General features: G+C 35.2%; 6 protein-coding genes across 11 annotated transcripts in view; 4 read left to right on the forward strand and 2 right to left on the reverse strand.

Annotated features, from left to right (window-relative positions):
- LOC144966334 (M-phase inducer phosphatase-like) overlaps positions 1–7,597 on the reverse strand; it is a 13,626-nt gene extending 6,029 nt beyond the window's left edge. The window contains exons 1-5 of one of the 2 annotated variants that reach the window (XM_078902648.1): positions 7,467–7,597; positions 6,067–6,581; positions 3,741–3,872; positions 2,552–2,734; positions 1,441–1,503 (exon numbers count right to left, since the gene is read on the reverse strand). In XM_078902648.1, the coding sequence (XP_078758774.1) occupies positions 1,441–1,503; positions 2,552–2,734; positions 3,741–3,872; positions 6,067–6,581; positions 7,467–7,470 (897 nt within the window). In that variant the 5' untranslated portion in view covers positions 7,471–7,597. Of the gene's footprint in view, positions 1–1,440; positions 1,504–2,551; positions 2,735–3,740; positions 3,873–6,066; positions 6,582–7,216; positions 7,315–7,466 lie in introns of those variants that run through there. The other variant, XM_078902647.1, reaches the window with a different exon arrangement.
- Positions 7,598–9,795: 2,198 nt separating this feature from the next.
- On the forward strand, positions 9,796–49,213 carry LOC144966335 (ubiquitin carboxyl-terminal hydrolase 40-like). Of its 3 annotated transcripts, none has more exons than XM_078902651.1 (34): positions 9,796–9,911; positions 14,105–14,358; positions 15,157–15,224; positions 15,703–15,816; positions 16,505–16,630; positions 16,942–16,980; positions 17,434–17,580; positions 17,853–17,939; positions 19,595–19,651; positions 20,061–20,189; positions 20,681–20,821; positions 25,650–25,718; positions 27,084–27,250; positions 27,799–27,941; positions 28,546–28,627; positions 29,017–29,191; positions 29,920–30,007; positions 31,734–31,804; positions 32,336–32,521; positions 33,767–33,894; positions 34,088–34,181; positions 34,464–34,517; positions 35,253–35,364; positions 36,080–36,168; positions 37,455–37,578; positions 37,829–37,968; positions 38,142–38,268; positions 38,758–38,864; positions 39,293–39,456; positions 39,821–39,886; positions 40,257–40,473; positions 42,514–42,615; positions 45,881–45,987; positions 46,351–49,213. In XM_078902651.1, exons 2-34 carry the CDS (start codon positions 14,175–14,177, stop codon positions 46,454–46,456), a joined length of 3,810 nt encoding a protein of 1,269 aa, XP_078758777.1. In that variant the 5' UTR covers positions 9,796–9,911; positions 14,105–14,174; the 3' UTR covers positions 46,457–49,213. The 3 variants fall into 3 exon arrangements, with proteins under 3 accessions (XP_078758777.1, XP_078758775.1, XP_078758776.1); XM_078902649.1 differs by having other exon boundaries at positions 9,799–10,007; XM_078902650.1 differs by having other exon boundaries at positions 9,835–10,021.
- Positions 49,214–58,929: 9,716 nt separating this feature from the next.
- On the forward strand, positions 58,930–70,555 carry LOC144966336 (coiled-coil domain-containing protein 112-like). Its single transcript, XM_078902652.1, has 12 exons — positions 58,930–59,019; positions 60,599–60,684; positions 61,446–61,567; positions 61,983–62,072; positions 62,506–62,581; positions 63,565–63,742; positions 64,162–64,248; positions 64,545–64,694; positions 65,515–65,652; positions 66,169–66,264; positions 67,348–67,593; positions 68,112–70,555. The coding sequence occupies exons 1-12, from the start codon at positions 58,948–58,950 to the stop codon at positions 68,256–68,258; spliced, it is 1,488 nt and encodes a 495-aa protein (XP_078758778.1). The 5' UTR covers positions 58,930–58,947; the 3' UTR covers positions 68,259–70,555.
- A 1,286-nt stretch (positions 70,556–71,841) lies between these two features.
- LOC144966337 (m7GpppN-mRNA hydrolase-like) lies at positions 71,842–85,814 on the reverse strand. Of its 3 annotated transcripts, none has more exons than XM_078902654.1 (11): positions 85,554–85,814; positions 82,024–82,128; positions 81,524–81,675; positions 80,501–80,628; positions 80,148–80,246; positions 79,390–79,542; positions 78,908–79,017; positions 77,803–77,904; positions 77,525–77,564; positions 76,588–76,618; positions 71,842–75,755 (listed from the first exon to the last, which is right to left on the reverse strand). In XM_078902654.1, the coding sequence occupies exons 2-11, from the start codon at positions 82,080–82,082 to the stop codon at positions 75,574–75,576; spliced, it is 1,056 nt and encodes a 351-aa protein (XP_078758780.1). In that variant the 5' UTR covers positions 82,083–82,128; positions 85,554–85,814; the 3' UTR covers positions 71,842–75,573. The 3 variants fall into 3 exon arrangements, with proteins under 3 accessions (XP_078758780.1, XP_078758781.1, XP_078758782.1); XM_078902655.1 differs by having other exon boundaries at positions 82,024–82,155; positions 85,554–85,747; XM_078902656.1 differs by having other exon boundaries at positions 85,488–85,736.
- Positions 85,815–88,926: 3,112 nt separating this feature from the next.
- On the forward strand, positions 88,927–120,359 carry LOC144966338 (uncharacterized). Its single transcript, XM_078902657.1, has 27 exons — positions 88,927–89,085; positions 89,633–89,709; positions 91,556–91,781; positions 92,575–92,645; positions 93,419–93,531; positions 94,514–94,572; positions 95,418–95,492; positions 96,130–96,304; positions 97,393–97,460; positions 98,877–99,025; positions 100,382–101,262; positions 101,475–101,678; positions 102,416–102,534; positions 103,169–103,282; positions 104,234–104,332; positions 108,872–109,020; positions 109,900–110,037; positions 111,198–111,327; positions 113,139–113,334; positions 114,403–114,590; positions 115,090–115,210; positions 115,723–115,940; positions 116,508–116,637; positions 117,088–117,279; positions 117,621–117,787; positions 118,724–118,782; positions 119,989–120,359. Exons 2-27 carry the CDS (start codon positions 89,681–89,683, stop codon positions 120,194–120,196), a joined length of 4,278 nt encoding a protein of 1,425 aa, XP_078758783.1. The 5' UTR covers positions 88,927–89,085; positions 89,633–89,680; the 3' UTR covers positions 120,197–120,359.
- Positions 120,360–131,081: 10,722 nt separating this feature from the next.
- On the forward strand, positions 131,082–140,154 carry LOC144966339 (uncharacterized). Its single transcript, XM_078902658.1, has 6 exons — positions 131,082–131,719; positions 133,337–133,566; positions 135,391–135,562; positions 136,333–136,434; positions 137,639–137,766; positions 138,748–140,154. Exons 1-6 carry the CDS (start codon positions 131,402–131,404, stop codon positions 140,030–140,032), a joined length of 2,235 nt encoding a protein of 744 aa, XP_078758784.1. The 5' UTR covers positions 131,082–131,401; the 3' UTR covers positions 140,033–140,154.
- Positions 140,155–144,179: the final 4,025 nt, after the last annotated feature.

The raw sequence follows: 144,179 nt of genomic DNA on the forward strand, positions 1-144,179 counted from the left end.
AGGCATTTCTCCTTGTCCTATCGCAGACAGGCGTAAAAATTAGGAGGACCCCCTGTTTGTTTTTTTACATCATGTTTTTGTCTAAGAATATATAAGCACCTCACAGGCTGCTTGTGTCATCCAATATATTACATGTCCATTGTCCACCAGGGAAGAGATAAATTATAAATTATGAGATTTTTTCAACACTTAAGTACTATTTAAATGATATCTATTGTTACACTATTTCAAACAACCCAAAATTATTTGCTTGGAACGGACTATAATATCATTATTCACAGTTATTTATATATAATATTTATCTTTTAAAGAAAAATCCTCTATACATTTTTTTCAAATGTTTAACTTAAAGAAATTTAAGAAATTTAATCCCTTTCAATGTGGTTTGGTTTTGTGTTTTGTGATTTGATTTCGTAAAAAAATCTTGGTGTATAGACAGTACATTGTCAATGGACAAACAAGTCAAAAACATGGTACAAAAATTAATTGTAAAACAATTCCTCTCTTTAAAAACTATAAGTGTTGTCCTCAGTTTTATATTGTTTCGACTATTGTAATTCTTTTCTTGCTGGTCTACATGGTGTCCAATTACACAGCTTGCAACAAGTGCAGAAAAATGCAGCAAGATTAATCCTAGGGATCCTCTTATTTCGACAGCTCACCAGTAATGTGAATACACTTGTTTTGGTTGCCAATGAAGGCTAGGATGGAGTATAAGATATCTATTTTGTATTACAAAGCAGTTGACCATTCTGCTCCCATGGACATCCAAGATTTAATTACTCCCTACAAATACCAGAGAGCACTCAGATTAACTGATTCAAACCATATTTTTATCCCCCATCCAAAATTAAAGTCCAATGGGAACAGAATCTTTAAGACTATCTGAGCGCTTTGAAACATTTAAGAAATGCCTCAAAACTTTCATTTTTTGTAAATACCTGTTGTGAATAACTAGCAATTAATGTAATTATCTCTTGTTCATCATAAATTGTCTTTTGTTTGTGTACTTTGTGTTTATGTGTGTGTGTGTGTGTTTTAATGTGCGAGAGCATGCGTGTGTAAGCATGCAGTATTTTTATCTACACTTTGTAAACTTTATGCAATTGATCTATGTAAAGCATTTTGAGCCCTTTGCATAAAGCGCTATGTGCGGTTATGTGGTCTTCGGTATAACACTCGCTTTTGGACTAAGGTCCTGGGTTTGAGCCTCGCTCAGCACATAGTTGAGTCCTTGGAAAAGGCTCTTACTCACATTACCAGGCCGTTAACAGCATTGCTCTGTTCAACAACAACAAAAAAAGTAGTATCACATAACTGGTGTCATGTCTCGTCCTACATGTTAATGTTGCTGTTGGCCTGGGATATTGCGCTATATTAAAAAATCATTCATAGAAGCACTCTTATAATTTATTATTGTTATTAGTTTTAAAAACTTACGGTTTCATGGTCAATATTGTGGAGGTCGGTATGCTTTCCTTGGATAAGAGGAAGGCAATAGTGCTGATTTTTTTTACAGGAAGAAAAAAAAAGTAAATTATAAAAATGCCACAAAAATTACAAATTGTTTATAAAATGGGAACATTCAAATCATTTTACCCAAATGCCAGATGCTTGCGACACGTTTAGCTCATTCATGGCCAGATATGGGATATTCAAAATATTGTATTACATGCACTTACCAAAAAAAAATAGAAAAGGAGAATGTCAACCAGGGAACAGAAGTAAATTCCAAAAGCAAGAGTAATAAATCTGTTGGGCCTAATTTGAGACCACCAAAAAGTCCCATCCAAACACAAGTACAGGATCACATCAGGAGGAATACATATAAATGACTATGATAATAGTAATACATATTTATTGATGCTGTGTGCTTAGATAGTTTACTCACAACATTCCTCCAACCAGATATAACGTACCAACACACAAAATGTGTGTAACCTTTACCGGTTATTGTCTGATTAAAAAATTGTAGTGAGTACTACTCATAACTGTGGTTGGCTACAAAAAAAAAGATCCGGATGACGTTAATTTAGTTCTATCCATAAGGAAAGCCTCTGTCATGAATACATATGACCATGATAACAGTAATACATATTTATTGATGCTTTGTGCTTAGATAGTTTACTCACAACATTCCTCCAACCAGATATAATGTACCAACACACAAAACTGTGTGTAACCTTAACCGGTTATTGTCTGATTAAAACAATGTAGTGAGAACTCATAAATATGGCTGGCTAAAAAAAAGAGCTGAATGACGTTAAGTTCAATCTATCCATAAGGAAAGCATTTGCCATGAAAAAAACTCTCTATCTGACTGCCTCCCTCCAAGCAAAAGACAAGGTTTCCAATTGCCTCATGTCTACATTCTAACAAGGGCACAATGCTACAATATTTATGAGTACAAAAGACAGAAAGGGAAAAGAAGGCATAACAAATGCTTTCCAAGCCCACAAAGGAAATTATGCTCTGTCACCATATTACTAGCCTGACATTGAAATGTCTGATTTAAGGCATAAAAAGCAAATAAATTTCTTCTCAGACTTACTCTGCTGCCATCTGCAACCAAATCTTGATCGTGCAGCACATCTACAGCCTTTTTTATACGTTGATGATCTGCACTTTCAACCACAGTTGCTGTTGGGCATGTTTTTGTTTCTGGAGAGCTAATCTCTGAGCTTGAGCTTTCAGGTTTAGGTTCTCTTGCCAAACTACATTTTGCATCTGGAACCTGAAATTTAAATAAACCAATTTTAGAATATAAGACTTTTATTGAATAATGTAAGTTTAGAAGTGATATGCTAGACTAGGGAAGATCTCCCAACCATTTGTATTAGAAAGACAAAGCCACATGAGCAAGGCTCATGAAGACTCCATTTGCTCAGGTGCAGTCATTGTTCTCCCATCCTTAGGGGAATTGCACACAGCAGTAAGGCCATGTGAATATTGTTTTTAATTAAACAACCTGTCTGCAAGCATTTAGTTGTTGAAGGTTACTGATATTTTTTTAATGATTACAGGTTGTCACACTCATAAAATTATAATTTAGTTTTACCTAACTTTTTCATTGTGCATTTATTTAAATGCAACACTCAGCATTGTTAAGCTGTCGATTTACATGAAGAAGAAAAATACAATCTAATGACTCTTTAATCATCTGTTCTTTAAGAATAAATTGGGTTGGGAATTAAAATTGTTCCGTACAGCCCATGTTAAATTTTTGCTGAGCACAGAATTACAGGCAAATCTAAAAGCTATAAAACTATTTTTTACAGATTGATATATGAGTAACTTACAAACCTTTTTTTAAATCAAGGGTAATTCTATCACCCGTTGACTTGAATATTTAGAAAATCTGCTAGGGTATGATGATCGGTCCTTAATGTGACACTGGGAATCACCATCTGGCTGCTCTATTGCCAGAGTCATTTGGTGCACCTACAAACTTTATTACCAGACCGATTTTGATTGTTGATGGCTCAGAAGATTTGTCTCGATCTATTTTAATTTTCACAATACAGAAGTATAATAGTAAAATTTACAAGAGTAATGCTGGCTTGTCTGATATTGTTTTTTGCTTGCAAGATGTAATAATATACAATTTTGAAATAACTCATTGTTGTCTCTTAGAATATGAAGTCCTTCAGACGGTAAATGTAAGAACACTCAACTAACAAGATGAATGAATAGTTGAAATAATTTTATATGGGAACATGAAACATGAAAATTGAACTTACAGGGGCTGGTCTTTTAAAAAGGCTTTTCTTGAAACCAGATGGTGGAGTGTTGGTCATGTCATTTAGTCTTTTGCGGAGCTCCAAAGATCGACATCTCCTCATGTTGATGCTTTTCTGACGCTTCAAGAAATCCTGTCAACAAAAAAAGAATAAAATATCCACTGATCAAAGGTTTGTGGCAAAATACGATGATCAGGGGGCAGCATGGCTCAGTGGTACGGTATTTGCTTCGTACCCAAAAGGTACCAAATTCGACTACCTGCCTCATTGTGTGACCTTGAGCAAGTCACCTTGCCCTACTAGAAATACAATTAAAGCACCAAAGAAAAAGTAAGACAAAGGGAGACTGGTTCTAATAGGGAACAGATGTAGATTCCAAGAGCATACCATCAATGTACTTAGTTTGAGATCACCTAAATATCTTAGCCTGACAAAAACAAAACTGGTTTCACGCCAGGCAGTTGTGTACCAATGCCAAATTCACACTTGGGAGTTATCATTGAAAAAAAAACAACATCGTATCATCTCCCAGTCCATATTCATTTAATAGATTTCTAAAAAGCTGAAAACACTATTCACTGGGAAATTATGTGGAAAATCTTACTTTCTATGGAATCCCTCAGAAAATGGTTAAAGTAATCATGACTCTTTATCAAGGAACCAAGTCATGCTGGATCAGACAACTAACGAGAGATTTACCATAATTACAGGTGTATAAGCTATCAACATTTCTTTTGACATCGGTTTTTACCTTTGTTTTTACCCAACAAAAATTAAAATAGGTGACTTAAACTTATCCAGTATGGATTTTGTTATGACACTGCGCTATTAGAAACATCAAACAACACCAGACCTGCCCAAATGAGCTCAAGGAAATTGCAGAAAACGTTGAGTTATGATTCAATTTTTTTAAAATGTATATCGACGAGTACAATTGAAAATGACGTAAAGCAGAAAATAGATAATGAAAAGGTAAAAACCACAAATAATCTCACATATTTAGGAAGTAAAATCAGTAGTAATGGGAGGTCAAATGAAAAAATACAATATAGATCAGGAAAATCAGGAGCAGCATTCAACACACTCAGCAAGATCTTGATCTCACACGAAACACAAGTATCCATACTAAGACAAATTTGTATCACGCCACAGTGACATCAATCCTTTTGTATAAAGCGAGAGATGGCAGTTGTACTCTACTGATATCAGAAAACTAAATGCTTCCACATAAAGTGCCTAAAAAATTCTGGGGATTAGGTAATCATGACGAATCAAAATGCCAAGCAGAAATACTGAAGAGAACCAAAGGGGAAATTTATGACGGAGAGAAAGCTTGGACACATGATCAGGATGAAAGAAAATTGACGACCTAGATGTGTAATGAAATGAACACCAGCTGGAAAGGAAAAAAAAAGGGGATGCCCGTGGCTATCTCTGAGAGATATGGCATGCCGCAACCTTGAGGAGGAGGGTCTTTGGTGGAAAGATGCCAAAGAAGCTGCTCACGAGTGACAAGTATGGAGATTAGTGTTGGTCCGATGAGTCCTTACAACTCAAGAAGGTCTAAGGTATGCTTGTAGGGGGAATAAATAAGGCATCAAATTATGCATGGTGTTACTGAGAAAATGCGCTATATAAACACATTGTGGCTGAGCGATATAGTCTTGTCCTGTCATAAAAGTAATGCATTGTTAAGCATGATCAGTGGCTGGATGGGTGACAGTGATCGTGGAAAATTCTGGTGCAGACATTGTGACCTATGGTAGGACACTTTGCACACATTATACAACTCAACTATAGAGTGAATGGGTACCTGGCTATAGGCATATGACGGATATATTGTTAAAAGTGCTAGTACAAAAAGGACACCAAACAGGCAACTGGTTCTGTTTGAAATGAAATAATGGTTCCATTTGTCCTGCTGGCGGAATAGATAAAACATTCCGAAGTGCACTGAACATGGTAAATCCCTAGAAATGCGCTATATAAATGTTTACATTTATTTTTTTTCATAATTATGTAATCTAGAGTAATATTTCTGATGGAAATGGCAAAAAGTTAAAACAAAACAATTGCTTTTGTGGTAAAATTTAACATAACGAAACATCTTCAGTCAACACAACAAATGATCTCTATGGTTATTAAACATATGCTGGTTCAGACCGGGGTCACACTGGTTCAATCAAATCTAATCACTGACATATTTCTTTCTCTGTCATTTTAATGGTACTGTTCCATACATAGGAATCAGAATTAGATTTCTTATTTTTAAAAAACATTGTGTAATTGCATAGATTAATTTCATAGATTTCAAAATTATAATTACCGTCCCATCTTGATTTGTTGCTGGGCTGACGTCAATCTCATCCATCATGCACTGAGCTCCTGGTGATCCAGGACTATTGGCAAAGACGTGACTTGGCTTCATTTCTTCATCACTATCACCATTTTGAATCAAACGTTGTATTGGTGATAGTGCTGTTAAACTTCCACCACTTTCCTTTTCCGAATTATCAAGAGATGTTCTTGTTTTTTTAACCTTGCTAGGCAACAATTCTGATATTCCTGGAGTTAAACCTGTGTGGCTGTCTGATGCTCTCCTCTTTTGCCTTGGAGTTGCAACTCTGGGCTTCTCTTCATCCTTGTAAGGAGACATCAAGTCCATTTGAAAAAATAGTTTTTTGGGGGTGATAACGTCGCTGATCAGGTCTGGTTGCAACCGGTGTTGTAATCTTGAATCTTCTGGGGCTGTGACTGTGTCATTTTTGCATACTCCTTTAGGATCTGATAAAAGGGTAAAAGAGCTGGAAGCTTCCTCGTCTGTTTGAAAAAGCTTTTTCTCTGTGGAATGTGTTATCATTTCATGTTAATATTATTTTTATTTTTTTTATTTATTTATTTTGGGGGGGGGGGGGGGGCGAAGGGAGCTGATAAAATTCAAATATAAACTTCAACTATTCTACTTGTGCCTCAATGACAATGAAGATCATTTAGATCTATTAAAATAAATATTATAGAATATATCTTAAATTGCTTTTCTTTTTAGAAAATAGATTGCACAGAACTTGTACTGTGACTCATGCTATTTAGCTTCCAACATTGGACATATGACAATCTAAAATCTAATTGTAATTGCACTCCTACTTCAAATAAACCGACTGACTTCTTTAAGCTCCGTATTAATATTAATGTCGGCGTGCACATACAAGAAAATAATAATTACAGTATGTAGCACTTTTACCTATAACGAATACAAAATAATTTATTAATCATCGTTATGGGATGGTTTTACTTTAGTTGCGCATAAGTACACGACGGGATAAGTTTGCTCATAAATGTTGCAAGAGACCTTTATTCGAAATATTTTTTCTTTAAATCAACTTAGGTAGAAGTGTAATAATTGTTCTAAGCCTGGTATCTTATAATAATGGTTAATCACACGCTTGACAACAAAATAACAAGAAACGGCCTTCTACCTGTTGAGAACATAGCTTATAATTATGCGTTGCAGTAGGAGAAAGCGAGAAATCATGGCGGGGAAAGTTTGTAAAATATTTTCCTTGAATCATTTGGGTCTTGATCGGCACATTTCCGTTCAATTAATGAATCTGAATGTCTCAAATTGAATCAGGTAAATTTTAGTCGAGTCGGCAGAATTAATCAGCTGGATTGACCGAAGCGCTGTTACACTCACCTTGCAAAACGGACAGTAAAAGAGGTACTCACCCATTATATTAATTAAAGGACACTTATAATGTTAAAAGTCAGTAAAAAGCGATAAGAATTAAATGAGTATCTAAAATTTTGGCCCGAAAGTTCACATGGTCGCTTGAAAGACTTAATATTTCCTCTGAAATAATTCAACTTTGACCCCAAGTGTAGCAGATGATATCTTCTCACCTTCGACATCCGACAGGAATGAAGAGGGGTGGGGGCCCGAACATAAGACAATATTTTCGTGACCGTATGAAAACTGTGTTTAAATCACACATATTCAATTTAAGAGATCTTGATAATAGTAATGATAAATATCTATTACAATAACATAGTGTCTGAGCCGGGAAAATACAAAGACGGAGTCGTCGTAGTAACCATGGCAACGGCCTTGTTGGGTTTGAAAATGTATCTTAATAATATCTTTTTAAATATTAAATATCACTACCTCCTAACCGAAAAGAAAATACAGACATATATATATATATATAATATATATATATATATATATATATATATATATATATATATATATATATATATGTGTGTGTGTATATATATATTTATATATATATATATAGATAGATAGATAGATGATAGATAGATAGATAGATAGGATAGATAGATAGATAGATAGATAGATAGATAGATAGATAGATAGATAGATAGTTAGTAGATAGATAGATAGATAGATGATAGATAGATAGATAGATAGATAGATAGATGATAGATAGATAGATAGATAGATAGATAGATAGATAGATAGATAGATAGATAGATAGATAGATAGATAGATAGATAGATAGATAGATAGATAGATAGATTAGATAGATAGATAGATAGATAATGATAGATAGATAGATAGATAGATAGATAGATAGATAGATTAGATAGATAGATAGATAGATAGATAGATAGATAGATAGATAGATAGATAGATAGATAGATAAGAATAGATAGATAGATATAGAAGTAGATAGATAGATAGATAGATAGATAGATAGATAGATAGATAGATAGATAGATAGATAGATAGATAGATAGATAGATAGATAGATGATAGATAGATAGATAGATAGATAGATAGATAGATAGATAGATAGATAGATAGATAGATAGATGATAGATAGATAGATAGATAGATAGATAGATAGAATGGAGATAGATAGATAGTAATAGATAGATAGATAGATAGATAGATGGATGGAGGATACGGCATATACAGGACTAGAAGACAGATGATAGTAATAGATAGATAGAATAGATTAGATGATAATAGATAGATAGATAGTGATGAGATAGATAGATACTAGATTAGATAGATAGATAGATAGATAGAAAGATAGATAGATAGATCTCATATGAAGCGTAATACAGCCCTTCTTTGGCAGCAATCACTCAACTATTTATTAATCATCTCGCAGGTATTAATAGTAAGAACAATCTTGAATGTAAACGAACATGGAAGATAATTAACGCCATTTTCTAATTAAATCAATAGCTAAAAATAATGAGGGGGGCGGACGTCATGTTCATCATGTTCTGATTGATTTTGTCTTGTTTTGTGGGTTTGTTTGTTTTTGAAAAATGTGTTGGGTTTATTTGATTGTTTTCGGGGTTTTTTTTACGGGGGGGGGGGGGGGGATAATTTCTCTATTTTTCTTTTCTCTATTTTATAGCTTTATTATGGCGTCATAAATCATCACACTAGTATCAAAATATATACAATACCAGGAAGTTACAACAACGACAACAACAACAACAACAACAACAACAACAACAACAACAACAACAACAACCACAACAACAACAAACGCGTCCCTTTTTTGTCCGCTTGTATCTCTGAGAATTTTCATTGGATTTCTTTCAAACTCAAAATATAAATAAAACAAATTCTTATAAGTAGACTGTCAAAATTTTATGAATCCGAATTGAGAAAGAAAACAAAAAAAATTTTTTTAATGATACAGTAATTTTTCAAAACCGTGTTCAGAAATACAATATCAGAAAAAAATGACGCATCATTGCTGTGAGTAAAATGGCGACGATCTTAACGTTTGTTGCCATTTTTAACAAGGAACAAACATTAATTAATGTCACCATAAACATTATTTTCAGGGCGTAAAAATAAATGGATTCATAAATATATTTATACCTATTTATACACACACGACACACACACACACACACTTACACATCCTAATATCTATATATTTGATGGATGGTAATCAAATAAATAGATAAATAAATAAAAGATAAATAAATAAATAAATAAATAAATAAATAAATAAATAAATAAATAAATAAATAAATAAATAAATAAAAACCGAAATATTCTTTTAATGAAAGCAACATTGCAGCCTTGGGTGCAATGGCAAAAGAAATCGAAAGTACAATTTCTTTGTTGATGGGAAATGCTGTTTTCTCGGGTTAGCCAGTGACGGTACCGATTTCTAGGTATTTTAATTTTGGACATGACTTACTGGGAACATTTTCATTGATCTCTCATAAATTTTTTTTTGTATCATGACTGGAACGAAGCTACAGATATAGGTAATTAGAAATTGGTATGTCATTTGTTATGGATACATATCATAATCATAATGAATGTAGACGTCTAGCTAACTCTTATTCTTATCCTCACTCTGTTCTATCAACTTTAAAACAACCTTTTTTCAATAACAAAAATAAAAGTGTGGTATTGGTAGCAGGCATGCCTTGATCCCCCAAAAGAGACCTTGATTCCGCGATGATGTAAAATACACACAATACTTATAATATGTTCGTCTAGCACTGGCCTCGCTTTGTTTTTTGTTTTTTTTTTAATTTTATGTATGGATTTTTGCCTTTCACTTTCACTGCAAGGAACTTGTGGAACGGCTCCATTATTATTATTATTATTATTATGATTATTATTATTATTATTATTATTATTATTATTATTATTATTATTATTATTATTATTATTACTATCAGAAGCATCATTTTGTGTTCAAACTTTCGTAGTTTCATCTCGCCTTGTTTCATCATTGTGTTGATATAATTTACCTTTAGTCAAACGAAATGGCAATTCAGACTCAAGTCTGAATAGTCTCCCATGGTTATTCGGACTCAACTCCAATGAGTGTGCCATAAGTAGCCTATCTTGAATTTGAATGTACATGCACAAACACAGAAGGGAGACAGTACGGACAGTAGGCAAAGGGTGGAACTGAAAGAAAGCAGAAGATGAGTTCGAAAGAAGAAATTCTGTTTTACCCATATCAGACTGACACAGCTGATACCCTTACTTCGCACTGTCCAAGTATTGTTACTTCTAACACTATCAGAATATTATTTTATCCTGATTTTATTTGGACATCATGTAAAGTTGTTAGAAAAGCTTTTCATATAGATCTCAGTTATTAATTTCTAACTGGACTTCCAATTGATCAATGATTTTGTCTTTCTCGTCAACTAAATCAGGTTTAGACTGCTTGTTGATAGTTATTGTTATTTTCATTTGCATCAATTGTATGTAATTGTCAATAACTGAAATAAATTAGAACCTTACTGTTAGGGGAGGTTATTCAGATTTGAGTCCAAAGAGCTTATTGATTGCACATGTGCATTGGAGTCCAAATAGCCATGGAAGACTATTCAGACTCGAGTTCGAATAGCCGCAGCCGTAGTCAAATGGCCACTTTTGATGTATTTTTCCCCCGATTGTTCATGGTATTTTGCATGTGAGAATATTTCATGTCATGAAAGAGTTTAGTTTAGGTTATATTTTTCCCCTTGAATTTCAGTCTATAGATTATTTTCAGTATGTGAATTTTTTTTTTCTTTTGATCCAAAGCTTTGAAAGATTGACATTGATCCTGAATGTGAAAGTTAATCTATAATATAAAAGAAGGTAATCTATGAGAGTGACTCAAATAGTAATAAAATCATCTATATAGCCTAACAACTTTTTTTTAAAGTAATAAGATAGACAAAAAATAATAATATGAAAAGAAAATGCCAAGTACTGAAAATTACCAACAATAGGAACATAATACCATTAAAATATACAATACATAACATCACTTTAGAAGTCACCAAAGCAAAATATCTCAGAGTAACGATAAATAATTGCCTGACCTAGAAAGACTTTGTTGCAAACATATTCAGGAAGGCAAATTCCACACTGGGATTCCTGAGAAGATACCTCTTCGGCTGCAAAGAAAACATAAAGAAATAATGCTATAAAGCTTATGTAAGACCAACATTCGAGTACAGCACTACGGTATGGGATCCCTATTACTCCTCTGAAATTAAGGTACAACAAAGAGCTATAAAATCTGTTCAACAAAATCCTAGACATAAATCAAAGCCATATATGACACCCCATTTCGAACCATTGAATGAAAGGAGCGAGAAAACTAAATGTATTTTACAAAGGCCAGAAAAAACAGGTCAGGTTGCCATTACAGGGCTTCAAACTGAACACGAGGAAACCTGGCAAATTTATGTTGCCACAATCTAGAGTGGACTGCCATCTTCATTCATTTCTGCCCTCAACTATAAGACTGGAACATCGTGGATATCTCCTGGTAAACAATTATGAATGCTGAGCTGATGAGTCTTCCACAAGGAAGTTTCAGCTTGAAGAATAAGAATAAGATTTGACCTGCTTTAGTGAATTTTTTCTATTTGTTTTTAAAAAATGGTCATAATAATATGTTAAGATGTTCAAATCTCCAATAATCAGGTGTGTTGGGTAGTATAAATGTGTGGTGGTTGTAGGAATATTTTTTGTTGAAATTGATAGTTGTCATTGTCATACAGTAACACTTCGGAATGTCACAGTCATATTAGATAAATGGAAATGAGAGGGAATATCTCTACTATTGAAGTTTAGTTTGTGTGGCATTTTCACTTGGAAGAATATATTGCCTTTGGATGATTGTCATTGTATCTGTATAGTAGATTAAGTTGATCATGGTCTTAATTGCTTTAATTTTGGAATTACTGAAAAATCTCCCTCCAAATTGTTGGATCTCCCTATTATTTTTTTTCTACACAAACCTCTCGTTTTGATTTTTGGGTGGTGGCAAGTCAACTATGTCTATATCAAACTTAATTAACTTTAATTGAATACTTGTTTTACTTATTTCTAAATGTTGGTCAACACACTTCAGAATGTCACCACATTAAGTGTTCCTTTTTTTTAGTCTTAGGAATGGGGATGCTATTGAGACCAAAATTTAAAAAAAAATATCTTCCTAATTTCTGATAAAAATTCCTAATTTTCGTGTTTCTGATTCCTCATAGCAGTGTGAGAATCTTGAATTTGACGCTTGAGTAGTTTATTCTACTTGACTGAGATTAAGGATTTATAACGACACTAAATTCCTATCAGACAGTGTCAGATCAACCTATTTAAGACATATATATAATTCACTATAATTATAGGCTTCACTTCAATTCTAAATGGATTTGTGTATGGAAAAAATGCCCCCTTTCAATTCAAATTCAAAGTATCACAGTCACAGATGGTCGTCATTTAATTTGGTTTATTTGTTGACCTGACTGACACCACTATGTTGACGAGAATTAAGAATTTTCTGGTGACATTTTGTCTTTCTGATTTTCTCTTCAGATTCGGTTCTTTACATACTTCCGTGCCATCAGGCCAATCTATTTTCTCAGATTATGCCTGCCTCTGATTATTTACATTTATACTTCAATGTTTTGAAAGTACATTTTTTAAACAACAGATTCACTGAGTTAACAGCTTAGAATTGAAGGCTTGTCTTGTGATTGGTCTTAACTGTTTAATTGCTAAGGGGGAAAAAATTGAAGTGACTAAATGTCACTCTAATAGAGTGACACCTAATACAACACTATATATCGCTCTGATAGAGTAACTCCTAGCATAACACTCCAGCATTTTATTAATAGCAAAAATAGAGTCACTAAAACTATAAAAAGGAAAACATCTGTATACCTAGTTTCTCTGCAAATCTTCAATTTACATTTAAAATGACAAGACAGAAAAGGCATAATTCATTTATTTTTTTTAATTCTTCCAAATAGATATGGTTAAACACCTTTACATGTTGGGTGGATCTGTAGCATAGTGGTTTTTCATCTTCTATTTTTCTGTTTTCTTACTGATATTATTTTGACCTTGGTACAGTCATATTTTTGTCATATTAACCAATTTATCAACTCACATCTACTTTAGATCATTTTCAATGTGATGTCTTTTTAAAAAAGAGGAATTTATCACTGGAGAGAATTTTCACCTTTATACAGACCCCTACTGATCTGGCTAATAGTGCGATCTTTCACCATTTAATCAGAAATAGAATAATAATGTTGTGATCTTGTTCATTTTTGGAAACTAAACCAGCACAAAGTATATTGAAATGTTACGTTGATGTTGTAAGTAGGATGCAAAATAATCATAAATGGAACAAAATCAAAAGAAACACTGGATAGATCAAGGACACCCCAAACCTTACTTCATTGCTTCCCCAATTTACATACTCAATATTAATTATAGTTATAGTCTTTTAAAACTTTTTATCATATTTGCCTCCCCTTCTGTAACAATTTAAATGGTTTGTTATTTCACACTGAAAAACAAACAATCACATCTGATATTGCATTCTTTATTTCAGTTTGCATAGATCATTTGGAAACATATGAGCTGAGGACGGCCTGGATTCAAAAGAATAAACCCTCTGAACAATGTTTGGTGATCTGTTTGAAGAGCCAGCATCTGGAGGGTTACAAGGACCGGATGTCTGCACGTATGGTCCATCCCCTCCTCAACCAAGACTACAATGTAAATTTGCTGGCATCGACAATCAAGGAGCTACTTGCTATTTGAATTCTTTGCTTCAAACACTTTTGCTTACACCTGAATTTAAAGGTTAGCACATTTTAAGCTTAATAGTTTTAAAGGGAAAATATTTTTATCCATAATTTGTATTATTTTGATAAATACATGCATCCGTGTTTATATTTTGTTAGCTATTTCCAGATTTGGACTTGTTGATGGAAACATTTGGTTCATATCAGCCTTTAAGACTTAAAACTGAGTTTTTTAAAGAGATCAGTTCGACAGTTGTTTTGTGGTATGGATCTCAGCTTCAGCCCTGCAGGGCCGTAGTTTTAGTTTCTCCACAGCGGGCAATGCAAAGTTGAGTCAAGGAGATTCTTTATTCACATTCTTTCATTACACTCAGGTGTAAAATGAGTAACTGGCTGGAAAGAGCATTATCTGTGAAAATTTTTTAAAAAATGAAAGTGCACCTTGAGGCTTAGATGTTGAGATTTAATGTTGGCAGGGAACCTCTTTTAAAGTGTGTTAATCTTTTTTAGTGCTCATTTTATAAAATAAAAAATAATAAAAAAATGAAATAAAATTCCCTTTATTCATCCCATAGGGGAAATTTGTCTCCAGGGTCTATTCCAAGGGAAGACTGGAATAACCCAGGCGTCAGCCGCAGTGCAGCGCGCAAACTGAGCTAGGGCAAGGTGACTTGCTCAAGGCCACACTGGGTATTTGAACTCGATACATTTCGGGTACAAAGCAAAGATCGTACTGCTGAGCTCTAAGTTCTAATTAAATCTCTGAGTTCTAATTACAGAACTGCTATATGATTGAGCTTCAATAAAACATCAAAACTATTTGTTATTTATTTCATTATTGGTTTGGTTGTTTCAGAGAAACTTTTTCAACTTACAGAAGAGGATTTGGGTTCTTTACATGATAAGGACAAACCAGGGGCCAAGGTAATTGACACCAAAATATGAATTTATGTGTTTTTTTAAATGCCAAAAGATCTGCTTTTTAGAAATTGACTAGACACGTTTAGCGAGTACATATTTTCATCATTTCATCTTGACCAATTAATTGTGAACAGAATAAATTTTATCCTTCTCTTCATCTAGTGCCAGCAATATAGGGCTAAATAAAGTGGAAATTAGAATATTGTTCCTTTTACTTCAGGTTCTGATGGACTGTTCTAACTTGTGTATATATTAATATATAAAAAGGGCTTTTAATCGTTTTAAGTTAGTTTTAGATTTTATGGTTTTATGTTGAATATACTTAAGTTTACAGAAATGACTTAATTTCCAGAAAAATTTAGTACAATGTTGTCTCTTACTAAAGCACACCTATTATTACCAGCATTTCAATTCAAAAATTTTCAAGCCTTGGCAAGTGTGATTAAGTGTGTTATCATGTGTGTATTTTTTACAAATTCAGGTCAGAGTCATCCCCATCCAGCTCCAAAGATTGTTTGCTCAATTGCTTTTAAGTAACCAGCAAAGTGTCTCAACTTTAGATCTAACCAACAGTTTTGGATGGACAAACCAGGAGGTGAGGATTGCACAGATTATGTCCTTGTACCCTTTTGTTTTATTATTTTAAGTTCCATCAGTGGTAGTTTATTGCCTGGGGTTTTTGTTTGTTTACCTAGTTTCCTCAGGCCATGTCAGGTTATTTCAAAAGCCTTGCTTGGAAAGGAGACGAACTCAAAGGTGGCTCTGTTACTAATGTGAACAGCATAGCATCAAATATAAAGTATTTCGAAGTATCAGTATGTGTGAAAATACCTTAAAATCCTTGTAACTTAGTTTGATACAGATTTGCTAAAATCATAATTCAATTATTTTTTTTAAGTGGGAGATTTTATGTTTGTTATATTTTTTGGCTTACTTACATGAGTATTGCAAAAGAAAACTGGTCAAATGGGATTAATATGATTTAATAGTTAATAGTTTATGATTTTTATTCTGAGATTTTTCTGCTCGATGTAGATAGATAGATAAATAGATCATTAGATTGATAGACAGTAAGTCCAAAAAAAACGATTTAAATTGGAATTTAAATTTTGCTTGCCTAAATCGACTGTGACAGCTGGATTTGTAAAACTGGAATTCCTCTATAGATACGTGACATTAAGCCTAGATCAAATAGATTCTCCTCTCTTTTCCCTATGACGTCTTGTGTAAATAAAGAAAATTAATTTTAATGCAGATGTTTTATGACAATGTTTTTCGTTCAGGGCTTTCAGCAACATGATGTTCAGGAATTAAATCGTATTCTGTTTTGTGCCATAGAGGAATCATTAGTGGGGACAGCTGGGCAGAATATCATCAATGGATTGTACAGAGGAACTTTTGTAAATCAGGTGAGTCGTTTTTTGAAATGAGGTTCAACAATTGCTTGGTAATTCTATCATTAAAGATACCCTGCTGTAAAATGTGATATCTCATGTGAGACATATCACCTGAAGATGGCTCATCATAATCATGAAAATATAATCAATATTAAAATTTTCACTATTATTATTATCATCACCAAAAATAGCAATTAGAAGGATAAATGTACCTTCTTTTCGTTTTTTCTAATTTTGTTCGCTGAAGTGTTTGTATTGATATTAATATTAATATACACAGCTGGGCTTCCTCAATTAAATTCCATATATGTTATTTATTTCAGATTAAGTGCAGTCGTTGCAAGAAAATCAGTGAGAGGGAAGTAAGTACCTTGGTCTTTTTTATTCTGTAGCAGGATTAGCTGCATATAAAATCCAGGATGGTGACAGTAAAAAGAAATATTTCCACCAAAACACTAGATCAGAAGTCACACGAATCAATAATTTAAGACAAGCATTCTGTAGATATTTCAAGTTTTTGAAAAAAGAAACATTTTTCGCATTAGTATGAGCTCAGGTATGAAAGGCAAACTATGAAGATTTATTGTTTTAAAAATGGTAAAGTTAGTTCACTATTCCAGGATTGTTTTGGAATGAAATACATTGTCATTGATTACATGTAAAGTAATTGTGTAATTTTTATTGATTCATTTTTACCTTCACTTCACATTCCATCATGTCCAAACCATGATTTATTGTTGACAGTTTGTTAATTGTCATGGCATAAATCTGACCATGCTCATTATCATCTATCTAATTTATCTTGTTTTTGTCAGGAGGACTTTTTAGACTTGACATTGGCTGTGGCTGGAGTACCAAGCGTGGAGGCAGCGTTAAAGACATCCTACCTCGATGTAGAACACATGAATGGGGCCAATCAGTACAGATGCGAGCCATGTGCCATGCTCACTGATGCCACTAAGGTTTGTTTGGAGGGGGGAAAAAAAATTAAAAATTAAAGAACCAAAACAAATTATGATTATGGAGAAGTAAGAACAATTATTCCTCTTAAAGAAATACTGTACTATCATTGTCTCTAGACATGGCTTCAAGTTTTGAATGATTTGGTAGGGAATGAGATTAAACATCTGTTCAATCCTCATCAAGAGATAATATTTTTTTTGTTTGCTTTCATATAAATGATGTCACAAACTCAATGTTACATTCTTTTCAAATAGTTCAATTATCATTTCAGGGTGCCAAACTTCGACATTTACCATCCATCCTTACTTTGTCTCTACTGAGATTCAGTTATGATTTTGTCAAGATGTCCAGGTACAAGGTATGTCTGAAAACATGCTTTTGTTTTGGGGGAGGGTGTATGTTTTTCTCTCTTTCTCTTTCATTTCTCTCTCTCTCTCTCTCTCTCTCTCTCTCTCTCTCTCTCTCTTTCTCTCTCTCTCTCTCTCTCACACACACACACACACACACACACACTGTGTGACACACAAGTGATTACTTTTTCTGCATAAGTTATTAGTTTTTAGTTGGGCTAATTTTGGTGTGTTTATGATGCGCGAAATACAGACTTTCAGTCAAGTCATGAAAATATGGTCGTAATTGAGCAAAGGTTTGTGTTAATTGAAACACCCTGAACAGACATTACATGGCTTTCTAAAAGTGTCCATATTTTTAAGTTTAATTTCTTCCTACACTAATTATTTCTGTTGTAGTGAAAATTAAAAACTGGATACATCGTGTCCTTTTGGGAATTTTGCCAAACATAAGTACCGTCATATGATATGTATTGCCTTAATTTTTATCGGACATATTACAGTGGTGACAACCTTATGTAAAAAATGCATATTTTTGTGCATTTTCATTCATTGTACACATTTTGCTGAGGATTGTATGCATAATTTAATTTCTATTATTTTAGCATTCATACACTTTTTTGGTGAACTTAAACACTATCTGTTTCTTGACCCACAAGTTCATGAAGTGAGTTCAATATAATATTATCTGGCTGGGTCATATCAAATTTATACATGGATCTGGAAATTGATACTATTTATATAGTCTATAAAGTGTAAGCTTATTCATTAATTTAAATATTTATATATTATAGCTAGTATGGTCTAATTGCCCATTATCAGATTTAGTGTTAATTATCGTTTTTGCAAATTTGTACGCATTTTTTCAAAATCTTACTCATTTTGGCATTCCATTGTACACATTTACATGGGCTAGGATTGGCAGCACTGGTATTATTATTATTATTATTATTATTATTATTATTATTATTATTATTATTATTATTATTATTGATATATATTTATTTTATACTTACGAGTGATTTTTTAGGATTTTTGTTTGTTTTTGTTTTAAAGTGCACATAGCTCTCTCTTTGTTTATGAGAAGAGCATGAATCAATAGAAATGTTAATCATTGTTATTATTATTATTATTATTATTATTATTATTATTATTATTATTATTATTATTATTATTATTATTGTTATTATTATTATCATCCCCTTTTTATCCCATTTCATACCTGATGTTAAACTTATAGAAGGAACGAAATTGATATTGTCACTCATCTCTTTATTATCGTCTTTAGCCAACCATTTTTATGAGTGGTTCTCACTAAATTCTATGAATCAGACTATAACGTTCAAGGTTACGCATAGTTTTGTGTGTTGGTACGTTATATCTGACTGGCAGATGTTGTATTTTTGGCTTACTGCAATGCATAAATTAACAAGTGACTCTCTTAGATGAACAAAAGTTTTCATGCTTAAAGAAATGTATGATGAATAATTATATTGTCTCATGGTGTTTTTTTTTTTTTTTAATTTGCCAAGCATCTATGTACATCAAGTTTATTTTCATTTTCTTCTGGCTTGTATCAATCTTTATTTTCACTAATAAAACGATTTTAATAATACTGATATTTATTCTTTTACATTTTCATTTTTAATTTTATTTTACACAGGAAAATGGAAGGTTTACTTTCCCCTTGGAGCTTGATATGTCACCATATTTAGAAAAGGTTTGTTGTTAATAATTTTTTTGAAAATAGCATGAGAATATGATCTTTTACCAAGATAATTGTGGGGGATTGTCAATTAAACATTTGAAAATAAGGATGATGGTAATTATTATTATTATTATTATTATTATTATTATTATTAGTAGTAGTAGTAGTAGTAGTAGTAGTAGTAGTAATAGTATCATCATCATCATCATTATTATTATTATTATTATTATTATTATTATTATTATTATTGTTATTATTATTATCATTATTAGAATTATTATTATCATCAACTAAATTGGTGGTCCATGTTTTTTTTCTTCTTTTTGGTCAGTTTGTATGAATAGTTATGAATGAGCAATGAGAAAGATTGTCAACAAAGCATCACGGTTACCTTCTTTTTTTCTTTCCTTTTTTTTTTCAGAAGTGCTCAAACCCTGAAGACTTTTTGTATGATTTGTTTTCTGTAGTCGTTCATCGAGGCAGTGCATTTGGTGGCCATTACTTTGCTTACATCAGGGACATTGACAACTTAGGTCATTGGTCCATTCAGGTCAGAAGTCATAATGTTATGGAATGTGATTTATTTTACTGATAAATAATTATATAGTGTTTCAACAATATAACTTCATAATCGGTTTAAAAAATAAAAAATAAATTTGGGCACAATGTTATTTGTTTGTTTTTTAAAGGCATTTTGGGGCACATTCTGATGGCAGTTATTGATATATGATGATTTCATATAATATGTTACGAAAGCAATAGTCCTAATATCACCTTGTGGTAGACCTCAATTTAAGTTTTTTTAAATGAGTTGGAACAGGTCTTCAACTGAATTTTTTTTTTTCCGGGTTTCATGACCTTTTTGCCTGGTATTTATCAGTTCTGCTTTAAATGACTGGTAAAAAGTTTTTTAAAATCTCATTTATACTTTGGTATTCAAACTATAAATGAATATATAATTTTAAAAGATTATTGAAAAGTGCCTTTCCTTTTCTTTGCTTTTATATCCATTTTTTATATTTATTGGGTATTATCCTTTAGGAAGGAAAGAAGCAACAGAGATTTAAGGACCCAAACACTCAAGGTTTGGATGTTATTGAATGTGTATCTCCCTTGGACTTGATTGAAAACATCTTGAGTAAGGAGCCAGGTCAGGCCATGTCCATGGAGAGACTGTGTGGTGTGAGTATTAGATTTATTTCTTGTTCTGTTTGATTTTGTGTATATCAGTGGTTGAGTGGGATATTGCACTGTGACCTGGGAAGCCCGGGTTTGAGTCTCACCTGACACTTTCGTTTTACCCTTGGGCACAAATATTAACTTCCAATTTGCTCACTTTGGACTGCATGGATGATTCCTGTTGACACCAGATGTTCATCTACATTATTTCATGGAAGTCCTTGGCGACAACATCTTATGGTTTTGCAGAAGGGCGTAATTTATTCAGGCCTCGAAGTGGGCCGGGAACACCGGGAAAAGCCGGGAACTTTATTTTGAAATTTCCCGACCGGGAAAAGCCGGGAAAATCGGTGAAAATTGTCTGGGGCCTGGGAAAAAGCCGTGAGAAAAATTTAGGTGAACAACAACCCAACATGTATTCTTCCGCGTAATCATTACCCAACCTGCGAACGATCGGCTTAGAGCATGGCAGCAGCCTCTTATGGTTTCCTCACACTACTAGGCCCTATGTTATGACGATCGACCCAATCAGCAAAGTCCGGTCCGCATTCGTAGAGTACACAGACTATTACCATGTTTCCTGTGCATGACGTAATTATAGTGGTTTAGAGTCATCGCTGAAACACTGGAAGACGGCAATGGGATAGTTGCGTCAGTTGTTGAATAAATTATCCAGGCACGGTTGATAAGTAAAAAAACTGTAGTTACATTTGAAACAAACAAAGTATATCACTGATCTCGTCTCATTGAGATATAAAGAATGATATAAAAATCAAGAAAATCGGCTGATAAATAAAAAAGTTGCTAAAAAAATCGAAAATAAACAAAAGCAATTTTTAAAATCGAATTTATTCGTAAAACAGTTGGTTTTCAACCGATTTTTCTGAAACAAGGACCAATGTTCTTCTTTTTTCAAGCCGATTTCAACAATGTGACTTTCAAACTCCTCAGAATTATATTTTTTACTTTTAGATTTTAGCTTTTAGGCCTACTCAAAAAGGTGTTATATTCCTTGCCACTTGCACAACAATAGCGTAATACATCGACGGCGAGAAGCGTCTTTGTTTCGAACAGCCGGTTCGGTTAGATAGCCTGTGATTGGTCGAAGACTTAAAGACGCTTGATTCACTCAGTCGACTCATCATTGTCGACAAGACAAGAGTGCTAGAAACACACATCCCTCCCCTCATCTAAGTGTGTGTGTGTGAGTGTGTGTGTTTTTTTTTTGTTTTTTGTGTGTTTTTGACTTGGTCATGAATGCGATTGTTAGCTAAGCTAAGAAAGGCGGTCGACGTCCTTGGGCTACTTTAATTAATTTTCGTGACTTGTTATTCAATTATTTGGAGATGGCAGATTAAAGTCGTTTACTCATTGTAATTTGTACTAAGTTTGTTTTGTCTCTCTCTAGATTAACTAGCTTTATTTCATTCATGTGCAATTCAATAAGTAGGCCACAAGTCTTTGGACGCTACTTTCTCTCTCATAGTAATATTCAAATGTCTTTTTCTCTCTATTGATTTCTCTTCTCTCTCTCTCTCTCTCTCTCTCTCTCTCTCTCTCTCTCTCTCTTCTCTCTCTCTCTCTCTCTCTCTCTCTTCTATCTGTCTCTCTCTTTTTTAAAATATTTTTTTGCATGTTGTAGGAGGCCTAGACTTTACAGGAATACGTCCAAGTATTAATAGCCAAGTCAATATATTCTTTCTCTCAGTCTCACCACTCTCTTTTTCACTCACACCTCTTCTCTCTCTCTCTCTCTCTCTCTCACTCTCTCTCTTCTCTCTCTCTCTCTCTCTCTCTCTCTCTCTCTCTTCTCTCTCTCTCTCTTTTTCTTCTTCCTTCTTTTCCACTCGTCTCTTAGTAACTACTGATCTTTTTTTTTTTTTTTTTTTTTTTTCTGCTTATAGTAATATGTACTCTCATGTAGTTCCATATCTGAAGCAGACGTCGGAGGTCATCTTCCGCCAAGCTGATCTATCTCTTGCCAATTCTATTAAAGCAGCGCCACCTTTCTCAGCTTCATCTGTCCAAGTTCTTATCCCTTTCAAATACGTTATTCTTTGTCTTCCTCTTATTCTTTTTCCATTCATCTTTCCAGTCAAGGCGAGTATTTCCAAACCAGGGTGGCGGATAATGTGTCCTAAAAATTCCATTTGGCGTTTGATGATTTTTGTTATCAGTGATCTTTTTCTGTTTGCCATTTCTAAAATTTCTTCATTTCTTTTCCTTTCCATCCATGACACCCTCATCATTCTTCTGTAAAACCACATTTCCACTGCCTCCAGTCTTTTAACCATGGTCTTGTTTATGGTCCAGCTCTCACAACCACATAGCAGCACAGACAGTACATAGCAATCCAGGACTTTGATTTTTGTTTTCATGCTAATATTCCTGTTTTTCATAATTGTATGCAGCTGGTTGAATGCATTCTTCGCCATACCTATTCTTTTCTTTATTTCACAATCTGATTTTCCAGTGGATGTTACATTGAAGCCTAAATATTTGAAACATTCAACTTGTTGTATTGTTTGTCCTCTGCTTGTTATTACACAGGCTGGTGGGTTATTATTTTTAGATACCGTCATACATTCTGTTTTAGATATATTCAGTTCCAGTCCCATATTTTCACTACTCCTGACTACAACATCCAGTAATTCTTGTAGTTCATGTTCAGATTCTGCCAGTAGAACCGTATCATCTGCATACCTCAGATTTGTTACATTCTTTCCTCCAATACACACCCCCTTCTTATGTTCGATATCTCTTAATATCATTTCACTATAGAGGTTGAATAAATCTGGAGACAAAACACACCCCTGCCTAACTCCTCTTCTAATAGGTGTAAAACTGCTTAGTTCGTTGTCAACACGCATTGCTGCTTCTTGTTCCCAGTACAAATTCCGTAATATTCTTAAATCTTTACCATCAATGTCCAAGGATGATAGAATTTTGAATAGTTTTTCGTGTTGTACTTTATCAAAGGCTTTTGAATAGTCGATGAAACACATATACAGATCTTTATTTACTTCAATACATCTTTCCATCAGCATTGATAATGTGAATATTCCATTTCTGGTACCCTTGTCCTCAACAAAACCAAATTGCATCTCCCCAATTTCAGGTCGTATTTTATTTCTTATTCTTAGTAAAATTATCTTCAAAAGAATTTTTGTGAGGTGGCTCATTAGGCTAATAGTTCTGTGTTGTTCACAATCAACTGCCCCTGGCTTTTTTGGTAGTGCTATAAAAATGGATCGTTTCATATCAGTTGGCATTTTTCCTGTGTCATACACTTGATTTAGAAGGTTTGTGATGAATTCAATCCCCCAATATGTACTACGAGTCAATAATTTCCCCCTCTTTTCTGATTCTCTCTCTCTCTCTCTCTCTCTCTCTCTCTTACTATATATATATATATATATATATATATATATATATATATATATATATATATATATATATATATATATATATATAATATATAGGTAGTGGTAACTGGTCTAGAATTGATGAATATGCTTGAAAATTACTACCTTAAAATTTTCCCTAGAGCCTGGAAAAAACCGGGAAAAAGCAGGGAAAAATATTTTCCTGAATCACTTCTAGGCCTGTTTATTTATTTTTTTTTATGAATTATTCTTGTATGCGCAGATAGTTTCCTTAATCTCCATATTATACACTTTGTACACCCTGACCTTTGATGATGTCATCAGCTCACATACATGCTGATGGCTCACAGATTTATAAAGATTCCCCTCCGTGTGGTCTCATGCTTTGTCCAAAGACATGGAACGTTGCTGTCAGATTGATCAAATCATGGATGGTCAATAATAAGTTAAAACTGAATGGTGACAAAACTGTAATTCTTTTTATTTCATCAGACTCCAACTCATATCCATCATAATGTCATATGTCAAAGTCAATGACACTGAAGTCTCCCATTTCAGCTGAAGTAAAGAATCTGGATGTTATTTGAGTAATCGACTTTTGGTGGAGAAGAAGATTAATCAAATTGAAAAAAACTATCAATTTTGAAATTTGACACATGTCAAATATAAGATATTTTTTTCTCGGTTGACGACAGTGACATCCTTGATCTTATCATGTCTTGGCTATCGTAACTCTTTGCTGGTGGGCCTTCCCAATATAAAGATAAACAAACTCCAGAGAGTTCAAAACAGTGCAGCCAGGCTAGTGTTAGTAGGTAAAACAAAATGTGACAGCACTACAGAAATGGTGCAAGCCCTTCACTGACTCCCAGTTAGTGCCAGGATAGAGTACAACATTGCTCTTTTTTTGTTTTAATGTTTTTGAAAGAACGGTATTGTCTTATATTAAATACATGATAACCCCTTTCTCACCCTGTAGATCGCTAAGATCTCAGGATCATAAGTTGTTAATCACACCATGAACCAAGCTTAAAAGTTGTGACGAGAGGTCATTTTATAAAACTGGCCCTAGTGTTTGGAACTCACTACCGACATCAGTGTGGTTCTCTTCAAGTTTGGGATTTTCAAGAAGACCCTCAAGACCCATCTTTTATCATAGTATTTACTCTGATATGTTTTAAGTCAGACAGTGAGTGTGTCTGTGTTTGTTGCAGTATGCGCAGTTAAACAGTGTCTTATTTTTTTGTTATTTTTATGTGAAGTTCTTGGATGTTCCGTTAGTAAGCGTTATAATATATGAAGTAGTTATTATTATTATTATCTTTTTTTTTATCTTTCCTATACTGCCACTGACTTGAACTTCCAGATTTCTGTGTTAATATCAATTGACTTCTATGTCAGGATCTATTATATTGTGATGGTTTATTTGATTTATTATTTCTCAGGAAATTTCTAAAGTGACTGGTGTATCATGGGGCAAGCGCTTCAAGAAGTCTCATGGTCCCATCAGCAAGGTAAGGACATTTTCAATATTAAATATCATATTTTTTTTTGGTCATAAGTCTTCAATCGTACAGAGAATACAATACCATTGCAGTCTATGTTTACTTGTTCCTTTTGTAATATGGAAAGAAATCAAGGTACAAATAATTTCAGAAATACATTCATGAAAATATGTTGATTTTTAATAATTATTTTGATTGATTGCTGGTTGGCTACATGATTTCTTTTCTATCAAGTCAAAGATAAATGGATATGATCGCCTCATTGACATATTCAGCCATGAGTTTCTGCATACAACTGAAAGCTTAAACTGTATAATGCAGAGGCCAGACATACAAACATGATTGTGAAACTGTCCTTTTTACATTTGATAAGGAATTCCACTTGTAGATAATTTTCAAAGTTTTGGAATTATGTTTATTTTTGTTCTCCGTCTATTTTTTGTGGGTTTTTGTAAAGCTATTTTCTTCCTTTGGATTAACACTGGAAACCTCTCTCAATGTTGCTTTTAAAAAAAAAAAATGATAATAATGCTAATTAATGAATGGGCGGGTTAGGTGAATGAAAAATATCAACAGTAGGGTGAATGATGAATTTGGCATAAAGTTTGTTAAACATTTACTTTGTCATAATTCATCATATATCCACAATGTTAACCAAGGGGAAACTAGTAAACATTCATATAATTTGATTCAGCTAAGGCTTATATTTAGTTGTATTATTTATTTATTTATTTATTTATTTTTTATTTTCATCCCTCAAACAGTAACTGTTATACCTGGTGATTTTATGTTATGCTGTACAATTTTTATTTATTTTTTTCTACATACTGATATTAGATGGTTGAGTGGAGAAAGCATTGCACTCTCATTTGGGAGAATAGGTTATGTGACTCACTTTTAGTATCTCGTTTATTCCTTGAGCAAGCTTATCAATTCTATGCTACAGCTGATGTCTGGACTATTTTGACTTTACATTAAACGGGGCTGATAGTTTTTCTCGGATCCAGGATTTTGATGTCAGAGGAGGAATTTCCTCCTTTTAAAAAATTACATTTGCCCAAATTAAATGTACTGGCAGTGAAAGACTTTATGAGTGGTGGAACAAATAGGTGCAATTTTCCACTCTCCACAAATTAGCTAGAGTATCAATGATAGTTTATCATCTCAATTGCTCTAGAAGTTGGGGTTAATGAAGTAAAAATTGGGTTTCAAAGCAATCATTCAAAAAAATTTTTCCTGTTTCATTTTTTATCACCATCAGTACTGATTAAAGTATAGAAAGTTCCTCGTGGAATTTACAAAACGAATTTTATTTGTGTATACCCAGAGGGCTACATTACACTCATGCATCAAATTGCCGTCCCTCTTTTACAGTTCTTGAAGTCGAATGATATGTTCAGCTATAATCAGGACTCTAACTGGGTTAGTTTAGCCACCTTAGACAGCAGTTCTGAGAATCTTCATTCAAATTCACACCAAAAGGAAACAGGCCAAACGAGTCTTGACAGCACAGGAGAAAAAGACTCTGGATATCAAGACGGGTAATGTTGCCTCTTTTATCTCGATCATGTGAAGAAATTTGTCATAAACTTTTGGTTTATCTATCTCCAACCCAATGCTATACTAGCTGTTGGGCCTACAGATTACTGTTTGATCATGATTCTTAATTTTTTTTTTAATGGACTGCTTGCTATCTGATGGGTACCTACACCCGTTGGTATTAAAGATGGATTTATTTTTTTAGAATTTTGTTATTATATTTTTATTAGTATTATTTGTTTTTGTTTTTTTTTTTGTTTTAATTTGCTGTAAGACTTGGGAAAAGTTGCAGCACTTCCTGGATACTTGAATCAGTGATTTTTAAAGATTTCTCATTTATCTTTGATATGATTGGATTTAAATGACACTGTTCCCTTTTTTTTATTGTAAACGGACTCTCTCAACTTACTTTAAGATTTTTTCCGATCAACTCTTCACTGAGTCTAACTTCCTTAAATGTCTTGAAAATTGTGTCAACCCAATAGATTTTCCTTTCCAAAGTAATTGAAATCCATTACATTGATTTACTAGCGATGATTTTTATTTTCAGTTCTCCAGATGACCATTGGTTTTGTTTCAATGATTCCAATGTGTCTCCCATCCTTGCCAAACAAATAGAGCAACAATTTTCTGGAAAAGAAAGTGCTTACATGCTTTTTTACAGACGCCGCACATTGCAGAGACCAATTGAAGGTTTTTTTCTTGAATTTATTTTGCATTTAATATGTGTACATTTTAAAGAATTGCAAATAAGAAATAAAAATTTTAATGTTACATATGTTTCAAGTTAACATACTTCTCCAGTCTTATCTTAGTTCAGATTTTAAAAATTTAATAGATCGATTTATCATAGAATATTTTTTTATGGAATTTCAATTTTCTTCTCAGTTTAAAATGAATGCCAAATCCCCTCTGGATATTAACACAAATGTTCAGTGTTTATATGTGTTATGCTCCCTTAATTTTTTTCATTCTCCACCTCATTAGCTGCAATTTATTTGTTCAAGATAATTGTTCAATTTTAATACAAGGTCTTATATGAAACGTCATTTTTTAAGATATTTGTTCACCAATCCAGCTTTGAGTAGCCATTGTTTAGATTTGTGATTTAAATAACTTTACTTTAATTAAACTGCATTTAAGCGTTCCGTACGTTTTACACACAATTTGATTCTAGATAATAGTCTTATTTAAGGGTTCATTAGCTGTATCCTACCTTGTATCTTTTATTTGTGGATAGATTTATCCTCAATTCATACTGAAATGATAATATTAAATCTCTCACTTTCCATCACAGCACAAGGTCAGCCAGTTCACTGTATCCCTGAACGTTTTATGCGAGAAGTTGATGCCATCAATGATGATCTTTTGAATCAGAGGTAGCAACAGCAATTCAAAACATTTTTTTAACAAAACTGTAAACAAAGAAAATCCAAATGCATAGTCACTTATCTCTAGTAATTCTCTTTTGTCATGACTGAAAGTATTTTTAATCTATCGTTGAGAATAATCATTGTTTACTCTTACTTATTTTCACAGATTTAGTTTTTATCATTTTGACTAACATGATAATTTTGATAAGATCATATCGTCTCTCTTTCAAAATTTTTTTTAAGATTAGAAACTTTTTGTGAGGGTTCATATCCATTATCCAGATTATAAGCTACCTTATAGAAGTTTGACACTGTTTTCTTATGTTACGAGTTTTCAAAAAGTTGGGGGAAAATACAGACAAGGTTTGTTGTCATTGAGACTTTTATTTTTACAGATCCGAGTATGATCGATCTGTGAATAATGTCAACTTGAGGATTTATGAGGGAGACCAATTTGTATACAGAGAACTTTTGCATCTCAAGTCTGAAGAAGAGAAAGAAAAAAATCACATAGATTTGGCAATTGACAGGAGAAGACCAGTGGCAGAACTACGCACAAAAATTAAAGAGGTGAATTTCATTTTTACAAAAATAATTATATATGAATATTATATATGCCACATTCTGATATGCTTTTAAAGTGGAACAGACAGAAGCTATTGTTTGTTAGCATTTCAGTGACTGGAAGGATAACTGATAGCAAACTGTGGCCCCTATGTTGAATCTATGGGTAAATAAAATTAGTCAAATTGAATGTAAGCTTAACAAAGATAGATAATATGGATGTTTTGGGTTTTCCCTTTGTCAACAATCTAAGATGAATGACATACTAAAGACAAGTGAGAGATGAGAAGATGGCATTGTTAAGACGAATAATTATTATTCGCCTTTGCGACATCATCCTCTCATCTTTTTTAGTTATTGTTATTTATTTCTTCGAGCTTCAAGCAACAACTTTTTTTTTGTATCCATGGGTAAGATATTATTAAAGTACCTTCCTTTGGATTTCAGATATCTTGATTTTATTTATATTTTTATTTTTTGGTCTCAAATTTAAAATTATTTTGGCAACATCATGGCTCAAGCTTATTCATTTAAATTTGATTAAAGGTTGCAATTGAGTCATTGGCTTTTGTAAAATACCCACCCAAAGTTTATCATGCTGTACCTTGCTATAGTTATTTGGCAGCTAGACATGAATGGACGTGAAAAGGGTGGTGCTGTCCTTTTTAACAACTTTGATGTATTGAAATGGTGTCCTCTTCACTGTCACTGATTTCAACCTATTCTGTTTTCAGACTTTTGAAGACAAAGAAATTCATAATTTCAACATTCATAGATTGAGAGAAATGTGTGGTGGTTTCTATTTATGTGACGAGTTAAAAGGTAGGTTTTACAATGATCATGCAATTGATAACATATATACCTTAATGTACTGTTTTTGTTTTTTCTGATTTTGATAAAAGCTTTAATGAAGTGGGTCCTTTGTCATACGTCATACTTCTGAAGTGTTAGTTGGACAAATCACACTAAAACAATGGTGTCTCCATACAATAGCATGGGTCCCATTAGAAGATAAGTGAAAGCCTATAGAGGATTCTCATTTCCCAGGTTGCAAACTGTGTGTCATCTTGAATTTTTTTTATTTTTTAAAATCATTTTTACATCATTCAGAAGCAGGAATAAGATTTAGATATATTTTGTTGTTGTTTTTTTTTTCAACCAATCATTTATTTAATTTTTGTATCTTTGACTTTGATTTATCATTCTATTTAGTGTTCATTGAGAGTGGCTAAATTTCTTTTTCTTTTTCAACTATATTAATTTCCTAATGGGATCTACAGATGAAATGCTTGTTATGCATGGTAGGGAATAAGGCTAAAATGAAGTGTCACACAACCTTAATGCAATGCAATTTAAATGTCTATAATTCCGTGTTCAGAGCCATTTAGAGTTAAAACGTTGGGAACTCTGGTGAATGACGCTCTTCCTTTTCTTGTAGTTTCGATTTGTTTGAAATCACAAATGATACCAAATAGCTGTGTTATTGTTTTAACTTTTTAAATGCCAAATTCCAATATCTGTATGTTTTAAAACATTTGGATGAAAAAATTGGGTTTGACATTTTGTTTTTTTATTTTTGGTTGACATTCTGTATGGTGAGATTTTTAAAAATTCCTGCAGAGATCAAAATTTTTATTCTTTTTCAAATTTTGTTGGTGTCAAAATATAAACAAACATTTATTGTATATATTTTAGATAAAGATATAATTTTTTTATTTGAAAAAAAATTTACTTTATTGCCTTTTGTTCTATAAAATTTAAAAAAGCGTCAAAAGAGAGCATCTGCAGGGGCCGTAAACCCCTGAAAATCCCTGTCTCAAGTGAGTTAAAGCAAAACTCAAGCATTATTCCATTATGATTGTAAGCTGGTTTTGATTATATTTTGTCTTCTTGTATCATGATTTAAGTTAATGCATGTCCTTAGTATGTACATAATGTCACACTTCTAAAGTGATCAAGATCTATAGTGGGTGAAAATTATTTTTTTTTAATCTCCTTGTCCACTCAGCAGTGAATGTTGTGAAAACTGTTCACTATTATGGTCACTGTTGTGTGTATCGGAGTCGAATGAGTGAGTGTCCGGTGCATGACTAGAGTGTGTAGTTGGTGAGAGAGAATTAGAATGGTCATTTAGAAAGAGAGATTGAAGATAACAGAATGTTTTGTAATCGAAAGCTTGAGGAAGCAAAATGTTTTATTTAAATCAAAGTTGTTCTTTATTGTTGAAAGATCGAGTTTATTGTAATTATTCCAAATCTACAACATTGGTGCTGAAACCCGGGAGATATGGATGGCTGGGTCTTGGTAGAAAGTACTTTGCAATAGACTAGCATCCTATTCTAAGGATATCGAGCAATTGTTATTGTCCATTTCACGCTGTATAACCCGGGATAAACTCTGACTCCATGGGCCTGTTGACTCTGAAGGAATACTTTAAGATAGTTGTCATATCCTGTACATTGTAAAGTGTATTGATTATTGACACTCTTTGTCTTTCAGCTAAATCTTTGATTTTGATTTTTAAAAAGCTCTTTTATATGTCATACAGATGAAGAGGCTGTGTTGCAAGATTTGAACATTGTGAATGACACTTGTTTAATTGTGTGGAATGGCAGTGTGGTAAGATGATCACTTTTTTTTTAAAAATCTTTCTCCTGGTTTTAAAATGAACTGTGGTTATTTTTAGATTTACTTTATTCCCGTTGGATTCATATACTTTTTTTTCTGGATTTTTATTGGTCAAAAAGGAGTTTTTCATGACAATTTACACTCTTTTACTTCTTGTTTTGACGTTTGGTACCAGCTTTTGTGGTTTTATTCACCCCTTTCATAATTTAATTATATTTAATATCTCAATAACAATCATGAATTTGAATGCCTTGAAAGCCTTTAAAAAACTTTTAAAATATGGATGTATTTTGTTTGTTTGTTTTTTTTTTTGTTTTTTTTTTGGAAAGGGTTGATGGGGATAAATATTTACTCTCTATAGGTTTTAATACTAGATTAGTTTTGAATGATTGGTTCTATTAATAAGATAATACATTACTTGACTTGTTGAAAGTGTCTTTGGTTCAAGAGGTATAATAGGTAAATCGATGATAGAGTAAATATTGTATTGCTTGAAACTTTAAGCTTTTGTTTTTATCACAGGTGGATGACCAGTGGGTGGAGGAGGGTCCAAAACATGAGCCAATCAAATTACTGGTTTTACATGAGGAGGACCAACGGCCAGTTGGAGAGGTCATCTTGCGCAAGAGTCGGGCCATCCAATATTTGTATAATGCTGTGGCTGACATGATAGGAATGCAATCAGATGCCTTCACTTTGAAGCATGGGGTAAGTAAATAGCATGTATCTTGCGTATTTTTTTTTAAGGTGACTTTGATATTGAAGTTATAAAAATGGTGCATGAGGAGAGGAAATTATTTCACTACATTTTGGGAGCTCTCTTTTTTGTGTTTGTGTGAGTTTGTGGGTTTTTTGGGTTTTTTGGTTTTTTTTAGCTTTTGGGGGGGGGGGGGGGGGGGGGTGAAAAGCAGACAAAATCTATAGAGGTTAATGGAAGGGGAAGGAGGAGTGTGTGCTTTTTATTGTATTTTTAGTTTTGCTGTTAATTTTAAAATAAGATATCCATTGATTTAAAAGATAATTTTTCAAGCCTTAAATTTAATTATTATATTGAAAAGATCAATCCAATCTTTACTTTTGAATGTATGTAGAGAAAGATAGAGACCCTAGCACTGAACCCCATGACCTCCCAACTTAAAGTAATTGGTTATCAGATTTTGAATCATTTATGGGTGACACTTTTCAAGTTTTATCAAGAAATCCAGATTTTTTACCATCAACTTTCTTTAATACGAAGTCCGGCTTCATTGGCAGTTATGTTCCAGTGCGAGTCGAAACTGTTTTGGGTTGAAAATTTAGCTGATGCCTTGGCCAAATATCTTGGCACTCAAGCATGAGTCTATTGCTGTTTTCGTCTTCTTTGTGATGATGTTGAATTCTAACCTTTATTTTTGGGAAGCAAAAAGAAGCTATGGGGAATGGTTTTGTCAATAGAGCTGACAAAAGTAGTATAAAGACTTGTAAGAATAAATTCAAATGGGAATATTTGCAGGAAATGGTTGAGGATGGTGTTGCTTTAAGATTTAGATTCATTATCGAAGTTGAAGGAAGCTGGTTTCATGTATTGCATCATTTGTCAGAGAGAATTAATTATAGGAGCAGTGATAATGGTAAAATGGCTCCATCGAAACAAATCCATAGAGCTTGTCACATCAGGCAACACAAACTTAAAGTATTAAGTTAATACTTACTTCCCATCACTTTTTTCAAAATGAAATGATTCTTATTACTTAGACAAAGATACAGGAGAGTTTGACCAGAAAATAAATTGCAATTGTGTCGTATAACACTGATTTTCTGGCTATTTTATAATCATTAGGTGGTATCCCTGATGATTTACCAATTCGTCATACTTTATCGTTTTTGAAATGGTGAAATGTTTATAATTTGCTTTCAAAATGTTTTGAAAACTCGATAATTACTTAATCATTTTTTTTTTCTTTTTAATTTTAGAAGGACAGCAATTCACCAGATACACCTAAGCCCCTACCCTCTGATTCAGATCTAAGCTTGACAGACATTGATTTGAGTAATGATGACATTCTCATTTTATCTGTGACAGAAGGAAATGTAAATACTCAGTGAGTAACAAACCCTTTATCTTATAACTACAGATTTTTTAAAAAACATTGCTTGTTTCTTTCTCTTTTTTTTGGAGGGGGGGGGGAGGGAGGTATGCAATGCCCCAAATAACCTGCTTTTGATGACTTTTACGGAGAAATAAGTGTGTACATCACCTGCACATGTTTCAATGGTGTCATTTTTATTTTCCAGGGATCAGTTGAATTACCACAAATCTTCCTTAGTGGAGACTGAACAGGAATGGTCTGTCACAGTGCAAGACAAGTTGTCCACAGTTTCAGTATCAGTAAGAAGATTTTTTTGATATTTTAACTTAAGAATTAATTTATGTTTTAAGATTACAGAAATTTGAAAATTATATTAATTATGGGTATCTGAAACAAGTTGTACCAGATCAAACCTTCTATTTTTTAAATATTTTTTTGTTCATAGGTAATTTTTCAATGTTGTATTGAGTTGATAAATATACTTGAAACAGAATACAAGGTAAAATATTTTTGAAAGCAAACACTAACCAGACACGATTGTGGTATTATAATGGTTATTTTCATATCATCATGTTCTACAGGATATGGATAGTTTATTGTGCAATACTCTCAGCCTTAAAGTGGATCCTTCTATGGTAAGAATTGACATTTCATTGTATACTCAATTTTCACATTTTTAATTATTACTATTTGCTAGTATTTTTTCCTCTGAAGTCTTTAATATTCACATGTTTTCTCCAAATTCACAATGTTGTACTTAGTCTGTGAAAATGAAAATGGATGTTATACTTTATTCATTTTAATTTTTTTTTTTTTTTTTTTAAATATAATGCTGTTGAAATTATTTTGTTTGAATTTATGCAAATGAGGATGAAAGTTAACTTAATTATTTATAAACCAAATTTCTGTCACATTTTGAGACCGACGTTTACAAATGAACATTACAACAATGAGCCCATAACGAATTGGGTGATCAGGCCTGCAAATAAGTGTGCGTCGGTTGAGACAAATTTCTTTGTGTGTGTCCGTGGTAGGGTGAATATAAATCCATCAGCTTATTTATCAGTTGTAGTGCTCTAATAACACCAGGCAGACTTCCTTTTTCTTTTTTGAAAGCAATCTAATTGTTGTTTTCTTTTCCTCTGACATTCAATGGATGTTGTCCTATCTATTGTCAGCCTTCACAACTGACTGCAAATTTATATAGACTCATTCTACATATTTTTTAAAACTTTTGAATATCCATGATTAACAGTTTGTGGTTATATAAGGTTGGATTTGCCTCAATCTGTTGTTTGATAATGTTATTGATTTTTTTGCTCTTGGTTTGATCTGTTGTTCTTCAATACCTTCTTTTTTTTATTTTTCAGGGTTTGAAAGAGCTGAAGTTGAAATCAATGGAGGCTTTCAATGTAGATGAAATGTCATTTGAGACTGTCAGACTTCGTGAAGTTCACAAAACACTTGGATTGCAGCCTCCCTGTAAGTAAAGATGATGTGAATATTTAAGTTATGATCGTAGGGGTGAGGGTGGGTGACAGATGTTTAATTACAATACAGTCTTGTGCCACTCTGTGGTCTTGTAGTATGACACTTGCCTTCAGATCAGCAGGTCCCTGGTTCCAGTACCTCTCTTGGCAGCACAAAGTTAACTACTAGGAACAGGCTCTTTTCTCACTTCTCTCACCACACTCTGGTATAAAACGAGTACCTTGCCGGTAACAATGTTGTCTCTGTCAAAACAAAAATAATTGTAATAGCACCTTGCGGGAGTCACATCTTGTCCTAAATGTTGTGTTATTGTTGGTTTAGGACCTCAAATAAAGCACTTTGAGCACATTAACTTGATATTGCACTATATAAAAGCTTATTTTGTTTGTTTTGGGATTATTTTTTTTAAATGATTTTTTTGTATGCTGTTTGAAAAACTAGGGTCATTTTAATGGAAAATCATTTGTCATTGGTCAAAAGGTAATAAGCATTCACTCTGATTTTATCCATGATTAACAGCAATATTTTAATTACATTTAATAATTTTTTGTTTAATGTTTAAACATTATTATTGGATAATGTGGATGCATGTATATCAAAAGGTGTTTTTTTTTTTATCATGCATGACATGATTACTGAAATTAGTGGAAAGGCATCATTAGAAATGAGCTTATAACTTATATAATTTTTATTTTAATTCCATCAGTGCGAGAAGGACTGAGTTTATCTGACTCTGGTCTTGCTAATGGGATGACCCTGGTGTTGGAAAGTGGGAGGCCGCCCCAAGATTCTGAGGTTTGTCGTAATCGTTGAGTAGTGTTGATCTGTAGTTATGTTTTACCAGGGTTGGGTCTGTATTTCTTTCCCCTGATTACTCAGGTCTGTCACAATGTCAAATTTACAAATTAATCATCAAAGAACCCCCCCCCCCCCCCCGAAAAGTCATAGGTTTAACTTAAAATAGTCAATAGGTCAATAGGCCTCCTCCTGGATACTCTCTCAAACTGACATTATTGTGTATCTGACTCATCACCATCGTGCCACCCCATTGTGAGAAGTGTCGTAGCGATGTTTGGTCCCTTGCATTTTCTCACTTCTTTTTCAAAATTATTTTGATGTGCAACACTAATCCATCCATATAAAACACCTTTCACATCATTTATTAAAATTTCCTAATTGCTTTTTCCCCCCTTTGCTGTGATATGAAATTATTATCTAACTGCTTAATAATATTATAAAATATTTGATTAAAATTCACAAAAATAAATCTGAATATTGGATGTGGGTGTGGAGAGATTCACTTTAGGTGGAGGAATAGCGTCGTCTTCGGTCTATGAAGTTCATAATGTCAACCTTTCTAATGATACTGAAAAATAAAAAAAAATAAAAAATAATGCTTTTTTTGCCACGACATCATAAGATATCGTTGCCTAGGCATTCCACGAAGGAATATAGATAACTCATCAAACAAGATGTCTGGTGTCAACCGGAATCACCCATGTTGTCCAAGTGAGCAAATTGGGGGTTAATAATCTTGCTCAAGGAAAAAAAATGAAAGTGCCCGAACCTGGGTCCTTCCGGGTCACAATGCAATGCCTTAATCACTCGGATAATATTTATTTAGCATTCTATCTCATGTAATACAGATTCTAGGTTCTTTACATTTTCAACGGAAAACAATACCTTTGCCACCTCAATCCCCATATATCTGTTGTCCCTTTTATCTGGACTTGTATCCTTTTACTAAAATGAAATTGTTTGCTTTTGCTCAAGCACTGGCTCTCGCCTTTTCTTGTAGGAGATGATATTTTTGATCCTTATAGACGTTAATGGGATTATTCTCTCACAGGCTTTGCTACTTGAAGATAAATTGTATAGAATTTGAGGCAAAGAATAATTTGAAAATATACAACATGCTGAAATATCTTGATTCACAAGACTTTTTTTTTTCTTTTTAAGCCTTTTGTAAATTAGACATTCATGTAATATTTTTCTTTATAAATATTTCTGTTTAATAAAATATGAACGCTTAGGTTATTGATAGGATTCTAACTTTTGAATTATGACTGATGATTCCACAGATGACAATCAGTGTGAATAAGCTAATTAGTGGAAAACTAGCCCTGAGGAGAGAGTTTCTTGTTGACCGACAGTTGACTGTTCTTGGAATGCTCGAAGCTGCATGCAAACTTATGAATTGTGATGGTATGGACTGGAATTGGATATTGTTGTTACATTCTCTATTAATTGATGGAAAAGCTTTTAAATGAGTATAAAGAATAAATAATTTAGGTGTGATTCCTTCATCAGTTATACGGATAAATATAGATTCTGTTGTGTTTACGTCACAGAAAATTAGATAAATTTTGGCTCCATGGGTCTTACAGCTTTAAATGACTTTTACTTTTACTTTTTAATGCTTCATCTGGTTTCATCTATTTTCTTTATTTTACAGACAGCCAATGGTATTTGAGTAAGACTGATTTATATGGAGATCCAGCAGATCCCCTAGACAATGACTCTGCTACCTTGTTGGATCTTTTCCTCAATGACGGAGACACATTAGTTCTGCAGGAAGGATCTATTGTTAAAAAGGTAGTGGAAGCAATCTAATATAAACCATGGAATTTAGTTACAGATGTGAGAAAAAAAAATATGATTGTTTGGATCCTGAGTGAAATATAATTAATCATGTTACTACTGCAATTACAACTTTTGCATCATTTTAAATTATGAGGCTAACCACTGAACATTTTTCTGTCTTCCAGGACCAAGTATGTCTAGTCGTGTGGCTACACACAGACAGAGCAGATTCCTTACATAGCAATAGCATTCCTGACAACAGGGGGGATAACCATCTGATCAATGGAGAAAAGGAAGAAGACAAAGTTATATGTGAGCAAAATAGTACTGATTATAAAAGACAAATTATAATTTAAATTATCTTAACTCATCTTCCCAACCCAAAATTCTATTGCAGATAAAGTTTATCATACACTTGCTTGGGACCCACAACGTAAAAAAAATAAATGAAAAGGTTGAAAAAGACTGCATAAATGTTTATACTAAGTTTGGCCAAATTATTTGGTATATTTTACAATGACGGGAGAACCAAATTCTTGATATTCTTTGAATGGAGAGTATTACGGGGGGCTGTCTGAACTTGAAAGGCTTCAAATATAAAGTGCACACATATGTAAACATAAATGTCCTACTTTGAAGAGTAAACGCCATAGAAATATTGCAATGTTAAAAGTTGACGGATTGTTTGATTTTAGTTTTTCTGGGGTTTTTTGAAAATGTTTTTGTTTTGTTTTGTTTGCTAAATATTTTTTAATTCTTTTTTTCAATGATATATTTATTTAAATTTATTTTTTTCTTCAGTGGAACTTGCAGCTAAGCTCTCAGTCAATGATCAAGTCAGTCCTGATGACCTCAACCCTTTACACAAATGCCTTCATCCAAATATAGAGCAGCTATTTGACAAATCTGTAAGTTGATTTTTTTAATAGTTGGTATGAGTTGGATATTTCTTTTAATTGTAAAAAGTAATAATAAAGTACTTAAAATACTCAAAAGTAGATTTTTCTGTTGGAAATGGTACAAAGAATGATTAAAAAAGAAAAACTTGAGCTTTTATATAGCTCAAAAAAGAATGATACTACTGGATGATATAATTTCTGAAGGATGCTTGAAGCTCAATTGTTAGAGAAAATGACTCTGAAATCTAGTTTGACCATGCATTACCCGTGCATCATTATTAGCTTTTGTTGTTTTTGTTTTGAATTTTTTGAAATATGATTTTGTTTTAGTTATAATTAAAATTTTACATAAATTGTTAACAGTCAAACGGTTGTTTATGGGTTAATTATTTGTGGATAAAGATATATGATGTATATATATTTCATTTCTTTTCTAGCTCATTGTTAACAAAAGCATTTCAACAGAAGATCTAAAGCAAGCTTTGATGGGGACAGAACGCTTTCAAACCCTGCGCATTCCAACGTCCAACTTTATGAGGCTAAGAGCGATGGAAGGTGGACGCCTTAAAGGTGTTCTCAGGACTAACTCTCAAGTGTTAAGGTTGGTTGAGGAATAGATAATACCAATTATGATGATTAAACAAAAAAAAAGATGCTGCTAGATCCAATACTGATGATAATAAGGACGAGAATGGTGATGATTAAAATAGCATGTAAATTTGAAGATGATGTCAATGATAATAATGACTCTTAAGAGGACACTTTAATTAAGATGCTTCTGTGGTAAAATTGATTTTCATTAACTTTGAACAAGTCAAATTTGAATTTATTGTTTATGATATTCTTTCTTCTTATGTTGTTAACAATATTCTGGATTTCAATGAATGATTTTAAGTAACGTGATAATGGCAGAAACGCAAATGCGGTTTTAATCTCTTGAACCATTTTTACTCCATCATTATCAGACATGCAAGTCCCAAAGAGTCTTTCAATCTTGGTGTCCAAGTATTGCCCTTTGAAGAGGTTTTGGGGTAAGTTTGTTTTTGTTTGCCAGGCCTCATTGCCATTGTTACATGTATCAATAAATAGCCATTGACATACAAAATACAAGACCATCCAAACATTTAGTTTTTATGGAGACTACTGATTTGATAATGTTTAGTATTATATCTCTCAATTACTGGAACTCAAGAATTATCATTTTAAAAATGATGAAAATGATATTTATAAAAAATCCTTCTTTGGTTATATAAATGAGAAATTGCAAGTTTTTCAAATAATGAAAATTATTTAAACATTGTCTTTATTTTTTTTTTTTTAATTATTGCATAAATTTAGTCAGGAGTTAATCTTATGGTAATATAATTCACTGTATTATGAAATTGTTCTTATCTAACATAGTGTCCATGAGCTACTACTCAATGTAGCCATGAAGATTGGTGGATCTCGGATTTATATGCCTGCTAAAGAATTTGTATGGAACACCTCTGGAGGACAAGGTGCTGTCAATCTACGTAGAGCCATTGCATATCGACTATCTCTACCTTCTCATGACGTGTCCATTGCCAAATATAACCCTGGCTCATTCACATGGACGGTATTGAAAGATTTGCCACAGGTGAGACAAAGACAGAAAGTTATGCTGAGGCAACAAAGATAAAGAGATCTGCTTGAACAAAAATTTGAATCCAACAGGAATTGAAGAGGAATATTATTAGATGGTTTGAAAACTAATAGAAAGCAAGATCAAAGGAAAAATAAATATTTAAATGCAAAAGATTATGTTAACTATCTTTCTGGATACCTTAGTTTGCAATATCACACCAAGCAATAGAACTTTTTTCAATGATGGAATAATTTATGTTGTTACCAAATGATTGTCCTTGCAAAATTAGTTTCATGCATTCTGTTATCTAGTTTTCTGTTCCTAAAAGGGTAAAACGGCTGGCTAATGACCTTTTTTATATAAAATTGCAATGAGGAAAAAGTGTCCAAAGTCATCAAAAACGGAGAATTTTTCACGGTTTTATATTCACTTATTCAACCACTCGATACTTTTTGTTAGCTAAATATTGAGTTCGCCATCATGCAATCAATGTCACTTTTAACTTGGCTCCTTAATGCATCAGATTATTGATCTATTAGTTCCTAAGGTGATATCAGCAGTGATTGAGAACAGAGTTTGGACAGCCCAAAGAAAATTGATAGAATGAGATGGGAGAAAAAGGCATAAAGCTGAAATGAGATTGAAATTGGTCACTCAAATGTACAGCATTAATAGCATGTATTCTGTCTCATTAATAAATAAACGTGATTTATTAAATGGGAAGCTCATTCAACCAATGGACATTTATGTTGAACCATAATACTGTATTTTTCTTTTTGTTTTTTTTTTTTGCTTTTGTTTGTTTTTTTTTACTTAGCAAGAATGAAAATTAACCAAATTCGTTTGATTGATCATTCATATGAACACGATTGAGATAAACTAAATTTAGTTAAATAAAACCTTTACTACAAATAATTCAGTGTAACAAACATTTATGATAGCAGTTTGAATGCAGTGACATCAGAATTTATTTTCTTCTTTTACTCCCTGTTTATTAATAGGATCTCTCAAAAAATACTGTTTGGCAAAGTAGCATCCTACTGAATTGGTAGCAAGTAATTACCAACCTTTTCATGATTGAAAAACCTAGAAGGGTTCTATCGGTGGAGAGGCCAATTTAAAAAAAAAAAAGAAAATAAACAATATAAATATGCCTAGCAGAATATGGTTGCCATGGTGATGGCCGTCATCTTGGATTTTTGTTTACAAATTAGCATTTTTTTAAAGTTCTAAAATCTCGGTTATTAATAATTTTATGACATTCATCCCTTTTCTAATACAAAGATATATCCTTCCTACAAAAAGCTCACAACTTAAATTTAGCAGTTTATGCAAATTTAAGAAGCTATGATGTTTTCAAAAATATGTCAAAATATTTGCGTTAAAATTGCCCACTTTTTACGCAAAAACGTAATTACAAAAACTAACGAGCATCTGTGCAAAAACTGAATTAAGTGCGTATTTTAAGTGCTCAGATTTTAGACCTGAAAAATAAAAAAGTGCTTAAAATACAACTTTCGAGAAAATGCCATTTAAAGTGTTCTAATCAATTTCAAGAGGCCTCATGTCTTGTTCTGTATGTTACTTGTTGCTGTTGGTCAGGGACCCTTTGTAAAACGCTTTGGAAACATTTAGTGGATTTTGCACTATATAAAAGCTCAAGTTATATGGCAAAGCTACACTTAATAGAATTAATAATATCATTGCTAAGATCCAAACATTACAAATGATGCCATTACTAGCCAATTTTTCTTGAAGATAAGGTGCACTAAAATGAATTTTTTAAATATTTATGGGTTAGATTATGTCTTCTGGTAACCATAAACATAAAATAAAATGGCTTATGTATGCTTTAAACCTGGTTTTGAAAAATGTGGAATTTTGCTGAAACTCACCAAAATTTCACTGATAGAACCCCTTAATCAAGTTACACAGGACCAGAGCTTTGTAAGACTACCTTCAAGCCTTTCTTGGTTTTAAGTATAAATAAAGAAGAACTGTGACGAATGTTGCGATATTCTAATTGATATTGATTTTATATTTTATTTGAAGAAACCATCAAAAGGGAAAGGCAAGAAAAAATCTAGTAGTGTCAAGACCAATATTCGACAAGCCCCGTACCATGTACAAGATGGAGATCTTATTGGAATCAAGGTGAGATCATCTACATATGTCACTAATCGTTCACAAAATAACAGTTCCATTTTTCATTTTTAAAACATTATTTATATTTTTGTTAATTGCAAATCATCTTTCTTCTTTTCTTCTGTTTAGATGGCTGCCAATGTTTGGTCTATTGTCCATTGTCCACTAGGTTTCCCTCTTTTTCTTCCACTATTTCTTTCTGCTGCTTCTGTGATTTTTCCTTTGAATACCTTTCATTTTCCTTCACGTTTGTGTGATTTTTACTTTTGCTCATCGCTCATATTTATAATCTCAATACCATACATTTGTCTGTTGATTGGGTCTTTTGATTTGTCATCATCAAATCTGTTTTTTCTTTTGCTTTTTCAGGGGATATTTTTAAATTTCATTTTAAATTTGGCTTACACTAATTCGTGTTAAAACCCAATACCAGCTCCTCTTTTAATCATGTATCCTTTACAAATTTCATTACATATTAAAATCTAGTTCATTAGTTTTTGCTTTATGAGGCGATGTTCATGTTGTTTTTTTACATTTTTTTTCCTGTGGAAGAATGAGTTTTTAATTCGAAATTGTTGCTATAGCAATGATCTAGCCTTTTCTCTCCATTTTTGTTTATTTGTTTTGAGAATGCAAAGGTTAGGAGGCTTTGTTCTGCCATGTCTATGTGGAGAAACTTTGGCATTAAAATTTTCCTTCAAAACAATTGGGTTCTGTCCAGGTGTCTTGTCAATGGCGTCTCAAAGTTCTTGGTAAAATTTATCTTTGTCTTTGTCTTCTGATGTATTTGGTTATGCATAAATTTGGATGATGGGCATATTAGTATGTTCTGCATCGAAATGTGCTGTTATAATCTAGTCAGATAAAGGGTCTCACTACACTAGGGCTTTTTGTGCCTCCTTTCCCAATAGTAGTCCAAAGCCATCCATACCTTGTTCTCCTCCTGATTATATAAATGTTGTTTCATTTGCCGTTTTATTTCCTGGATTTGTCCTTCTGGTTCTACAAATCCTACGAATTGGGACATTCCAGGTAGCCATCAACATTTTCTGTTTAAATGATTTGAAGTTGGCTAATTGGGCCTTAAACTGTCACGAAAGCATTGTGCTCACTTCTTTCATCTTGATGGGCGAATTTTGTGGCTTTTCTGGTTGGTTTCTGTAGCTCAAGTTCTTTAGATTGCTGACCCAACTAGCAACCATCCACGTCCTCAAAACTTGGGACTGCTGTCAATGACACAAGAACTGTATATATGAATTATTTAAAGATCTGTTTGGTAAAACGGAAATAAACCGCAAATGCCCATCAAAGAAAACAAAGGAAATACATGTAAAACAAATGGAGAAGTTGTAATGTATGCAAATCTAGTATCATTATTACTAGTTTGGTATCATTAGTTATTTGAAATGTTATTCGTCAAATGAACTTATCTACTTATTATTAAGAAGTCAAAGGCAGATGGTGGAACATTTAAAAGAAGTCCTCAATCAACCTACCCCAGATAAACAACTAAAATTTTCAAACTAATACAGTCTACAAGATATCAGTACTGAACAAATAACACCTAATGAAATATCTCAAGCTATATCAATATCGACATTGAAAACCAATAAAGCGCCAGGAATCGATGAAATACAACCAGAAATACTCAAGTATGGAAGGGGCGTCTTGATAAATACATTAATTAAACTATTCAATAATATATGAGAATCAGAGGACATTCCTGATGATTGGCAGGAACAACCATTCCATTACCAAAGAAAGGAGATCCCAGCAACTTTTCAAACTGGAGGAGAATAATGTTGCTATCATAACCAAGCAAAGTCCAGCCCTTGTCATATTAGGAAGAATCAAAACAATACTAGATGACAAATTACGAGACAATCAGTATGGATTCAGAGGTTAAGGAAGATTATGCACAGATACTATTTTCATACTTTGTCAAATAATTGAAAAATCAAATGAATTGACCCCCATCATATCATTTTTATTAGTAGCGTATAGCGTATTTTTATTGACTCCCAAAAAGCATTTGATACTTTTGATAGAGACAGCATCTGTAGCATATTACAGTTATGATCTGTCCAATCCAATCCAACCCAAACTAGTTGCAGCTAGGTGTGGTGGGGTGGCATTGATGTACTATCTATTTACTGGTTTTAAACTGATCATGTTTTAAATAACTATAGATTATTGTCGGGTTATTGGAAAGTCGTCAACATGAGTAAAGTCCTATACAATAAGTTAAGCTGTTGTGTAAGAAATGGTGAGACAGAAGGAAGACAAGGTTTTATCCTTTGATCTTTCCTTTTCAATGTATCGACAATTTGATGAGACAACAGGGACAAAATGATGAAATAAGTCTTAATGACATCTACATATTAAGTGGTTTAGATTTTGACAATGATATTATTCTGTTGAAGACACAAGAGACAAACTACAACTGACGTTCATTACAAAGAAATGCATCAAAAGTAGGACTGAGATTTAATTCAAAGAAATAAGAAGTGGAACAATGCCAGAAATAATTTTATCAAGCACACTGAAGATTTCACATATCCAGAAAGTAGCATCAAAGGAGATGGTGGCTTAAGGAAATAACAACCAGAATCGGAGAGGCAAAAGCAGTTTTAGGGAAATTATACAAAATAATAAAATTAAAGCCCATCCGACTAAAAACCAAAATCAACATTTTTGAATAAACAATTCTCTCAGTTCCACTCTATGAAAGCAAAACATGGCAAATGCGTGCAAGAGACCAAAAAAAAATGTTTCTATGCTTTCCAGCAACTCAGCCTAAGAAAAATACTCAATATCAGCTAGTTAGAACATGTTAAGAAAACAAATTGGTCCTTTCCATGAAGAGAGACCTTTTCCCCTCAAAAAACGATGAGAGTGGAAGTATGGAAACAGCATGGGAAAACAAGGGTTACCAAAGACATGGGAATCAATTGTAGACAAGACCTGAAAACTAAAGAGCTGACCTGGGACGAGGTATACATGGCAGTACAAGACAGGGATGGATGTCAAACCTGGATGGCCCAATGTGTCAAAGACATAAGAGGAACTGTGACTAAGTAAGTAAACCAGCTTGACATAGGGGAAGATACTGCCATCTGGACATATGGCAGGAAGTGTACACTGGGCCAACAAGCAATTTTATTTTGGCTAAAGGAAAGTTATCTTATCATCTTTACTTGAGACCTCTTAACCTCTTTTTACTGCTTAGTGAAAGGAACATTTACCTCAGGATGTTGCTTTTTTTTTTTTGTAGGTGATCTCGTCAGACAAAGGCATCCTTGAGCCAGACGACTTTTGTACACAAGAAGACATTGACAACCAACAGCTGTTGCGACAATTAGCAGAAGAGAAGAAACGATTGTGAGTATAAAGTGCTTTATATTTAGTTATAAAACTTTGATTCTAATGTGATAATTCCTAGTAGGCTGTTGCAAACAACTTTCGATGATAAGCCTGTGTTTAAAAGTTTTTAAAAAGATGTCCATATAAAAAGAAATATAGTCATAGTGAAGTTTATACAGATATCTGTATCACAAATAGTACACAAAGTCTAATGTAAAATGCTAGTGACAATAAAGACTTATCACCCAGTACATATATTAACAATTTTCTCCATGAGAGATAATTTGATTATTACATGCATCAAACTTCATTCCTGGTTAATTTTGTAAAGTAAAACGACAACTTTGTCAGTGATGTTTCATTATTCATTTATTTATACAGACGAGAAGAAAAGAAAAACGACGGTTGGTTTGATGGAATAGCTGCAAATATTGCCAAAAGACGTCCTGAAGTTCCTTTGACTATCAAAGTTGACAAGTTTTCATAGCATTGACAAATGAGAAATTGTAATGTTTTCAAATATTCTTCATGTGCCTGTAATTTTGTTGTTGAATTTGACATAGAATTACAATAGTCATCATAGCTGTGAATACCCATTAAAACATAATTCGAAAACATTTAATACTTTATACTGGCATGTGGATCTGGTGTGGGATGGGAGCAATTAACTCATATTGTGATTCAAAACTCCAAGGTTAGCACATATCGCATTACGTGACATCAATACTTTTCTAGAAAGGCAATCTTCAGATTCCCAGGATATGTCTTTTCTCGGTTTTTTTCCTTTTGAATGACGGTTTCTAATTGCCAATTATAGTCATGTAGAGTTATGCAATCTCTGTCAAGTAATGTAATGTAAATTATACCAGGTTTTTTGCCAATTTTTTCGAATGCTACGATTTTTAATTTTTTTTTTTCCTGATATTTATATGTTTATTTATTATTTTGTTAATATCACTTTCAAGATCTTTTCTCCCAGGTTTTGATATTGACTGGGCATGGTAATAATAAAACAATGAATTTTCCATAGGTATCATGTATTGTTCTTCTGAATACTAATAAAAATAAATTTTAAAACTGCAGGGAGCAAGGGATTATAAAAGAATTGGGCAAAATTTAATAAAACAGTATTATTATTTCTTTTTAATAATTAAAAAAAACTTTTCGGGCTCAATCTCTTTATAGCCAATAAATTAAAAAAAACACTGAATTGTATAGAATACGGTAATATTATCATGAGACAACAACCATCTTGATTGAAAGTTTGGCACAATGCGCCCTATGGCGATATTTAAATTAAATTGTTTTATAAAGAAAAGATCCTATTTCTTATAAAGAAAAGATCCTATTTCATTCAACTTTAGTGTTCAGTTCCCTGTCACCTCTTCTATATTACAGTGTTAGTACCTTATCTCTCTTGATCTCCATAGCTCATCATTATCAGAGCATATACAAACTTAGAGATTGATTATTTTTTCTCATCATAATATGCTGGTATTACAACGATATGGTCAGCAGATCAATTGTACAGATCTATGTATTCAGGCAATTATGTGATTACCTTGTCATAAAATGGAATACATTACAGCTCCCTTCAGAAATGGTTCATGGTGATCATTCATTTACTTTTAGCTAGGTGGCTCAGCGGTAGGGTATCTCATCTTTTCATTAAAGTCAAGCAGTGTTAAGCATGGTCATTGGCCGGATGGGTGACAGTGATCATAGAAAGTTTTGGTCCTGATGTCGTGTCCTTAGGTGTGGCATTTTACACACATTACCCCACTCAACTCGTATGTGAATGGGTTCCTGGCTAAAGGCAGCGACGGATATTGAGTGTTAGTTCAAAAAGACACCTAACAGGAGACTGGATCTGTATGAAATCGAAATATGATTCCATATGGCTTGCTGATGAAGCATTGTGAAGCGCATTCAGTATGGTGAGTCCATGGCAATGTGCAATATAGATTTAAAAAATTTTTTTTTTAATTTCTTCTCAGATGGAAATTCCAATGTTGAGTTCTAACTTGGAAAATCAAATTTAGTTTGTCACTATCAAAGAAATGTTATTCAATGGCTGAATCAGGGCAGTTACAGTGATCTTCAGTAAACAGTTCACACACTCTCCTTATTTATTACTAAAATGTAATATGGTCTTTCATAATAATTGAGCAATGCTCTGTCTCAAAGTTGTTGTGACTTTACGGGGGAAATACATATCCTAAGTTTTATAGTAAATAGTTAAAGAATAAAAGAGAGGAGTGTTTGAGAGATTGCATAACGATTATTAATATAATGGGAATTAAATTATGAATGCTGAAGAGATTGCATAACGATTATTAATATAATGGGAATTAAATTATGAATGCTGAAGAGATTGCATAACGATTATTAATATAATGGGAATTAAATTATGAATGCTGAGGTAACTTTTTAAAATTGTGCATAATATACCATGCTTTAGGAAACCATTACTTGTAAATAGAGACCAAACCAAACTAAACAAAACTGAATAAATAAATAAAACAGTTACCACATTACATTGTCTTTCTGTTTGTCAGCATATTTCAATCTTTGGACATAATTTGATGCTATTGTGTAAAGCATTAATTATAATTATAAGATACATTTTTAATGTTATAAAACACATTTGGATGAGGTTTAAGACAGAAGTCTCAGGATTACAGCATGTCACAAACAACTGGGCCAATTGTTGAAACTGGTAGAATGAAACAGTTACATATAATAGCCTTAAATTAAAGGTGAACATTACGGGTACAATTTATTTTAGAGAGCACAATGAATTCAGTTTTATATGACAGGCTTCTTGCTCTTGTCTTAATTGAAAAAAAAAAGATCTGAAGTACTCATTCCATGATTAATGGAAGCTGTTCAATTTTACCACAATTTAGCAAGTAATATAATAATTAAACGAATAATAATAATTCATAGGTTCCACGCAGCGACTCCATTGCTCTGTGCATAATCATCATAAGAGCATATATACAAACATAGAGATTGATTATGTTTCTTGTTCATGATATGGTGGTATTTTATATGGTCGCATTAATTATACAGATTTGTTGTTTCACCAAATAATGTGCTGTAATCCTGCCACTACTTTGTTTTTATTGTGTCAAATTTGGTTTCTCATAATTTGTTGGCAAATAATATGTAAAAGTGTTGTTTTATCTTTAATAATGTTCAAAAATACTTTAATGAATAAATAAGTTATGATTGCTGAGAATGATGTTGGTATTGCAGTTTTCTTTGAATGGTTGTGTGTGTGTGTGTGTGTGTGTGTGTGTGTGTGTGTGTGGCAAGGGGGAATATTGAGTCTGTGTGCAATATGTTCGTAGTGTCAGGAAAGACGAATGGATAGGCTGATCTTTATATCTACTTTAATTCTCTGTTTGAATTAGTTCTGCTATCTTTCTTTCTCTTTGGCTATTGCATGGCACATTTAAATTTAAACTCCAGGCCATCATCTTTTGACTGTTCTATCAGCTTTCTTTTCAGCAAACAAACACAACAATACAAAACAAAAAAGAGACCCCCCAAAAAATTTTTAAACAAAATAATAAAAAAAAAATACCAAAATTAAAAAACAGTTATTTTACAATAAGTTAAGACCACTTCCGTCTTTTTTTTTCAACTGTAAACACAAACTTTTACAAAATTACTCCATGACACAGAAATTAAAAGAGACTTTTATTTTTGGATAAAAGAAGTTCCACTACGTATTTAATTCATTTCACTTTCAAGTGGGGATCGGTATTTTGTAGGCACTTCATTGCTTTGATAACTCAAAAGGATGCAATGTGGCAAGGTGAGAATATATATATATATATATATATATATATATATATATATATATATATATATATATATATATAATATATATATATATATATATATATATATATATATATAAGTTACCCTTCTTAGTATATACAGTTGATGATCTATGAGTTAATAATAATAAATGTATACACTTATATAGAGCTTGTGTCGAAGCTTCGAAGCGCTTTACATTGATTATCAGTTACAATATTACATTCTGCAGATTCGGACATATGAATATAAGCTCACATGCATCCAATCACACACATGCCCGGGAAATACACAAGTCAAAATTAGACGTTCTGGGCATACATTTGGGCTCACTTAGACTATTTAATAGTAAATATATGATCCGCTATATATAGTATGCATCAATCACACAAAAAAGTCTACTATCGTCACTGATCCTGAACTCATCATCACAATGGGCGGAAAATGGCAAATGGAATTCCATCCATCTTATTGCCAAGTCATGACTGTTTGCCGCAAAAAGAAACCCCACCACCACGACTACGAGATGCAGACACGTGCTAAGTCGTGTAGATAACATCCAAAACCTGGGCGTCAACATCCAAAACAACCTGAAATGGAATAAGCATGTGAGTCATGTGCCAGCTAAGGCCAAACAGAGCACTCGGGTTTGGTGCATGAAATTTCCACCAATGCTCACAAAATATAAAATCGCACGCATGTACTTCCCTTGTAAGACCAATTTTAGAATATGCCCACACCATATGGGATCCACATACACGAACACGCACATTACCAGAGCAGCTCATAATTTTGCTTCAGGTTGCAGGTCGAGGGGAAAAGGCTGTCTCAAATGCACTGGATCAGCTACAACTACAACGGAAGTCCCTTCATACGAGAAGAAGAGAAGCAAGACTTTCATAAATTAATGTTTAAAGTCGTAAAAGGGCGCAGCACATCAATGACAGTCCAAATCTTGCCTCAGACCACCACTCTCATGGATCACCTACCCTGTCGTTTGTGCTTGGGGCAAATGAGTAATTCCGGTTGACCGTCACTAGACCATCCCGGAATTCGGGCCTGAAAGCGGGCCCCTTGAACGGTCCGCCCTGATATGTAATGAAAGGAGATCCAACCCGATGCTCGTATGGCCTCGGTCATCCCGGGCTCCTCACTACTACAGCATAATTATCAAGTCCAGAACCCAGTCCTAGCCAAATACTACCGCGATCGTATCGCCAGGGAGGGTTGTCGGCGTGGTCGATAATTCAGCGAATGTCTCAACACATCTTAAACTTAAACTGGAAACTGCAATATCGGGGTAAGCGACCAGACTCAGGAACGGGGAACCACTGTAGGTTAAGCGGACACTCGTTGGCGACTTCCCGCATAGCCAGCACAGGCCGGCACTTGTCACAGCGGGACTGACAATCCCGAGGGTGCAGTCTTTCCCACTCTGCAGATGGAACTTCAGGAAGGCTACTTACTTACGTCATCCTCTTCGGGCCTTGAGGCACATAGGGCATCCACCAGACATCTCCATTTTTTTTTGCGATCGGCTGCTTTTGCGGTGGCTGTATTCCAGGACAGGCCTGCTTCCTTTAATTCTTTCTCCATGGTCCTTCGCCAGGTTTCTTTGGGTCTTCCCCGCTTTCTCTTCCCATCTGCTGTCCAGTACAAGGCTGTCTTGGGAAGTGACCCTTTTCCCATTCTCTGGGTGGGGTTCCTAACCTCCCATAGCGGGCAGGGGGGTACATACTGTGTCTTCTATCCCCTTATATCTGTTTTCCAACATGCTTTCTGTCTTTGTCTTGGAATGAAATTACTTGGTTTTGTCCTGGTCCTGGCCAGATGCCCTGGCTGAGAGGGAAACAGTCGAATGTATAGTTAGTTTTGGGAGATGATATTTTTTTCATTGTAAATCATCTCTCTTGTTATGCACTGTATTATGCTTTCTTTATATTATATATGATTTGTAAAACATTTGAGTGTGTTCCTCTTATCGGGGACCTGTGCTTGTGTCTGGATGAGAATTTTAGTGATCTCAAACTAAGTACTTTGATAGAGTGTGTTTGGAATCTACACCTGTTTCTTATTTGAACCAATTCCCCTTTGTCTTCCCTTTTCTTGGATGCTTTAATTGTAATTCTAGAACTTTTTACTATCCCATTTTCTTCCTTTTTACTGGCGCTGATATGACCTTAATGTGTTGCAAGCGCCGTAAAACCCTTAAAAACAAAAACAAAATTTTCCCATTCTGGCCACATGACCCAGCCAACGCCATCTTCTTCTTTTTATTTGGCTATCAATGCTAGTGCAGTCAGCTTTCTTTAATAGATCCACTGTTCTTATTTTTGTAGGCCAAAATAAATAAAAAATTCTTTTAAAACAGTTGTTCTGAAAGGCTTCTAGTTTCTGTATTAAGGAGGATGTAATTTTCCAGCTTTCACTTCCATAAAGCAGTACACTTAAAACATTGCTCTTGTATATTTTCAGCTTTGTCTTTCTCATTATTTGCTTTGATTTCCAAAAGTTTTTCAGCATGCCGAAAGCCTGGTTTGCCTTTTGAATTCTGTGCTTGATATCGTGTTCTGCATTTCCGTCGTCTGTTATTTTGGATCCGAGGTAGGGGAACTCTGTTACCTCTTCAATTATATGTTCATCTATCCTAATTTCACTGTCATGTGTTGGATTCACCCTAATGTACACAGTCTTATCGAAATTTATTTTCAGTCCAATTTTCGAGGCGTTCTTGTGTAGTATGTTTAGTTTCTCTGAGGCGTCTCTGTGTGTACTGGAAACTAACGTGATATCATCTGCGTAGTCTATATCTTCCAGAAAGGATGTCAGTGTCCAGCGAATGCCTCTCTTCTTACCATCAATTGTATTTTTCATGAGCCAGTATAGAGCCAGGATAAACAGAAGCGGGGAGAGTATGCAGCCTTGTTTTACACCAGTTGTTACATTAAAGCTGTCTGTTAAATTGTTACCACAGATCACTTGGCATTGGTAGTTGCTGTACATTCAGGAAGGCTAACTGGGAGGAATTTAGTTCCTATATCGAGCAGGTCTGCCCTGCTATCCCTCCCAGGTCCGAGAACATCACCAGATTTAACAGGCTTCTGGTTTATAGCGCTCATCGCTCCATTCCATGGGGCAAACGGAAATTCTACACCCCTTGCTGGACGGAGGAGTCAGGAACAACCGTACAAGGAGTACCAGCAGACCCAGTCTCAGGACGTAGCCGATAGACTACTTCAGTCTCTGGCAGGAGAAAGGAAACAACGGTAGCAGGAGACCATGGAAAGTATCAACTTTACAAACTCTAGCCGCCACACCTGGCGACTGATAAAGAAATTGGATCCTGACCGGAATTTCAGAATGTGAGACAGACACAGTTGCCAGAACTATAAAGAATCGCAGCAAACGGACCCTGAATCAGTCTTTCGTGCGCGGTGTTCGCAAGGTAGCAGCTTCTTATGGTTCACACTATTATGTTATGACGATCGACCCAATCAGCAAAGTCCGGTCCGCATTCGTGCACCGTCGCGAACCCGCCTGGTAGCATCGTCACAACACACCTTTTGACTAGATGCTCTGCCGTTTCGGGTTCTTGCCCACAGCGTGGACATAAAGGACAGGAAGTTAGACCCCACTGATGTAACGCACCGGCCGTTAGGCAGCTCCTCGACCGAAGCCGATTCGCAGCTACCCAGTGTCTCCTCTTACTGGTATCAAAGCCTGGCAACTTCTCACCAAGCTTAGAGGAGTGTAGGTCCCCGCCCCCACGAGGGATTGAATTCGTCCAAACCGACTTCCATCTCGTATGTGCAGCTCTGTCCGTAGTCAGGGATTCTGCGTACAAGGGTTGCCGGGACTTATTTCGGCTCGAAACGGGGGCACCGTTCATTATGCGCATGAGAGGGGTATCCCCATTCCCTCTCTCTTTGATCTTACTCAGCCAGTTTCCCGTAATGGTCTCCCTCCGGACATCGGGGGGCTGGATCGCTGCCATCACCGGGCCCCATTCTCTAGGGGTTGTTGCTAGCGTTCCCGACACTATGTGCATCGACTTGCGAAGTTTTACATCCACCTTCTCAACGTTTCTGCTTCTACCCCACACTGGAGCGCAATACTCCGCGGTGGAATAGCATAGTGCCAGGGCGGATGTTCTCAGGAGCGCTTGGCTAGCGCCCCAAGTCGATCCCGCCAGCTTCCTCAGAAGACTATTCCGCTTCTTTATCTTCCGGGCAACCCCTTCGAGATGAACCCGATAGGTAAGGCTGCGATCCAGCGTCACCCCTAGGTATTTTGGACGCGGCTCATATGGGAGTGGCTGGTCCCCGACTAGGACATTCAGTTTACGGGTGTGCCAACCACTGCATAAGTGAAATGCAGTGGCCACGGTTTTTGAAGTGTTCATCTTCAGGTACCACTTGTCAAAGTAGGATTTGAGTCTGGTGACGTCCTCGCTGAGTACGCTCTCGAGACGGGTCCACACTTTACTCTGAGTAACGAGTGCCCAGTCGTCTGCGTATCCCAGCCTCAGGGAGGAAGTGTTCGGCATATCGCTAATGTAAACGTTAAACAACATTGGCGCAAGTACCGACCCCTGAGGGACCCCATTCTTCAATTTCCTAACTTTGCTCGTGACGTCTCCCAGCGCGACGTGGAATTGCCTTTCCCCTAAGATCGAAGAGAACAACTTCAAGGTCTTTTTGCACCTTATGATTTTTGCAAGTTTGAGCATTAACCCATCGCACCAGACCGTATCGTACGCCGCTGATAGGTCTATAAACACAGCACCTGTTTGCTGTTTTCTCTCGAACCCGTGCTCAATATGCTCTGTAAGGGCAATGACCTGCTCCGTGGTGCACCTCCCTTCCCTGAAGCCTGCCTGCTCAGGTGGCAGGGCAGCGTCTAGGACCGGCCCCCATCGGTTTAATAGAACACGCTCCAACAGTTTGTAAAGACAGCTCAGCAGCGATATGGGTCTGTAACTGTCTGCCTCCTTCGCCGGCTTCCCTGGCTTCAGGATGGCAACTATCTTCGCATGCTTCCACACTTGTGGAAGCTTTCCGTTTGCAAGGATGTCAGACATTGCCTCTGCTAGCCAGGCCCGTGCCCTGGGGCCCAGATGCGTCACCATATCGGGATATACACCATCTATCCCAGCTGCTTTGCCGTTCTTCACTTCGCTAATGGCTGCACCCACTTCTCGGGGACTGAACGGGGCCGTCCAGTCCGACTCCTCCGCAGGTAGCGAGTCCAAAATCGTACGGTACGCCTTTCGGACACCGCGCTCAAAAGCCTGATTAGGGACCCGCTTGCTACGGTTCTTAATATTCTTGGCAATTGTGTCTGCCTCGCATTCCGGTGCAGCCTTCGCGAAATTCCGATCTGGGTCCAATTTCTTTATCAAACGCCAAGCGTGGCGGCTGGAGTGTGTAAAGTCGAGACTTTCCACGGTCTCCTGCCACCGTTGCTTCCTTTCCTCTGCCAGAGACTGGAGTAGTCTATCGGCTGTGTCCTGGGACTGGGTCTGCTGGTACTCTCGGTACAGCTCTTCCGACTCTGCTGTCCAGCAAGGGGTGTAGAATTTCCGTTTGCCCCGTGGAATAGAGCGTTGAGCGCTCTTAACCAGTAGCCTGCTAAATCTGGTTATATTCTTGGACTTGGGAGGAATGGCAGGGCAGACCTGCTCGATATAGGAACTGAATTCCTCCCAGTCAGCCTTCCTGAAATTCCATCTGCAAAGTGGGAGAGACTGCACCCTCGGTATTGTCACCCCAGCTGTGACAAGAACCGGCCTGTGCTGGCTATGCGGAAAGTCCCCGAGGACTGTCCGCTTCACCTGCAACGGTTCACCGTTCGCGCCTTTCGTTACGAGGGTGAGGTCTGGAGTATACTCCTTCTTATGGCGGGTACCCCGGAAGGTACCCTTGGCTGTAGGATCGTACACTAGGTGTAGATCATTACAGTCCATCCATGAGCGGAGTTGTCTTCCTGCCTCATTGCAGTCTCGGTAGCCCCATTCGTGATGGTGGCTATTAAAGTCTCCCAGACAGATGGAAGGATGGCTGACCACCGGTACCGGTGGTGTAGTCCAAGTCGCTCTAGGTGGTTTGTATATATTATGCAAACACAGTCCACCTACTTCCACGGAAATTCGGTTCACCCCATTGCTGTCCGTTACGCTCTCAATGACCCTTACCTTCGATGGCTCTTTAGCGTAAACGCTAACCCCTCCTTTGAGCCTCGAGGTGTCCTCGCGTTGGACCACCGTATAGCCTGGGATCTGGAATCGGGAAGATTGCGCGCCTGAATAAAGGTGGGTCTCCTGTAAAAGGAGGATATCAACGCAATGAACGGCCAATAGCTTTGATAAAAGCTCATTTTTTGCCATACTCTGGCTCTCGACGTTCAGGGACAATATACGCGTCAGCTCGCCATCCCCGCCGTCGCATTTTCCGATCGGCAGGCCGCGAATCGATTGATGCATGGGACGTTTGCTTTTTTCTCGGACGTGCCGACGACCCTGGCGACACGAACGCGGTATTATTTGGCTAGGCGGCAGACCGCTTCGCCATTGACGGGACTGATTGGGACTCGACATAAGGACAATAGTGTGGCGCCCGGGATAGGGCTGCTATTCGGGCACCGGGTTTGGATCAAATTTAGTCACACACCGGGGCGAGCAGCTCATGTGGCTCGTTGGCTCGATACCCGGGATGGTCTCGTGACGGTCGACCGGGATTTACACCTTTGCCCTCCCGTGTGCCTCAAGCCCCCTCACCAACTGCAAGGTAAAGATCCACGAGGGGGTTCGCAAGGTGTTCGTTCAGTCCCCGACCAAAGCATAGAGAAATGCAACACTCTTATGAGGAAGCTGGTGGGATCAACTTGGGGTGATAGTCAAGTGCTCATGAGGACGTCCGCCCCTGGCATTATGCTATTTCACCGCGGAGTATTGCGCTCCAGTGTTGGGTAGAAGTAGAAGCAAGAACGTTGAGAAGGTAGATGTAAAACTTCACAATTCCATACATATTATAGTGTCGGGAATGCTGGCAACAACGTCTATAGAATGGGGCCCAATGATAGCAGCAATCCAGCCCCCCGATGTCCGACGGGAGACAATTACAAACAATTGGCTTAATAGGATAAAAAAGAGAGGGAATAGGGATACTCCTCTCAAGCGCATAACGGACGGTGTCCCTGTTTCCAACGGAAACTAGTCCCGGCAACCATTGTACGTAGCTTCCCTGACTTCGAACAGAGCTGCATATACGAGATGGAAGTCGGTTTGGACGAATTCAATCCTTCGAGGGGGGCGGGGACATTGAATCCCCGAAATTGGGGGAGAAGTTGCCAGGCTTTCCCACCAGCAAGAGGAGACATTGGGTAGCAGCCAAGGCTGTGTTTGCCCTGGTAGCAGCCAATCGGCCTCGGTCGAGAACCTGCTTAACGGCACACTCACTTCGTCAATGGGGGCTTGCAACCTGTCCAACATGTACCCGTTGTGGTCAAGAGCCAGAAACCGCAGAGCATCTTGTTGAACGGTGCGTTGTGACAAAGCTTCCGGGCGGGTTTGCGAGGGTACACGAGTGCGGTAATGAGTTTGCGTCCTGGATAGATCGTCATAACACAGTAATGTGTAAGCACCATTAGAATTAGAAGCTGCTGCCTCAGACCGCAACAAAACACATTTCCAGTAAGAAACAGCCACAGCAGGAAATTTTATAAAACCACAGACTAAAACTGATGCATACAAGTTTAGCTTCTTCCCTCGGACCATTGATGACTGGAACAAATTGCCGAACACATCAACAGCTTATCCACATAATCTTGTAGAGAGACACTCTCACTGCTCTATTCATAGTTTACGTGGGTTTATTATTGCACAATTTGAAACTGCAAAAAACATATGCATAATGGACAGGAATGTCTTGTGCACCTTAAACTATTGGATTGGATTGGATAGGAATATCCCTCAAACACGATGGCCCTTGTATGTAGGCTCTCTGATTTTAGGAGAGGGTCAGATTACGAAACGGAGAACGACTATGGAGAACATGTTTCCTTTTGGCGAGACGTCGTTTTCTCTGAACTTAGGGAAAAGCTTCTCGTGATGATCTCTACCATAAGAGGAAGCTCGGTAGTTGGCAACAGAGGCCCATAACGACGACCATTCTCCATTAGTGGTCTAAGTTCAAGTCCATAAGATGCAAAAGGCACCATGTGCCCATCACAGCAATCATAATATACATCAATTTTATATATCACACCACACTAATCCTGTTACTCCAGTCATTCAATCCTCCCTGTGTTCTTGTGTATGTTGTATACATACATATTGACCTCTTGAATTGGTCGCGGGAAAGGTTCGAACGACGATTGACCAGTGCACCGTGTCAATTGATCTTTTTAGGGGTAGCGTGGCTCATACCTGAAAGATCCGACTTCGATTAGGTACCCTCTGTACTTCTCGTCTTATTTTCTGTGACTAGATCCTTGAGCAAGTCATCTCGCCCTATAGCTTACTTTGCGCCTGACGCGGGTTATTCCAGATTTCCCCTGAAATAGACCCTAAGACAAACTTCCCTTTTGAGATTAATACGTTTATTTAGATTGATACGTGACTTGTCTGTGGTTTCAGGAAGATTACTGAACGCGGAAAAGAATCTTCGGATTGAGTAGACTGTCTCAAGGATTGTAGGTAGTGTAACCGAATACTGCGGAATCCGCATAAAGTCAACACTATTAACGTCAACTTCTGTTTAAAGTCAACAGCTTTTGTTGGTCCCAACTTCTGTTCTTTATATAAGAGTGTTCAACTCAGTTAACCTTGCTTAAAGTCAATCGATCTTTCTGGACGACAGTGTTGGCCTTATCAGGATTCCACTGTATGTGCATCTGTAACCAGTAACCATCGTGCTGCCGCTTTTACCGTAAATTACTTGTATTTTTTTACGGATATTAAACACATTTCCCGATTCATCAACATTTTTTCAAACCGACCATCTAAAAGACAAAGAAACTAACAAATAGTTTATGAATATAAAAGTTGTAAAATTTATTGGATTTTCAAATTGCCTGGTCTCTTAGTTTCAATCAGCTTTACTATTTATTTTTCGACTGGAACAAGTTCTTGTTTTGATTGGTTTCAAAATGGCGACGGCGCTTGAGGCGAAAGCTACAACGGCGAACAATAATCTCAACAATAACACAACTAATGATCGAGTAAGAACGAAATCTAATTTTTAACATAAAATCTTCATATCTTCCATTCATATTGATAAGTTTTAATGCATCATAAGTCTTATTGAAAAAGATTATTTATTAGTTTAGTACCAGTAACTATCTAAGACTAGGATTGTCAGTTATCAAGTTAATCATCACACCGATTCACTGTCACTCTGTGTACTCTGTGTCATCGGAAAAGACATATTCACTGGATTCCTGGAACTTTATAAAATATATTTAACCAACTTTACAATACAATAAACGGGGACAGAACTATTCTAATTAAAGTAATCTGATAGATTTCAAGATGTGAACGAATGATCAAGTCGGAGATCGGGGAAATTTTAATGGATTAGATTGATTATTGTAACCCAAAAAAAAAAAAAAAAACAACAACAAAAAATAATAAAAAACACGATCTTCTCATGTTTCAAGTTTGAAGGAAAAGTTGAAACGTTCAAAATCTCAATTCTAAATCATACAAAATGTTTCAATCATCCCTCCATCTCTTTCCTTCTCAAACTAACACACTCCCATTCAAGCCATTTTGAACAGAAAATACAGTTCAGTGTTGTGTTCAGTGAGGGGACAGACTAATTTTCAGATACGGGAGAGCATTCTACTACTGCGAATAGTGATTCCACCATGAAATCACTATCCAATAACTATAACAATAAAAATGATTTCTTTCTTAATAATATTTTTTTTAAAGATTGTCAATAATGGGAATCGAACCTAGTACCTCAAGGTTAGAACCTGACAGCTTAACCACTGTGCAACGGAGCCACCGGACTATTCATAACATTGAATTAGGTCTTTCTGGAATATTATTGTATCTTCAATGTAACTTCTATTTTTTGGTTTAAAATTTCGATACAGAAACACAGCATTGCTGATGACTCGCGTGGAATGCGCATGTGCAACGGAGGTGCATAAAAACGATCCGTTAAGATACACTGTCAATGGAGGGGCATAAAAACACTACGTTTGAAAAACTTACAGTGCAACCCGCTTATATCAACAGTCAGGATTGGCGATTTTATGACATTATAACCGAATGTACGCGATGTCCAATAAATACATAATGAAAAAGTGAAGGTAAAATTCAATGCAATGTGTGGCAGCGAAAAGCACAGTTTTTGATGACCCTTAAAAGGGCTGCTTTAGTTGGTGAGAATTTTAAAAAAAAAATTAAACAAAGAGATGAATGACAACCTTATCAATGTTTATCGTGGAAGGACTGTCAGATGCTCTCATTGATGGATAAATAGCATTCTTTGATTTATCAAAAAGCCAGCATCGCCATTGTTTGTGTTCCATGGGTACCATTGCAAAAAATCTTTTCCCATGAAAATTAAATTTCTTTTGTAGCACAATTATACTTCTAGAACTAATCTCAAAGCAAAGACTTCCTCTTTGCAATTTACTTGCAATCGACTTTATAAGGTCTAAAATAATATTTATAAACATTTAAGTTTAGTTTGCCCCTATTATAATCCATTTATAAACTTTAAAAAAAATGTGATTTTCAATAATTAAACATTGCATTTATTCAATCATACATGTTCATTTTCAGGATGCCGAGATTTCAGCAATCAAAAAGAAAAAAGAACAAGCAAAAAAATCTGAGCTACTAAGAGAAATTCATAAATTGAGCATTCAGTGAGTTTTGGTTATAACACATGTTACCATTGTAAATAGAAATGCAAACAAACTAGTCAAATTATCAAATTTTTAAACATTGCTATATTTAATGTTGACATGCATTATCAGCTCTGTTCTTTATTTTTTTTTTTTTTTTTTTCTCAAACACGTTCCGTTTGTGGCATGAGCTACCTGCTGGTTTTAGGCTTTTAAGAAATATTCAAACTTACAAAGATGCACTACAGACTGTCAGGAGAGAACCATAATTATTCTTTTCCTTTTTGAAAATTCACACCGACAGTACTACTCAGTCAATTTATATGAAGGAGGAGAAAATGAAGAATGTAAGTAATAACAAAAGACATTAATTTCCTGATTTGATAATTTTAAGCTGTCGGGGAAAATCTCCTGTTATTTAATTAATTGTCATGAGTAATTGGTGGTCATCAAGGCCCAGAATGTATTTCAATATAGTCGAAATAAGAAAAAAATGATAATGTTACGAAACAGAACAACATCAACGTAAAAAAACAAAAAAAACAAAGAGAGAGAGAGAGAGAGAGAGAGAGAGAGAGAGAGAGAGAGAGAGAGAGAGGAGGAGGGGGAGGGGGGGGGGGGGGGGGGGGGGGGGGGGGGGGGGGAGGGTGAGTGTGTCCTGCTAAAGAGATCTGTATAAATGCCTGAATAATTTTTCAATTCGTGTAATTAATGATCAAAAGCATGATGGTATGTTTAGATGTTATAGATTACCTTTATTCCTCTTGATGTTTGTTCCATAGGATTCAAACAATGGAAAGAGAGAAGCTAACTCAAATCTACAGCAAACGCTCAGAGTTCTACCAAGATTATATGCAGCTGAAAGAGGGAGAAGACAAAATGACAGAAGAGAGAAAGACTGAAAGTAAATATCCCCATTCCAATTGATAGTCATAAAGAGCAAGACATCTATACCTTGCAATTAAATGAAATAATAATAGTGTTTAGATCTGTTGCATCCATCAATATGTTACGTATTTTTTTTTTTCTTAACACACATCACCATGGATCTGTGAAATAATTTTTCATTATTGCTTCATAACCTAAGGTCGTTCAATGAACTATTCAAATCTAGACATTTTTCTGGGTCCAGATTTTGGTTCAAAAGATAACTCTTATTTGATCCATCTTCTTTGAAATGTCAATTTATATAACATTGATCTCAAAGGATTAAGACGATGAGATGACCTTTATTAAAATGGCTAAGAGTACATCGTCCAATACATTGTCTAAATAGTAACGATGATGAATCGAATAATGATTTTTTTATCCCTTTGTAGAGGTAAGGATTCAACAACAATTAGAGAAAATGAACCATATGATCAAAAGGTTTCAGAAGGAGCTCAAAGATTTGAAAGCAACCCCAGAATGTAAGTTGTATTAAAATATTTGTTTAGTTGTATTTGAAGTGAAAATTGTGATTTATTAGGATGTTACATCATATTTTTAAAACCGCTGTTTCATCGACGATTAACTAGAGTACAGTACAGTATTAAGATTTTCTTACATTCAGTTCTTGATATCAATTATATCAGTCTTAAATCTGGTTTAATGTTGGAGTAAAAACCATTAAAAATATAGATTTCAACAAAACACATAAATTGGACAACTATGTTTCTTCACAGATATATTTATAGCAATGGTCTTAACTGTAACTTATGATTTACTTGGCTAATGTGTTAAAAAGAAGTTGATATTTGTTTATAGCATAATATGGAGATGGATAAATTGAATATCTACTCAAAGAGTAGTCTTTATATTTTTTTATAATGTTTGTGTTCTACTCACTTTATTTTCCTCCAGTTGTGGAAAGATTGAAAACCATAATGGATGACATTGAGGGAACAATCACATCTTTCAAGGCATCTCAAAGGAAAAAGTATGTTAGTTCAAATATACATAGAATTATTACAAGATATTGAAATTTGTCTTCACAATAATCCGAATTTGGACATAAATTGATATGTGATACGCTGGCCTCTTTATATCAGTTGACTTATTTGTACCCAACACAATTTCATGGTATTGATTGTTTTACTTTTCATTATTTCATTATTGCATTATTTTAAATGAACTTAAATTTACTTTTGTACAATGTCAAGAAAAACATTTTTCATCCGGGACAGTTGTAAGAATAGCGATAATAATGTTAATCATGGTGATAAGGGTGAATCCTTATTGTTAGATGCAGGTTGTTATATTCTGTATGACTGTATCAATCTGACTCTCTGCAAAATGTGTATTTGCTGTCCATAAATAAGTCCTTGGAGAAGTTACTCAAATATCTATTAGTGGCTTTAAGATTTTGAACAAAAAGAAAAAAATTAATTTAAAAATAACCAAACGAAAAAACAAAAAGAAAACTAGAAAGAAAATGGATCATTACAAAAAAAACTTGAGCTTTTATATAGCGCAATATCTACTAAACATGCTCAAAGCGCTTTACAAGGGATTCCAGACCAACAGCAACACGTAACATGTAGAACGAGACATGACGCCTGTTAAGCGATATTACAATTTTTTTCAGACAGAGACAACGCTGTTAACGGCCAGATTCTCCTTTTACTTCTGAGTACGGTGAGAGAATATGAGTAAAGAGCCTTTTCCAAGGACTCAACTATGCATCGAGCGAGGCTTGAACCCAGGACCTTCCGATAGAGAGCGAGTGTCATACCACAAAACCACGTGTTAAGTTTTGCCATTAAAGAAAATAGTTTACTTGTTGAAACCAAATTCAAATCTTTTCATTTCTAAAAATAGATAATGGTGGCCCATGCTGCTGCTTGGTCTTGTTCTCTGATTCTCTATTAATGCAAATGTTATATTTATAAGTATGGGCAACAAATGAATTATTTGCTCCAGGTATGAAGAGTTGATGAGGTCTGAGCAAACAGTTACCTTGGAAATTCAACAACTGGAGAAAAAGTTTGAGGGTTGGAGTCAAATTCAAGCGGATACTCCAGCTCCAAACCAACCAAAGATTTCCAACAGTTCTAGAGATGTTACACAAGATCTTCCTCACGAAGTAGCTGCCTTTGATGTAAGATATATTTATCTTGTTAACCCAGCATTTTTTTTTATGGGTGGCATATTGCCTATCAAAAGGGTAGCAGACTGTTGCTACTGCCCATTTTGCTCTATAAAAACTAGGATAAATTCCAACTTCATGGGCTTAATCGCTCTGTGAAAGTGTATTGTATAATTTAGTATAATACTATATAAATAATAGTGCAGGTAGAAATTATTGAAAATTGTTTCAAACCCGTTTATACTTTTTGTCTTATTGTTAAGTATAATGTATTCCTTGAGGCAGTTGTTGGACATTTAGGAGTATTATAAACAGAATGTATTGACATTCCATGACATTCAACCTCTGTAGGGAGCAGAACTCTGATAAGATAGTATTGATGACATTTCCATTGCAATTACTTTTTACAATTTTAATTTTTGTTTTGATAGAAATTTGTTCATCAGAGTGGTGGCCATCGAGGTGGTTGGGATGAGTATGATCACCAAACATTTCTTCGATATAGGAGAATGTATAAGGTAAGGTTATAATTTATTATTAATTTCGTGTGTGCTAGAAATTATCTTCAACACATTTGTTAGAGTTACTTTGCATCAGGTGTCCTCCAGTAATATGGAGAAAGTAAAAACAAAAATGAAATACAAAATATGCTGCAAAGTGCTCTTTTTGGATTCTACAGATTGGCATTTATCAAAAACTGCAAAAAAAAAAAAAAAAAGGGCAGCTATTAAAAAAAAATGTTTTTAAACTGATACGACTGATCTCTTATTTTAGATAATTTATTTGTCTTTTTTTTCCCTTTTCAACCTTTCAGGGGAGGATAGTTTTCTTGGACCATGTCAAGCCAATGTTACCAACAAGGTTGGAGTCTGAGATTCGAGACCACGAAACATGGTATCAAGAATATTTGTTCTTAAATGAAAATAAGAAACATGCAATCAAAAAATGGAGGGAGAAGAAAGAGGTGAGAGCTACGCATCATCAATAAAATTGATCAAGCAGATCAACAGACGTACACTAATACACACACTGTTGTAATTTATTTTGACTAACAAATAAAATCATTTTAATTACGGACATAATTAGAATTTTTTTTACAAATTTGCATAACTATTCGTTTCTTACCCTAATCGAAAATGCCATCAATTTTGAAACTATTGTCATTTCCATATAATGCTCTTTAAATAGGCTTTTCTAATTATATGATTCAAAGATTACAAAAAGTGTTTAAAAAGGCATCAAGATACCACTTTAACAAAGACAACTGACCCCATTTAACCTGTCTTAAAATACATTTATTGCTTTCCGTTCAAACATCGCATTGACTTAAAGATCATTTGTCATGTTAATTATAATGAGACCCAAAAGACCTAAAAATTTGTAAACCAGTTTGATTACTTATATCTACGATACCCGTTTACTGAAAATGTCTAAAAACTTATCTTTATTTATTGCTAGACTGTTTAGAATGACCGCCTTTATTTTATTGAATAGCTTTAGTTTTGAAAGAGATTAAACCCATCTTAAAGTATATGAAAAAATTACCTAAAGACTTATGTTCATAACATCCAATTTTAATCTTATGATGATCTTAAATTAATTAATAACAATAATAATAATAATAGTAATAATAACAACAACAACAACAACAGCAACAATATTAATAATAATAATAATAATAGTAATAATAATAATAATAATTATTATTATTATTTAATAATATTGTTGTTGTTGTTTTTGTTATTATTATTAATATTATTTGTGAACCGCGTCTTTGCCCACAGGAAGAAAAAGAGGATGTGGTTTCAAAAGCAAAGGAAGATTCAGAGTCTGAGGAAGAAGAAGAGGAGAAGAAAAAGAACCTTCAACAGATCATTGCTAGAGAAAGATCTGACAGGTTCAAACAAATAAATGCATGGAAGGTGGATACTCTTTGTTTGTTTCATTAAAATTAACAGAAGAATTCTTTTTTTTTTTTAAATATAATTTTTGCAATCTTCTATAACTTTTTGTGTTAGGTTTTTAATATATATGTATTTATTCTTAGTAGTATGTGCAGTATTTCAACATGTTTAAAATGTAATACCCTACAAACTGTGGAGTGATCCTCGACAATATTGGAAGTTTCCAAAGGAAGAAGAAGAAGAAGAAGATTCAATTGACGGATAAAGGATTAAATTGAGTAATGACATATTAATAACTCCCAATTCGCTCATTTAGACAACATGGATAATTTGTGCTGACATTAGATGTTTATTTGATAGATAATTCTATTATTTTAAGAATGCATGGACACCTTATAAGGCTGCCTAGACGGGATAAATTTATTTTGTTTTGCTATTTAGAAAGACTTAGTAAATCATAATTAAATGTTTTCATTTTTCTTCTTCTTCTTAATGTGATTTCTTTAAAAATAAATAACTTCTTTTACTTACCAGGTACAGAAAGAACTGGAGAAAGCAATGAAAGAGGAGAAAAAAATGAGGGAAGAATTGGAAAAAGTCAAGAAAAAAGAAGAAGGAAAAAAGCGACAGGTTTGATCTTTTTTCTTCACTAGTTGTTCACGGTTATAAAGGTTTTCTTAATCTTTATGTGTAGAATTCTTTACAAAATATAGGTTTTACTCTGTCATTTATTTATGTATTTCAATAAACTGGTTACATTCTCTGCTCAGAAGGAGAATCAGACTGTCATAGATTTACTACAAGAAAAAGAAACACGCATATGATTGTTTCCATGTCAGTAATAGATCAAACAAGGCTTGGGTAAAACCACATAGTTCTCGTCATTAAGACCAAGGACAAAAACAACAACAGCAACAACAACAAAAAAAAAAGAAAAAAGGAGGAACAACAACCTGGAAGCTATCTCACTGGTCAATTGGCTAAAGTTAAAATTTTCACAGTCAAGTTTTTACTGGATGAGAATTGAATGGCCATTCAGAAATGGAGATGTTTATATCAGCGACTTGGTTGCCTGTAATCCAATCCCTATAAGGGTAGCTATCGAAGTGACCCACTTTTACCAATCCTCAATGTCTGAAAAGTTTACTACATTTTGCAACATTTTTTATCATTATTTTACAGTTGTGGTAATAAGAAAGCCTAATCACATCTAAAAACCTGAAATTAAAACTAATAGACTATAAATGTACCTATATCTAAATGTAAATGTACTTTTTCCCCCTTTCTAATTCTAATGTTTGAATTATATATTTTACATACATAAAGGGTAAAATCCGAATGATTTTGTTGAAGCTTGTTAAAAAAAAGCAAAACAGAAATTGAAAAACAAAACAGTGGAGAACAAAAGCAAACAAACAAACAAAAAAAACAAAAAAAAAACAACCTAACGATAATGATGACAACAATCATACAGAAATTAATTGCCAATTAGGGGGTGAAGTAAATATTGTCAAACAAAATGTCATATATTACTCATGCATGGAATTAGTTTTGCTCTTTTTATGAATGCAATCACAGAAAATTTGAATACAACTTAAAAGTTTTTTTTGTTTGTTTGTTTTTGTTCATTTATCTTAATAAAAACAAATGGCAAATTTGTCACATGATTTGTCACTTTTTTAATGAGTGTTTCTATTTGTTCATTGTTTCCAGTTGGAGTTAAAACATCAAGTGGACCAATATAAAGAACAGAAAAAAATCGAAGAAGAAATTCTCCAGCATCTTCATGAAGAGCAAAAGAAAAATGAGGAGGAGAGAAAACGACTTACAGCGGCTAGAGAAATAGAGAAATTTAGGAGTAGGGATGTACAAAAACTTCATGAAAAAATGGAACACAATAGAGAGAAGGAAGAAGCCAAAAAGGAGCGGGAAAAAAGACTGGCAGCCTTGAAAAGTCAGGTATGCCTTAGGTCAAATGTGTTTTTTCTTTTGTAATATATCTGTGTGTAAAATCTGTGTTTTTAAAAAATAATCATGATATTGTTTGTAAAAACCAGTCATCAAAATCTATAATATTTAGGTTTTCTTACTAACTTTGTTAACTGAACCTTCGGTCTTGTGCCACTGAACCTTCGGTCTTGTGCCATGAACTAAAAGTTGGATGTCTGCTGTGTATCCAAGTTTGAAGACCAAGAAGTCATTATATTTGATCTTTTGTTATGTTTACATGTGTATATGGTAACTTAACAACACATTGCTTGTAATGTGGATAATAAGGTGAAACAATATAAGCAATAAGTACCATATTTGAAAGTTGTCATTGATTTTTTATTGTAGAAATATTAAATTAAATGTTTTTTAATCAAAATATTTCAGTTTCATCTTTTTAGCAAGGTAATATCTCTATTAAGGCCCTTAAAGATCTAAAATTCACTTCCACTTCCCCCCTTTCCTAAATTTGTTGCTAATTTTTTCAGGTTCATGTGGAGGTGTCTAGGGATCCTAATCGTCTGCTCAAGCCAACGTCTGTATGGAAAGAAAGGTTGAAAGACCCAAAACCCTCTGGTGGTGGTCAGGTGCTTGTGATGCCACACCGTGCTGTGCCGTCCTGGAGGAAATCATAGTAGAACCCCCCCCCCCCCCCCCCCCTCTCCATTCCATTCTTTCAGAGCTAATTTTCTGGTCTTTAGCAGATTAACGTGTGATGATATGGATGCTAGACTAAAAGCTCAACCAAAAGTTACTAGAAAGTAATGCAGAAAAGATAGGGACAGCCCACTCCAAAAGCATAAAAACCATCTCAGATTGGCTTTTTTCTCTTTAGATGGAGCCCATGAAGCCAGAATTAAGCTCAAATTATAGAGCTTGAAACAGACAGGAACAATTGTTTCATATTCTCTTGATAGATCCTGACTTACTGCAATTGATTCCAAGCAGACTAAAAGAGATATACCCAATCACAAAGGGATTGGAAATTTTGTTGGGACTAATCTTGGGACTTTAGTGCAAGTCAAATTAGAATCTATAATGATTGAGCTTTCATGATCGCTTCTTGAATGACTTAACTTTTTGTCATGAACTCATTGGTGTAGGAATATTTGTCTGAATTGTTTGGTTACTTTTGGGGTTGACAAACCAGATACAAAAGTAATTAGATTCTGTGACGGGAATTAACTGTTTTTGGAATTTTAATTTTGTCAACATTCTGTCCCTCCTAGAAAATGCCATTTTTCCTCCAAAATTATGCCAAAAAAATGTGACATTATGCCAAAAACAACAAATTATGCGTTCAAAAAATTCGGAGACAGGTGATGCTGATGCAATTTGTACATATATATACAAGCAAACAATATGCACATTTAAAAGCAAGAAGAAGGAGAAAAAGAAATACTACAACTGAATCTCAACTCAAAACACTGAAAGCCTCTAAAAATTGTCACATTCGACATCTGAATACAAAAAAAAAGGCAAATGAAGTTATGCAACAATTATTATTATTAGCATTAATGATAAATACTGTTAGGTATCATTAAAATAATCATTCATATGAAATTTATAAATAAACCGAATTAAAAAATTAAAAAATCCATTTTTTTAAACCTCACAATGCTATAAGGCCTACTTTTGTATTTAAGACAAAAGAAAAAAGAACAGTTTTTCTTCAAACTTCCATGATGGGAACAAACCAAATACGTTTACCTCAATGATCCTAAATGATGATTTTTCACAATACTAAAGCCAGTACCAAGCCAAGCGTATTATCACATAAAGTAGATTATGTTCTACTCTTCTGAAATGTTTTCAGCATAAAGCAACTTACTAATTAAGTTGATTTCGGCACAAAATCTACCCCTATTTTGTACTTCATTTGCTAGTTGAATATGTCATTCTATAAAAACCCTTGATTGTTTAATTATGCTACAACTAGGGAAAACAGCAGAATTGTACATCCTTAACTTCTATTTCAGTCCCTGGGGTGACTTTACACATCTAATAAATATTCTGATGACCCCAGGCCTATGTCTTTCTTACACAAAACGGCCAATTTTTAATGCAAAAACTTCAAATTTGGTGACTTTCCTAGCTTAACCCTCCCCCCACTTATGACCTGGTACTTGACCGCTACAAAAAGGTAATGTAAGCCACGGAATATTTTCCATTTTGTGGGTAAAATTTTTTTACTATTATTATCATATACCAAGTCGACGGATATATATTATGTTGATGATGGAATCGCTCTTCAACTCAAAATTAAAAAGAAAAAATACATTAATGATTAAAAAAAAAATAATTTCCAACAATTTGTGGAGCAGACACATAGCACTTGTTATAAATCTTTTGCAAATTTGTCGCTGATCAAGAATCTGAAGTCAAAACAGTAAAAATTTGAGAAGAAATTGCCCACTTATAACTTATTTATACGTCTCTGATTGCTGATCGTTCAGAAAAATATTAGGACCAGCCGAATTTTCAAGCAATTGTCTGCCATTATGCTAGTCCCTCAGTTATCTAACCATACACGATAGGATTTCGCCTTAGTACATCAATCGTTTCTGCTCATCATTGTGATCAGCCACAAATTGTAAAAAATCGTCAAAACTTCTATTTTAAAATAAAAGGCAAAATATAGGGCAAAGACATTTTACGTTAATCTAATTTTTAAAAATAAATGAAAAAGATGTGGCAAAGACATGCGGAAGGCAAAATTATGCAGCTGCATATTTGCGGATGTTGTGGCATTTTCCTCGGGGCACAGAATATTTGATAATAATAATACCTTGATCATTCCAATTTTTTAAAAAGCTCCTGTATTTAATGAACTGTGTTAAGGGTATTGACTAGTGAGAGTGAATGTGTGTGTGTGGTGTGTTTGAGCTCGCAAATGTAAAAGAATAAATTTCAATACAATTGAAGCTAAAAATGAATGTTTTATTTTTATTATTTTAGATCATGATATTTGAGGTGGATTATTTTACTATTTTGCGAGTTACCAAAAAAACAAAAACAAAGGGTTGCAAGGATAGATGAAAGTGTATAAAGTATAAATACAATACCCCCCCCCCCCCCCCCCCCCCCAATAAAAACCCTTGAACTTTTATAAAGCACAATATCCACTTCATGCACTCAAAGCCCTTTTACAGACCAGGTACTCATTTGACACACGAGTGCAGTGAGAAAATGTGGTCAAAAAGCTTTTTCCAAAGCCACAACTTTGTGCTGCCAGAGCAGGACTCCAATGAGCGGCTTTCCTGAAAGATTCAGTGTTTAGTAATTTGTTCTTTTTTAGAAAATGTTAAGCTGTTATATTCATTTTTTATTTATTACTTTTTACAGTCCAAAGCTTAGTATCATATCAAAACTAAAAACTGTGACAATACAGATAACAGATAATTTACACTGTTTAAAAAAATCCCCCCAAATATCCGTCATACATTTGACTGTTTCCTCTTCTGCTTATAATCTAAGCCAAGGCTAAGGAATAACCAAGCTCATTCCAGGACAATAACAGAAAACAACACAGTGGGGTAAACTGGCCACCATGGGCAGTTAAAATACCCAAACATGTTTTGTTACTGCATAGGACCAGGACAAGCCAATGGCAAAAAGGTAATTTACATGCCTCAGGATTTTGGAAGTTTAGGTCTGATTTCCATTGGAGCCATGGAGAATTTTGTATTTGTGAAATTAAAAATGGCTCTGTCCATATCTTGAAGTTTTAATTAGGTAAAAAGCAGGTATGGCCCAGAAAATCAAATTTAAAAAAAAACGAAAGTTTAAACTGTTGATCTCCATGGGAGATGGGGGGGTCTCGATAGCTTAGTTGGTAGAGCACTCGCTTCACATGAGATTGAGATTGATCCCAGGTGCAGTCGATATTTATTTTCTGACCCTTCTGTCCACCCAGCAGTGAGTGGGTAGCTGGGTCTGCTAGCTCCAGTGGAAAGTACTTTGTGATAGACTAGTGTCATATCCAAAGGGTAGCAAGTAATTTCTTTTATCCGTTTCATGCTATAGAAACCAGGGTAAACTCTGGCTCCATGGGCCAAATGGGTCTGAAGGACTACTTCTACATGGAAGATGAAAAACAAAAAGACATGAGTGACTAAATTTTAAGATTAGATGAATGATAGGCCTTTCAATCTTTTTTTTTTTCTTTTCACAAACTGGTTGGCTTTTTATAAATCTCCATTGAAGCAACACATTTCATTTTGCTACAACAAACTTTATTAACGTATAAAAATATACATTATTATAAGTGACATTATTAAAGAGCTGCTGACCAAGCGACAATCTGCTTATATAATTACTCACATTTGTACAAAATTATGATCAGTGCTCACATTTTATGATATCACAGGGATGGAAATCTTCTCAATGTCATTTTAAGCTTAAAATTGTTAAAATCTTTCACATTTACATACTTTTCTTGTTCATAAATGGATCTTGTGAAAATTGGAGCTGGTTCCATCCCTGAGATGTCTGCTTGGTTTGTTTTAACAGGCTTTATGGCACTTTAAGGTCATGTCAACGCCAGTGTGTTTTGCTTCGTTTTAAAGGGTTTTACAGCACTTGCGCCAGTAAATGGGGTGGTAAAAAATGTTTAGATTACAATTAAAGCACACAAGAAAAGTAAGACAAAGGGGAATGGTACAAATAGGGAACAGAAGTATATTCTAAGAGCATACCATCATGCTTATTTGATCACTAAATGCTCATTAGAATAATTATTACATTTAAAACAATAAATATAACAATACAAAACAGAGAGATGATTTACAAGGGAAAAAAATATCATCCACCAGAACCAACACTATGCATTCGGCTGTTTCCCTTTCAGCCAAGGACAGGACAATACCAAGTAATCCCTTTCGAAGACAAAGACAGAAAGCAACTTAGGGAAACAGATATAGGGGAAAGAAGATGCAAGTGAAAGACTTCACCTAGTCAATGCCAGTAAAAAAGAAGATGGGATAGTAAAAAAGAATTAAGTATAACTAAGAAAAATTAAGACAAAGGGGACTGGTTAAAAAAAAAAGAAGCAGTTTGAGATCACCTAAAAGTCCCAACCAGCCATTAAATTAACTAACATATTCATACAAACTGCTATACAATAAACCCTTTCACACTGTCATAATAAGCGGTCATAATAAGCGACGCAAGTCGTGCATACACTTGATTCCAGTGTATTACACAAGATAAAATCATAAATGATTCCGACAAGTAATATATCTCAATATTACAGTGTTACAGGTAATTAGGTATCAAATGATGGGGAACGGAAGTACCTATAATTTGGTTGGGTTTTTTTATGGTGTATGACTTAAACCAACCAGTTTATCATTCTGCCTAAAGAAAATAAAAAAATAAAAAATGAAACAATCCAAAAAAAATTTGATTTTTACATTTGAAACTCTGCCTGGAAATGTCATTCAGAAATTAAACTTTTTTTTTTCTGCCACTTAAATTTTTCATTTTTACCATCCCTCATGGATGGTTACTTCACCTAATGGCCCACTTTTCTGGCAATGTTGTCATCAAAGTCATCTGCTATTAGACAGTGACCACTGTAATACAACAAGAGCGATGATTCGAACCCCCTGATTGGATGGTCAAGGAGTTTAGATAAACTAGAAACCAGGAGTGTTCAGCCAACTCTGGGCTCGTTTGTGTGACGTCCTAGCAACGAGGGCCAGGATGTAACAACATAAATTTAAAATCATTACATACATTCATTTAATAAATCCCAGCAGATCTTTCTGAGTTCAATGTACTTAAGAATCTTATATCTAATATTTTATTATTATTACAAGTTACACAAAACCTGTTTTGTATTTCACACAGTTTAGGCTGCCAACATGAAGCATTCATTTTCACATAAGCACTCTAACCATATCTATAATAATTCGTTATAAGACATTAATTGACACATATGAGGGAATATGGAATATGATTTACCCAAAGACATGGAGAAAGCTCAAACAGTTTTGAAATTAAAAGAGTGAGCACTAATTCATCCATTAAACTGTCATATTGATCACCACTTGACTTTACCTAAAGTTGTACCCGAGTTCCACTGTACTTTTAAAAATATTTTTATCCAATCTAATCCTGGCTTTTATTACACATTGCTTGTGATGTAATATGCGACTATTAGTCAAAGCATGCATAAAATAACTGTGTCAACATCATGTTTTTTAAATTAAAAAGTGAAATAATAATATGATTAAACAATGAACTTTAAAAACTTACTGAAATGGGTGGGAAATGGCTGAGTTCCCTCGCCATGAATACCTACCTTGTGTAATTTTCTCTTAAAGGTGAAATAAAGAATTATAGCTTAAAACAACAAATCACTTAACTAAATATAACGTTACCAATGTTTTTCAAACAGGCAGCTTAATCATATGACAAGCATTACATTAACAATAAACAACTTCTTAATCTCTCTGAAATGATCTTTGTAATGTAGAATAGTCTTGGATTGCTTAGGGTAAAGCCAGGTAACTTTGCAGCAACCCTCAACCCCCAAGAAAAAATGCCTGGTAGATATTTATCCTTTCACCCCTCAGCATTGGAATAGTCCATATTAAAAAGACAAGACATGAATGTTAGTATTGCTTCAGTTTGCAGGCAACCAATGAAAAATCTTTAAAAGTTTATTTAGCACATCAAACAACTATCCGGGTTGCCCAATTGGCATATTGGCTGCTTGTGGCAGGCCTGCAGCGAGACATACGAAAAAGTGGCGAAGTTACCTGCTACCCAAGCTGTTTTGATTGTTAAATTCAATTGGTTGCTACACCAAAGATGTATAACAATGTCAGAATGTAAATCAAAAACATCCCCTTTATTCGTTCCATGGTGAAATTATTCTCTAGGATCTATTCCAAAGGTAAGATTAGAATAACATAGGCAAGGTGTGCAATACAGATTAAATTTCAAGCACGAAGAAAATGAAATTGAGATACCTAAAGCAGGGCTTAGATCCAGATCCTCTGCTTATCTACAAGGCCATCTCGCCCATTATTGGAAATATGCTGATGTAATAACAGAAACCGATTTTGAAATGAAATCAAACGAGAACAAAATAAATAAATAAATAAACCTTTACCCCCCCCCCCCAAAAAAAAAAACAAAAAAAAAACCAAAAACATGACAATAAAAAAATTCACTATAAAGTATCTTCACGGTTGAAAGGCCATTCACTGTTGGAAAAGTCATCTAGTGAACGCGAAGTACAGTCCATGCCATCTTCAAGCAGGCCGTCATTAAGTACGGACTCAAACACACTAAATGGAAGAGGAGGAAGATGTATAAGTGGAGATCAAAATATCTTCTTCCGTGGAGCTTTTTCAAAGCTTGAACACTAGTTGTAATTTTATAGAATCAAATGGGCTTACATCTCAAACTTAATTTGAAACAAATACAAGAACTTGTTTCATATCGCAAACAAAGCTCAATAAATGAAGTCTTTTCACCAATAAAAAGACAGACCCTCCTCAACACCTACATTATCCCCAGTGACGAATTACTCCACATTTTCCAAATTTACTGTTTTTATCAAACTTTTACCATGATGATTTATGGAAACAAAAATAGAATTTAAAAAAAATAAAACAAAACAAACAAACCTCAGGTAAAGATAATAATATGATTTAGCAGCATTGTGCAGTGCTGTGTGATCATGACTGACCAACAAGGAAATAACTCTTGGTTAAGCATGCCAAACCCTCCTCCTGATGAGGATGACTGTGCTTAAAGGCGGCATGGACTGTAGTTCTTTATAATTCACCATTACACTAATGGACAAGGACAAGACTGTCATTTTTGGCATGATTAATCATGTCATTAGGTCTTCCATAATGGTTAATGATATTAAAATATTGACAACATACAAGTTTAACATGAGATTAATATTAGTAAAAAGACATGAGATTACTATTTGTAAATGGCAGGTTGATTTGGAACTTGAGAGACAGTGAACATGGGATTTTCAATGGGTAAAAGAGAGATTATTCCTGCAACATCCAGCTTGAAATTGTACAAAGATATGGAGTAGAAGAAGTTGGGGTCAATCACAGGGGTCTTCGATGCGCTCTGAGCAGTTGCCTCACGATTTCCTGTGGAAAAGGATAATTGTTGACAATATATTGGGATATTGAACAAAATGAAAATAATTCTTTTCTTCCTGTTTAGCATACTTTATAAAATAAGTTTGGTAAAATGAATAATAGTTTTATAAGTATTTGAAAACACAATTCCTCTTCACAAATCTATTTAATGTGGGATAAATTAACCAAGAAAACCATATGAAATATATCACCATATTGTAAACAAAATTGAACAAAAGTAAATACAGCAGTTTCCACCCCAAAGTAAAGGCACTTTTTCTTTAAACATCAGAAACTAGCACTTTGACAGGTTATTACAGTTATTGTTTAATATTGTTTTTTTTAATTTAAGAAGAATTTTAGTTACAATTGTTCCTCGTTATATATTTTGCCCACAATTCAAAATGTTATTCATTTTTATTCAATTATTTCAAGGTTGTAACTATTTAAAAGTGTTTTACCATTTTATTCAGCTCACAGGCAAGAGAATATTTAGTAATGGTAATAGAAACATTGTATAAATTTTAGTAATTTGACAAGGAAATTAGTGATTTCTGAAATGGTATAATAACAACTACAATTTGACATTGACGATCACTTCAACGTTACATCATCATGCTTATGCGCTGTAGAAATGCTATATTATTGTTATTATTATTATCATCATCATTATTATTGTAGTCTTTATTATTAATATTATTTCCATCATCATCAATATTATTATTATTGTAGTAATAGTAATAGTAGTAGTAGTTCTTATCATGATTATTATTATTATTATTATCATTATTCAAGTATGACTGAGAATTAAAATTCATATATACAATGAATACCAACTTACCAAACAATGATTGTCCAACCGTTCTTCGTCCCTATAAGTAAAAGAAAAAAAATATGAGAATGAGTTTAGTTAAATGTACGATGACAACATAGCTTGCATTTATATGAATTTCAATTACAGAGAAATTTAAGAGAAGGCAGTTGTTTGTTTGGTTGTTTTTATGTGTTTTATGGAACTTGACATAGAGAGTACTGAATTTTTTATATGGCGATAATAAGTTAACTTACTAATAATTTGATTATCCGTATTATGGAAAAAGGAATTCATAACACATTTTGGGATCAGATTAGCGTTGCCAAGTTTCAATTGAATTCACATACTAATTTCAATAATACAGGTCAAAATGGACATCCTTGCATCTAGTCTGAGAATATTTAAAAGTAAAAATTCCACACTGACAATGAAACAGAATCCCAGCTTAAAAGGGCACACTCAAACGGTTACATGTGAAACTTATTGAAAAATCTAACAATGACAAAAAATGTAATGGACAGATGATTCACAAAGGAAATCATTTGTAACAATTTGTATTGTTTTTAAGAGTTTTACGGCACTTGCAACACATTAAGGTCATATCAGAGCCAGTAAAAAGAAAGAAAATTGGATAGTAAAAAGTTCTAGAATTACAATTAAATCACCCAAGATAGAGAAAAAAGGGGAATTGTTCAAATAGGGTCAGATATAGATTCTAAGAGCACACTATCAGTGTACTTAGTTTGAGATCACCTAAATGTCTCATCCTGACACAAGCACAGGCCCCCACCAAGAGAAACACACTCAAACTCAAATGTTTACAATCATTTATATGTAAAACAAAAAATAATACAGTGCACAACAGAGAGATGATTAACAAGACAAAAAAACCCCAAAAAACCAAAGTGATATCAAGCACTCATAGCAAACAAACAGATAATCTTTCTTATTCAAACGACCATACCTGCTTTGTACTGTCATCAAATGCCATATCCCTTGAATACCTGAAATGAAAAATAATAAAAAAATAAATAAATAGAAAATTGCATTCCATCTCTTTTTTTCTTGCATTTGAGAAACATCACATAACCTTTCCTTTTTCAACTTATCACAGTATCTTTCAAAATCTTTGTAATCCTGTTGATTATTATTATTATTATTATTATTTCCCAATCATTCAATGAGTGATAAAATAAACAGGGAATTGGAGAACATCAAAATTTAAACCTGTTAAAGCCCTACCTCACAGACTGCTGTTTTTGATTGGGTGCCACTTTACTTCCTGTTGGTTTTCTTTTCTTCTGATGTCCTTTCAATTTATTATTTACCCATTTCCGTAATTCTCTGGTAAAAAAAAGGGGGGAAAGAAATGCACAACTTTTGAACAAGATAAGAACATAATATTGACAAAAGTAAATTACCCAAAACTTGAGACAAAGAATATCAAATTCTCGTGGCATAAAGAAATTGTGTTTGAATTTTTAAAAAAATAAAATAAAATAAAGATTGATTGTTTATAACTAAGAATATATAATGAAGCAAGACAAACCAAAGTTCTAATATTGCTAATGTCATCTGAAACTTGATTTAAGAAATTATAACCAGTTTAACCAATGTCCATATTTTTGCATTACATGAGCTATAATTAATTTGCTTTACAGAGATAAATAAAGCATGAGAATACCATTGCTGCCCTATCAAGATTGTGGATAAAATGAGCACAGAAAATGAACTATAAATATTCCTGTCATTTTTCAAGGTCTAGAAAAAAAAAAGAAGAAGACTAATTTCCAGTTTAACGATGGATTTCTTATTTTGTTCGAAGCTGTTACAGTAATTTGTGTGACGTAATTCATGAGGCCTGGACAACGTAAATGATTAAATAATAAAGGAGTACACAGATACGTGAATTGAAACAATGTGAACATTGCGTATTTGAATTTGTTCAATAACGATTTGAATAAGTTTGTTATTTACGTTTGACAATTGGTAGCCTTCTCTATTCTTCTACAATAATGTTATCTTGTAATGAAAGCCATTAACAATCAATTTCAATGACGTCATTTTTTGATATTTATTAGTCTATCTAGCTTGGAGAGGAGATGAACGCCACTGCGCTAAACAAGTCCACCAAAAGGATACATGGAAGACAATTAACACAACGCTTGACATGCTGGATCAGACGTGTCCCTGTAGATTAACAACCACACTTAATGGTGGAAAGTGGACCCGCATCCCGTGTATCTCTCTGATGATCATCAGATCATGGGATTGATGATAATGATGATGATGAGAAAAATAAGGAAGAATGTGAATGATGATAGAAAAAAACGGGTTCATTCATTACTTGAGATAAGGCATGACCAAAAACAAATTGTAATTCTGCCCAAGAAGATCTTTTAATGCTTCATCTCCTTTGGGACTGAGGAGAGTTTCCAAAGGGAACCACTGGATGTCCTGAAAATAGAATTGGTGTCAATGACAAGTTATTTTAATTTAATGAGCATCAGTTATGTTTTACTACCTTCTAACCCCATCATCATTGTAAGTAAGATGTGTAAACTTGGAACAACAATATTACTATTTGATAATACAAGGCAATGCATCTTTGGTGCTTGCAGCTAAGCATTCAGGAAGCCTAAAACAGCAGCATCAACGAAAGTAAAAATGCAAGTGAAACTTTAAAACATGCTTGTTTTTGATTAAATAAGTTATGATACAATCTCTTGTTTATGAGATCAATCAACACATCAATCTAATAATAAAGATCTTATACATTTACATAAGGTTGCATTCAAGTTTTTTAAAAAGAGTGGAAAAAAAGGGTACCCGTATTTCTCTCCGAGTCTTTGGTTCAAAAACAGTGTTGATGGGAACACCAGCAATAATATATAGGCGATTCACTTGTTCATCTGAACTTCTCTCAAAAAATTCCTCTGGATTAACATATGGATGGATATCAAATCCAGTCTCCTCCATAACCTGGAAAAAAGAGAGATGGCTTTTACAGGGAAAGTTATAAGACCTATTTCAGTAAATCTTAGTCTTTATGTGCCTGGATGTAATGAGAATAAATAATGGTCAAATATTGATAATAATTGATATAAAATTCTACCACTTTGATGGTTAAAATTTAATTTTTTAAAACAAAACAAAAACAAACAAATATTACTCTATAAAAGAGAATCACTCCAGCCTTCAACTATGGGTTAAAAAAATTAATGTGATTGACTGAGAAAAGAAAAGAAAAAAGAATGAAACGTTTCGCCATACAAATATTTAGGAGTAATTAATAAAATATCAAAATATATGTAAGGGAAGGTAGGGCAATTTCTAGGATCATAATATTCTTGTTTGGATGGTTTAAATTTCAACTTTACCCTATTTACCTTCACTCAAAGCTCAAAATACACTTTGATTTTCAGTGGCATCTAATGGCATAAAATAATTTAAAGGTAAAATGTGCCAGAATAACACACTGATAATACATAATTTGACTGGTTCATTAAAAATTACCTATAAAAATATATCCTGGATCAACATGTTATAGACGACAAATAAATTCAATAAATCCATAATCAAATCACCTCTCGTGCAGCACAATCCACAGGATTTTCATTGTAGTTGACCTTTCCCTTTGGAAACCCCCAAGTTTTTTTAACAGAGTAACTTTGAACAAGAAGTACCTGTTATAATAAATGAAAAGGCATAACTAAATTTTGACTCTGAAAATGACAAAACAAAACCAAAATAGAGTGAGTTAAATTTTTATAATAATAGTAATAAAATAATAATAATAGTAATAATAATAATAATAACAATGATAAACTAAAGACATTTAAAATGGATAATTAAAATAACTTTTATTTTTTTTTACTTTGACTTTTCTTTTTTTTAAAGGCATGGCTATTTATGAAAAAATAAAATTGATAATACTGACATGCTTTAAACTTTCATCCAGAATGATGGCTCCAAAAGTGGAGATGGAACGTTTATAAACTCTCCAGGCTTCATAGTGCTTGCCAAATTCGTCCACATACTTCTGTAACATTGAACAATGCTTCATTACTGCCATTGGATAAGGAAAAAATAAGCAAACAAAAAACTTGAGCGTTTTGTATAGAGCAATATCCACTAAACATGCTCAAAGTGCTTTACATAGCCAACAGCAACAGTTAACATGTAGGATGAGCCATGCCGCCTGTTGGGAGATATTACAATTTTTCTGACAGAGACAAAACTGTTAATGGCCAGGTACTCATTTTACACCTGAGTATGATGAGAGAATGCAAGTAAAGAGCCTTTTACAAGGACTTATCTATGCACTGCTTAGAGCAGGACTCTTACCCAGGACCTTCCAATCTGAAGACATGTGCCATAAGACCACATAGTTCTTGATATTACTTTCAAATATTTATATAATTGTCAAAGTTTCAATAAAGTGCATTCCCAAATACAGGAAGACAAAACTAATCCTTATTCAGGCTTAAAAAGTTAGCTGGCTAAGAAGTTAATGATCAGGGAGAGAAACTATTAAAGTAGATAACTTTCTATGTTTGTCTGATAGAACATTGTGTTTTATATTTATCTTATTTTCCTTCCAATGAGTTGCATATCCAATGCACTTTTATTTCAATGTAGAAAATACTGAGTTCATCACAACGATTTCATTAGAGACCGTGTTCTTCTTGATCACTTACAGCAAATCAGGATCAGTTAAAAATTTATCCCAATCGATTGATAATCTCTCTTAACTAAAAAGAAAAAAAAAAAAATAGGCATGAAAACTTTGATCCAAGGATATTTAAATTTAAAAGATAGACCAACTATCCCCTTCCCAAAAAATAATGAATAGAAAATGTAATAGACATGTTGCCATTAAGTCATGTGAAGGATATCAACTCAGAAAAATAATTCATGTTGAAGAAATTAATACAGAAATAAAAGCATATTGAAAGGATACATGTGTTTGCAAATGTTTTCATGGAGCTTTGTGGGAGCTGAGGGTTTTCCACTCGATGAAAGTCTAAATAAAACCAGTAAGCTATTTCAATCTGAAAGAAAATGCGGATGATGGTCCTCATTTCCTCAGGTCGACAGTTGATGATAAAACGGCTGGGAATAGAAGAGAGAGATACGTATACATAAATTATAGAGACATACATACAAAGATAATGCTCTTCACAACAGGTGGTAAAATTTGTAACAAAATTCTGATATTGATTTTCTTGGTCAAATTTACATTGACACAAAAGATAGTTATAAACTAAAATCATATAGCAAAAACATTTAACTTTTTGTGCATTTATATATGAACATAATGATGATAGAAGTGATGTATATATATCTTTCTTTCACTGTGTAGAAAGGTGAGAGCAAAAAAATTATGTTTCTACTCATTATAACTTCTACTTAAGTTGTTGACTTATGACTATCAACAAATACTGATAATAATCAACTTACCTTGAAAGATCATCAAGAACATATGATGGAATTGTTTGAGGTTTTTGGGTTGCAGCCATCTTTCAATCAATTAAGAAGTTTTCATCTGTACTTAAGCGTATATATCTGAATAAAGTTACAAAAATGTTTCTTCTAAATGTGTTACAAAACAAAAGCACATCGCTCTTCAGATTTGAGCTACAACATGAATATAATAAGTCTAAATAAACACATATGACATCCTTAACGAACATTTTGGTAAACAGTTTTTTAATATTAAATATGAACTTCATACCGTTTTGTCGTATTAATTGAAAACACACAATTTCCCAACTAAATAAGGGGTCAGAAATCGGTCAGAAATTTCTGAATTTTTAATTTTTGTTTTTAACTCCTTTTCAAAAATAAGATAGAAACAAAACTGTTATGCAATCAGTACTGCTAGCTCTTTCATATGATACTTGATTCAAGTGCAACAGTCACATTTAGAATTTTCATTACACTACCTGCTCTCTATCTTTCCATTCATATAGTGATATGATCATAATATTAATAATAATAATTTACAGATTGACACATAGGTGCAGTGAACGTATGTGAGAGTGAGTATAAGTGAATGATGCCAGGGGTCTAAACTTTCCCTCTAAAAATAGAACAGCAGAAAAACCACAAGCATAACTCTTTATTCTGGAGTAGAAAAAAAACCCAGTCACAATCGAAAAACTACAGATGTCCCACCACAAACCACTGAACAGCTAGAAAAAAAGGTGACGTGACTGGTATTAAATAACTTCTCACAATCTACTAGTGCATCAAATCTTGTCTCAACACTCTATCTATGGTTTCCCCATCGACAAAAGAAAAGCCCCCAAAAAATGCACACTCATGTGTACAAATACTGGAGTTAGTGCAGGACAGGACAGTACAAATGCAGGATAGACGTGTAACAATAATAGAAAAGTGGAAATATAAGATAGAGCGCCCAACCATCGGCATAAGAAAACACCCAAAAAATTTAGGAATACACATTCTCTCGTAAATAACTAAAAATCTCGAGAACGGTAACCATTAGGAGAAATAGAGGTCTAGTTTATTTTCCAGATTGTTCAGAGAAACAGCCACTTCATAATTAAGAATCCCTGTTTCAAAATGTATCCTGTACTTTGTTTCTGTAAAGAAGTGAATGAAAATGAAATATAGAAAATTGTGGATCAATCCTCAAATGATAGACAACAGCAGTTGCTACTAAAACTAAATGCTGCTCCTTTAATTTCAGAGTGAATTTTCTTTCTTTTTACGCAGTGGCTATTTTTACAGTCCCGTAAAGATGGTTCTCGGGGCTATTTTTACAGTCCCGTAAAGATGGTTCTCGGGGCTATTTTTACAGTCCCGTAAAGACGGTTCTGGTGGCTATTTTTACGGCGTTGCGGTAATAGATTTATAAATAGTAACAGATTGGCTGAGTAGACGCCATTAGCTCTAAATCTAAAACTCTCACTCACTTCGTTCAGGTCCGGCTAGTTAGCAGCCTCTCTCTCTCTCTCTCTCTCCCTCTTTCTTTCATTCTTTCTCTATGTCTTTCTTTCTTTCTCTTTCTTCTCTCTTTCTTTTTACTTTCTCTTTTTTTCTATCTATTTCCCTCTTTCTTTCTTTCATTCTTTCCCAATCTCTTTCTTTCTCTATTTCTCTCCCCCCCCCCTCTCTTTCTCTCTCTCTCTCTCCCGGTCTTTCTACATTATTTCTTTGTTTCTCTCTCTCTCACTCTTTCTTTCACTCTTTCTCTATCCCTTTCTTTCTTTCTTTCTTTCTTTCCCTATCTCTCATTTTCTCTCTCTCTCTCCCTCTCTCTTTCTTTCATTCTTTCCCAATCTCTTTCTTTTTCTATCTCTTTCTCTCTCTCTCTCTCTCTCTCTCTTTTTCCTTTCTCTTTTTCTCTATCTATCTCTTTCCCTCGTGGTACCTCAAAGCCTAAGCAGAGGGGTCTGACCACAAGGTGAACACCGCTTTGGCGGAGAACAATAAAACAACCTCCTAACTGGGAAGGGAGGAGCAATACAGCGACCACTCTTGTCTGGTCGGAACAAACACTGGGTCAACTGGTAAAGTAGTAGAAGCAACGCGATGGTGGGACCAAAGTAAAATGCCCTCTCCACCTCAATGAGGATCAGTCTTGGGCACCTCTATTCTTTTGGATCATGACCGCCCATGGTAGAGAATCATCATCATTATTTACTTTCTTTTTAAAAACAATATTATTCAAAAGAACAAAATTTAAGCATGAGGTGTTTCGCAATGTGCATCTTTACCATGGACATCCACATGGAGGGGGGGGGGGGGGGGGGGGGGTAGTCATTTGTCCACAATATGGTTGGGAGGTGGGGGGGGGGGGGGTTCTAAAATTATGGTCAAAATGTGTCCAATTGGTTTGTGAACGGCCTCTTTTTTGAAATTGGATTCAAACCCACTCTCACGTGAGAAGACTGCACCCTGAATGTTAGACGTCTACGTCTTATTGTCTAAATCGTTAGTCCTTCCTGACTGGTTATACTGGTAAAGTATAAACAAAAGCCAACCTGTAAAGTATTATATCTTGAGGGGTGTCGACTCAAGCAGGAACTAAATATACTTTCAGTGTTTGATAATAGATCTATATTATGTATGTTTGACAGAAAAAAAATCAAGACATACAACCTAACCTGCCCACTGATGATAGAAAACGGGTTGTTTGTACTGCAAACATAACATGCAAAAAAAACACAAAAAATTATATGTAATAAAAATGACAGTACCGTAAAAATCGCTAAGAGAATTGACTTTACATTAATTGTTTGTTAATTTTAGTTTTAGCTTTAGATTTAAATATGTTAAATGAAATTAATTTTGCTTTCATTCACCGCCTCTAGATCTGTACATCTAAATATCGGGAGAAATGATATGTGAAGTTTTGTGAATACTACAAAAAGATGATAATCTATAACTACGCGGATAATTGAACAGAATCGCATCAATGCCGTAAAAATAACCCCGAGAACCATCTTTACGGGACTGTAAAAATAGCCCCGAGAACCATCTTTACGGGACTGTAAAAATAGCCACTGCGTTCTTCTTTTTAGGCATGCAAAGAAACACAAAATGCAAGAATAGGCAATGGAAGGTGCAATATTTCATTTTTTCTAGAGAAACGCAAAAACTGATCGTCAAAATCAAGTTAATGGCTACGGCAATGGTCGCGCAGGGCTCCAGAGTTCCTCACTTCCAATTTCGACTTCACTTCAAATCCAATGCGCAGCTAACACTAACTCTAACAACCAACACCTTGACGCTGAGCCTCTTGAAAGAACACATCATATTGAAAAACAAAACAAAAAATGTACTAGACTTGGAAAAAAATTGTTGGTGAAAAAAATAAGAATTAATAATAGAAACACGATTCTCTATGTAACCAATTTTGACCAAAACGTGGTATAGAATAGACCCAGCCGTACCGAACAGCCACAGCGTCAGTCAAATTTGTTTGTAGCCCAGTTGACTCAGACTGACAAGTTGATTACCTTTTGATGAATTCTTACAAAAGTAAGAGGAAAACTATTCTCTCAATTCATATTATCAAAAGTACAATTCATAATGAACATGAATTTCAGTTGCACTCAGAAAGGACAAAGGAAAAAGTCAGAAGCGGAATTTATTTTCTCTGGTTTCCCTTGTTTCCTTGGCATTTTTCTTCTTTCGATTTCGTTGGGATGATTCGATTCGACGGCAAGTGACACTAAAGTTTAATGAGCGTTCGACTACATTACTCCCTAGCTACCGGTGTGTCTTTTTTACGAAACCCGCCGAAACCCTGCGAAACCCGCCGAAACCCGCCGAAACCCGACGAATCCCGACAAAATTATGGGAAGTAGGTGGCAGTGGGGAGTGAACCCAGAACTCAGGGAAGTGTACACCATTGGGGAGTGAACCTGGGACTGGGTTTCGGCGGGTTTCGTAAAAAAGAACCAGTGGTTTTTTACGAAACCCGCCGAAACCCGGCGAAACCCGACAATATCCAGCAAAGTTATGGGAAGTAGACAACTGTGGGGAGTGAAACCGAGACTCAGGGAAGTGTACACCAGTCGGGAGTGAACCTGAGACTAAGGTTATCGGCCGGTTTCGGCGGGTTTCGTAAAAAAGAATTAGTGCTTTATTACGAAACCCGCCGAAACCCGCCGAAACCCGACAGTATCCGACAAAGTTATGGGAGTTTGGCAACAGTGGGGGGTGATCCTGAGAGTCAGGGAATTGCACACCAGTGGGGAGTTAACCTGGGACTCTGTAAAAAGGATATCAGTGGGAAATAAACCTGGGACTAAAGGGAGATTGATACTATTGAAAGTTGAAGCCGGATATGAGAGCTTGGTACCAGAGGAGAATGAACCTGACACTATAGGGAGTGGGCGCCAGTGGGGAGTGAACCTGGGACTATGTAAAAAGGAGATCAGTAGGAAATAAATCTGGGACTAAAGGGAGATGGATACCATTGGGAGTTGAAGCCGGATTTGGGAGTTGGGTACCAGAGGAGAGAGAAACCTGACACTATAGGAGGTGGGCGCCGGTGGGGAGTGAACCTGGGACTATGTAAAAAGGATATCACTGGGAAATAAACATGGGACTAAAGGGAGATGGACACCATTGAAAGTTGAAGCTGGATATGAAAGTTTGGTACCAGAGGAGAATGAACCTGACACTATAGGGAGTGGGCGCCAGTGGGGAGTGAACCTGGGACTATGTAAACAGGATATCAGTGGGAAATAAACCTGGGACTAAAGGGAGAAGGATACCATAGAAAGTTGAAGCTGGATATGGGAGTTGAGTACCAGAGGAGAATGAACCTGACACTATAGGAGATGGGCGCCAGTGTGGAGTGAACCTGGGACTCAGGATCTGGAAGTGCACACCAATTTGGAGTTAACCTGGTACTGTGGGAGATGGATAACTGTGGGTATCCGAGCCGAACTATAGGAGTTGGGTACCAGAGGAGAATGAACCTGACACTATAAAAGGTGGGCGCCAGTGGGGAGTGAACCTGAGAGTCAGGGAATTGCTCACCAGTGGGGAGTTAACCTGTGAATATCTAAAAAAGGATATCAGTGGGAAATAAATCCGGCTTCAACTGCCAATGGTATCCATCTCCCTTCAGTCCCAGATTTATTTCCTACTGATATCCTTTATAAATATTCCCAGGTTAACTCCCCACTGGTGTGCAATTCCCTGAGTCCCAGGTTCACTCTCACTGGCGCCCACCTCCTATTGTGTCAGGTTCATTCTCCTCTGGTACCAAACTTTCATATCCGGTTTCAACTTTCAATGGTATCCATCTCCCTTTAGTCCCGGGTTTATTTCCTACTGACATCCTTTTTACATAGTCCCAGGTTCACTCCCCATTGGCGCCCACCCTCTATAGTGTCAGGTTCATTCTCCTCTGGTACCAAGCTCTCATATCCGGCTTCAACTTTCAATGGTGTCCATCTCTCTTTAGTCCCAGTTTTATTTCCCACTGATATCCTTTTTACATAGTCCCCGGTTCACTCCCCACTGGCGCCCACCTCCTATAGTGTCAGGTTTCTCTCTCGTCTGGTATCCAACTCCCAAATCCGGCTTCAACTCCCAATGGTATCCATCTCCCTTTAGTCCCAGATTTATTTCCTACTGATCTCCTTTTTACATATTCCCAGGTTCACTCCCCACTGGCGCCCACCCCCTATAGTGTCAGGTTCATTCTCCTCTGGTACCAAGCTCTCATATCCGGCTTCAATTTTAATGGTATCCATCTCCCTTTAGTCCCAGGTTTATTTCCCACTGATATCCTTTTTACATATTTCCAGGTTAAATCCCCACTGGTGTGCAATTCCCTGAATCCCAGGTTCACTCCCCACTGGCGCCCACCTTCTATAGTGTCAGGTTCATTCTCCTCTGGTACCCAACTCCTATAGTTCGGCTCGGATATCCACAGTTATCCATCTCCCACAGTCCAAGGTTAACTCCCAATTGGTGTGCACTTCCCTGAGTCCCAGGTTCACTCCACACTGGCGCCCGTCTCCTATAGTGTCAGGTTCATTCTCCTCTGGTACTCAACTCCCATATCCAGCTTCAACTTTCTATGGTATCCTTCTCCCTTTAGTCCCAGGTTTATTTCCCACTGATATCCTTTTTACACAGTCCCAGGTTAACTCCCCACTGGTGTGCAATTCCCTGAGTCCCAGGTTCACTCCCCACTGGCGCCCACCTTCTATAGTGTCAGGTTCATTCTCCTCTGGCCCTTAACTCCCATATCCGGCTTCAACTTTCAATGGTATCCATCTCCCTTTAGTCCCAGGTTTATTTCCCACTGATATCCTTTTTACAGAGTCCCAGGTTAACTCCCCACTGGTGTGCAATTCCCTGACTCTCAGGATCACCCCCACTGTTGCCAAACTCCCATAACTTTGTCGGATACTGTCGGGTTTCGGCGGGTTTCGTAATAAAGCACTAATTCTTTTTTACGAAACCCGCCGAAACCGGCCGATAACCTTAGTCTCAGGTTCACTCCCGACTGGTGTACACTTCCCTGAGTCTCGGGTTCACTCCCACAGTTGTCTACTTCCCATAACTTTGCTGGATATTGTCGGGTTTCGCCGGGTTTCGGCGGGTTTCGGCGGGTTTCGTAAAAAAGCCCTGGTTCTTTTTTACGAAACCCGCCGAAACCCAGTCCCAGGTTCACTCCCCAATGGTGTACACTTCCCTGAGTTCTAGGTTCACTCCCCACAGCCACCTACTTCCCATAACTTTGTCGGGATTCGTCGGGTTTCGTCGGGTTTCGGCGGGTTTCGGCGGGTTTCGGCGGGTTTCGCAGGGTTTCGGCGGGTTTCGGCGTTTTTCGTAAAAAAGACACACCCCTAGCTACCACTTACTAAAACCTAAAACAAAAGCCGATTATTTTTAAAAATCAAAATCGAATACCTTTTACAGAATTTCCGTTTCTTAACAGTTTCCGGCCAACTTTCACTTCATTTCTTGGAATTGTTGATTATTTTCAAAGCGGGAAAGAAAGACATTTCCAAAAGAATTGTATTCCTTAAGACAATAAATGTTACATAAGCGTATCTTTGATTGATTAGAGCGCAGTTTACAAAAACAAAGAAAATAACGATTTTACTCATATTACTCAGATCAAGACACTGCACACCATTATTGAGTTGAAACATCCTCTCATCGTGGCTGTGGCCGTGGTTCTAGATTTTAGATAGGGAAGTGACTATTCTCATCCCCCTAGTCTAGGATGCTAGTCTTCATAATAGTAGTCCACAATTGTTGTATGTTTAATCCAAAGGTTGTAATGCAGTAATTTGTTAAGTTTCTTGTCACAAGTTGCACAATTAAAAAAAAAAAATCAATCAAATCCAAATCGCAAAAAGCCGAGGACGTTTTTTTCGGTAATCCAATCGGCCGGGGGGGGGGGGGGGGGGGGGGGGGGGGGGGATGAGAATAAAGGCAGCCTTTAGATAGATCCATCAATTATCATTCACATTCTCATTTATCATTAATTGGATTCTTATACATCCCCTTTTGAACTCTATTCGAGTGCCTTGTAACGTTTCATTTTTTTTCCTCTCAGCTTATACATCAAGCTTTAAAGTTGAAGATAAAGCTATCAGGAAATGTCATGGCATCTGAAAAAACTAAATTTAAAGGGTATGTTTATAACTTATGGCTACTACGACTACTAAATTACTGTAGTCTTCTTCTTATCTTGTCATTAAGTCACAACTATGAGCATCAAAGATAATCGTGAGTGTGGTAGGAACAAATGGACGTGCCTAGGCTTTTTAAATTTATCTGTCAATTTGAATTTGGCCATTAATTTTTTAAATATTTTCGGGCAGAGAATTCCATATTTGGATGGTGCTTGGAAAAAACGAGTTGAGATAAGCATTAACTCGTGACTGCTGGACCTGGTATGGGTGCTGTTTTCTTTTGTTTGGGATATAAGGCGCTCAGTTTGTATCATTGTCAGTCCATGAAGGGCCTTTAAGAGGACTTTGGCTTTTTGGAATTTGAGACTGAAATTTTTTTAATGGCTTCACTTTTTTTTTGGCTGTGCGTATTCCCAACTGGTGTTGGGAATAATAAAATTTGCCTATTCCCAACCGGTGTTGGTAAAGTATTTAGCCCAAGAAGTGACACAAGGCCGAAGGTTCCCTCTGTGGTGACAGGACCGATTAAAGCGGATCAGGACCGATTAAAGCGGATCATTTTCAAATGGCTCAAAAATAGATCATTTTATATTTTATATGGATAGAACTACAATAAACAGAAAATAGTTTTGGAAAGGAGGCATCATGGATACCCGCTTGGCATTTTAAATTCCATTTGTTTTTTAAATTCTTTGGAAAATGATGCTGGAAAAAATTTGAATATTCAGTGTCTTTAAGAACAATTTAGATAATTGTTTATGCCAATGACACACAACTGTACCAATCTGCGCCCATAATATTCAAACCTGTATAGAAAATGTCAGCACGAAAAGACAGAATTAATGTCATGCGCTACACCTCATAAAATTAAATCTATCAATCTCCCCCCAATGACAATGGATTCATCTGTAGTTCAGTACAACAAAAACAATTGGAATTTATTTTGATCAAACTCTTAGTATGGATTTTAAAATAAATAAAGTATGTCAGTCTCTTTTTATAAAAATTAGAAAACTCGGGATCATAAGACCTTATCTATCCTTGTCTGCAGCAAAGAAAATCATTTCCGCATTTATACTTTCTCATCTAGATTATTGTAATTCTCTTTTGGTAGGCCTACCAGCGAAACAAATTTCTAAATTACAGTGCATTGAAAACATTGCATTGTTACTAGAACTACAGTACAAACCAGACAACGACTCATGAATCTCATGAGTTGCCTGTTGAGGCACATATAAATTATAAAATAGCATGCAATTGCCACCAAATTATCTCTTAAAGAAAATAATGAAACGGCATCCCACCTTTAAGATCATCTTAACTTTTATTCACCTGGGCGCAATTTACGATCGTCTAAGTCAGTATCATTTAAAAAATCCAAAGTGGGGCTAAAAACATATGGTGAATGATCTTTTAAATTTGCAGGGTCTCAAATTTGGAACAGCTTGACTTTGGACTTTTAGATTCAAAATATTCTTTTTATAAAACACTTTAAAACGTACCTTTATAACAAAGATTATATGATTTGATCATTAGAAATCAAGAAATGTTGTGACATAATTCTATTTTTTTAATAGGCCCTATATGTTTATTGGTTTTAATCAATCACGATTATTTATTCAACTTATTATTATTATACAATTTTAATATATCTATTTATTCCCCTCGCCCACCCTGTGGTGCTATCGTCTAATAACCTATTAATACTGTCATTGTTATTGTTATTATTTATTTTTATTATTATTTTTATTAATATTACATTTATTTTTTTTATTTTGGTACCAACTGAGGTATGTCTTCATGATATTTTAATCATTAGTTTGATTTCAATTTCTGCTATCAAGATTCACTTTCAAGAAGCTTCGCCCTGGTGCCCTGAGTACAAATTCCCCACTTCCCCCTCCTCCATTGGTTCAAACCAGCGGAAGTAAACTGGTGACTTTTCCTTCAAGTAATTTGTCGGGTCCTTCAAAGACAGAGTCAACTAAACAGCTGACGAATGACATCATTGCTTCAACAAAACAAAAAAATGATTTGCCCTCCCAAGTTGATGTCTGTGAAAGCTCCAGGGTATGTTCTTTTTTATGTATCTAACTTCATCATTTTAATAGACGTGTTAGTTTGATTGTGGTATCCGTGGCTCATCTGTAAGGTGTCTCAACTATGTTGAGCATAGTCAGTGGTTGGATGAGTGACAATGGATATAAATCTCTGGCCCTGGCAATTTATAGTTTATATAAGAGCAAGGCACTTTACAAACATACATTTGGTTGTGAATAAGTACCTGGCTGTTTCATAAAATGACTTTGGTAGAGTATAAGAGTGCTGTTATAAAATTTCTACACTTTAAAAAAACCCAGAAAAACTCCAGATTTGTTCCCAATTGCTGCATGAGCTTGCGAGTGCGCAAAGATGGGGTTCCAAAACGCATAGAGTGCATGAAATTTTTATTCTACCCCTCAAACAATTTTATTTTTTCATTTTACCCCACTTAGAAGACATTTAAAAAATATTTTAATGATACTTCATTTTTTAAAAACCCCAATTTTCGTTAAGTTTAACACTTGATAATCTGATGTCACAAATTGATTGTGTATATTGATATTATTGCCTGTAATATTTATGGAGAGGGGTAGAAAAATATTTAAAAACAGGGGGTTCTTAACTGGTGACTTTTTACTGTAAGAAAAATGGTATTTAGTAGTTCCATGCGTCTTGCAGGGGGAAATATATGAATTAAAGTGGTGAGCTTATGTGAATTTGTCAAAATTTATTATATTTGTTCATAGCCTCATATTAATGTATTGTAACACACACACACACACACACATACACGTACCTCATGTATATTATTTTTTGACAGAGCGGTATACAGACAAGCATTATGTCCTTTGCAAAGAAAAAGGTTGCAGTGGCAGCTGTACTTCCTCACAGGTGAGATCTTGTGTGTTACTTTGAGATGTTTTCCAAACCCAACTAATTGCCATGATGTAATGGGTGGAAATCCTCTTTGGGGAAGGGAACAGCCTCCAGGGCAAAGCGGTGTCTATTCCAGTCTACTTTTGCTGGCTGCTATCTCCTATATCATTTGTCTATTTTAAGTGACCTAATTAATATATTCTTTTTCTACAATGAAGGCATTGTGCTTAGGCTTTGTCAGAGGTGCCTTTTTAATTTTTATAATTTTTTAAAATTATTTTTTGTGTAAGAGATTTTATACCCTAATAAAACATCTCATTATTTCATTAACATTATATATACAGTAATGTTTAAAAAAATATATATTCCTGTTTGTTGGGATCCTGTCCTTGTATCAGAATGAGACTTTAAGATCTCAAACTGGTTGCATAAATGGATTGCTGTTGGATCATACTTTTGATCCCATATTAAATTAGACTTGTTGGTCTGTCTTATTCTCTCTTGGATGCTTGTAGCTGTTATCTTTAAACCATCCCATCAGCTTTCTTTTTACCTGCATTGAAGTTGTTACAGGCGCACTAATACCCATGAAAACAAACAAACAAACAATATTTAATGTCTTGTACTTTTCTCTCATATTCCCACCACTGCCCAATTCTCTCATTCCTACCCTCTTCTTTGTTGTTTAGGTTGCATTGAACTTTTTTTTTTCTACTCTACTTATTAGATTAGAGAAAATAAACAGGATTTTACTTTTCTTTTTTTTTTTAAACCCAACCTATAACTAGGCCAAGCACAGCAGCTACCCCACCTAAAGTTGATATACCAAAGACTGCACCAGATTTATTTGAAATCGATGATGATGATGATTTTGAATTTCTGGATGCAGCATGGGACCAAGGTCAGTGGAAAATTAACATTAAGGAAACATTAATGTAAGTCAAAGATGCTACTTTTACTGATAAAAAAATGAATCTACTGATAAATTATCCGACAATAGAGGCCAAATTTAGATTTTTTTATTTTTTTATCAGACTTTTATTATTATGTCGGATTGTAGCCACCTACTGATGAACCTGTTTCCAAAATAGACAAAAACACATCTATTTTAAAGCTTTTTAAATTATGATCTAATGGTGGTGTACAGTTAGGTAAAATTCTCACAAGTTCTACCAGAATGTAGTGAGGACTATACATATCTCTGTCCGTTTAAGAAAAACAACAAAGAGCTCAGTGATGGAGGCTTCAATCATTCCATGTTATATTGGGGCAAGTCCCTCAGTGGGTAGGGGTATTGCATAGTAAACATAGGGAAAAAGGTTTGAGCACCCTTTCAGCATCATTGAGTAAGATTATTAACCCTCTGTATTGCTTACTTGAAAAATATGCATGATACTTGATGATGCTGGATGTTAGATTGATCTACATTCTTTCAGGAATAGGACTTGAATTTTTAAAACTTTTTATTTCTTAATTTAAAAGGGTGAAAGTCAGGTTGCTCCAAATTTTTTTAATCAGGTGATAATTGACTGCAGTTTTTCTGTCACCGTTCTGTTTTTTTTAAAAATAATTTTTTTAAATTGGCCATCCAAGGATATATTTCTTGGTATAAGATGTTGATGTTGAGGAAGGCTGATATCACAAGTGAGCAGCATGATGCAAATATCAATTGCAAAATTTAGAATGAAAACATGATTTGGCTTCTAGGTGATATTTTTCCACCCCGTTATTTTCAAATGAATATTTGTCTATGAGTTAACAATCATGAAAGGTAAGTTTGGAATAGCAAGAAGGCATATTTTAGTAATGAAGCTGTCCACACTCTTTATCTTTGACGTATATTTCAAAGATTTTTTTCTCATTAACAAATGAAATTTGTACAGGGCAGTCTCAAGCTGAATCTGAAATGGGCATTAAAAAGGCTTCAAGCTACCCAGATGAGGTAAGATTCAAATGCAGTTTTTTTAGTATAGTATGAGCAATAATTTTTCTTGGTTTTAATATGTTATTGAGTTAACATTTAAAAATTTTTTTTTGTTTTTTAAATTGTCCTTACCTTTTGAGAAGACAAGCATACTTTGGTTGTAGTACACTTTAGTAATTATTCAGTTACTGATTTGTATGAGTACATTGTTGTCCCATTCTCTTCATTGGGGTTATAGAGCCCATAAATGAATTTGGTATTGATGAAGAGAAATGTCACATTTTGAAAATGAATTTAAACTATCACTCATCTGGCCACTGACCACGAATAACATTGCTTGATTTAAAAAAAAAAAGATGAGACACCGTACTGCTAAGCCATTTTGTGAGGCACACGTGGCGTTAAATTGTGGAAGAAATCAATATGGATATAGCCTAGTAGAAAAACATAATTTTAGTTTTCATATTGAATACTTTTACATTGACTCAGTAAAATGTAATAAAAAAGTACTTTAGAGCCATCAGGCCCATGGAGCTTGAATATATTTTACTATTGGGTAGGCAAGGAGACCATACGTAAAAAAAATATCTGAGGTATGCAGATTGAACAAGGTCTTTTTTGCATGTCAGAACAATCCCTTAGTGGAGTAGCTTGTCGAACAATATGATAGTATGTGGAGACACCCAAAATATAACTATATGACTGTTTTTTATCATCCCAACCATCTTTATCAAGTGAATTCAGGTACATTTCCACAACATGATATACCTCCAGATCCAGAAGTTGGTTATTCCACGAAATGAGCAATGTCCAATGGCTCTTGTTATTATAGCTATATTACATTCTCATATTTTTGTCACCAGAGAAAGTCCCCAACGTTTTCTCCTAGGCTGAATGTGAACAAGAATCCCACTGTCATTCCAGACACCCCAGACAAGGTCAGCAACACATTGAAAATCAGGCCTGTCACAGACCTCTGTCGTGTTTTTATTAACACCAGTATTCTTAGTGTTAATTATTATAGGCTGTGAATTTCTTATATTTTGAGGAGACATAGAATCCAGAAACATTCATTCTTAATTAACATGTGAATCATTTCATGTTACCTATCCACTTCATACCAAAGGAGTCAGTCACCTAGATGCATAAATACAATGAAAATGTAATGCCAATTCATCCCTTCCCTTTGATTTTCTATTCGCACATAAGATTCCACTTCTATTAGTTTCTTTATGTCATTAGAAGGAAATTCAATTTTGAGCAGGTTTTGGGGATAAAGAAAATATGATACTTAAACTTATTAATTATTCAATTCATTTTTCTTTTTGTACAAGGGTGAGTCATAGGTCATCGGGGCAGATTTAACTCACATTTGAACATACTAAAAGTAAAAAACAATTGCTTGGATATGTCCATTTGAAGGATGATACTTAAATGTTTGTAAGGTTACCTTGTGTATCCTGTCAGCCTTGGTATTAAATTGGAATAGAGCATTATGAGAACAAATAGTAAACTCCTGACCAGCGTTATCAACAATTTAAAAAAAATCTTTCTTTTATTTACTTTTGTTACCAGGCAACTTCCCAGGACAATGACGAGAGAGATGGTAGTCTGATTGTTAATGCCAATCGAAAAAGGAAGCTTTTATCTCCACCTGATAACCTGGAAGACATGAAAACACACAAGGATAGTAATATACAGCATATTACTTCACGTCGCTCTCCCGCTATGAGACTGTCGAGTATAAAAAGTGAGTTGTTTGAATATTGCTTTGTTTTCTCCTGATAACTTGCAGTAGAAGGTAAGAATAATATAGAAATTTATGAATCATTACAGGGGCCCAGATAGCTCAGTGATGAAGCACTCACAAGCAAGGGGATTGATCCCTGTTGCTGTTGATATTTAATAGCATCATTAAAATGTAAAGAACTGTGCTTTGATTGCTATTAACAGCTTGATTTGAGTGCAAAATCACTCACACATGTTGTTTAAAATTTATTTCAGTTAATTGCTCATACTCATATGATTTCTATATATTCCCTTAAAATTAAAAAAAATTTTTTTTTACAAATTTGGTTCAAAATTTTAGAGTTCTCTCGCTCTTTTACGTCAGATTTTCTGCCAATATATCAAGACTTCAATAAAACTCACAATTTTTGCTTAGCATCTGTTTTAAAATATACCATTGTTACCATTTACGTGCACAGTTTCATCTTACATCATCATCATCATCATCACTATTTAAATTTTATTTGTAGCTGTTTTGATGAAATTTTCAGAATGGGGTTGATAGTAACTAAGTCACCAAAGAGGTGGCAGATTTAACTTCTGATATGATTTTCCTTGTGATCTCAGAGTTTAAATAACTTTTACCCATACAGTCTAGTTGCCAACTGATTGAAATGGAGGTGTGCCGATTTTTAAATTGAACAAATTGTTTTGTAAAGGGCTTTAAACAAGAACTTATTATTTTCACAAATCATGGACACACCAACCATGTTTGTATATTACAGTCATTCCAAAACATTTTTTAATCTACAATTTTTTGATACTGTATTGCTTGTTGTACTGGTATTGCAAAATGTTTTTCAACAAAAGTTGGTAAAGGTTGAAGTTTTACTATTAGCTGCTCATCAGAATTATTACTCGACGAGGCTAATCATATACTTGTAGTGCATGTAAAATTCTGAATTTATAAAGTTTCCAAGGTTGTAAGGGGAAAAAAAATAATTATGTAAGTACGTAAGTTTTACGTGTATGATTCTAAAACTGCTCTAGACAAGAAGTATCAGGAATTTTGTAATAACTTTAATGAAGCAAAAGACTTTTTTCTTTCAGAGTCAAGGCTTTCAGCAGATGTTCCAGATGTATGTAACCAGCCATTATTGTCAAGAGATTTTTCCACTGTGAGTGATCCTAACCACCTTCATGCAGATGAGCCTGATTATGGCTCCCTATGTTTAGTAAAACGGGTCAAAGACATGAACCAATGCATATGAAAGATTAAATCTTATATTCATATTTCACTGCCACAAATTAGTGTCTTGATTTAATGAAAATTTCATTCCGTCTTGTCAGTTTAGGAGTAAAATTTAGTATATTTTGTGAAATACATGTTAATTTGTCTATAAAATTGGTGGAATTAAGTGATTTGAAAATAATGCCAAACCCAATTTTTTAATGCCGTTTTTGGAATTTAATATTAAAAACGCCAAATTGGCAACCCTGTTATGGAGACTAGATGGGATTTTAAAGGAAATTCAAGTATAAAAATATATTTTTTAATAGAAAACCTTTTGTCTTTCAAGGGATTTACATAACATCATAGCATTGGAATTGTATCAACCACAGCAACACTAACATTAGTATTGTCAAGAACAGATAGTGTCCATAAATGGCTTCAGTTCTCTGATATTTAAGCCATTTAAATCACTTAAAACTAGTCTATTGAACCTAGGGTGAAGATAAAAATTGAAATGCAGTAATTGATGCTTTATATTACAGGGTTCGTTTTCAAAACTTTTTATCCACATAACGTAATCTGATACAAACAGAGCAAGATTATCAGTGGATTATTAATTCGTCAGAATCGTATGTTTCATGTGTACTTTGATATTTTTTTTGTTATTGATGCATTGTGCTTAGTGAAAATACTCACAACATCCACCACCAGATATAACCCACCATCTCATAAAACTATGTGTTACCTTAAACGTTTATAGTCTGATTGATACAATTTAGTGATATCTACTCCTAAAAATGGCTGGCTATCAAAGAGCTGAGTGAGGCCAATTTCATTCCTTCTACATGCTTTTAGTTATAGTCTAATGATCGCCTGAATTTTAGTCCTTTTAGAATTCCTATAAGTTATCAGGTACTTGAATATCTTTTTCAACTGCTTTTCATATTTACCTTTCATTTGATGTATGGGTTATAAACAAATTCTTGATCTGCAATATTTATCTTTCTTGTCAGGGTATCCTGTAAGATTGTATTGTCATAAATTTTACATTTTTGTCGTAATGGTAGTGAATTTAGATCAATAGTTGTAAAATAGAAATGAAATGGTAAAAGAACAAATATTTTTTTTTTTTTAATTACATGAAATTTAAGGGGACAAGATTGTGGAATTATAAAATGATGAGGCTTTGCAAAATGCCATTTATTTTGAGCATTTATAAATAACTTTACATTTGTTTCTATTATTTTAATTTTTACATATTTATGTTTATTTAACATATGTTTTAACATTATTTTTCAAATAGATTTAAATGCTGTAGGAGTTTTTATAAGGCTGATATTTTGTTTTCTTTTTTTTCTAGCTATCCGAAGAAGAATGTGTTGCTTTGAAGGACATTCTACTCTCTGTTGTCAATGAGCTGTGTGACATATTCTGCAAGATTAGGACATGTGATCTCATGGATCTTTTGTCATCTGATTATGAGCGCTTGCAGAAACTACTCACCATAAGGTAAAAAATTTAAAGCACATTGCTTACTCTGCTGCATATCTAATAACTTATATTAAGTTGATAATGCCTTGGAGAACTAAAAATTCATTGTATTTGAGTGTGATAAATTATAATATAGTTACATATCCTGTTTTTCTTTTAAAAGCTGCAATAAATATATAATTTTTAAAAAGTAAAATTCCCTTTATTCATCCCAAAGAGGAAATTTGTCTCAAGGGTCTATTCCAAGGGAAGACGAATAACCCAGGCATCAGCTGCAGTGCAGCGCCGCAAATTGAGCTAGGATGAGGTGACTTGCTCAAGGCCACACAGCACATCAGCGGGTCATTGAACTCGGTACCTTTCGGGTACAAAGCAAAGACTGTACTGCTGTGCCACACTGCCCCTAATATACACAAAGTCAGATTGTAAAATATATGTCAGAAAGGAGTGGTCATTCTTTCCTTATTTCAACAAAAACAGAGAGACACAGAAAATCTCTCTTTTCTGCCGTCCAGTATTAGGCTTTATAACACAAAGCAATAATCATTTTATATACTTATTTCGATTTTTACTTCCAAATAATGTAAATATTAATTTATTAATTTATTTGTTTTGCAATCTTTTCAATTTTCAGTTTATAGTGACAGTTTTAACTATTTTACAGTGGTGAAATTATTCATATAATGCGCGGCTCTGGTTGTCGAACCACTCCTTGTCTATATATACATCATATTTCCATTATCTTTTTATCTTATTGTGTAAATTATAACATGTCTGTACCAAAAAATTGCTTTTTAGGATGCAATAAAGTTTTATTATTATTAATATTATTATTATTAAAAGGAATTTTGAAGACAATGTATTATGATGGTTTTCAATAATTTAACTATCATAAGTGTCCCTTATCATTGCTTACTCTAAAAATATACAATTGCTTTTGTGACAAAGTGTGATATTCCCATCCCTTTTCAAAAATACGGTTGCCTTTCATATGCTTTCATCCAGCAAATTGATTGGTAACTTGTGTGAATCATATTATTTGAGGCAGACATCTTTTGTCCTGAGAAAATTATATAGCCAACTATTGGCTAACCATCAGTTTTCTTTCCACTTCCACATAAATAAATAAATAAATAAATAAAGGACTGGTTTTTAAAGAAGTGAACTGCTTTTCCCAATCCACAAGATGAATTGTAGAGGGGAAAAAAGCTACCATTTTATCCATCTCTCAGCATTTTATTCTTGTCTGAAATTGTTGAAAATTTAAAGTGCTGCTGAACCGTTGACCATTATAGGCAAACTAAGAGCTACAAGCAATAAGGAGGTATAAGATATTAATACAGATGAATATTTGCTTTTTTTCTTTATCCACAGAAAGCAAATCAATGATGCAGGAGTCATTTCCAAGTTTAATGAGAAAAATGCACCTCGTCCTTCACACTCAACAAGTCCAAAACTGAACACACCAATGTCAACATCATCACAATTCAGGCATTCAACACCCGTCTCATCATTCACCCCGAATACAAATGTACATTCTAAAAATTTACATGCAAGAGAAGATGTGAAACATGATAAAAGGTTGTCTGTTAAAACACAATCTTCTTTTCCTTGTGGAGACAGTTTTTTTGACAGTCCCACTACCAGTCAACCACCCTCCTCATCAATTCCAAAAAATGCCCCTCTTCAGGCTAATAAGTCAAACTCCTCTTCCTGTTTTCTTGATAAAAATGTAAACAACAGTACCTTGAACGAGAGCTTAATATGTGGGCAAATGCAAAGAACTACTCACACTACAATCAATTTAAGTTCATCTTTTAGACCTTTAACAAATTCGGTCAGTTCAGAATCATTTAAAAAGGGCAACTCTCCTCAAATTTCATTTAGCAGGCAGGACATGATTTCAAGTCAGGCAGATTCCGTGGTCATATCGCAACAAGATTACCATGTTGAAAATACTGCTGATGCTAATGCTGTTGCCTACAGTGATAATGATTTTGAAGATGAACTGGAAGTAGCCATGGCATATGATGATGGTGATGATCTGTTTCTTGATGACAATGCATGCTTAAAGGAGCCATCATCCAAACAAAAATCTACCACAAGTGATAATGTCAATAGATTTGATATTGTAAATATTGGTTCTTCCACATCTTCTGGGAATATGAGTCAAATCAATCCTGAGACTTTGATTCTTTCAGATGATGATGATGACTTACTTTGCAGTGTGGATTCATCTGCTGTCAATGATCAAGGTACTGTTTATTTATCAAATCAGTTGTTTGCTTCAAATCTGTAATATTTTGAGTAGTATCTTGCTTATTTGAAAAGATTTCATTTTCACAGATTGTTGATAAATTGAAATAATAATGAAGTTGAAATAGGAGTTTTTCTTCATTACTATGCACAGATAATAAGATTTATTATTGGTTTCATCTGGTGTAAATGTAATTTGCTTGTATTTCAGTTGGCAGTTATGTCCCAAAATTCAGTTCAACTGATCGTGATGATGGCAATTCATCTGAATTTGATGGTATGAAATTTCCACATAGCGCAGTCCTATTTTCCATGTTTCGTCAGATGTTTGGGTTGAGTGAATTCAGACCTAATCAACTCCAGGCTATCAATGCCGCACTTTTGGGAAATGACTGCTTTATACTTATGCCAACGGGTAAGTTTGAATTAATCTTCAATCCATATGTATACCGTCGAAAAAGCACTTCTTTTTTCAATTTAAATTACCGGTATGTTACACATTTCTCTAAGCTTAAAAGACATTGTATGGGATCGTTTGACCTCCCATGGTGGTAAGGGAGGTCACTTGCTTTTTCTTCTATCCACCTATGTTTTCTAACCTGATGATTTGTCTTTGAATGAGATTATTTGGTTTTGTCCTGTCCCTGGTCGGAGTCCTTTTTTGGTAGGGAAACAGTGAAGTGTATTGTTAAAGTTTTGGGGAATATTTATGTTTCTTTTAAATCACCCCTCTATGATATACTGTTTTTTGTGTGTTTTTTTGAATATCATGACTCGGTAGGCAATCGAGTGTTCCTCTTAATGGGGTTGTGTGCTTATGTCTAGACTTCTAGGCGGTCTCAAACAAGTATACTGATGATGCGCTCCTGCAATCTACATCTGCTCCTTATTTTGACTATTCTGCACTGTCTTACTTTTTCTCTTGTCTTTTAATTGTAAATATTATTGTTATTTTGACCATCCCATTTTATTGGCAAAATGACCTAAATGTGTCACAATCGTCATAAAACCCTTAAAAACAAACATAAAGACATTGAATAGAAGGATACCGTGACTATACAACATTTCTTTATATGTTGCTTGATATAACTGCTTAAATAATGGTAATATACAACTAATTCTTCCAGTTTTCTAATTTCCTTTTGTCTTCAGGGGGTGGCAAAAGTTTGTGTTATCAACTCCCTGCCTTGGTTTCTCAGGGGGTCTCCATCATTATTTCACCTCTCAAAGCCCTCATCCAAGATCAGACTCAGAGATTGCTCTCTCTTGATGTAAGTTTTTGAAAAATGTGCCAATGTTTATGAAACTGTTCTATTTGATCCTAATCTATCGTTTCCATTTTCATTGGTAATGAGTTGTTTTATCTTTTCTTTTCTTTTTCTTTTTTTCTTTCTTTTTTTTTTTTTTTTTTTTCAATTTTCTGATAACTTTACATAACAGAGAAGTGATTGAGTAGAGGATTAGGTGGAAAGTTTTTTTGCATTTGATTTGCATCCCTGTGGAAAGTAATTTACAATTGACTAGCATGCTATCCAAATATTAGCTAGCAATTGCTACTGTCCATTTAACAATACAGAATACAGGATTAACTTTGACTCCATGAGCCTTGTGGCCCTGTAAGTTTACCAAACATGTCAAGGTTTAAAGAAAAAAGAAACCAATGCTATAATTTCATAGGATGCATTTATAAAATTTGTGGAAAATATGGATAAATGACTTTGAATCCAGTAAATTCCTGTGTGTATCGCATTATTATTTATTTTTTAAATCTTTCCTTCAACTTCAATTTTCTCTTCTCATCCTACTTTTTCTTCCTTTTTCTTTTAATTTAATTTTTTACTTGATTTTTAAAATATTTTTTTTTTACTATAAAGTGAGTGAAATTATTTAAAATTGTTCTTCCAGATCCCAGTGGCCCATCTATCTAGTGATAAAGATAACCAACAACAGCAGGCAGTATATTCTGGACTATATCAGAGATGCCCTGCTTTCAAGATGGTTTATGTCACTCCAGAAAAGGTAGATTTTAGTCTAATTCTCGATAATATTTATTTTTGTATAACAAGGCAGCTAGTGACAGAGATAAGCAAGGCTTTTTCTTGCTCATCATTCCATTGAAGGATTATAGAGTAATCTTTCCAAGGTTTGTTTTATTTAAAGAATTATACCAAACAACGTTGATTTTATGCATTGTTTCGATATTTGGCTTGTCCTGTTGTTACAAGAGGTCTTAGTCTTAAACAAGCAATAAGGGGACGAATATTTCACTTCGTTTTCTTTATTAACGCTTTACAGTTGTTGTCTGATTTTACTCTATCCTGATATCAACTGTTTGTTTTCACCATAAAAACCTCTACTTCAATGATTCCGGGTTGCATCGTTTTTACTACACTATGGATAGAAATTTTTTGTTTCCCATTATAGCAGATAACTAATATGAGTGATTATATATATTAAGCTATGACGACATTGAAACAAGTTAACATATTTATCCCTTAACACATGTTGTGTTTCAATGCTGGGTGACTCAAAAAACGATAGAACCCATCATTTTTGTAATAACATCAAGGATATTGCATCAAGTTTTGATGAAATTCTAAAAACTAAAACATCAGTTCATTATGTTCATTTCTACAGGAGAAATTGAATATCATTGATAAAATTCAAACAGAGATTAAAGTTATACAAGAAAGCAGACATATGAAAATCAGGAAAATGCGAAAAGCAATACACTAAAATAAAATTGTGATTGATGCACTGCTATGAATAAATAACTATACGAAATTAATAAATAAATTATGATTAACTTGCTCAATTAATAGTAATCAACACGCTGAGCCCAGATCTTTGACCATAGCTTGATCTCGAACCACTTTGTATTGCTATAATTATAACTATAGATGTCACATATGTTTGCCCAATCCTGTGTGTGATTATAATTATGATTTTTTTATTTCGTTAATTGTCCAGTTGTCAGCAAGTGAGAAGCTATTAAGTTGCCTGGATAATTTGTACAGAAGAGAGCAGCTAGTGAGATTTGTAATTGATGAGGCCCATTGCGTGAGTCAGGTGAGAATTTAGATTAGACTGCAAATAATATCATAGGTTGGAACTTCCAAAATTTTCATAATTATTTGCTAACCTTTAGACAGTTTTATCTATCGCATAGTACTTTCCACCATATCTAAGTTAGCTAGCTACCTATTTACTGCTATGAGAACAAAGAGACCTGAAAAGAAAAGTTTGAGATGGCCAGAGATTAAATCAAAATTGTTGTTTTTTACATATTAGCCCGACTTCTTGATCTCAAGGTATTATGTAAAGTTTTCTGGAACCCTTACATTCAACCATTTAAAAAATCAACAATGATTAAATATCTTGTTGCTATATTGTAAATAAAATCAGATTGCTGAGAAATAATTGACAGAATTTCCATGGATTTGTTAAGGAGTAACTATGATTGGCAGACCTCCGACCATAATTGGAACTCTGGCTCACCAGTATTGGTCAACAGTCGATTCACCAACCTTCTTCAGTGCTGTGAAAAGTAAAATGAAAAGAGAAATAGCCGAACTCTCCACTCCACTTTGCATATTGTGTGGCGAAATTTCCTGCTCCACTAAGTATCATCAAAATGCCATCTTTAGCTTTCTAAAAAAGTTTGCATGTTGTATTTTTGGACCCTGACTTAGTCTTCATAGTCGTATTCTTATGAATGACACTGTGGTTGTACAAAGGAAAAGGGCTTTTATTTACATTTTTTCAGTGACTTGTTATGGTCAACTTTAGATTTTTGGATTCCTACTGAAACTCATTTGTCTTTAAATTTTATTTTTGTTCACCTTAATTTATAAAAGTTCCGGCTATTCTGTTCTCAAGCTTTTACAGGTCTGTTCTATTTTCAGATGTCAGGTTTAGTGTACAATTATTTTGAAATAACAATTGTTTTTAAATTAAAAAAAAATTATTGTATATAATTATATCTGTATTATAGTTATTAAAGAATACAAATTTGAGACATTTCTTTCTTCACAACATAAACTTCGTCTTGCATATCATGAAATTGCATTTTACAGTACCTTGTCCAAAACCGTTCGACAAATGGATGATGCCAAGTCTGCAAAGATAGATCATCATCAAGCCCTACTGCAACCTCCTCGTGGTGTCGAACGGTAACAGGTCAAGCTGGCTAACTGCAGAGGGCGACAAGAATAGGCAATGGCAAACCATTCTTGTAACTTTGCCGAGTTAACTGCATGAATAAGTCCCAAAAGTTAAACGGTAACAGCGTAAAGGGGAGCACGTTTTCACTCGGTTGGGAGCGTGATGTTCGTCAGGTCACACCGAACCGTCAGCCAGTTACTAGGCGAAATAAATTTAACAAATGTGACAAAACCAAAATTGGGACATGGAATGTCAGGACCTGTGCCCAAAAAGGAAAACTAAACAACATTCTAAAAGAAATGAAACGGCTCAAAATAAATATTCTTGGCCTGGCAGAGATGAGATGGAAAGAGCAGGGAACCATGTCAAAACAAGAAAACAACACTACATATAAGATCATATGGAGTGGTGGAACCTCTTTCCAAAAAGGAGTAGGGATGATCTTAGACCAACAATCAACCAAATTTTACAAAGGGCACATAGCAATCTCAGACAGAGTTTTGCTGGTTAAGCTAAGAGGACCTGTAGTTGACACCAATATTATTCAAGTTTATGCACCAACAGAAGAGGCGACAGATGCAGATATGACAGAGTTTTACCATTCACTAGACAAAGCAAAACGAATGTGTAAATCACAAGAAGTCCTTATGGTAATGGGGGACCTAAATGCTAAGATTGGCAGAGGCAGAGATGGTGACATAATCGGACCACATGGACTCGGAGACAGAAATGAACGAGGAAACATCTGGGCAGATTGGTGTAGAACAAATAAATTAATGATTTCAAACACCTGGTTTCAACAACACCCAAGAAGAATCTGGACATGGCAATCACCAAGGGACAGAGCAAGGAACCAGATAGACTTTATAGCAGTATCATCAAGATTCAGAAATGGCATATTAAATTGCAAAACCTACCCAGGCGCCGATGTAGACAGTGACCATGTCCCAGTTGTTTGTACAGTAAGGATAAAGTTTAAAGCTATTCAGAGAACAGCTGGTAGAATAAAGAGGGATTACAGGTTATGCAAAGACAATGGCATACAAACAAAAATGAGAGAAGAATTTGAAAGTGCACTCATGATACAAAGTCAAAGTGAACCTGACAACGAAAAATGTGAAAAACAATTTGATATATTCCAAAAGTGTGTCAAAGCAACTGCAGAAAAGCATTTACCAATAGCTCAAATAAACAGCAAAAAGGAATGGATGACAAATGAAATTCTAAACCTATTTGAAGAAAGACGAAAATGCAACAGAGGGTCTGCAGAATACCAAACATTGAACAACCACATTAAATCCAAATGCATCGAGGCACACGAGAACTATCTAGACTGGAAATGCTGCGAAATCGAAAGAGAATACAAACCCAACCCCCAACAAGCTCACCAAAGAATAAAAGAACTATCAGGGAAAAGGAAAAGCAAAGCAGCAGGAAGTTGTATCCAGAACAAACAAGGGGAACTGCTATTTGAAGAACAACATATAGAAAGCCGATGGGTAGAATACATAGGCGAACTGTACAATGATCCAAATAGAAATGAACCACCACTGAAATTCAAAGAACCATTAAGCAGACCAAAAATCACCAAAAGTGAAATTGAACATGCCATGGAACGAATGAGGGATGGTAAAGCAACAGGCCCTGATGAAATATCTGTAGAGGTATTAAAAAGCCTAGGAGATCTAGAAATTGATGAACTTCACATATTATTCAACACTGTAACTCTATTTTCATAGCAATAGCAAAGAAAGCAGGTGCAGTCAGATGCGAAAATTTTAGAACTATAAGTTTAATAAGCCACATCAACAAAATACTGTTGCGTATAATTATCAACAGGCTAAGGAATAAGATTAACCCCGAAATTGCAGAAGAACAATATGGATTCCAACACCTAAGTGAAAGAGCTATACAGGTTCAGACCCCACGAAACCTCTGTTTTGTCGACTATAAAAAAGCTTTTGATAGAGTACGCCACGAAGAAATACTAAAACAACTGCACTCCATTGGCGCTGATGAGAAAGACCTCAGACTCATGCAAACATTATACTACACCCAGCAGGCATCTATCAAAATCGGAAACTCTACAGGAAATTCCATTCCTATTAAGAAAAGAGTCCGTCAAGGGTGTGTTGCCTCACCAGATCTGTTTAATCTATATCAAGAAACAATCATGAGGGGCATAACTAATAAGGAGGGAATAAAAGTAGGAGGTCACAACATAAATAATATAAGATACGCAGATGATACGGTACTCGTTGCAACATCAGAAATCCAACTTCAAAAGATTGTTGACAAAGTGGTAGTAGATAGTGAAGCCAAGGGAATGGAAGTGAATATCACCAAAACGGAATGCATGGTAATACAGAAAAACCCCGAAAACAACAACACCTGCAATATAACGATTCACGGCGAGCAACTTACCAACGTAGAAAGTTTTAAATACCTGGGTTCAATAGTGACAACAGATGGAAGATGTAACCGAGACATACGAGCAAGAATAACTCAAGCCAAACAGGCCTTTATGGACCTCGGAAACATTTTGAGAAACAAACAGATGTCGTTCGGGATTAGATTCCGAGTCTTGAAGTGCTACGTGTGGCCAATCTTGTTATACGGATGCGAAAGCTGGACTACAAATGCAGAAACACAAAAGAACATTGAAGCTTTTGAAATGTGGTGTTTGAGAAGGATGCAGAGAATATCGTATACTGCACACAAAACAAACGAAGAAATGCTAAAACAAACACATACCAACAAAGGAAACTAATGCCCTTAATAGCGGAGCGACAACTATCCTTTTTCGGACACATAGTAAGGAAAGATAAGAATGAATACCTGGCAAGTTGTGGAAAAATACCTGGTAAACGCGCCCGGGGGAGACAAAGAAAAACACTCATAGACCAACTGAAGGGCTTCACCAACCTAACAACCCAAGAGCTGTTGAAAAAGCAAGAGACAGGGAGGAATGGAGAGAGATAATTCATGCAGTATCCGAAGCCTGGACCAGGCATGGAACCTAGAAGAAGAAGAAGTCCAAAACCAATTTTTAACTTCCATTTTTTACCTTATTATTCTTTGTATCCATTTCATAACTTTGTGTCAAATCAGAAAAAATAGATATCACCTTACATGCACCATTGTGCTCTTTTGCATTCTATGTCACTAGTAATACAATACTCAAAAAAAAAGCAGTACATGTGATTTATTACAGGTGCAATTATCAAGGAGGGAAATGGTAATATATAAATTACAAAAAGGGTTTTTATGACAGTCACTCTTCGCTATTCAATCAAAATTGCTTTATAGCCTTATAAGGAAATATAACAAATTTTTACAGCCCAAGGAGTCGTGTTATGTCCGAGTTGAAGTGTATTAACGTTTAAACTATGTCTCATGTTTGACCTTAAATCTCATCCATCAAATCTTTGAAATGTCATATAGTGGGGCCATGACTTCCGTCCTGACTACAAACGGCTGAATACATTGAGAAAACGATTCCCTGGAGTACCCATGATGGCTCTGACAGCCACAGCAACACCAAGGGTGCGACAAGACATCATCCACCAGCTAGGCATGAAAAATCCCAAATGGTAATAGAAATACTTTTCCCTACTTATATTCCTTTGCTTAGTTGTTTATATTGTTGTTTTTATAATGAATTGATGCCCATTTAAGATGATTAACTTTTGTTAAAAGTGCTGAAAAATGTATAGATATTATTACATTGATCAATAAGTATCGGTTTTTACAGAGTAGAGAAACTTCTGGGACATTACCTGTCAGTGCTATTCAAAGATGTCACCATCAATTTCTATCTGGTTTCCATTTCAATTATCTAGTTGTTGAAAAATCCTTTAATTTTCTTGTCTTTTGCTGACAAACTCACGCGACTTCCCCATCCTAGTTTGGTGCTATAAAAAAATAATAAATTGGATTATTCTCATTCAGTTCTCTCTGGATCTTAAAAATTTTAAAGATAAAGAGATTAACTATATGTAGAGTCAAGAGGTCATTTAGTTCCAAGAGAGCACAAAGGTTACTAAGAATTTTAAACATTAATCTTATGTAGTGGAGATTTCAGCAATATATTCGTAAATCATTGTGATTTTAAAATTTGTATACTTTGCTCATCACCAACTACTGAATATTTACTCTTTCAGAAGCCAATATCCGATTTAAAAAGATTTATTATAATCAGTTTAATCTTTTTGGCAGATTATTTTTTAAGATTATGCTTTTTGGTCAATTGCCATTTAATATTATGTAGAGGTCTTTTTCAATTCATTTGTTGTACTGCAACGTGTTCGTATTTATTTATAAATTGATCATAGTAAAAGCTTTGTCTGTTACAGTTTTCAAGTCTTTAGCTGTAAAAATTGATATAAATGTGATCATTTTTAAGTTAGTCTAAGCTGTGAAACTTTGTCTAGGATTTTATTAATTATGCTCGATATTCATTTTTTTTTCAGGTTCATGCAAACCTTCAATCGCCCAAATTTAAAATATGCTGTCCTGCCCAAGAAACCTAAAGCAGCTGCCTCTGATGTGTTAAACCTGATCAAGCAGAAGTTTCCGAATGAGTGTGGCATCGTCTACTGCCTATCTCGGTAACATCATCATCTGTTTTTTATTCTTTTTTTTTTTTAAATATTTTTTAATATCATTTTGACCTAAAAGATTTTATTATTGTTCCTTTTTTATTATTATTATTGGTGTTGATGTTATTGTAGTTTTTAAATATGCAAATAAAATAATTCAACTGGGTGGGGTTCCTGACCTCCCATAGTGGGCAGGGGGGTACATACTGTGTCTTCTAACCCCTTATATCTGTTTTCCAACATGCTTTCTGTCTTCGTCTTGGAATGAGATTACTTGGTTTTGTCCTGGTCCTGGCCAGATGCCCTGACTGAGAGGGAAACAGTCGAATGTATAGTTAGTTTTGGTAGATGATATTTTTTTCATTGTAAATCATCTCTCTGTTATGCACTGTATTATGCTTTCTTTATATTATATATGATTTGTAAAACATTTGAGTGTGTTCCTCTTTGCGGGGACCTGTGCTTGTGTCTGGATGAGACTTTTAGTGATCTCAAACTAAGTACTTCGATAGAGTGCTTTTGGAATCTACACCTGTTTCTTATTTGAACCAATTCCCCTTTGTCTTCCCTTTTCTTGGATGCTTTATTGTAATTCTAGAACTTTTTACTATCCCATTTTCTTCCTTTTTACTGGCACTGATATGACCTTAATGTGTTGCAAGAGCCGTAAAACCCTTAAAACAAAAACAAACAAAATAATTCAATTATCAGCCATGGTGAAGCTTGGCAAATTGAATAATAAGACTTAAATTTCTTATGCATGGAAAAAAATTGAGGTAAAAATTGCGATTGGATCAAACCTGCTTCTAACTTTAACTATTCATTTAAAACATGTTTATGCAGTGAGGTATGTAACAATGGTTTTGGATTGTGGATATATAAAGAATTTTTTTCTTGAAATTAAGATACTTTACATAGGATGATGTAAGCAATTTTTGCTGTTGCCACCTGTGATTGGTTTGAAAAAATCGTATTAATGATGATGATAATCATTATTATCCATTGTTTTGATAGGACATTGTTCTCATGATTTTCAGTGACATTAAACAAAAAGAGGAGGAAAAAATGAAAAGTTAGAATTATTACATAATAGTGCTAATTGCATTAAAATGGTGGAATTTTAAAATTAATTTACTTTGATAATTATAATGACTTTTTCTTTCTTACAGAAAAGAATGTGATGATGTTGCTATGTCACTCAGACGGGCAGGTTTGATGGCAGATCAGTACCATGCTGGTTTGGACGACAATACAAGGAATAGGGTTCAGGAAAGATGGCTGAATGATGATGGCTGCAAGGTTTGTAAATCTGTTACATTTACCCCCCACCACCAACCTCAATCGAATGATATATCTTGATGAACCATGCCTGAAATCAAAGTCAGAATGATCACAAAAAGCTTTTGAGAACTAAATCATTTGTCCTTTCTTTTGCCATAGGACTTCCAAGGTGTAGCTTGCAAGGTCACTGTTAGTGATACCAGGCTGCCAGAAGCTGTGGACTGTAAATAGTTATGAACAAAAATGAATATAACAGCTTCAACAAAAAAAGAACAAAATATCAAACATGGAACGTTTCAGGCTCAAAACCCTTCTTCAGCCAATAGCAAAAAACAATGAAGACATAAATATATTACTAAATTCCAGATAGGTCTACCCATAAAAGATTTGAGGTACGCAGACGACACTGCACTATTGTCCACAACACTGGGGGGACTAGAGAATCTAATAACATCTGTAAAGGAACATAGCGAGACCAAAGGCCTTAAGCTGAATATAAAGAAGACAAAATCATGAATACTGACAAGTGCAAAACAGATGCCATCATAAAAATCAATGGAGAAGAAATAGAAAGAGTAAAGAATTTTGAATATCTTGGAGCCAGGATTGAGTACAACGGGAAATCGGCCCCAGAGATCAGGAGGAGACTAGCAATGGCAAGATCAAAGCTAGAAAAGATGAATAATATCTGGAAAGGGCAGTGCATTCAAACAAAAATCAAAATCCTCAAAAGTGTTGTTTTCCCAACTGCAACATATGGATGCGAAGCATGGACTATCAGCAAAGCAGAGAGCACAAAGATCACAGCTTTTGAAATGGCATGCTACAGAAAAATACTCAGAATATCATGGACTGAAAAACAAACAAACAAAGAAGTTCTGAGAAGAATCGGAATAAAATCACCAATTCTTCTTCAAACTGTAAAGAAATTGAAACTGAACTATTTTGGCCACATGACTCGCCACGAATCATTAGAAAAGCACATTCTGCAGACAAGGGTAGACGGCAAGAGAAGCTGGGAACAAGATTTATGTGAATGGCTGGGAATGACAGCAACTCAAGCAAGTAGACTGGCGGAAAACCGTAATCTGTTTCGCAAGAAAGTTCGGGAAGCAACGTCCTACGCAGGATCAGCTGACTAGATGATTTGTCTTTATTATTTTTTGTTGTTGGCTGAAAAAGGGTTTTGAGCCCGAAATGTTCTGTGTTTGATATTTTATTCTTTTTTTTTTTTTGATGCTATTATATTCATTTTTGTTCAAGGTCACTGTTGAGGACTTCTTTCATATGGTATATCAAATTCAATGTCATTTCCTCTTTAACAGTGTATTTTTGGAGTTATTTGATTTTTAAGATGAAACTTAAATATTCATTCACAAAAACTTGGATTCTATTTTTAATAGTTTATTGTCAAACTCCAGGTTTCTAAACCATCTAAATGGACTGATTTTTTATCTGCATTAATATCCTGGATTTAGTATGAGTGAATAAGTTTGTTCTATGTTGACTTCAGAGCAATGAATGGCAGTGTTGCTTAGCATGGATTTTCCTATTAAGGAACAGTGTATAGATTACCCCACTAAACTTTAGAAATGAATAATTATTAATGGATGTCACAAGAGTATTTGTGCAGAAAAAATGCCGACCAGTTAACACTAGTTACATGATATAAAAATTTTATTCCATATGTCCTGCTGGGCGAATTGATAAAGAATAATAACATGTTTTAGGCATGGTGAAACTATGGAAATGCACAATGAAAATGTGCATATTTATTTATTTATTATTCTCTTTTTTTTTTCTTTTTTTTTTTTTTGCTTTTACATCAGGTGATATGTGCTACTATTGCCTTTGGGATGGGTATTGACAAGGCTGAAGTTAGATTTGTCATACATTTCTCCCTCCCTAAATCAATGGAAGGCTATTACCAAGAGGCAGGGAGGGCAGGAAGAGATGGACAGCTGGCTCATTGTCTTCTGCTGTATTCATATCAGGATGTTAAACGATGGAGAAGGATAATTGAAAGTAGGTTTTGTTGCATTGTTTTATAAATAGATTAATTCCTTTCATTTGTGCCCTAGGAAAATAATGCAAAATGTTTTGAAGCTAAATGGCTCAGAATTCAGCTATTCAACTTAATATTTTTTTTTCTTTCAAATTCTCTATTCAGCTGCCTACTCCTTCCTTTGATGGCCTTGGATGTTAACTCATGCCATACCTTCTAACCCTCTAAATCTCTTTTCCCATGCCACGTCGCTTCCTGTACTTGTCCTGGTTTTGTTCAAGTTCTAGTTGGGATTCTGTGGAATAGTCAAATGTACATGCCTTATTTTGGAATGATTAGTTTTCTTTGTATACCATTTTCTTGATAGTTATTTCAATAACTTGACTTTTTTTTCCCTTGGTAGAAATCCTGTATCTGAATCAGGGTGGAACTTTTGGATTGGCACAGCTAGATATATGGATAAATTGCACTTTGGAGTTTTTTTTCTATTTTCTGCTTGATCTAGTTTTCATATCTCATCTTGAGCGTTTAAAAGTTCAATTGAACACTAGATCAATGTTCTTTTGATAAAACTGTCATCTTTATTTTAATACTGATACAAAATATTACTGAAAAGTATCAAGTAATTAAAACACCTAAAAACAAACTGCTGTTTTATTTATACTTCATTGGTACTAATAGGGTTAGTATTACAGTTTGCATAGAATTCCAAGATAACTTATTTTCATTTTTAGTTTTGAACATCAAAATAGATTGCTCAATGTATAATTGTGAGTCCAGGTTTTGATTCTTAACTTTCATTTATTGATACTAATCTGCTAGAAGCTGTTAACAGTTGACTGTACTGTAAAAAATAATAAACAAAAATGAATATAACAGCTTTAAAAAAAACAACAAAATACCAAACACTGAATGTTACTGCCTCAAACCCCTTCTTCAGCTAAGAACAAAGAACAATGTTTACATAGATACATTACTTAAAAACCAGATTGATAGCAGAGAAATATTTGGCATCATCTTTTCATGTAGATGGTTAAATAGTAAACTTGTTAATTAATTTATGATATTATAATCTGTGTCGTTATCAGTGGATTCATCAACAACCTTTGAATCTCGTAGAGTTCACATTGACAACTTATATCGTATGGTGAACTATTGTGAAAATGTCACTGACTGTAGGCGGTCTCAAGTCCTTAATTACCTTGGAGAACACAGTTTTGACCGTACCATGTGTCATTCTGTTAAAGGAGCTGCTTGTGACAATTGCATTAGCAAGGTATGGTTTATATTCATTAACTCTATTTATAGCAAGATAATTATTTTTTACTTGTGTTACTAGAAGGGCATTATGGTTTTATGGAAACTGGAATATTCATTCAGATCTGAGAGTAATTATGATTCTGTCCTACACTGATAAATAGCTCGAAACAAGCCTGATTGTTTACTTTTAGTTTTTATTGCCTGTTGAAAATGATGGGGGGGAAAATGTTAACAAATTAAACATGTTTGAAAGAGACTAATTAGATGGTTTTATGAGGAAATGAGACTGCTTTAGGTTTTTTGGACGATGTGAGATAATATATTTCATTACAGTTTGAAAAGATTACTGATCCAGGAAAAAGACGTTTTCCACCTTTTTTTTTTTTTAACCACTCTAAGGTAACACAAATGGGTTAGAGCTCCAAAATGTTGAAAAATAGAATATAGTTAATCTGATAATTGTTAACTATTTGTTTATTTTTAATGTATTTCAAAATATTTTTTTGCTTTCCTAGCATTGTTTCAATGTAAAAGACGTCTCTGCTGATGCTAAAGAAGTTGTTAAATGTGTGAAAGAACTAAACAGTAGAGGCCGTAGTGACTATACGCTTATTTACATTTTGGAGATTTTCAAAGGTTTGTTGGTTTTTAACTACTACTACTAGTCCTACTCCTACTACGACTACTACTACTACTACTACTACTAATAATAATAATAATACTACTACTACTACTACTACTACTACTACTACTACTACTACTACTACTACAACTACAACTACTACTACTACTAACACTACCACTACTACTACTACTACTACTACTACTACTACGACACCACATACCCTTTCTTAGGCGCTGAAATGACTGAAAAGTGTTGTAAACGCCATTAAACTTCTTAAACTAAAACTACAGGGCCTATTATTATTTTTAATTGTTCTCAATATATAGTGTCAAAATTAAACAAATTTTATCAGAGACAGTGTCCTGTAATCTAATCAGCAAACATTATTCTAATAATATATTAGCTTATTCATTTTGTTGAAATATAGGAATGTGGTTGTCTCAATGGATCAACTTTTCATGTAGATGGTTAAATGGTAAACTTGTTAATTAATTTATGATATTTTAATCTGTGTCGTTACCAGGATCTCAGTGTACCAAAGTCAAAGATCTCGGACACACCAAACTTCCATTACACGGACGTGGTAAGCAGTGGGCGAGAGCTGATGCAGAGAGATTTTGCAGAAAACTTGTAATTGATGGCATTCTGAAAGAAGACCTTCAAATAACTGCTCAAGAACATACGGCATGCTACGTCAAGCTAGGCCCCAAGGCATTAGACCTTATGGAGAATAAGCTGAAGGTATGTTTGTGTGAATTTGCCTAAAACTCATGAGAATTCACTAGGAGTGGTTTGATGATTACTGGAAAAAAAGATTGATGCATGCTTTGTAAAATGTATGTCTTTGATTAAATCTCCCCTTTATTTTTACAACATTATATAATATGACAAATGGCACAGATTTCTGATGTTTTCCTCTGTTAGCTGTAATACTCGGACTAGAATTCAATCATTTCTTTTGGGGTTTTTTTCTTGGTATTGTCCACTATAATTCATTCTTTCACATTTTGATAAATTAGACTTTTAATCAGTGATATAAATTACACAGCTAAATTTGACATAAGTTTATATTTGATATCTCGATATAGAAACACTCATTGACTTAATATGGCAATGTTATATATGTGGTTAGCCACAAAAACTCAACACGGCTCATGCATAGCTTTAGTGATGGGCACTAGTCCATTATTGAGTCTGCTTATTTTCTCTAACATTTCTTTATACATACAATTATATGTCAGTTATATTGACATTGTTGTTAGCTGTTTTACCATCATAATATCTGACTTCATATCATGATTGATGTAGGTAGAGCTTCCCATGCAAGGAAAGAGACAGCTTGCAGATGTGGCAAAGAGCAATGTGGTGCCTAAGAATGACAGGGAGAAATTGGAGTTGAGGTGTCTTGAAGAGCTCAGGGCAGTAGCCAGAACAATCGGTAAGTCAGCATAGGACTTCTATCAATTTAAACTATCACGTTTTAGGAGATAATGTTGCCAAATTTATAACTTATAATCTTAAAATGAAGAATCATATAATCTAATTCTTTTGTTTTTCATTGTTGTTAGACATCCATCTTTTTATTAGGAAAATATTTGATCAATTTTTATCACATATTACATTTTTAAAGTTTCAAAAATATCTACATAAAACAATTGCATTTAAAATATTGAATTATTCAGTGTGTTACAATGACATTTGAAATCAAAGAAACTCTTCTTTCATGAGACACATTATTATTGGAACAAAGGTAAAACAATGCTATAGTCCTATAGTCTTACAAAATATTTTGTGATCAGTTATAGCAAGATCCATATCAAATCCTTATCACCTTCAACTTGAACTTATTTTTCACCATTAAAAATCTTATTTTCATGTCACCCTCCAGCCACTGAACACAATGTCAAAAATTACTATGTCATCTTTCCGGAGAGCGCCTTGAAACAATTGGCTCAACGGACACCCATCACCATCAAAGAAATGATAGAGCAAATCGACCACTTCAATGCCACAATTATAGAAAAGTACAACGCTGAACGTTTGTTGGAGGTCACTCTAAAATACAGCATGGAACTAGCAGGTAGTTCAGTTGTGCACGTTACACTTTGTCAAAATTTGTGATTGGGTTTGTTGTCTTTAAAATTGGTCAAAGTGTCAGATTGAAGTAATCAAACAATAACGACTAATAGTATTCATATTATGTAATGTGGAAATATGATCATAGATTAAGAAACTGAAAAAAGAAAACAAACATAAGATCCAACATTCCAAACTGTTTTATTATGTGATGAGTATTTGTTCTGTTTGACTTTTATGCTTTTCTTTATATAGCAGGCTTGTTTAGAGAGCTGAGATTCTTAGATTTTATTCGTTTGTCATATTTCATTTGGTTGTTTGTTATTTTTTAAAAATTTGTTACAGATATAGATCATGATTTGAATGACGACTACATGGACGAATCTAGTCAATTTGATTCAGAAGCAGAAATTGCATCCAAATATTTTGAAGAGCCATCATCCTCGCACAGGAAAAAATGGGGTGGGGGTGGTGCAACTCGAGGCAGGGGTGGTAAAAAAACATTCAAGAAAGTAAGTCTATTTATGTAGCTGTTTAGTATTTAGAGATGGATTATGATTCATCCAGTTTCAAACCCCGAATGTTAAATGATGCAATCCACACTATTTGTTAAATGGCCCTTACTGCTCCTATTTTTAAAAAATGAAATTACTGCTCTCTGCTCCCAAGCTCTTTGCTACTTTTCTCATTAAATGATTCACACAACTGTTTTGAATAAGTGATAATTTATTTACTTATTGTTGTACAGAAGAAGCATGTTTGTTTTATTACTTTTTGATTCAATGAAGTTTACAAAACACCTTTTTGGTAGTTTTCATTTCATTTATTGTTGCTGTAAAACATTTACTCTAGCACTTCATCAGGATGCAACAAATTTTACTAATTTCGACTGAAATCCAGCAAGCGCTCTTTTATTTAGTCTTTACACATTTTAATGCTGTTTCTGCGTTTAAAGATAAAGATTGCAATTAGAAAGACAATTTTAAAGGCTCATTCATGACAGAGATTATTATAAAATACATTAATGTGGCTACTAAGACAACAATATAAACAGAATTAGAAGTTCTCATTGATCATGCACATTAAAAAAAATGTAAATTTAAGATTTATTTAAAGCCTTAACAAATGAAATGTGAATTTCACAAGAAGATTTTGTAGATCGTTCTGCTGACCTTAAATCTATCGAAAATGGTGTTTAAAAAAAACCCCCATCAAAATATGACTTTAAAAGGTCTTGACACGAGGACAAGGATGGCAATGGTGAATTTATCTCTGATTATGTGCGAAAACTTTGAGATCCATGCATCCGTTTTTGCATCATATGTAATGAGAGTTGGCCGTTGGTTACAGTAGAGGATTGCTTGTTTGCACAATTATTTGAGTTTGAAAAAGTTCAGACCTTTCTGTTTCCAGCATTTACAGGTTAAAGTGTTTGTTTTTATTTCCAGACATATAAAGGAAAGAAAGGTGGATCGTCTAAAATGTCAACTAGGGGAAAAGGCTCTGGGTAAGAAATAAACTCATTATATTTTAGAAACTCTGACAGCACTGAAGGGTTATCTTGCTATATCTCTAAAATCATCTTCACTATTTTTTGTAAATATTTTATGCTTATTGAACAGCCTTTGTGCTGGTGTCAAAATTTTGAGCTATTTTGAGGCCTTTAAATATGTACCTCAGATTCTCAGGAGACCACCATATTTTTTTTCTCTTTATGCACATCAAAAAGATACCACCCAGTCTGACTGTGTCAGTCGGCTTATGAAAATCAGAAGATGTGTACAATTTTTAATTCAGCTGTTCATATGGAGGCAAAATGCATCATGTATATTATAATGATTGCGTACTCAAAATTGTTTCTCATTGAGCATAAGGCACAAACAAAGCTGAAGCTCTTCCAGCTCAACCACCTCAAATCATGCTATGCCTTGTCGACTTATTCTTTATCGTTTTTTCCCCGCAGGGGCCTACCTCAATTCTGAATGGGGATAGGTGGCAAGGATTTCTTAAGACCATCCCAACTTGTCATATTGATAAATAATTTTTATTAGTTGGCTGAGAATACAAAAGTCGTAATGCATCACCAAAATTATTGCTTATTTTGTTATTATAAGATTATTGACCATCCTCAAACAATGATTTGTGAGACTTTCATCAAACTGTAGATAATTTAATTTACATACAAGAATAATTGATGAAAGATGTAAATTTTGAAATTTTGAGTAAACCATGGTAATTTCTTGTGATTTATGCATCCATGGGACAACATAGCATACCGGTATGGCATTTGACTGCCAAAGCACCTCGAATAAGCGATCTTGAATTCAACAAACACTTTAAAAATATCAATCCTCTAAGTGTTGTGGAGCTTGCGGAGTAATATGGTAAGGTTGGTAATCCTTTTATTTTTACCAACTTTCAGGTTATATCCATTGTTTATTAATGTCGAAATATACCCATCTGCTTCAACAATACCTTGGTTATAACGAGTATTGACCTCCAGTCCTGTCTACTTTGTTGTAACCGAGATACATTTTATGGGGTTCATTCCACACATACTGTTTGGCCCTAGCTTATGGGATGCTGTTCTTACAGTGACCCAGAGTTGTCCATATTGCTCAGAATACAACTTTTACTTTAAATAGTTGAAATGTTCCTAAATTAGTGGCCTCAATGATAGATGCATATTTTTAAAAATGTTTTTTCCATTTAGGAAAAAGAGGAGTGGAAGTGCAGCCAAATCCACCCCAGCATTTGGCTCCAAGGCTGGTGCATCCTCCTACATGTCTGCTGGTCCCAGCTTTCATTCAAACTCCAACTCCACAATGAAAAGACCATCAGGAGTCACCAAGGACAATTTAGGTCTTATGCCAGATCCGAGGGCCAGGCCATTTTTGACAGCCAAGAAATCATTCTTTTGATTTTTGACACATCAAATTTCTATCAAAAAGTATTTGTCAGGTGAACCAAGTCATCCTTAGTTATTGTATGTACAGCTTGGTAACAAATGGTGAAATTTTTAATCTTTAGAATTAATTTATATAAATGTCAATAAACTGGTTCTGACCATGTTTACAACCTGAATTTTTTCTTTAGACTTAATTTTTTGAATTTATTGATATTTTCAGAAGGGTGATTAAACTTTGAAACCAACCATAATGGCAATATATAGTCATTTTCAAAAGTAAATGTTCACACTTATTTCTTGCTTTATATCTTTTGACTCAAACCAAGCATTACGTGTGTAATATATCATTTTAAAGGTTAATTAATTACCTATTCAATTAATATAATTTTTTTCCCCTATCTTTACATTCAATCAAAAGATACAATGCTTAGAATTTGAGAAAAAAAACAAAATCTTGACTATGCAAAGATATGCAGGTAAGAATTTTAGGGAAAACAATACCACTGGGTACTGGCAGCACTTAAATGATTGGGTTTTTATACCAATATGCAGATTTAATAACCTTATTGAAATTAACGTGATTTCACATGATTTGATAAACAATTTATCAACAATATCAGTCTTATCTTTCCTTTAACAATAAGTATACTGTAACTAACAAAACTTATGCCAAGACTAAGAGTTAAGGATCGTGTCGTTTGATTAGGCATATTCAGGCTGAGGTGTCTGTTGCAGAAAATTCACCAGGTTTGGAATATCACGAAAGGCTATTTACAAATTGGTGTAAAAGTACAGAAAAAACGAACAGCAAAAAAATCAGAAACAGGGGATGTGGGTCTTTGGTAGTTTGGAGCTGAATCATGGGAGGCCAATAGACATCTATGTGAGAATAAATGGCAGGTTGTCATCTGACAGTTACATTAGAGAGAAAAGAATTGCAAAGGGTTTTATGTATGACAATGCACCATTGCACATGGCTTAACTTTCGCAGGCCTTTTTAAGAGAACTATCATTTTAGATAAGGGGGTGGTCATCAGTTAGTCCTGACATGAATCCAATCAAGAACATGTTGGATACTACAAACAAAGCAGTACATCGTCTTGGTCCTCATCAAAATGGAGATGATTTATACCAGCTTCTCCAAGATGCCAGAGATAATCTCACTGCAGAACTTATTGAATGATTCATTTTGTCCATGCGAAGGAGAGTGATTTTCTGGCATTAAGTTAAAGGAGGACACACAAAGTCTTGATAGTGGTGTAAATTTGCAAACTGAAATTTTCTTGTATCACTTTTTAAACTTAGACATCATTTTATGCAGGGCATTGAGATTTAAATACACTGGTTAAGGAAATTCTCTCTGGTCGCATTTCACCTCAACAACCACCAAGCCCACACAAAACTTAACATCAAGTGGAATGGCCAGACATTAGAGTACAACTACCACCCAGTGTACCTCGGAGTGACGCTTGATCGGACTCTGTCCTTCAGAGAACACGTGAGGAAGACCAAGGCAAAAGTGTCCACGCGTAATGCCCTCCTTGGAAAGCTGGCAAACATGAACTGGGGAACTGACCCTAAAACTCTAAGGACCACAGCATTGGCCCTCAGCTACTCAACTGCGGAGTACTGCTCAGCTGTATGGGCCCGATCGTGCCATGCCTCCAAGCTAGACCCCGAGCTCAACAACGCCTGCCGGATCGTAACGGGCCAGCTGAGAGCAACACCATTACCACTGGTCTACCGTGCAGCAGGAATAGCCCCACCACACATCCGGAGGGAAACTCATGCCCAAATACAAAAATACAAACAGGAAATGGACCAGAGACACCCCCTTCATAACCACAATTGTCCCAAAAGCAGGCTCAAATCAAGGAATAGCTTCCTCACAGTAGAGAGCCTTCACCCAGATCACTCAGCATTCTTCCGCCTGGACAAATGGGTAGAATGGGACAAGACAGCAAACGATGCCCTCCAGCCCCCAACAGAAAAGCTCCCAGCAGGCACAGACCTCAAGAGAAAAGACTGGGTGGCGTTGAACAGAGCTAGAGCAAAGGTGGGAAACACCGCCACCAACCTCTTTAAATGGAAAATCTCACCGGGCACTGAATGCCCATGCGGTCACCCCAGACAGACCATGGACCACATCCTGTCCGAATGCTCACTGGGACCTCACTGCACCAATGCTGACCTGAGGGAATGCAACCAGACTGCCCGGGACTGGCTGACTCACTGGCGCGACAAGATATGATGATGATGAGGTTAAGGAAATGAATGAGCTTTCCATAGATGTATAAAAGATAAGGATTGTTTTGTACTCAAAATTATGAGAGATTAAACAAGTATGAACTTTTGCACATGACCATATAAGACATTCCCATTGTTTGCACGTTGCCACGCATCCTTCAATGCTAAAAAAAAATAATTTTAACATCAATGGCCTCGATAGCAAACCTTTAAACTCCAATAATAGATGGTTTTCTCATTTTAGGCTAAAATCATTTTTCAAACAATGAGGCATGATGGCTGTAAATGTCAGGTAAATCAATCTAATGAAAATGATGTATTTTGACATGTGGTGAAACAGTTCACACCTATTGGCCTTTTGTTATATCATTATCAGCGGTAGTTTTTTCAAACCTCCTGCCAAGTTAGGTTTGCCTGAGTTGAACAGTTTGGCAAAGAAACCGTTGATATGTGGCCTCACTGTTTGTCGAGCTATATGTCGGGTCTCTTCCATCTCACTTTATTGATTGTCCCTTTCTGACCTTGTTCTTGATTGAGACAACTTTATTGAATGCAAGCTCTGGCTGGAGTTCTTTATGATAAGGGATTTGAACAAGGATTTTTTTTTGTTTTTTTTTTCTATTGTTCTTCACTTGTAAAATCATTTCTGAGTGATTGTTGTATTGGAAACTACCTGAGAATTTCCCGTTTGATGTAGAACCTTTGCTGGAGTCAAAGTGAGACAAAGGGTGGCCTCAAGCTACAAGATTCAAAGTTAGATTGCCTCTGGGATGTTTCCTCTTTCTGTCTTACTTTCTGATTGGTAGATTTAAGTGGGGAAATGTTGTCATCTGGGCTGGTGGGATCTACATCAGTCCACAATCTTGCTATCTCTTCTATTACTCTGTTGCATCCACTTTCCTTGTGGCTCTGTGTGTCCTTATTTTGGATTGAGACCATTGCCTGGGCCCAACTTTATTGCTAGGAGAGAAACAGATGTATTTTTGTTTCTGATATAACATCTCAGTTTTTATTATTATTTACTTATCTCATTAGGCACACTGAAAGTTCTTGAAATCTACAACTGTTTCCTGTCTCAATAAGTCCATTTGCCTTGCTTCTTTTTGTGAGCTTGTAAGTGCAGACACATAGTCTGTTGACTTTCTCATCTTTTTTTTTTCTTACTAGAGCTGAAATGGCCCAAAATGTCACAATTACTGTAAATCTCCTAAATACAGTTTTCTCTTTTTTGTTGGCACTCATGATCCAAAAGTTTTTCAGACATTGAAATCTACTTGCCCATGCATGTATGGATCGTATTCTGTTATACTCGGCGTAGATGTTGCAAATGCAATGGAATCTTTCAGAACTTAACTAAATATACTTTGGCTTCAGCCTCATCAAACTGGTAGATTTTTCTAGATATTAAACTGAAAAATTGGGGAGCAGGCACTGGTTGTAAAATAATCTGAAAATATATGTGTATGAAACAGTTTCCAGTAGCAGCAGAAGAAAAAAAATACAATAAAAGAAATATCAGCCTGCACTGCCTTGATTGGGGATCGCATCTCAAACCCCCTAATTACAGGTCAGACGTGCTATCACAAAGGCACGACCAAGATGGAAGCACAAATGGCTAATATAACATGGGGTCCGGAGTTCAATCCCCAATCAAGGCAGGCTGATTTTTCGTAACAAATTATATTTCACAAATAATGGAAGCATGAATGTTTTTTGAAAATATTCAAGTATAAACAAGTGTTCTTAATATGCATAAAAATAATATACTCGTATGCATAAGTCCATTCACACACTCAAAATAGATAGTAATAGTATGAATGGTAGAAGTGAAAAAAAAACAAACAAACAAAAACGATGGTTTAGATCTAATGGAATAATTATAGCAGTATAAAAAGGCTTGCTTCACACAGATCAACTAAAATCGGTTGATGTATCCATGTGTAACCCCTGTTAACTAATAAGATTTATCACTTTAAAATGAATTATAGTGAGCTTGTGTACTAAATCCTCTGAAATCGTAAATTATATATAATACGTGTTGGCAGGTCTGCAATATAGATGAGACAAAAACGGTCACCATAATCCATAAAATTAAAGTTTTTAGAAGTGAGCACATACAGGTTACCCCCAACGCTGGGGAGGTCGAATGAAAATGTTATCAGTGCTTGCTAAATTAATAAAAGAAGTGACTAATTTAGAGGAATGGACAGATATCCCATGAGCATAGGACAATTGGGGAAAAATAATCTAAATGAAGGCTGGATTTTGGGGGCATATCTGTTTATTTCTGCTGTCTTGTTCACACCTTTTCATATTTTTTTATGGAGGGCGGTTTGATGGAGTTCATCTATTCCCCCAAATCCGTTTTCACTGCCTTTTGGCTTTCTGTACTTGTCCTCGAATTTGATTACTTGCTGGGTATGTATAGGCCCTGGTTGGGGACCTTTCTTTGAGGAAAATAGATGCGAGTGAATTATTATTATTTTTATTTTTTTTTGGGGTGGGGGGGGGGGGGGGGGGGGGGGGGGGGGGGGGGGTGACTTTGTAGCAAAGTTAAAAATATGAACCGCCTTCTGGCGTGGATCTCATGTCATTGTCTATGAGAGATTTGTGGCTTTGGGCAGGGAAGATTGCTTTTGGGACTTACCTGTAACAGCTCCTCCTTGTCTCCACCCCCCCCCCCCCCCCCCCCCCCAGGCGCCTGTGATCAAAGAATGTTGCATTAGTTGCAGGCACCGACTCAAAACCAGAATGTTCTTTGTTTTGGGCATTATCTTCCCTTTCTTAACCTAGGCGCCAAAATGACCTAAAAAGTGTGCCATTAAACTTCTTAATCTAAAGCTACAGGGCTTGATTTTTATCGTGAACAAATAATATATATATATATATATATATATATATATAAATATATATATATATATATATATATAATATATATATATATATATATAAATATATATATATATATACGTTAATATATGTACTTCACTTCTTACCAGTATTGCTTCTACTACTGATACTACTACTTCTACTTCTACTACTAATACTACCACTATAACTACTTCCGCGACTACTGTGTACTACCACCACTTCTGCTACTGCTGCTGCTGCTACTATTACTACTACTACTACGACTACTACTACTACTACTACTACTACTACTACTACTACTACTACTACTACTACTACTACTACTACTACTATTACTACTACTACTACTACTACTATACTACTACTTACTACTACTACTACTACTACTATTACCACTACTTCTACTTCCACTATTACTACTACTACACTACTACTACTACTACTACTACTACTACTACTACTACTACCACTACTACTACTACCACTACTACTACTACTACTTCTACTACAACTACTATCACCACTATTACTACTACTACTACTACTACTACTACTACTACTACTACTACTACTACTACTACTACTACTACTACTACTACTACTACTACTACTACTATTACTACTACTAACACTGCTTGTAACTAAGGTCTGTTAAGCTTAATTTTTAAAATGCAGTTCGACGTCAATATTTAATCTAAGTCAATTTTAAGCCAACATGCAAAGCCACTTCATATTTTCAGGACTTGGGCTGCGACTTCCAGGAGACAAAATCCCATCGTATTTTTTTAGCCTGACATTGCAAGAAATTTTTTGAAAATAACATAAAATGCGATTTTATTGGAAAACTGACAAAACCTCAATTTTCTAGACGGCTAGTTTATGGATGCCTTCCACCGCAAACAAATGAGAATGCTCTTCGGAATAGATATCAAACTGGGAACTATTTGAACGACGAACAGCTCGCCAGTCTCTTTATTACAAGTCAAGGCAGCCATATATTGAGGAGTGCCAGAAATACACCAGCTGAACTGGCAAAGGACGATTACTTTCGACCTGGCAGAAAATTCACTGGAAAACTAACCACCACTCTTCCCGTAAACTTGGACAAAGTAATAAACGGCCTACTCCCAACGGAAACTATTGCCTCCGAGCGCCGTGTACTTACTTAATTGCAGGTCTAATCAACCAAATTCTTATGGTCTACTTGTAATAGAAATACTCTCAAACAACCCAAAATATTCTCCTTTACAACAATGTTAAAACGAACCCATAATAGGCTTCAACAGTCGTAATGGCGCAAAGTAACTTAGTAAATGGTTCTAAGCAACCAGAACAATGGCGGACACCCATATGAAATTCTTCTCCGACGACTAATAAAGTGTATTCAGAGGAGAAAAAGATTATAAACCTAGTCATGTTTTGACTTTTATACATTCTGATCACATGACATGTGAACAATTTCTAGTCAGCATGAAGAATAAAAAGCCCGTGTGGTGTCCGGGGTCCCTCAACTGAGAGGGTCAAGAATAGCCCAACGCCAAGCCAGCGTGTCGTAAAAGGCGACTAATGGTGTGTGATTCCCCCATCTTTGAGTCACCTGGTCCTCCAGGTTGGGGGTTGGCAAAGGGTTAACACCCCTTCCCGTTAAACTCAAACCGTTACAGGAACACAGACAGACAAACCAAATCCTTTTTTTAGCTTGGGCGACCGAAGAGTTTCTGGAATTACAGAATTTATGAAGGACAACAGACAAAGCCGAAAGGACTCTGCTGACCCGATGACGTCTTCGCCAAACAAGCAGCTTCGAATTGCGTCGTGGAACGTTCGCACCATGTATGAAGCAGGAAAAAGCTCTCAAGTTGTGACTGAGATGAGAAGATACAGGCTGCATATACTCGGAGTAAGCGAAACCCACCTGATACACTCCGGACAGAAACACCTCAAGTCTGGGGAGAAGATTTTATATTCAGGGAGAGGGGACGGGATTCATACACAGGGAGTAGGAATAATTCTAAACAAGTTTGCCCAGAAGTCACTGAGAGGATGGGAACAATGCGGAGAAAGGATCATCATGGCGTCCTTTACAACACATAGTAAGAAGATCAGCATGAACATTGTACAGATCTATGCCCCAACAAATGATGCAACAGATGAGGACAAAGATACATTTTATGGTCTGCTACAACAAGTCATTGACAAGTTGCCAAGGAAAGACATCAACATATTGATGGGAGATGCTAATGCAAAAGTGGGACAGGATAACGTAGGCTATGAAGGTATCATGGGACGTCATGGCATGGGAGAAATGAATGATAATGGTGAGAGATTTGCAAATTTCTGTGCATTCAACAGTTTGGTGATTGGAGGATCAGTGTTCCCCCATAAGAGGATCCACAAAGCAACTTGGGTCTCACCAGATGGTGTGACAGAGAATCAGATTGATCATTTTTGTATCTCTCGTAGATTCAGACGTTCATTGGAAGATGTGACAGTACGGAGAGGGGCAGATGTTGGATCAGACCACCACCTGCTATTGGCAAAGCTTATGCTCCGACTCAGAAAACACGGGGCCAGATCACATACAAGAAGAAAATTCGAGGTGAATGCACTTGATGGGGAAAAGAATGAGGAATTCAAACTACAATTGAGTAATAGATTCCAACCTCTTACTGAGCTCGAGGAGGACATAGATGTCGAGTCACATTGGGCAAAGATCAAGGAAGTCTACATAACAACTTGCCACGAGGTATTGGGGGTAAAGAAATCGGAACATAAAGAATGGATAAGTCCAACCACCTTGGACCTTATTGAAAAGAGGAGAACAAGGAAGGAACAAGTGAATGCAAGCCGAACAAGGGCTTCAAGACTGGATGCACAAGAGCAGTATCGAGCCATAGCTAAGGAAGTCAAAAGATCTGTGAAGAAAGACAAGGAAGCATTCATGAACAGACTTGCAGAGAAAGCAGAAGCAGCAGCGACTGGAGGACACATGAGGATCCTTTATCAAACTACCAAGACACTTGCTGGAAAATATGGGAAACCAGAGGTACCAGTCAAAGACAAAGATGGGAAAACTATTTTTGGAAAAGAGGCTCAATCTGAACGATGGAGGGAACATTTCAACTGCCTTCTGAACAGACCACCACCAGACAACCAGCCAGAAATTTTGCCTGCAAGGAATGAGCTACCAATTAGCTGTGATCCACCATCGATAGCAGAGATTGTGGGTGCCATTAACAAGATGAAAAGGGGGAAAGCTGCTGGACCAGACCAGATTCCACCGGAGGCTCTAAAAGTTGATGCGGAAAGAAATGCTGAGGCCCTGCACCCACTATTTGAGAGAATCTGGAATGACGGGATATTCCCAAAGGATTGGAAGGAAGGACATCTTATCAAGCTTCCAAAGAAAGGGGACCTCAGTAATTGTAATAATTATCGAGGCATCACTCTTCTTTCTATCACAGGAAAGGTTTTCAACCGTATTATTTTAGAGAGAATTAAGAATGCAACAGATGCTAAACGGCGGGATGAACAGGCAGGTTTTCGGAAAAACCGTTCAACCACCGACCAGATTGCCTCTCTGTGAGTCATAGTGCAACAGTCTATAGAATGGAACTCTCCTCTTATTGTCAACTTTCTGGATTACGAGAAGGCTTTCGACAGTATTGACAGAGCAACATTGTGGAAAATTCTGGCACATTATGGACTCCCTGAAAAGATAGTAAACCTCATTAAGGAAATGTATGAAGGATCAAGTTGTAGGGTTGTACATGAAGATCAGCTTACTGACAGCTTTGAAATTAAGACTGGTGTCAAGCAGGAATGCTTGCTCTCTCCATTCCTGTTCATCCTTGCCATTGATTGGCTAATGAAGGAAACCTTCAAAGGGAGAAGAAATGGGATACAGTGGACCCCCTGGACACAGTTGGATGATCTGGATTTTGCAGATGATCTGGCTCTTTTGTCCCACACCCAGGACCAGATGCAAGCAAAAACCACAATTATAAACAGCCTCTCGGAATCAATTGGTCTAAGAATTCACCCTGCAAAGTCAAAGGTCTTGAGGATAGGTACGCGTCAAAGGGAGCAGATCAAAGTAAAAGATCAGGAACTCGAAGATATAGACACTTTCTGCTATCTCGGAAGTATAATTGACAAGGATGGAGGCACGTAAGCAGAGGTGAAAGCACGAATAGGAAAGGCACAGGCTGCATTCACATCTTTGAACAGAGTTTGGAGAACTAAAGATATCTCCCTTCAACTAAAGCTAAGACTTTTCAACTCAAACGTGAAGTCTGTCCTACTGTATGGATGTGAAACTTGGAACGCATCACAGGCATGTATAAGGAGGTACAGATTTTCGTATACAGGTGCATGCGTAAGCTACTCAGAATAAAATGGATGGATAGAATAAAAAATGAAGAAGTATGGAAAAGAACACAGCAGAAACCAGTGGGAGAGGATATAGGAAGAAGACGATGGAGGTGGATTGGACACACGCTTAGAAAGAATGACTCAACTCTAACAAAGAAAGTATTGGACTGGAACCCTCAGGGCAGAAGATCAAGGGGAAGGCCACGAGGAACATGGAGAAGAATTAAAGAAGCTGATATACAGAGAAGTGGTAAGACCTGGAATGAGATAAAAAAGTTGGCTCGGGATAGAGAAGGATGGAAACTGTTTGTCTGTGGCCTATACCCTGACCCAGGGTGAAAAAGGCAATGATGATGATGATGAAGAATAAAAAGTACCGATTTTCTTTGTTTAGAACCATGCTGGGTGGACGTGACATCAGACTATTGAATCCTATTGCGTCCGCTTATCAAATCCCCAAAGTAAATATGTTCAAGTCGCCTCCTACCACACATACACACTGACAACTCTATCAAAATGAGCTGGAGCTCTTTTTATATAGCGCAATATCCACTGAAAGTGCTCAAAGCGCTTTACAAGGGCTCCCTGGCCAACAGCAACATTTAACATGTAGGACGGGACATGACGCCTGTTAGGCGATATTACAGTTTTTTTTCGGACAGAAACAACGTTGTTAACGGTCAGGTACTAATTTTGCACCTGAGTACGGTGAGAGAATGTGAGTAAAGAGCCTTCTCCAAGGACTCAACTATGCGAACCCAGGAACCCAGGACCTTCCGATCCGAAAGCGAGTGTCATACCACAAGACCACATAGCCGCAAAAAAAAAAAAGCTAAAAACAACAAGCTAAAAAAACAAAGAATAAAATTACAAAAAGAAACAAAGCACAACAACAACAACAAACAAACAAAATCAAACCTGAACGGCGTCCACAACATTGCAAACAACATAAATCTGTCGGGGAAGTGGGCTCCACTCTCATGGAAAAATATACGTGGCAAATTAGGAAGCAGGCACTGGTGTAAGATACATATCTGAAAAGGTGTATGATACAAAGCATGAAAGGAAAATACAAGGAATAGACCCCCCCCCCCCCCCCCCCCCCCCCCCCCCGCAAAAAAAAGTCAACTGGTAACCAGGAGATCTGAGGTTTGATCCCCACTCGAAGAATACTGATTTTTTTTTAGATGTTATTATTATTGTTATTATTTTATTATTTTTTTTTAATTTTAAATTTTCTTTTCTTTTTCTTTCTTGCTTTGTATGTTATTGTTTCATGCGCACTTTTCAGATGGAAATATACGGGAAACACAAGAATATATCAATGATAATTGTAATTAAGAAGTGAGACCAAAACTTTTTATTTCTCAAATGTGCCGAGAGGTGAAAGAGAACGGAAGTGAGTCGAGGATCTTAGTTTTTCTCCTTCCTTCAGACTGCATAATTTCATACTCCTCAGTTTTTACACGTTCCTTTTAAGAAAGATGAATAAATACATAAATAAAAACAATATAATTCAAAAATCGAAATGCTCCATCATGAACATCTGACGGGCACCGTTTTATATCAGTTATACTAATGGAGCGAGTTCTGCATAAATGTTATCATCCTGCAACGGTCTTCATTTGCAGTTGCAGGATCAACGAAAAATCGACCAGGAATGCAGTATGAGTAATAACTCTCAAGCCTCAAGAGTAACAAATAAGGAAAACTTCACACTGTCAGCATGGATTTCATTGGAACAGTTCCTGGAGGATCTGGCCGAATTCCCGTACCAAACTTGGGGTTAACGCCAGAGATGCTGTGTAAAAATTATCCATTTGAATTCCTCATGCAACCCATCATTCCGTTGTTGTCTCCCGCTACTTCCGAGAAGGCGTCGTTTTGTTTAAGTTTTCCAGCACTGAAGGAAGCATGCATCGGGATTTCCAAGTCCTTTTCCAAACTCAATTTCCAGATCATGGGCATTGGAATTGTCGCAACTTGCGTCTCTTACGGCGTTTGGAAAATCAGTTTGAAACTTTCCGACGGGATTTTTGGCAAGGTGAGTTGGATTATCTGTTCTGATTTGGCTCATTGATCGGGTTGTCGTCTTGTTTTAACCAGTTAACTGCAGCCCTCTTGAAAGACACGTATGAAGAATATCTCATCGAGTTTTATTAAGTTTATTGATTATTTAACATCTCCACACTCACAATGTAAAAGAAAAGATGGATATCATTTGAGAAATAAACGAACATAAACTGCTAATGAACTTAATGCATAAACATGAACATATAAATAAACCACATATAACCCTACCCCCCCCCCCCCCCCCCCAACCAATGTCTGTTTAGTGTCTGCCGCCTAGGCCTTCCGTCTTCTCTGGCGGATATGGTGTGTTGAGTAATGATCATCTACTTCATTTAAGGTACCAGTTATGTTTTCTGGTGGCTCAGGTGTGACGGATGTAGTGGATTTGATTGAGTCTTCCCAATTCCAATTGCCATTAGGAGAGACGTTGTTCAAAACAGTTACGAGGAGGGGTATTATCAATTGATATTGATGCTGGTTTGAAAGTCCTAAGAAGAAACGTGGGTTTCTCTGTGTTACACATCCAGACCCATCTATTTTAATCTACTACCGAGCCAGTGCGATTCCATTTGGTAGGGTTTCTTCTAGTTTGATTCTGAATAAAACATTTGTCACCCACATTGATAGGGGGTACTGATTTAGCATGCTCATTTAGAGCCTCAGATGACTTTGTGAAATGTGTACGAAGTGCTTCTTCTTTGTTGGCCCACGCTTTAGGCTACATTGGTCGTACGTCGGGGTACGAGAGAGTCCCGAATGGGTCTGTCGAAAATGATCTGGGCTGGTGAAAGATTACAGTCTGGGCCAGGGGTGTTGCGTAATTGAAGTAGTGCTCTGATGAACTTATCGTTATTAGGGGAACCACTAGGGCCGATGTTCGATCGCAATAGTCTCTTTGTAGATTTAACTGCAACTAATGCCCGTTTGATTGGGGATAGTATGCTTATGAAATGCGCGCCCTTACGCCCCATTGTTTGAGGAAATCCTTCTTTAGACTTGCAGTGAACTCTGGTCCACCGTCACTTGACAGCTCCTCAGGACACCAAATTATGTGGCGAAGAGATAACGTAAGCATGTGATCAGGCCACGCATGCCTGATAAAACGCTCCCCAGTGGGAGTGGAAAAAATTCTAACCAACCTGATACCCGATTCCCAGTTACCGGATAATGGTGACCTACAAGAAGTAAGAAAGGACTTGCTCAAGAGAGAGAGTGCTTTGCGGTTGCATTCACTGCATCTTTACCGTGCATCCTGGATACTCGCAGTCATACCGGGCCAAAATACTATAGATTGTGCTCGAAGCTGCAAAGATGAAACGCCCTGGTGGACTGAATGCAGATTCTGAAACTCCGTGTGGCTTTGTAATGAGGGGACACCACCCGATCTTCATCAGTGATGTTACTTACTCATTTATTCAAATTTAAAATTGTATAAATATATATATATTATATATATATATATATATATATATATATATATATATATATATATATATATATATATATATATAGATAGATAGATGTATGTTAATTGATTAATTAATTAATCAATTAACAATCTATTTATTTATTTAATAATTTGGTACAGGAGTCAAGTGCGGATACAGAAGCAGAAATCCTTGATGAAGAAGTGGCGCGGATCCTGTCGACTATTCATGAGGAAAGTACTCTCTCAACCTCTGCCTCTTGTTCCCACTTAATTTCGGGGGATATATTCCATCACATAAGCACGACCAGTAGCGTTACGGACAGGTTCTCCCAGGATACAATTTACTCATGCCCTTCTGATGCAGGGAAACCGCTGAAACAACTTCAAAGGTATGATATTATTACACATGGGCTATCATTCTTTTTCTCCTCCTCCTCCTCCTCCCCCTCCTTTTCTTCTTCTTCTTCTTCTTCTTCTTCTTCTTCTTCTTCTTCTTCTCTTCTTCTTCTTCTTCTTCTTCTTCTTCTCTCCCTCCTCTTCTCCTCTCTTCCTCCTATTTTTTTTTTTCTCCTCTGCCGCCTCTCCTCTTTCTCTATTCAGCTCCTTTTCCTATCTCCAGCTCCTTCTCTTTCTCCTCTATTCTCCTCTCCTCCTATTCATCTCCTACTTCCATATTATCTTATTCTCCTCTCCTCTAATATATAATAATAATAATAATAATAATTAATAATAATAATAATAATAATAATAATAATAAGAATAATAATAATAATAATAATAATAATAATAATAATAATAATAATAATAATAAAATAATAGAATAATAATAATAAAATAATAATAATTACTTGTGGAGAATCTGCAATATTTGCGGAGAAAATAAAGGCTATTAGGAACAGGCGGTTATCTATTACTATTACAATTATCATACCTACTATACTGTGTTTTTTATTAATTTGCCTGTAATTCTGTGCTTCTGGCAAAAAATAGTTGATCCCAACCCTTAAAAATAAAAGAATAGATTAGAAATATTGTATCAGGAAAGATTCAAAATTGCGTCATCGTTTTCTTTTTAGGATGAGATTATTATTACTCGATAGTATCAAGAGATTTAAAATTCAATTTTTGTTGTGGTTATGCTAGAATTGCGTAAATTAAATTCTACTCGCAATGAAAGTCAAATGTCAAATAGGACTGATTATTACGACCTATCAGATTTTCTTCGTATTAATACGAGTCAATGGATGATAGAATTAGCCTGGAATCAAAGATGCTTTGCAAGTTACTCGTATATCAGTCTGCAAAAAGTAATTTTATAATTTTCAGATTTGCCAGTAATTCTGTGCTCGACGTTAAAAATGTTACATTGCTTGTTCGGAACAAATGTTGATCCCCAACCCGATTTTAAAAGAAATAATGGTATAGATTATTATTATTGTATCATTGTTATTTTTAGTATTCTTGGAGACATTGCTTCATTTGTGTCCCCGCGAAGGTAGGTAGTTTCAATTTCTTTTATGTTTCAACGAAAAAGGTATAAAAAAAATAAAGTCGCATGGTCAGAAATACGACGTGATGCATTTTCGGCTTTTGAATCAAACTGACTAAAACGCACAATCATACACTCACATGCTTGCACAGAAATATACATAAACATGCAGTAGATCACATTTAAGTCAGGATGCTGGCGGTACAATGTATGACGTTTCTGATGCTATCTTTTTATAATGACAATATTATAACCAAGTAAATAAATTTTTCTGGCTAAAAAAAATAAATGAATAAAAATGGTGTTACGTCATTGTACAGCAGAATAATAGAGGTATCAATTTGGGAAGCACATTGAACATGACAGAAATATAATTGAAAGAAAAGATAGTCTTTCAGAGCCATTTGGCTCTTGGAGTTGGAGTTTATCTCGGTTTCTATAACATGAACGGACAATAGAAATTGCTTGCTACACTTTTGGGTAGGAAGCTAGTCTATCGCAAAGTACTCTTCGCCAGTTATAATATAACCAGCTACCCAATAACTTGTTGGTGAAAAGACGGGAAAGGGGGAGGGTTAGAAAGAAAATCTAGACTGCATCTGGGGTTGATCTTGGTCTCTTTGCCCGTGAAGCCAGTGCTCTACCGACTGAGCTATCAGGACATCCGAATATAACAATTTAATACATACTATTTCCCCCATTGTTCTTTAATTTCGTGAAACAGTCGCATCGACCAAGTTATGAACAAAGTGGAGGTGGTCATCAGTAGTTTAAAGGTATTGGAAGACAACATGACCTCTCCCAAGAAAAAAGTCGAAAAAGCACCAGACAAGGATGATAAAAAAGAGGAAGAGGTAGCCATCACAGAGGATAGAAAGGAAAATGTCTTTGAAGTGGTATGCAGTTATCTTGTGATGATATCCTATGACCTATTTCGTATATAATTAGCCAGTTAATTGCAGTGCTCAGTGCTCTGGGTAGACACGTATCTAAAAATTTGGCCAGAAAACTCGCCCTTCAACTATCAATTGATTTAAATGACCCCCATTTTGACAAAAACTCTAAAACCGGGGACTTTGCAAAGTCCCGGGTTTTATAGTTTTTGCCCAGATGAGAGTCATTTAAATCGGTCTATATTTATTGAAGACTGAATTTTCTGGCCAAATTTTTAAAAGCATGTCTTCCCAGAGTACGGCAGTTAATTCTTTATCTGTTGACTGTTGTGGTGTACGTCAGTTTTTGGCTGTGGCTGTTGTAAGATTAAATATACTCTCAATGTTTTGAGGTTTTTTTCCCCAAACCAACGAGTAGTTTTTTGGTTGGTCTTGAAAGAGGAATGTTGTATTTTACTCCAGATTTATTTCAAACTTGAATGTAGCTGCTCTTCGTCTCAGTCCTAACATTTTTTATTTTACGTCATTAGATATGCAAGAAGAGGAAGAGGAAGAGGAGGAGGAGGAGGAGGAGGAGGAGGAGGAGGAGGAGGAGGAGGAGGAGGAGGAGGAGGAGGAGGAGGAGTGTTATTAGCATGATGGTGATGATGAGGATGATGATGGTGGTGGTGGTTGTGGTGTTGGTGATGGTAAAGATGTTGATGATGACACTTCATAGTGTCAACCGAAACAGCAGTTCGTTTTGGGTTTTTTGTTTTTGTTTTGTTTTCCAGTTTTCTACACGTGAAAAACAGTTAAATAAAGAGGCCTACTCCACTATCCGCCCTTACTCAACATTTCCCAATTTTCACTTTGATCTAGAAGATAAACGAAAGGTAGGTTTGTACCCTAGAATATCATATACGTGATAAAATTATCATATATCCATATACTCATGACCCAGCGTCTCAAATTAGGTGCTGGAAATTGAATTTTAATAAATTTCCTTTATTCATCCCATAGGGGAAATTAGCCTCTAGGGTCTATTGCAAAAAATGACTGGAATAACCCAGGCGTCAGCCGCAGTGCAACGCCGCCAATTGAGCTAGGGCGAGGTGACTTGCCCAAGGCTACACATTGCAACTGCTGCGGGTAATCGGACTCGGTAACTTTTTAAGCGAAGGCCGTACCGCTGACCCACGCTGCCCTTTTAGTCACTTAAGGTTAACCCTTTCCTTACCAACTATAGGAAAATCGTCACATTCGTTACGATACAACCAACATTTTTCTTATTCAAATTTCTTTTGTACATCATAAAATTTAAAGAAAATTAACAGTGTGTTGTAGAGCATGTTTTGCTAAATAACATTATGTATCGCAAGAATTTTACTGCTATTATGTCTGAGTGATAAAAAATCTATTTTGTGTTAGTTGGGTGTGAAGTTTTGGGGAAAAATCTTGAAAATGTCTGGTAAGGAGAGCGTTATTTTCCATTCGTTATGGCAGAGTAGGTTCTCTGGTTATAGTGAATAGATAGATAAAATTTCTCACATTGAAAAATTGTATGTATGTATGTATGTATGTATGTATGTATGTATGTATGTATGTCTGTCTGTCTGTCTGTCTGTCTGTCTGTCTGTCTGTGGTGTCTGTCTGTCTGTCTGTCTGTCATGTCTCTATGTATTATGTATGTATGTATCATATGTATGTATGTATGTAAGCATCATGTATGTATGTATGTCTGTATGTATATATGTATATGTATGTATGTTTGTGTAAGTCTGTATGTATGTATGTGCGTGAGTGCGTGCGTGCGTGCGTGTATGTATGTATGTATGCATGTATGTATGTATGTATGTATGTGTATGTATGTATGTATGTATGTATGTATGTAGGTATGTATGTATGTATGTATGTATGTATGTACGGATGTATAGATGGATAGTTGGATGGATGGTTGGATGTATGGATGGATAGATTGAAAGAGACATTATTGGAGGTATGGATTGATGGATGAACCAAAGTACGAGCAAGTGCTTGCCGGTATAATTAATATTAATACGATCCTGTATTAAATATTTTTCCATCATTTTCTTTCAGCCGTACCAATTTGGTCTGGAAACTGGAGACAAGGAGGAAAATTTTGAGGATATCCATCAGCGAATTAAAAACCTGGAGAAGAGGATCGAGAACATGAATCACATCTCAAGAGAAAAGAAAATATCCCCGTAAGCAAAACCGACAGAGCTAGACCGAGTCCCAACTGTCCGATGAGCCTTCTTCTTCTTCTCTCTTCTTCTCTTCTCTTCTTCTTCTTCTTCTTCTTCTTCTTCTTCCTCTTCCTCTTCCTCTTCTTCTTCTTCTTCTTCTTCTTCTTCTTCTTCTTCTTCTTCTTCTTCTTCTTCTTCTTCTTCTTCTTCTTCTTCTTCTCCCTCTTCCTCTTCTTCTTCTTCTTCTTCTTCTTCTTCTTCTTCTTCTTCTTCTTCCTCTTCTTCTTCTTCTTCTTCTTCTTCTTCTTCTTCTTCTTCTTCTTCTTCTTCGCTGTATTAAATCGAACGTTTTATAAACTTTAGATGTTTGATTTGTCAATATCAGTTGACTCGCTGGTGATTATGGTTTGTTGTATGTCAAGGGCTAGTTTTATTAGAGATGTGGGAATCAAGGTAAGTGAACTTATCAAAGTCTTCCATTTCTCAAGAAGAAGAAGATGATGAAGAAAAAGAAGAAGAAGAAGAAGAAGAAGAAGAAGAAGAAGAAGAAGAAGAAGAAGAAGAAGAAGAAGAAGAAGAAGAAGAAGAAGAAGAGAAGAAAGAAGAAGAAGAAGAAGAAGAAGAAGAAGAGGAAGAGGAAGAGGAAGAGGAAGAGGAAGAAGAAGAAGAAGAAGAAGAAGAAGAATCTTATCTCATTCTCCGACACATATCCTGTTTTACTACAATTGAATTTGACGCGTAATGATATCCTGATCACACTAATGATTTTTTAAGGTCATATTATTAAATTATTGGACCAAACGGTCTAAAAAAAAAAGAAATTATTTTGATGGAAATAATATGGATGCGATCTTTGAAGGGTTTTAATAAAGGCATTCCTGAACCCCTGCGTTTGAAATTTGGGCATTGGGAACTTGTTGGAAAATCCTGACGCAGGAGTTCAAGGATCTTATATTCAAATCTTATTTCAATCTAATTATCTTCTACCCGTCTTTACAGATGTGAATCGACTGAGTCAAGTTTCTGTTCCGATAGATGGGATAAATCTTCCAGCGTTAGTATTATCAGTGAGCATAACCAGGAGTTCGGCAACAACGCCACATCACCACTGGCATTGCCAATTACAATCCAATCGTTATTGTCACCATCTCATCATTCTCAATCGTTGACGCCACCGTCTGATCGTAGGACAAGATCGTATAATGCTTATAAAAATCTCAAACGAAACGCACGTTCACGACCCAACAACTTTACACAGTTCCCGACTATCGAAGAAGTACCACATTACTTCCCCGAACATATCGATAACTTCAAAGATGATACATTACAGAAGAACTTCAGTCCTGCCTCTGCCTCTGCTGCTGCTTTCCACACAACCAACTCAGGAGGGTTAAACGTTTCTAGACAATGGTATTCTGATGGTGATATGAAGCGCCAGGGCAGCTGGCCGTGCCATGATTTCCAGCATAATGATACCAGTGAAGCATATTTCTGCATTCCGAAGATAAACACATTCAAGTCTCAGTTCAAACAATCGGAGAACTCGTGTTTTAAAGCCATGAAAACAGAGGAAAGCAAATCGGAAAGAGCGTATTGTTATAATATAGACAAAGCCGAGCTGTCCCGCTCAGCCCCGCAAAAATCACAAAATACACCACGCCATGGAGTCTTCAACAAAGAGATGTTTCAACTGAAATCGAGCAATTGCAGTTTTGAATCTTCCCGACCTGCAAAACCCAATCATAATTTAGTGAATACGTCACCGAAGACGGTTATAAAACCGAGAACGACAGAATGCACGACGGAGAGAATTTCAGAATCGCCAATTAACAAATCAAACTCGAAACGATCTTGTAGTCAGAACAGTTGCCTCACCACAGCAGAAACAAACGATTTGAGCGACTGGAAGGCTCCAAAACACAAACTGGTTACCTGTGAGGTAGATGCTCCTCCGAGAAAGCTGAGTCGTGGAAATATTGAAGCATCGGCAAGTTCTCAATGTGCCAACGTTTCTAGCAAGGTAAGTTCCGACGCCATCCACGAAACGACTCATGGAGGAAAAAGCGCAGCCACATCTACACACAAAACTGACAGGTTGAGAAGAATGAGTCCATTTAAGAAATTCAACAAGAGCAGTAATGATTTTCAAGTAAAGTATATCAGTAAGAAGGGAGGAGAGGAGACAGGCAAGGCTGCAACGGCCAGTCAAAATGACAAAGAGGAAGAATGGATTGTCATCTTACCCAACGACGGGCCATGTGAGTCATCAAACGAAAAGAAATAAGAGAAAATATTTGAAGCAACGCATGTTAATTAGGCTCAATAATGGTGGAAAACATGAATAAGTAGTAAAAGAAGTCAACTTATGTCGGAAATAAAAATATGGGAAACCTTGCCAAATAATAATCTCAAATCATTGAGCTCGTTTTGTCATTTCAACTAGTTTACTGACAATATCATGTATACTATTTTGGAGATGATGTGAAAACAGGTATATTGAGTGTGTTTGGTATAAAAAAAAGTATAGTATATTGATAAATTATCACAGCTTTAAGCATTCCTCACAACGGGGAATAGGCAACAAGAAATTAACCTGGGGCAGGAAATAATAAATGAGCAACGTTTTTCGTTTCTGAAATTAGCTACTTTTCCTCGTATACTTGAACTTTTCAAACGATTTCGCCGAGAGAAAGAAAAAAAAAAAAACAATAAAAAAAAGGAAAAGAAAAAGAAAACGATAACAATGTCGATTCCTATTCTTATCCGATATAATTTCAAGTAATTCGTTGCTCCCCGCCATTTCGAAGAACTAAGTAACGTGAAAATGTGTATATGACTAATGTTCATTTTTGGAAATGCTCAACTGCACTTTAAACTTTAAAGCGAATTATAAAACAAAATAAATAGTTGCTACATGGCTTTAAGAATAGTAACACATCAAAACAATTTACAGTGGCATAAAGGCCTACGTAAATACACTTTGAACAGATTTAGCTAACTGTCAAAGGATTTCCTAAAGAGAAAAGTTCATAATGTTGTTTGAACGAGTCAGAAGAGCCTGCTTTCCTAGTGCCTTCCGACAGAAAATTCCACACCACTGAAGCCGAATGTTTGAAACTTCTTTGAGGGAGTTTTGATTTTTTAATAGAGATTGTTTAAATTGGCTACTAAATTAGACGCCATTTATTTATTTATTTAGTTATTTATTTATTTACTTATTTATTTATTCATCAAGTGCAATAAAGGACAGTTAGGGTATTTAGGAAGGAGGGGGGGGGGGGATATCAAAACGCTGCTTTTTTTTGTGTGTGCATTGCAGAACTATTTCTCATTACGTAAGACTCGCCCTCAAATAATTTAGTTGAACTCCCCAGGGATTGGTTGGGTTTGGCGGAAACGTGACACAGAATCGGGCATGAATTTTGTTATGCACTGAACTGAAATTCATCTATTATTCCCTTCATTTTTTTTGTACCTTAAAGAGATAAACAGTGTGCAACGTTTCAGGCGCGACATGAATTTGAGATTGCATGTTGATCAAACAAAAAACCAGCGGCGTGGCATGCTTACAGTATAAAGTGGTGCCAGACGAAAATGACTTACACATGCTACATGTGTAAATATAAAAGAAAGAAAAAAAACTTACATACTTGTAAAGTAAATTTGCATGGTGATGTTTCTATTCCTGCAAATCTTTTCAATAGTTTGTTTAAATAAATCACGAACGAATATATTGATTGGAGTTTGGACACTGAGGGAAATGGCTAAAGGGACACATGCAGACATTAAATGTCAATCGAACAAAGGGTAATTTCAAAACTTACAAAGCGTAAGAATGTAAACAGCCCATGGCCTATTAAAAGAGTACCGTAGTTACGTCATGAAACAGCCCCATTCCACTTCGGAAATCAAACATGACACCATACAAGATCTCTCTCTCTCTCTCTCTCTCTCTCTCTCTCTCTCTCTCTCTCTCTCTCTCTCTCTCTCTCTCTCCCTCTCTCTCTATCTATCTATCTATCTATCTACCTATCTGTGTGTGTGTGTGTGTGTGTGTATGTGAGATGAACGCGCACGCACACACACACATACAAAGTCAAACACGCATATTCACGCGAAGATCATGCATTTAGCATATAGCATCACTATCAAGAAATGTTTGACTTAACTCGTTCACATTCCTTCATATCAATTTTTGCAGCAATAATAATAATAATAATAATAATAATAATAATAATAATAATAATAATAATAATAATAATGATGATGATGATGATGATGATGATGATGATGATGATGATGATGATGATGATGATAATAATGATAATAATAATAATTAATAATAAATAATAATAATAATAATAATAATAATAATAATAATAATAATAATAATAAAATAATATATTAATAATAAAATAATAATAATTAATTAATATATACAATAATCACGACACAGAGAGAAACAAAATGAACTTGTTAATAATCGTGATTTCGATAATAAAGATGGTCGAAGTTACCATACTTATGACTAGGAACGTAAATGACCAACATAGTCTATTTTTCTCCCCAAGTTCCAACAGAGAGTGGAGCAAAAATTTCTCGGTACCTGAGGCGGGTTTTTTTCTCGTATGTGAAGATGGTAAAAATTCGATGCCAGGTATTCAATGTGGCAACATTATAGTACATTATAGTAATAGCCTTAAATGGTGCCAGCAAAGATCCGTTCCTTGGAATCGTTTGAGTGGGGAAATCCAGTCACTCGCTCAGCCTAGTACACAGTCGCTGACGACAGTCATCAACGGACTGTGTGAATGCGGAGAAAAGCGTGGTAGAAGGCGTTGTGACAGAAAGGGAGTCTGTTTCGCACTGTTGATAAAAGGCGATATATACCATTTCTCAGTTTTATATATTTAAAAAAATGCTGTTATCCATTTTTAAAACATGGATGTGGTGCCGGGCACCATTTGAACCAATAGAGCCACGCCCCTGCAAAAAACACGTTCCAATATCTAATTTAACGCCAGATTAAGCAAATAAATAAATATATTGTGGTAATAGCAGTTATCTAGCTCCAGATAGATGGACTTGGAGCAAGGCCTGATTGGGAGAAATACGAATTCTCGGGACATTCTCGCCTCTGAACGGAGAGAGAAGCCTCTCGGGTTTTGTACCAGTAAGAGGAGACATTGGGCGGCGGTGAACAGACTACGATCCAGGACGACGTGTTCTTACTTGCAGGTCTGAAAACCCAAATTGTTATGGGCTCATTGTTGTAATGGAAGTCCATTACAACAATGTTAAATCAAGCCCATAATTGCATTTGGCTATCAGACCTTCAAAGAAGTATTCAGGATGAATATTCCATTGTGACGCAGCTACCGCCCGATTTCGGAGCGGCTCGTGAATGTTAAAAAATGTGTTCATTGGTAGGCTAGGCCATTACAAGATTACAGAGGATCTTAGTAGTCTTTGAGCCATTATTACATTAGAAGAAGCGAATAACTCGGAGGTATTGTCGGTCCTTCCAAAGCTATCGTTAACTCATAACCCGAAACTGTCCAAACAATACGTCACAATGCAATGCGACAACTACCAAAAGAAAGTAAACAGTGAGTTGTACTTACATATGTATTAGTATAAGCGCTGGGATCATTAATTTGTTTCCTTGAGCACTCGTATTACAGTTATGAGTTCACCAGAGCTAAGCTATTTGGCCTTAGCGAGCTTCTATCCACATAATCACGTCACAAAATGAGATAATGTTCACCAAAAGAAAGTGAACAGTAAGCTGTGTCGTAGTCATCTTTAACTTATCGAAACGCGCTTGGCTAAGAAGCTCACAACATTGCCATCCGGAAGTATAACGGACCAACACACAAAACCATGTGTAACCTTAAACGTTTATAGTCTGGTTAATACAGTTTAGTGAGAATTAATCACAAACATGGATGGCAAAAAAAAAAAAACAACAACAAAAAACAAAAACAAAACACACAAACAAAAAGACAAAAAAAAAAAAAGATTAAACCACAAACAGAAACAAACAAACGAAAAAAAAAACCAAAAAAAAAAAAAAAACCCCGATAAAAACAACAAAAACAAACAAACAACCCCCCCCCCCCAAAAAAAAAAAAAAAAAATAACAAACAAAAAACAAACAAACCCCAAAGGCCTGAGTGACGCCATCTTCGTTTATTTATAGCCTGATACTAGGACTTATCTTTTGACGACATTCTTTAGGTTTGTGCAGCGCCAAGTGAGTTGTCGTTAGTGGTGCTAAAGGAAACAAGTGATCCCATCAGTTGAACGATTGAATGCAACTCACGATTTGTTTTCTTTTATGACCAAAAACTTGTCTTTTGGCGTCATTATTTGGTCAGTGTCGGTTATAAGTTTTACGATGGCGACGGCTGAATACATTTTTGTTTTGT

Source organism: Berghia stephanieae, chromosome 2 (assembly GCF_034508935.2).
Source record: "Berghia stephanieae isolate SIO BIC M18660-M18661 chromosome 2, UCSD_Bste_1.3, whole genome shotgun sequence".
NCBI classification, from domain to species: domain Eukaryota; kingdom Metazoa; phylum Mollusca; class Gastropoda; order Nudibranchia; family Aeolidiidae; genus Berghia; species Berghia stephanieae.

What these genes read in the sequence shown, in the direction of transcription:
- LOC144966335 (XM_078902651.1), top strand. Translation starts at nt 14,175, where the DNA reads ATGTTTGGTGATCTGTTTGAAGAGCCAGCATCTGGAGGGTTACAAGGA. An exon ending in GAGGAACTTTTGTAAATCAG is followed by an intron (nt 16,631 to 16,941) that starts GTGAGTCGTTTT and finishes TATTTATTTCAG; the next exon opens with ATTAAGTGCAGTCGTTGCAA. An exon ending in CTCATGGTCCCATCAGCAAG is followed by an intron (nt 25,719 to 27,083) that starts GTAAGGACATTT and finishes CCTCTTTTACAG; the next exon opens with TTCTTGAAGTCGAATGATAT.
- LOC144966336 (XM_078902652.1), top strand. Translation starts at nt 58,948, where the DNA reads ATGGCGACGGCGCTTGAGGCGAAAGCTACAACGGCGAACAATAATCTC. An exon ending in AAGGCATCTCAAAGGAAAAA is followed by an intron (nt 62,582 to 63,564) that starts GTATGTTAGTTC and finishes TATTTGCTCCAG; the next exon opens with GTATGAAGAGTTGATGAGGT. An exon ending in GATATAGGAGAATGTATAAG is followed by an intron (nt 64,249 to 64,544) that starts GTAAGGTTATAA and finishes TCAACCTTTCAG; the next exon opens with GGGAGGATAGTTTTCTTGGA.
- LOC144966337 (XM_078902654.1), bottom strand. Translation starts at nt 82,082, where the DNA reads ATGGCTGCAACCCAAAAACCTCAAACAATTCCATCATATGTTCTTGAT. An exon ending in AGACTCGGAGAGAAATACGG is followed by an intron (nt 79,018 to 79,389) that starts GTACCCTTTTTT and finishes TTCTATTTTCAG; the next exon opens with GACATCCAGTGGTTCCCTTT. An exon ending in GGTTGGACAATCATTGTTTG is followed by an intron (nt 75,756 to 76,587) that starts GTAAGTTGGTAT and finishes CCTTTTCCACAG; the next exon opens with GAAATCGTGAGGCAACTGCT.
- LOC144966338 (XM_078902657.1), top strand. Translation starts at nt 89,681, where the DNA reads ATGGCATCTGAAAAAACTAAATTTAAAGG. An exon ending in TTCCAGACACCCCAGACAAG is followed by an intron (nt 95,493 to 96,129) that starts GTCAGCAACACA and finishes TTTTGTTACCAG; the next exon opens with GCAACTTCCCAGGACAATGA. An exon ending in TTTATGTCACTCCAGAAAAG is followed by an intron (nt 103,283 to 104,233) that starts GTAGATTTTAGT and finishes TTAATTGTCCAG; the next exon opens with TTGTCAGCAAGTGAGAAGCT.
- LOC144966339 (XM_078902658.1), top strand. Translation starts at nt 131,402, where the DNA reads ATGGATTTCATTGGAACAGTTCCTGGAGGATCTGGCCGAATTCCCGTA. An exon ending in CCGCTGAAACAACTTCAAAG is followed by an intron (nt 133,567 to 135,390) that starts GTATGATATTAT and finishes TTCGTGAAACAG; the next exon opens with TCGCATCGACCAAGTTATGA. An exon ending in ATCTAGAAGATAAACGAAAG is followed by an intron (nt 136,435 to 137,638) that starts GTAGGTTTGTAC and finishes ATTTTCTTTCAG; the next exon opens with CCGTACCAATTTGGTCTGGA.